General features: G+C 36.5%; 6 protein-coding genes and 1 long non-coding RNA gene across 10 annotated transcripts in view; 3 read left to right on the forward strand and 4 right to left on the reverse strand.

The window, feature by feature from the left end:
- The window catches only part of LOC143304758 (carcinine transporter-like), an 8,821-nt gene extending 3,648 nt beyond the window's left edge, over positions 1-5,173 (reverse strand). Inside the window, exons 1-7 of the mRNA XM_076627291.1 lie at positions 5,136-5,173; positions 4,008-4,218; positions 2,907-3,185; positions 2,279-2,289; positions 1,950-2,164; positions 1,019-1,194; positions 1-92 (exon numbers count right to left, since the gene is read on the reverse strand). The exon at positions 1-92 is cut by the window's left edge and continues 81 nt beyond it. Of these exons, the coding sequence (XP_076483406.1) occupies positions 1-92; positions 1,019-1,194; positions 1,950-2,164; positions 2,279-2,289; positions 2,907-3,185; positions 4,008-4,218; positions 5,136-5,173 (1,022 nt within the window). The remainder of the gene's footprint in view (positions 93-1,018; positions 1,195-1,949; positions 2,165-2,278; positions 2,290-2,906; positions 3,186-4,007; positions 4,219-5,135) is intronic.
- Positions 5,174-31,064: 25,891 nt separating this feature from the next.
- On the forward strand, positions 31,065-40,210 carry LOC143304753 (glutathione S-transferase-like). The gene is made up of 6 exons (XM_076627282.1): positions 31,065-31,230; positions 33,648-33,790; positions 34,818-37,256; positions 38,224-38,359; positions 38,671-38,838; positions 39,096-40,210. Exons 1-3 carry the CDS (start codon positions 31,065-31,067, stop codon positions 34,983-34,985), a joined length of 477 nt encoding a protein of 158 aa, XP_076483397.1. The 3' UTR covers positions 34,986-37,256; positions 38,224-38,359; positions 38,671-38,838; positions 39,096-40,210.
- Positions 40,211-54,770: 14,560 nt separating this feature from the next.
- LOC143304755 (omega-amidase NIT2-A-like) lies at positions 54,771-61,065 on the reverse strand. The gene is made up of 5 exons (XM_076627289.1): positions 60,909-61,065; positions 56,334-56,518; positions 55,764-55,932; positions 55,278-55,511; positions 54,771-55,126 (listed from the first exon to the last, which is right to left on the reverse strand). The coding sequence occupies exons 2-4, from the start codon at positions 56,415-56,417 to the stop codon at positions 55,378-55,380; spliced, it is 387 nt and encodes a 128-aa protein (XP_076483404.1). The 5' UTR covers positions 56,418-56,518; positions 60,909-61,065; the 3' UTR covers positions 54,771-55,126; positions 55,278-55,377.
- Positions 61,066-61,071: 6 nt separating this feature from the next.
- Positions 61,072-65,670, forward strand: LOC143304754 (uncharacterized). 4 transcript variants are annotated; one of them, XM_076627286.1, is made up of 7 exons: positions 61,072-61,643; positions 61,856-61,951; positions 62,028-62,306; positions 62,382-62,650; positions 62,734-62,830; positions 62,993-63,600; positions 63,745-65,670. In XM_076627286.1, exon 7 carries the CDS (start codon positions 65,117-65,119, stop codon positions 65,588-65,590), a length of 474 nt encoding a protein of 157 aa, XP_076483401.1. In that variant the 5' UTR covers positions 61,072-61,643; positions 61,856-61,951; positions 62,028-62,306; positions 62,382-62,650; positions 62,734-62,830; positions 62,993-63,600; positions 63,745-65,116; the 3' UTR covers positions 65,591-65,670. The 4 variants fall into 4 exon arrangements, with proteins under 4 accessions (XP_076483401.1, XP_076483400.1, XP_076483399.1 ...); XM_076627285.1 differs by having other exon boundaries at positions 62,993-63,097; positions 63,175-65,670; XM_076627284.1 differs by having other exon boundaries at positions 62,993-65,670.
- An 11,523-nt stretch (positions 65,671-77,193) lies between these two features.
- LOC143304756 (uncharacterized) lies at positions 77,194-107,278 on the reverse strand. The gene is made up of 2 exons (XR_013061403.1): positions 106,710-107,278; positions 77,194-78,248 (listed from the first exon to the last, which is right to left on the reverse strand). It is a non-coding gene; the product is annotated as an uncharacterized LOC143304756 (long non-coding RNA).
- Positions 78,817-82,349, forward strand: LOC117162343 (translation machinery-associated protein 16 homolog). The gene is made up of 4 exons (XM_076627290.1): positions 78,817-79,008; positions 81,760-81,851; positions 81,969-82,113; positions 82,198-82,349. Exons 1-4 carry the CDS (start codon positions 78,964-78,966, stop codon positions 82,213-82,215), a joined length of 300 nt encoding a protein of 99 aa, XP_076483405.1. The 5' UTR covers positions 78,817-78,963; the 3' UTR covers positions 82,216-82,349.
- A 17,194-nt stretch (positions 107,279-124,472) lies between the features above and the next one.
- LOC143304745 (uncharacterized) lies at positions 124,473-128,630 on the reverse strand. The gene is made up of 3 exons (XM_076627270.1): positions 128,546-128,630; positions 126,585-127,043; positions 124,473-126,367 (listed from the first exon to the last, which is right to left on the reverse strand). The coding sequence occupies exons 1-3, from the start codon at positions 128,566-128,568 to the stop codon at positions 126,277-126,279; spliced, it is 573 nt and encodes a 190-aa protein (XP_076483385.1). The 5' UTR covers positions 128,569-128,630; the 3' UTR covers positions 124,473-126,276.
- Between the last annotated feature and the right edge of the window lie 15,549 nt (positions 128,631-144,179).

A 144,179-nucleotide genomic window follows, 5' to 3' on the forward strand; every position in this document is an offset into this window, starting at 1 on the left:
TTCAACGTTTCTGACAAGCCAAGGGTCAGGAAGGCGTGTCCAAAAGACAGCAAACCGAGGGCAACCAGCGGTAAAGATGGATCAATGTCAGCCTAAATTAAACGAAAAATATTCTCCCTTTTATACGCTTCCCCTTATACGCCTTCCCCTTATACGCCTTCCCCTTATACGCCTTCCCCTTATACGCCTTCCCCTTATACGCCTTCCCCTTATACGCCTCCCGTTATACGTCTCTCGTTTTACGTCGCCCGTTATACGTCTCCCTTTAGACGCCTCCCTCTGTGCGTCTCCCGCTATACGTCTCCCTCTATACGTTTCCCTTTATACGTCTCCCTTTATACGTCTCCCTTTATACGTCTCCCTTTATACCTCTTTTAGAAGTAATAGCGATTAATTCCGCTTTCCGATAATTCCTTAATTTCCCTTCGATTTTCGGGAAATAAATGGATACTTCCATAAGTTCATTTTCGGTAATAACATTACACAAATAATAGTATACTTTGAGGTAAATTTATAATTCAGAACAGAATAACTTACACAATAATCGAGAGTGTCCTCGCAAATATTCCTCTTCGTATTTTTTGTATACTTAATATTTTTTTAAATATTAATAAAGAATATTGGTTAAAGACAGAATTTGAAGAAGTTGTCAATATACAAAGGATCATTGGTGTTACCTGTGTAACGAGATTTTGTAAACATTCGTTTCATTTAGAAACGAAGCTATAGTGTAGTATCGCAAACCTGTAAATAATTACAGACAATAGAAAAGTTACATTTCCTTCACAAAAAAACGAAACGGAGGAAAATATATCGAAAATCTATCTTGTTTCCGTGATTCGTAAGATCACAAGAAGAATCCATGGCCGACAAGGAACATAATTTTTCTACAAATTAAACCAACTTAAAAAAACGTATTTCAATAACAGATAATATTAGTCGTAAATTAAAAAAGAGGTTGAGTAATTTTCGGATCGTAGAAATACGATGTCGTTAACAGAAATTTCGATTCACTTACCAGATAAATAATGTAAGGTCCCAAAATGTGGGCGATATAACCGATGATATGGATCAAAGACACGCCCTGAGCTCTCACCACAGTCGGCAGCATTTCCGCTGCATATTGGAAACCAATATTCGCGGCGATATTCACCCCAAGACGCGCTATAATCGCCATGGCAACCGTTGTCGAACCTTGAATAAGTTGAGAAATATGTAAATGCCACGATCGCCGCATTCCACGCACGATACATACGCCCGATGCGCGCATGGTCCAATTAAAAATTAAATGTCATCCCTGTCGAGTATGTGACGTTGAGAAATAAATGTCAATCGTTAATGGAATAGGATTTAAAGGCGAAAAAGAAAAAGAAAAGAAGAGAAGAGGAATATTTGTATAAAAAGATTTTATAAGATTCGATTATTATTAATACTAAGTAAAATGACCGGATTGTATAATTGTAAATTCTCTATAATACGATTTTAAATAATACGGGTCTATATTATTATGTCGTTCAAGTCTGTTGTCTATAAACGATAAAAGAGAATTCGAAGGAAAGTTTTGTTGCAAGATGAGGAAATAAAAATAGTAAATTGTTTTATAACTACAACGTTCTATTCTAAATACGGATTAAAAAATGTCTATTTTCCACTCCTTAATGTCCTTGAAAACGCGGATATCCCCTAACGCTACCGCTTATCTCCTTACTATCTAACAAAAACATTATTCTTGCATCAAGCACGAGCTTTCATTTCTCAATCTCCCAAAGCTTTCGCCGGAGAAGCTTCAGAAAAGCGCTTTTTAAAACGACCGTCGATCGATAAAACCGGATTTTTTCTATAAAATTCACCCCCGCTTTCTCACTGCTATTCACACGTTCCTGCTATTTTATTGAATAATATCGATTGACAAGTCATTTATCAAGAAATAAAAAAAGAAAAAATGTTACCAGAGGGGGTAGCGATGGCAACGAAGGAGAAAATGCCACAGAGGAACATCGATGCGAAACCCATCCATCGTCTGCCCCATCTGTCGAGGAAAAGGGCGAGTAGAACAGCGGCCGGAAGTTCCGTGAGGGACGCTAAAGAGAACGACGTGAAAACGTCGGGGTCCAGAAGTTTCATGTTCCAAACGTGGCCGTCGAACACCCACACCATCAGCAACCTAGAAAAAAATCAGCCGAGTCATACATAATTCACGCTGGACTTCAAGATCGTTTATTAATCCTTCGCATACTCGTTCCCTCGCGTTTGACGTTTATCGATGCTAATTATATACTTAAGCAGGTTCTTAATGACCCACATAAAATGCCCCATATACTCTCTTAATGTTCATTCGAGTAGTTTGTATGTAGTTTATGGTAATTTGTGTCTATTTTAATACTGGTTTTATAAAGACAGGGAAGTAGCGTCGAGGCTGATTTGTAACTTGGTTGAATTAACGGTATAATATAATTGGAATATCGCGAGGCTGAGAGTTAAGAACATATTCTTAGTTAATTTTATTTTAGGAAATGCAGGAAGATTCAGAATTATCGTAGTATTAAAAACAAAGAAAATATAAGAAACGTAAAGGAAGTATAAAATTGAATACCTTTCCTATCTACAGGGTGGTTGGTAACTGGTGATACAAGCGGAAAGCGGGTGTTGTACGCGAAAAAAGAAGTCGAAAATATATGTCGGGTTATGGTTAGAATTTTGTAACAACTCTTCACGTGAATTAGCCATTGTTTCACAAAGTCGAGATTATATTTACACGTATGTACAGGACTATCACAAAGCTTAACAAATAATAAGTCTAATGAATAATAAGTTTAACGATTATAGTAATAGTTAATCGATACCGGTGCCTCATTATTAGGTCATAAATTATAGTTTTCCTATTCTCAACAGCTTTTTCTCTCTTATAATTTTCTCGATGACTCACCGATAATGAAAAGCACGTTGAAGCAGTTATCGAACGAGGTACCGACGACTAATCTCGCCAGACAGAAGCTCCAGAAGCTGTTGCAAAACGCAGTGCCGACAGACGCGATGGAACCAACCGCGTTACACGCAACCAACGCCGGAATTCTGCCACAATGGTCGGCTATGTAACCGAATATTAAGCCTCCAAGAATGCTGCCGACGAAGAAGGCCGATTGTGCTGCTGAGCCGAGGAATGCGTGGTCGCATACCCATTCCAGCTGAAACAGAAAAGGGAGATGCTTTATGATTGCGGCTAGTTATGAAAAAACACCGCGTGGTTGGAAAATCGATAGAAGGTGAAGAGAATAAGGAAGACGACGAAAGGACGAGTAATAAATTCCGTAGTTTTTTAATATCATCAGAATTGAGAATCTGAGTCGTAGGTTAGTTAATTGTAGTCTTTTGGTAATATTTTTAGTAATAAAATAGTAGAGGTAGTTTGCATAATTCTTGGATATGATTAGAGAATTTGTCATAGTGGAAGGAATATAAATTTGTTAAGTAGAAGATAGTATCTCCCGATTTAAGTAGGACTTTTTTAGTAATAAAATAGCAGAAATAGAAATTAGAAATAATAATAATAACAATAAATATTCGATAAAAATTTCTTGAGTCGTAAGAAGTTACCAAATGCGTATTTATACGTTCAATTCGAAATATCTGTCTATTGTACAGTTGTAACTTTCACTTTCCGATTTATGCGATATTATATAAACGGATTCATGTTCGTGATTTAATACGCCGAGACGTACAAATAATTAAGGATGACAAGGTTAATTTTATGTTCCGCTATAAACGAGCTCTGTTAAGATGCAAACAGCATAACAAGTAATTACACCTACGTCTAAGTTCGTGCAACCAACAAGGACTTCTTTTATAATGGCTGCATTATATGCTATCGTCAGCAGCTTTACGAAAGACCGTAAATATTTATAGAACGACGGTTCCAACAGTTTTAATTTAAATAAAAATTTGTTAATCGGTGTCGAAAGTTTGAAGTTACTTTATATAAAGAATATAATTTTCTCTTGTGGTTTTACCTCGACAGCTATAGATTTGTATGGTATCATCGTGTGATTAAAGGTCCATCCATATTGGCATGGTTTTATTGGCCAGGATGGGTCTGCCTCTCTGATACCACTCTCCAATATGTCGGTATAGTTCACATTGTACATGTTACATCGCGAAAACGAAGTCGCACCTTCCGCTAGCAATTCCTCACTCGACGCTGGAGGCATCGATAGTGCAATCCTACATAAAACAAGAATACGTTACATTAACGGTGATGAAATTTGCAAGAAGTATTTTTAAGAATACTAATTTTCGTTTGATTTTCTTATCTTTTTTTAAATAATCAAGGAAAAATGACAGCAAATGGTAGAGAGAGGGAGAGAAATTGGAAAAATAAGATGAAAATTCTACTCAAAAGTGCATAGTTTTTAATCCTAATCTTAAATTAGTCCAATTCCTTGAAACTTAATTCGAATCCTGTTTAAATAAAAAAAGTGACAAAAGTAATATACATAACAATATAAAAATCTATAATAATTTCTCTAATAAAGAATAACGACGATATCAGTAACAGTAATAACACATTATCTTTAATAGTGTTTACATTTTTGCATTTTAAAATTTTCTGTAAAAATAAAATTCGCATAAAAATCCGCGGCCTACTTATTATTTATAAATCTGCTGTTTCAAAAAAAAAAAAGAAAAAAATGGGAAAAGTGAAAGAATAAAGTAACAGGAAAAGCACAAAATACAAAAGAGGAAAAGAGACAATGACCGTAAAAATAGGAACAAAGGCAAGAGCTGGAAGGACGATCGTCCCGTATCTATTGCACTCCGAGGCATCCGAATTGTGTTGGGATTTAATTACCGATCGCTGCACGTATCGGTGAGTCTATTTCCAGACAAATAAACGGTACGCGGGGAGATTCGAGAAATTGTGCGAAACGAAAAAAAATTTCCTAGCCGATCAGTTCGCGGAACACGTAATGAGAACAGCCACAACGGCGGACATAGGAGCCGAACTGATTCGCCGGGCCACCGAGGTGGCCAAGGCTGCCGAGGCACCCCGCGGCCACAAGGGCACGCAGGGGAAAACCCTGAAGGAGGCGGCGAGAACCATCACCGCGGGCGTGACAGAGTTAGTGAGGAGAACGGACCCTGTCACCGACGCACTCGCTATAGCGCAAGGACGCATAGCAACACTGGAGGCGGCGGTAGAGGCACTCCGAAAAGAGCCGGCCTCGCGCCCCACCGCGGATGAGAGCAGCTACAGGGCGCGTCTCGCTGCAGTCGAGCACCAAGTAGAGGAGATGAGATCCTTGCTGCACCGACTGGAGGAACAACTGCAGGGAACAGAAAAAGGAGAAGGAAAGGAGGTCGCCCCTGCCGCGAACACGAGAGGGATGGAGCCTGGAGCCCCAAGCGCCTCAGCGCCCAAGGGAGGCCGAACGGCTGTCACCGAATGGCAGACCGTCGGAAGGAAAAGAAGAGGAAAGAAGAAGGAGGCAGGGAAGAAGCAGTCGGCGAAGCTGATCCCCGAGACAGGGGCGGAGAGCCAGAGGAAAACTCCGGAGAGTGGATTGGAGAACGCACGAAGAGGGGGAGGCAGGGGGCCCCTCCCGCGCGCACCGCGAACGTCAGCGGTAACAATCATCCTGACGGACAAATCGAGCCAATCCTACGCGGAGGTGCTGGCTGCGGCCAAGGACAGTGTCTCCCTGACCGAGCTCGGCATCAACACGATGAGGATGCGGAAGACCATCACCGGAGGTGTCATCTTAAAGGTCCCTGAGGACCAGGGAAGGGAGAAGGCCGCAGCGCTCGCAGCACAGCTGACGCGGGCTCTGGACCCGAACGAGGTCCGCGTGGCGACCCCCTTCCGAGCCGCGGAGGTAAGGGTGTCCCTGATAGACATAGCAGCCACCAAGGTGGAAATCCAGAACACCCTGGCGAGGGAGAGCGGCTGCAAGCCGGAGGACATCCGGCTGGGAGAAATCCGCCCCGCCCGGAACGGACTTGGCACCGTATGGATACGAGGCCCTGCCAGTGCAGTGAGGAAACTGGCCCAGGCTGGAAAGGTCGCCATAGGCTGGTCGACGGCGAAGGTCGAAGCCATCGAACGGAGACCGTTACAGTGCTACAGGTGCCTTGGGATAGGACACACGGGGAAGACCTGCACCGCCAAGGAGGACAAGGGGCAGCTGTGCTTCAGATGCGGCGAACCAGGGCACCAGGCGAGAGCATGCACTACTGCGAGCCCGAAATGCCTGCTCTGCGAGGCGCTTGGAGCACCCTCGGTGCACAGGATGGGGGGACCGGCCTGCACCCCCTCGAAGAAAGGAACGAAAGGAGCCGCCCGCGGATCCACGGCTGCAAGAGGCAGCGAGAAAGGCTCCTCGTCGCAAAGCGACCCTAAGCCCGCGAACAAGGAGGTAGGCGCGGAGGAAGCCACTAATGGGGTATTATTAGGTCGTCGAATAAATTCGTGTTGCAATGCGTTCATACCTTTTTATGTGTTTTACGAATACAGATCGATAAACGATCAAGGTGATCGATCTTATGATATACAGTGACTCACGGAAGTACTCGAACACTTTCATATCACGAAACGTTCTATAATTTCGTTAGCACTCTAACGAGATACGATTATCGAGATTATAATAGTAAAATTTGGAATCAATCTGAGATTGTATATTGAAGATATATATACATGAGACAATGTATATATATTTCGCAAATATATATGTTAAATGAAAAATTAATATGTATATAACACATGATGATGATTTTACTACGTACATCGTGGCTTATTATTCTTATTAATTTAGCGAATAATTGACTGCTCAAATACTCTGGTAATTTTTATATATAAAATAACAATAATATATGTTTCCAATAAATATATGAAATTTCTATATACACGTTTAGATCTGTTTCAAATTTTCTCAATGTAATTACGACGATCGTGTCTCACTTCAGTGTCAATGAAATCTCAAAGTGTCTCGTATAAAAATCACCAAAGGTTTGTTTAAGTGCCAGAGTACTTTCACGTGAGCGACTGTTGTTTTAGTAGCAAGTTCTCTTATGTCTATCTCTTCGTTACATTTAGTCGGATAATTTCTCATGTTTATCAACGTGTTATGATCTTTCTCTTATTAAGCGGAGAAATCTCTTCTTCGTTAAATTTTCTTAAACGGGTTCAAGGTGAGGTGAACCACATTGTTGAAATCAAGATGAAGAAGATGAAATCTAAAGTCGAGATGAAAGGAAGTAGATGTTTGTATTGTCTAGATATATTGCCATGCTACTTTTTGACACGATATAATCTTAGGTAAAGGCTAATTCAAGGCGATACAGAGTGTACTGGAAAAAGTGATTTGAATTTGCTAGAGAGGAAGAGAAAAGGAAAGATCCTTGAACATTTTTGCAAGGTTATCGCAAAATGGAGGATACTATCGAAGGCTTATTGCTGTCACTTGTACGTTCTAACTGGAGTGTCCTTTAAATAATTTGCTTCTTATTAGATCCTTTTTGCAAATAGGAAGATAATATTTTTGGGACGTGAGAATTGTTAAATAAAAATGTAATGTAATCAGATGTAAATTGTCATTGGAATAGAAGAGTTTGTTTAGAAGAAATGATCATGAAATACACAAAATGTATCGTGCGTAATGTGTAAATAATAATTAATTCTAAAGACAATTAATGAAAATTTTAAATAATAGAGCTCCATACCTCCGGTTCCTGCTTATTTTGACACTGTGCAGAATGTCACACGATTGTTGCCTTTTTTTTTTAAAGATTATTCAGTTAAGAAACAAGCACCAATAAAAAAGCAATTATAGTTAATTATTAAAAAATCCAAGTAGGTATTACATAAATAAAATTATCAAGGAAGATATTTATCGTAAAGATTGTGTGCTTATGAAAGAAGTAAACGAAATTATTGTAGCGCCATAGTAATTTGTATGAATCTTTGAATCTTGTTTAAATAAAATTTTCGATAAAAATTTGATTCTATCAGTGAACGATTACTACAGTTAATTGCTGGATAATTAAAACAAGTAAGTAAAATTATTGTTACAATAATCCCGACAAATTTGTGACATTTATATTTCCGAGATATAAAATGTGAAATTAATATAAAACTTATCACGTGATATTTAGACTTCTATTAATGATACGAGAATTTATGACTCCCCATTTTCTCCCTTTTTCTTTCTACAGTTGAAAGTCAATCTGCTGAAATAGGAAACGTCACATAATGCTGTATATCATTCAGAAAGTAAAAATCACATCGATTAATAACGTCACCATCAAGGTGTTAGCTAATCCGTGGCCAGGGTCAACGTAATAAGGCACACCTGAGATTGATGACAGCTGTTGATGTATCACTACTCTGTTATTATGTATTTCTGTAAGAATTCTATTGTGTATTCCATTGTGTCTCGATTAAACCATTCAACAATTTAGTCTATTAATAATTTCGACGTCTCTTTTTCTATCTTGATGAAAGATACATTGCCACATTTACGCGTCTTGAAGTGACGTTTCCGGTTTATGCTGAATTTTATATATAAATCTTTCCTCTGTATTTTCGAGCTGACATTTTTCGGCATCTACATTCCCATACAAAAGTTTTCGTAATAAAAAGGCTATTTATACTCGAGTAAAGTCTTATAAAATTTCAGCGTAGAGTTAACGTATTTCGTAACAAAACAATTAACATAACTGTTTTATTCTTGCGTAATAAAACAAAAAGTAACTACGATATAGAAATAAAACTGACCAATTCTATCGAGGTTAATTAATCGTTCCGTTTCTGCGAAATGAACCCTATCTACGTATTTTGATACGTAAAATTAAAAACTTTCCAAACATCGAAATCGATCAGTTCAGCTTGTCAGATTGACTCCTACATGCTTTATTTAAACAAAGAATGTCAATGTTTTCAAGACATGCGGATTACTTGGAAATGATTGTACATTTGTCATTTTCCCAGTGTCTGCTGGTATTTCTATTCTTTCTTCCAAGAGTAGAAGCTATCGTAACGATTTGTTATATTCGTTACATTAGCATGATCGATCGTGCGGAGCAAATGATCCACGTTTCGTGTACACACGCCCTCGTTACGCCGTGTTTTTCCCTAGTGATCGAGTGGATTTCATCATCGGTAAAATGCACTATATCAGACGTCGCTGACATTAATATTCAAGGTATTTAACGTTTAAAGACGCGGGCGTGTCGAGTAGTGCCTCTCGGTAACAGGCAATTCGATTGGCAAGCAACGAGGGAAAAAGCTGTTACACAATAAAATAATAGCCATTATGACTAATCGCGCGAGTGGAACTCGCGAGTATCGCGACCCTGACTAATTGTAAGCGAGTACGCGAATTGCGGTTGAATGGAACGTGCTGTCGCGTCCCGGAAACTCGAAAAAGTCAAAGGGAAACGCAATTTCGCGATAATGAATGTGGAATGTATTAATGTACATGGTGTCTCATTTTGATCGTTCCACGCAAACATATATCCTAAACTATACGTAATTCGAGAAGGAGCGTACAATAAAATTGTACGGTTTCAATTGGCCCATCTTACGACGTTCAATTGGATTTGTCTAAGTGGAAGCGTTTACGAGATTCTAAGATAACCGTTGTTTCTTCCAATTGAATTATACGTTTTATCTTTCATACACCATCCGATGCACTTTTTAGTTCTCTACGGAAAAGTATCAAGGTAGTTGTATCTGAAAATTCTTAGCTTAAAAGATATATCATTGTTCATTTCATTAAAATTGAGCGTGTGGAGGACAAGAAACATATAAACGTAAGTGCGCTGTGTTATCTTTCCTTGTCTTTCATGCGATAAGTTTTACAAGGTTGAAGCTGGAATACCTTTTGAACTAATCATTTTTCCATTGAAGTACTCTAATACTGGTTTGTAGGGAATTAAAAAATCCATCGAATAGCGTATGAAAAAAATGTATGTAGAAATCCATTTGAATAAACGAAGGTCACCTTGAGATCTCGAAGCTATGTATTTTTCGAAGAAACACTTCTTTCGAATAATATACGGTTTAAGAGATATTTGCCTGGCTCGATCAAGACGAGACACCTTGTATATACAGGCTGTTGCAAAAACATGATAGGTGCAAGGATTTTGTTAAAGGGAATAAGAAATAATTTCGAAATACACTTAGCATTGTAATTATTGATATATTTATTTAGTATAACATTGTATTTATTATATCATACTAGTTAATTAGGTCCAAGTGTATTAATTTCGGTATTTGGTAAAATTTTATATTAGGAAAATGAAATATAGAAACTCATTTAATTCTAAGAAATGGTTCTTTATTATTCATATTGCTCGATCATTTTTCAGCGTGGGAAAACCATGATTATTCAGAAGCAAATCTGAATTTACTTGAAGTAGTTCTTATATTAATAATTTAAACTGTATTTTTCCTTATTCCCATGAGTATGCCATTCCGTTCTCTGATATAATGTTGCCAGAATTTCGTACAGGCGTAGAATTATAAGATCGACCAGTACAGATTCCAAAATCAATGCTTTCAACGTAAAATCTAATTTTGTATTTCTATGTAGGCTGACTTAATTTACTAGTCTATAAACGATAATTCAGTTAACACATTAACAGTCGTCGATGTAATGTAATGTTTCGTAATTAAAGTACTTCCTACTAGGTAAGACAATTATCAATGGCTCTGAGGGATTTCCTGGATTTATTTGAATTAATTCTAGGAAACGATTAAGGTTTAATATTCGTAGGATATCGTTCTGCAAAATTATTAAACGCGAGTATATTACATTGCAACGCGCTGTAGTTAAAGATCTATAATGTTTAATGATTATGTTTAATGATCTATAATGTTTAATGTTAATGATTTTTGAAATCGATGTTCTTAATTTAAAATGTAATTTTGTCTCTTCTTATACTGACATTTAATAAGCTTAATTTACTCAACCCTAATGTAATTAAATTGCAACAACGAATATCTTCGTAATGTTATAATATTAATAATATATAAATATTGTAATATATATTTTATCACAGTTGTCAATGTCTACTACAAGATCTTCATGTTTGTGACACACGGCATACTATTTGCCGCGATACGAACCGCATCGTTTTTGATTTTCGATCGATTTGAAAAGTTGCTATGACATACAGTAACTTAGTTGTATATCAATCTAGTGATAATACGATTTTGATTTGCGCAGAGTACAAGCTATTTCAACAAGTTGGTAAAATTTATTACCATGTAATATGATTTAATACCGTAACGTAATTTAAAAGACTTTTGACATATTTTTTCTTTTTTTCTCTCATCTAAATAATGTCTTTGATACACGAAAGTGTAAATTTACATAAATATCCTTGATCAAATTTGATTCTCACGCGAATAGTATAACGATGTGTTGTCACGATAAGCATTTTTGTATTCGAGTAAAGTCTGATCGAAAAAGAGGACTGAAGAGGGTTATACGATGGAAGAGAGGCTTGCAGAGAAGCTGGGAAACAGTTTACAAGTCGGGCTAGGAAATGGAAGATTGAGTAGTTTAGTTGTATGTTGGAAAAGAGGTTATATGAGAGGGACTGGGAAATAGAATCGAAAAATTATGCGTTCAAGCTTATTGAAAAGAACTTTTTTTAAGAGTGTTCGTAATATATTCATCGTACATGTTTTAAGGAATTTATTTGATACATCTGAGATTTATGTAGCTTTTGCTTGTGTAATTCTGCTCATTTCTTATAGATGCCTTTTCTTTGTCGCAATATAATGTTATTCTTAACATGCAATGACATTTCCAATGGTGTTCCCTATCCTCGCATAATACGTATCGGTAATTCTGTCATAATACTTCATCTATGCACATATGCAGTCGACTACGTCAGCGATATGTGTAATACGTTTGTATCAGCTTTAAGATTAAACAATACTGCTATTGAGTTGGAAATTCATCCGATTGTTCGCATCGTACAGTGTGTAGTGTAATAGTGGATATTAAACAATAAATATTTGCTACGATATGTATAACTAATTGCTTCAGTTCGCAGTCAGAATTAGCTCAAACTCGCGCTATATCTAAAAAAATGTTCTTAAGTTACACAGACGGTTGTCTGTCATCTCGGAAGATGCAGTCATTGAAATCAGCGTTTGAATGTCATATTTTCTGGATGATATAATTTTCATCGGTAAAATTAGAACATATGAATTATCACAAGCCAGGAATTAAGCCAAGTTTACGCAACGTGTTTATGCACCAGTTATAGTTTACATAAGAAATTCCAAATTATTTACATAATACGTCATACTAATACGTCAAAAAAATCATTTACTAAAATCCATGTCTCATCGAAATATGAAAAATACGAAAAAGAAAGCAGGAAACTATGGAGAACGATAGAATTCGATCGAGGAATCGGTCTCGTTCGGATAAAGAGGCTCTAGAACGCACGCAGGCCTAGTGGCCCCGATACTGGAAGAGGCCTCCATTGTGCGAAACCCACGAAGATGGAGATAACGTAATGAAACTAACTGGCTTGCTCTGACCAATTAACCAACCCAACTACGGCATAATATTTAACGTACACTCGCCGCCTTCCCCTATTCACGTGGCCACGTTTACGCGATGGATATAGCGTTACATGAAAACGCGTTGCGAGGGAATCTCGCGTGATGATGAATTCGCTCACGCGGATCATCCCAGCGTGAGTTACAAGTACCTTCACGCGATTGACGGATCAAATATTCATGGCAATTCGATTGGAATTATATTTGTGGGCCATAAAAATATTCACCTTCGCGATTTTATCGATCTATTCAAGACAGATTGGAAATCGATGTGTCGGAGATGAAAGAACACCGGAGCCTTTGGAACTTTGGATAACCCCGCAACATTGTAACCTAGAGTCTACTAAAACAGTAATTAAACAATTGTAGTTATTTAATCCGATTGTTATTGTTCGAGATAGGTGATAGTGAGCTCTGGCTCGAGGCGACAGTCTGTCGCCCAACGTAGCCGCGGCCAACGGGATGGCAAAAGGACGTACTCACAAAGTCTAAGTCTGGTTAAAACGTGAAATAACCACTGATCGCGAAGATGTTACTCTTTAGTCGATGAGATCGCGAGCGAGAATGACTTTCCCGTCCCGATGATACCACGGAGGAAAACTATATTGGGGCGTGTCTAAGGACACGAGATCGGATTCGTCGAGAAAAGCCTCCGTTCAGAAAGTAGGGGAAATTGTCGTTGCCGCTAATTGGTCAATCTCTATACCGGTGGTTAGAAAAAGATGCTAGCTGTTTTCGAGGGGAAGTTGCTAGTGGGAGACGCCGCTCGTTGAAAAATTGGTCTCCCCTATTTTCCCGTAGTGGGGACAAAGCTTGTTTGTCTGTTTGATGGACTTTAGTTGACTAAATCTTAAGATTTATAACGAGCCCTCGAGCTAGCTGAACATGTACTGTGGAGACGCATCGACATCTGGCAATTATCTTACTCCAGGAATAGGGTCTGCGCGTGGCGAGCCACGGGACAAAAACCGTTGGAATATTTACTGTCACGTGTCGCCACGAATATTTCTTTTAAGCTATAGGATTTTAAGCTTTTGAGCTATAGGATTACTCCATACCTTTGTTAAACAAAGCGTTCATCCCTTGGCCGCGGCTACGTTGGGCGACAGACTGTCGCCTCGAGCCAGAGCTCACTATCACCAATCTCGAACAATTACAATCGGATTAAATAACTACAATTGTTTAATTACTGCTATTTTAATTACTCTAGGTTACAATGTTGCGGGGTTATCCAAAGTTCCAAAGGCTCCGGTGTTCTTTCATCTCCGACAGATGAAATATTTTTATTCTCTGATTTATAATTTTGGAAGTGTAAGGATTTCGTCGAGTGAACGAAGAATATTCGTAACGGAGTACCACGTCTTTAAATCAGGAATTTTTGATAAATAAGTAACGTAAGGTTTTCTGAAGCAGATTACTGCAAAAAAAAGAAATTCATCATAAATATTTATAATATTAGATAAATATTAAAAATGCCTTTTTATGCAAATGCGAGAGGTATATTACCATGAGACTGCGTTCGCATGATAACGATGATAATGGTCGCAGAAACTGTTTTTTGCCTAACGGTATTTTAACATAGACATCGTGTTTTTTGATGGTTACAAAAAAAAAAATTAAATTTTATAGATTATGTATAATCAATTAATTCAGTGATCAGAATTTTAAAGAAACTTTTTAATAGAATAAATGAGAACTCGAAAGGGCAAATACGTGGAATTGTAACGATGTGTTAAGGTGTAGGAAGATTTAAGATTAAGCTGTTACTGTTAATTTGTGTTTCCGCCTGTTTGCACGCGTCTGACCATAGACAGGCACGCTCTACTGCGGCTGCCAGGCATCCGCTGCACGTGAGCAATCGTATTTGAATATAACATCTGTTTGATTTGTTTTTACCAACTTTGTGTACCACTAATTACCAGTGGCGAAATTCAGAAATTATTCCTATTTCCTCGAAACAAAAAACATAGAATCTCGTCTTTTTAGATATATGATTTTACTTAGATATGTCTTACAGTTCGAACACCTAACCGATTTTCTGTACATTTAGTATTTATAATAATAGACTTTAGACTAGCTTCACGTACGAATATACAGGGTGGTTGGTAACTGGTGGTACAAGCGGAAAGGGGGTGATTCTACGCGAAAAAAGAAAATATAGAATAGAAATCTTTCGTTCGAGGCTTTGTTTTCGAGAAAATCAACTTTGAATCTTATCTCGTTATAACGGATCTCACTGTAGATCGTTGTCTCGATGGAAAAATTAAGAAAAAAATTTTTATTCTATATTTTCGACTTCTTTCACCCCCTTTCCGCTTGTACCATCAGTTACCATCCACATCCATTCCATATACATCCTGTCCATAAAATTATGAAATACCTACATTTTTCAATTATGTTCAAAATTCTACAGACCTCCCCCTTCCCCGAAATCTCATTTTGCGCTTTCGTCAATCATAAAAGTTTATTTGCGAAAACAAGCAGCCCAAGAAGAACAATTTGCGTCAGTCTAAAATTACCATCACGCATCAAGGAACGTACCTGACGTCAACAAACCTGAAGCCCCTCCCATATTTAACTCTACTAAGCCAACCACGGGAGTTCCGCGTTCAAAATACCAATCGTTCGTTTATTTGCATGAGAAAAGATTTGTCGGTGGCTGGGGAGGAAACGAGCCGAAGCGCGGATAGGTGAATGTCGGAAGAGAAGGGGAAAACCTTCCGAGTCCTGAAACAATTTTCGTTTCGAACAGCTCGTCCTGCTGGTGGGGAGGGTTGCATAAATATTCGAGGTTGCGCATCGTGCTCGACATAGCTGGAAACTGCTGGCAAGCGAACAAGTGGTGGAGAAGGAGCACCAGGACCTTAGTTTCGCCACAGCTCAGAACCAGTTGCGCTCTATACCAGTGTTCATCCAACCTGCTCGAAAGGGTGGAATTCCAACGTGAAGACATTGAGTTCGGTGACATCGGTGAGTTTAAATCCACTATATCTTCTATGAAATCATCGTGACGCTAAATGTAGTTACAAGAAATCATTCTAATTTATTTCTGTGTGTAATTTCTTTTCTTCATTTCGCGTGGTTTCTTACTTGGTCAAAAAGGTGAGGAACTTTTATGCGAAGATACTGTTGATAAATTTGCATCGTCCATCCTTTATTGAATTTATACGCAAGACCATCGACGTTGAGTTTCGCTCGATCATTGTCTATCGAATAATTATAAAATTTATTCTGATTTTTGTGCGTCTTCGGTCCTTTCCTTAGCTTTGTCCGATTCTTTTTTATTTGATCTGATTGATTGTAGCAATTTAAATACGAGGAGACTGCTGGTCAGTTCGAATCGATTATTTTCTGTGCAGTAATCGTAGCAAAATGAATATATTCTAATTTATACGTGTCCTTTGTCCCACTTTGTGCCCGCTCTTTTTCCCCTACTTTCTACTGTTTCGAGGCATGAATGAATCCTCTGAACTTGTTGCTCTGGCAGTGAATGAAAAGTGAAGTTTAGGATTGGAAAGTGAAATGAAAGTTTCAATTCCTCGCTTGTGTTTCACTTGTGGAAAGAATCTTCATCAGAAGTTTGACATTTTTGATAGACGCAAGTGTTTGTGCTTACATTTTGATTTTAGAAAGAATTTTGAATTGTATATGTCGATTACGTATATTGGTCATTTAAAAAAATCATAAACGCTGTTCAAACTTCTAAGGTACAATAAGAAAAATACAATGTTCATCATTTTATCTTTCCCATGCATTACTGTACTATTACTTAGTGCTGGAAGTTATAAATACCTCTTGTCGTAACTTATCAAAATGTTCTGCTCAATGATATAGTCCCATTCATCCTCTGTCATTCCCACCCACCATTTACATCTCATAACATAATAATAAAACAGTACTTGACATGATTAATAACATATTAAAAGCATCACCTAGAAGAGATGAATTATTTCATAATATAAACTTTCATGTTTATTAATCCCTTAATGTTTTTGTATTCTAATACTTTTGTATATCGCTTATGCTGTAGGTTGAATATGCAACTTAATATTTTTATAGATATAATTTAAATAATACTCGATAATAGCACTGGATAATATTATATCGAGTACTATTCCTCAAATATTTTACACGTTTTTCCATATTACATAATGGAACATAATTTTTGTCTAAATTACGATGCTTCTAATTAAATTTAAATATAAACGAAAGATTGCTTTCCTTCAAAGTTATTGAAATTCGTAAGAAAAGCGAAAGACAAAACAGAATCGATGTATCGATTAATTCCTTACAAATTTCTACTCGATAACTGGCCCTTAACATTTCACGAACTATACGCGTTTTAATATTCATGGTTACAAGAAAGTAAGAAGAAAGAAGCCGAAATAGGTCGACGCGTGTTAGCGGCATATTTTTTATTCATGTACCCACTTCAAAGTCGTCTATACGTACCTCACCGACCTAATACGAACAGCTCTCTTTTCGGTCTCCTCCCTTTTATTTCTCTCGCATTTTTCTTCTTCCATTTCCTCCTCCTCCCCCCCCTCACTCTCTCTCTCTCTCTCTCTCTCGTTCGTTCCTTTGGCCTGGATATTTTTCGCGTGGTTCGAGCAACGATGAATTTCCGTGCCGCGAAATTGATGACACGAGGGATAATGAAAATTTATCGAGTATAATAGCCGACGTTCTGATCAAAGACCAAGCCAATCCGTGCCTAAAAAAAAAATTTTTGGATACCGTCAATGAAGCTGTATTATATTTACATATAAACTATATTATATATGGGACGCGGGTGTTCTATATTAAACATAGCTAAATATAGGTAAATGCAATTAAATAGAGTTAAATATACCGTAATGAAATATATTTAGTTTATGAAACTTTTCCTAAATTAAATGGGAAAATTATTCGCATAGTTGGAAATTCGTATAGTATCTATAATAAAAATTTATAAAATAACAAGACAGCTCAGAGGACTTTTCAATATTTTTTATTTCGATATATATACTGCATTTCCATTAATCTTCGTTTCAGATATTTTTAAAAGGTACTTATTAATATCACTTCTAGTCATTTTTTAACATTATTCGATAAAGTTACATTAACAAAATCGTGTTTTTCAATTATACCATTTACTACTCTTTATCTTCATGATTATAATTGATTATACAAGTATCCCATATATCGTAATGAAGCAATTGTGTATAGTTGTAGCATTGTAAAGTTATGACTCTGAGACAACAAAATCGTAAAAATTCTTAAAAAAATTGGCTGACAGAATATCCTACCAAGTATTATTTTCAGCGAAGCAACAGGTTTTGTCAAACGTATAACCTTTATAAATTTCTGACGTAAAGTATTTCAAATCTATCTTCTCCAAAAAGAAGAACGTCGTAGGATAAAATTGTACATTTTAAAATGTACATTGTAAAATTATACATTTTCGATTTATTTCTTCACGTAGAAAATTTTACCTTATCCTTTATAGTACGATTAATGAGACACACTAAATATTTAAATGCTACGAAACTCGTAAGAACCAGTTGTACTATACTTTAACCAGTTACACATACTAAACGGTATCAAGTAACTTATCGATCAGTATCGCTTTCCTTTAATATGAAAGAACGAAATAAACGTAGAACAGAATTTTTACGAACAGAGAAAGTATTAGGTTGTCCGGAAAGTGTCTTTCTTTCGCAAGCGTGTCTTTTACAACGATGCACCTTCGTACAAACGTAAAACCAAGTCTGTGAAATTTATCTCAACAGAACAAATTGGATCGTACGTAATTCAACAAAATAATATACAACAAAAAAACGTTGTGCGTCTATTATTTCCTCATAAAACGAAAGAAACTTTTTGGACAAGCTAATAGTTTTCGAAAGATTTACGACTTGTCTATGGAAGACGAGGGATTGAAAGAACGCCGAAGAATGAGGTTCAATGGATGAACCAGCAGGAAGTTCTCGAAGCAGCCGCGAATGAAAGTGAATCGAAACTGTAAGACTGTTACGACTTTTCCTCTCCGATATTCGTGAATTGAATCACGGTCAACTCAGCTTGAAAGAGAAGTTCGATTAAAAATCTTCTATTGTTAAATTCCTTAGTCACTCAGGCAGATCCATGCGATTAACTCTTAATTAGTATTCTTGGTACAGCAATAGTTACTCAATTTTAGAGTTTCAATAATATACGTTGATTTGTACTTCGTACTTTACGTAATAAGTATCATTGATATTATTTACGGCGTAACACTAAATAATAATTTAAATTTCAATATTGAAATTCTGTAATCATATATTAAAATATTGAAATTGTATACTGAAAGTATTTCATTCTGTTAGTTTAATTTGCTCAGGAGCCACGCTGATCACCTTCATAAATTCAAGCACAGAGAAAAATAACAGAAAACAATTACGAACGCTTTTGAAAATTTACCTTGGAGCCTGTGACTTTTTACAATTCCTTGCGATAGATAATTGCAAATTTGGAAAAATAGATCGTTCGTTTTTTAGCATGCTGAATATTAATTATATACTTAAATAATTAAATCGAGGAATTTTATATTAATTTTATATTTTTCACAAGGCTGATCAGTTTCTCGTGTGAAAATCTCAATGAAAAGAATTCATATGCTATTGTTAAATTAATCCTCGTCTTAAATCCTCGTTACTGATCTAATTTATACAAAATAAGGTTACACACTTGCAACAATAAAGAAGCTATAGAGCGGCGAAGATATCCTCAAAGAAGGAGAGAAGAATCAATTATACGAGCCATTATTCGCCACTTACCTAATCTTAAATCTAACTGCAATTGTCCTTTGTTAATTTTATGATTTCCATTACGCGAATCGAGTTGAGTGTAAAAATTCTGTTTTACGACTAAACCATATTTACGACTAAACGAATCCTTACAAAACATATATATAAACATAAACATATATATAAACATTATAATGCAGAGATTGGAACACAATTCAATTTCGTGGACAGCATGTGTTCGTGATCAATCGACGCGTCAGATAATTTATTATTGAATAAACTGGCCGGTGGCGTCTGCGTTTCATGATTGGCAAGTCGATAACGATACAACCGATAGGTAACCGAAATAAATGTTCTACATCTGCGAAGTAAACGTTCTTCTACTAAGCTTTCGACGAGTGAATATTTCTCTTCTTTCTTTCCATCGATAAATCGCGTATCTCTTAGTAACATTCAACTAAATTTTACAAATTTCATCATAGGCAGAGTAATTCTATAGCCGAAAGATAGAAAAAAAGAAAAAAATGGAACAGCGAAAGAACCAAGTCAATTTCCCTCTTTCATCCAGTTTCAGAGCGAAATACGACATATATGATATTTTCATGCTTCAATTTACGATCAAAGGATATTCAGAGTCGCAACTTTTTATCGAATCGAAACTCCCAAGCTGCATGTTTCACGCAGAGGAAATGGGAGAAAGAGTTACATAAACACTGATAAGTGAGCCAGTGAGAAGTTAAATTGATCGATTCCATTTTTAAACAAGTTTTTTCGTTCTAAGATCCGATCGACTAAATCGCTACACTCACTGCTGATATTTATTTAAATTTATGTTTTTATAGAGCGCGACGAAGGAGAAGAACCTAGACAGAAATTTATTTTACTTACTGAACTATTAATAGCTGCTAGACTTTGCATATTTGTACACTTTCGCGCGTATTTTTACATCTTTCAATTTACCGTAAAACCTTATTCACATTGAACTCTTCAGAAACCAAACGATTAATCTCAATAGAGTTAACCTTCTTTACAAACAAGTTATTTCTATATTGCAACTATTTTGAAACATATACACGTATGAAATATAAACATATTTTTCATCCTAATTCCGGACACTCTTTTCACATGGATTTCGTCAAAATTATGCGGCCTTGCGATTAAAAGAAATTTTCTCGAGAAGTGTCGCGATTAGGCAACTTATTGGTATTAACAGATTATTAACAGAAAGACAAAATAAACTCCGTTACACAAATCGGATGATCAAGTTTTCGGAGGAGAAAGAGAAAGAGACAGAGAGGGGGAGAGAGAGAGAGAGAGAGAGAAACAAGATTTATTGAACGGAGGATGAGGGAACGGAAACACTTTGAGGAAACACTTTGAGCTCTATGCTTCGACCTGTCCAGCCGCCAATCGAATTAGCGTGCCATCCAGCATTGATTTTGCGTCCATATCGTGGAACCATGCCGTATTTATTGTTTACCAGGTTTCCTGTGTCCTATGAATTTCAGTTTTTCCGCAAGATGCCGCAAGATGCAGCTCGTTTTCCTTAGACTCCGATGTGAAATCGCGCGAAAAAGTAAGAATAAAGGCGTTTCCATTGGATCGCGATTGCACTTTATCGTATTAATTAACTCGACATTACAGCGTAGTCCTAGAAAATCGTATTAATCGAGGTAATCCGATGCAATTGATTCACGGCCAGCGTACTGCTGCGCATCACGCGAGTCGTTGTCTCAATTATTGAATTGCTCGTTGCGAAGTATTGTAGCGGAACCTCGGAAACGAAATTAACGATGTAATTGGGGACAGGATGCATTGTAACGATGGAAAATATTTTAGTTATAACAGCTAATTCGAAGGTTGAAGAATATCGATCGAACTGTTTGCTGGTGTTCGCCCAAGGATTCGAACATGTAGGGGTATAGTGGTTGAACAATTAGATCTGGTCATATCTGTTAATTTTTCTGTCGTTATTGCATAATTCATTGTATTCTTTGGTTTACTATATACACGTATCCCGTTTGATAAATTATATTTCTAATTTTCGTTAATGATATTAATACTTTGCATTCGAAGGTTTCATTTATTCATATTACCAGATACTCCAAGTAATTTCAGTAGAAAGAACGTGTTTTCGTATAATTGGTTAAATATATGCGTAGAATGAAGAGTCATAGCCGCATCACTCATCACCTACTCACTCACTCACTATCATCGCGCAGTGCGATACGATTTTGCTTGGTAGTGTAATATATCTTCGGCCAATACGTCGGTTTATTTTTCTGATTGTATCTTACCTGTTCGTTGCAAGAATACGTGAGATAATTATGATTTGACAGGTTAAGGACAAATTTTTAATTTATTGATTTATTAAATTTTTAATTTATTAATTATTTAATTTATTTGATATTATTAGCGGAGCCCTCGATTGCGAAGGGTTATAGTAGCATCGAATAAAATTGAAATTGTTAATAGATCATTTTCTGATATTATATTTCAATGGATCTTCGTGGAAATTGGAATAATGTCTGATTCTATTATTTATCTTAGAAAACTTGAAAAACTAATTAATTATTCGTATCGAATTAGTAATATTCGTTTGTTTGTAAAATGTACTTGTCAAGATAGTATTATATAAAAATGCTGAATCTCGACAGGTTAATTTCTCATGTGAGTTTTCTCGTGTGAACTACATTCGCTTCTCTATGTACGTACATATGTACTCTCAAAATTTCATTAAAATCGTTCTTACGTTATTTTAAAATCCATTCTAAAATCGATTCTGTGGTGACAACCAACGGTGTAACTTTATAATTCGACGAAATTTTCCAATGCATTTCAAACAAACAAATTTTTACAATCCCAATATAGAGAAGGTATAAAAATAAAATAGTTATTTTTCTTGCTCGGTTCTAGATGAGAACAATAAAAGTTGCGTGGACAGTGATTAAATTGCTTTAAGGAAAAACCTCCTATTTTTTGTTTTATATATTGACTTTTTGTTGCAATATTTTCCAAGAGCTTCGACTGGTATCGAGTCGTATAAAATCGTAGAAAAAGGCGCTAGTATTCTTTATAGTTGCATAGCTTCCATCATCGCCTGGGTAATAGGCCTCGCTTCGTCTTTGACGCGACAATCTCGTTACCAAGACTTCGATCCTCGAGTTGCTTAATGCGATATCGACATCAGAACGATGCCTCGACGAGCAATTCATCAAAAAAGTTTTTTAAATTTTATTCGTGTAATCTCGAAAGTGACTCGATATTGACCGAGAATAATACGATGTTTCATTTATTTGTCGAAGCTTGGGTGAAAATTTTCCGCCGACAGATTTTTGATTGCAACCAACGACATTTGAAATTACTGACACGAGAAATAGAAATTTATTGTCATAACTAGCAACGTTGTAAATTGTTCGTATTTGCTTTGATACGAAGATGAATTGGAAATTATTAAAATTTAACAATTTAATAGCATTTACAATTATTCGTATTATCTCATTTAATTATATCATAATTGACAATACAGAAGTGTCACTGTTTCTGTATATCTAAATATATTATGTAGTATCGTTTGTTTTTTTACAATAACTGTGCAATTCCATCGTATTGATGCCTTTTCTACTGTAATTCTACTCCTAACTAATTACATTGAATCAACGTCAGTCATTCGCATAATAACAATTCTATTCCCTGATATTCCCAACCCGAAAGCAAATATCCTCTTCCAAATTGTTGCGTATGTATAACCATCCGATTTCTATAGTGATATATTAGCCGTACTGTATTATGTGGATTCTTCGTTGTACGAACGTAAGTAGTCAAGTGAAATTTGTGATGTTCCTTGATCTATGTACGTTACGATCAGTTTGCAACAGGCAACGGCAGTTTTCCCGAGTCGTTGCACGTTCAGCAAGAAATTAATCAGCAGTGAAGAAAAATATAAAGTTCCCCTGTATTTCTAACTTTGTACTCTGTAATGTCACGGTTTCTAATCTTTCATCCATAGTTCATACTTTAAGAAAAATTAATCAATTACATTAATTACGTTGCTTAAAATCATCGAATTTATCTAGTCGGTTAAGCGTGTAAAATCGACGAACGGAAGATTATTCAATGAGAAAACTCGACATTACCAAAATGAACGTTTGCCCATGTTGAAGTAGCATTTAAAGGATGAACGCGATACTCAGCGTCGAGTCGAAAACGTTTCGAGTTCGAGTTTCTATTCGCCTCCATATGAACCCATTGAATAATCGATACGAGTTGCTCGTTACACGGTAATTCCTTGCTTGCAAATTTGAAAGCCAGCCCCATAGGCCCTGTTAATCGGTCAGACTAGCGCAGAGACGCGTTTCATTTGCTATAATTCGATCTTCGGACGGTTTAGTTATCGTCGCATTTTGACGCTGCTTACCAGCAGATTAATCTCTAGCAAACAATTGATAGGCGTCACAAACAGACCAGTTGCTTCGTAGTTAGCGAGTCTCTGGACGTTCAAAATATGAGGATCCAGCTGATCCACCATTACAATTAATCGGATTAATTCTCACTCCCTCTCGCCAAGGGATATGTGTAATTGATTTTCTGAATCAGGGATGGCTATTCCGATAATATACAGTAAATATAAAATATAGCGAAAATACATAGTAAATCGAATTTTTCCTTTTCATTTCTTAACTTTATCTGTTCTCAAGATACATAGCTTTTGCAGTTTTCCGTAATGGGACAGAAAGCGGAACGTCTTTAGGCTACCATCTTTTTCTTTTTACAATTTAAATTCGTTTCTTCAATGTCCGTTAGAACATTTTCCAACCAATATTTTCTAAAATTTCACACGTATCCTTCCTTCGCTATAAGACGCGAGATACACGTGTACTTCAGCATCGACGTGTCTTCAACTCATCGACGCCTCTTTCTCGGCGTTTCCCATAGTCCGTTTTCCATTCTGTCCGCGTTTCAACCCCCGACCACATTTTCTGTGCAACGTGTACACACATCCAAATATGGGTTGACTGCGACACGGGAAAACTCAGCGTTAGAAACGAACGAAGAAACGCCTAACCATCGTGAAAGCGATGTGAACGCGGAAATCGGACGAGGCGAAGTTAATTTCGACTATCAGCCAGCTTTGGGCAATGAATCTCGACGATTTCCGCGAGCATATTGGACTTATCTGCTCCAGCACGCCTTACAATCACGATAACACCTTCTGTTGCACGCACGTGTACACGCAACCCCCTCGTTACCCTCGAAACGAGCGGTCAGAGATCCGTGAACAAGATTGAAATTCGTTACGGTTACGGAAGCCGTTTACGAGCCTATGGATTACGAGGGTCGTTTCGAAGAATGCAGTGAGCGATCCCATGGAGCGTAATTCTTAGCCCATTAACGGGCAACGTTGCGTTAGCGAATTTCATCTGTCACCTTTTCCCCAATGAATTTGCGTTATCGAATTCTATTTGTTAACATTATCACCACGACAAGCAATTCCAAGGATGAGCTTCGCGTTTACCCCGTCTCTACTTTTTCTATCTGGATTCTACAATTTCATGAGTTTCAAAGGATGTGGATAAAACGGCATTATGAGAAACTGTTGGTTGATTCTTCATGGGTTAACGTAGTTTTGAAGAAATTCTTCCAGGAACCGGGAAGAATATTAAACATTGAAATCGGATACAGTACCAATTCTGAGAACTTTGAAAATGACACGGTACCACAATGTCGCTATAGAGACCAATATAATGTTACTCTAGAGGCTTTCACTGCTCGAATTGTCACAATTATTTTTTATACTTCCGATCCTTGATCATGCCAAAACGTTATTTTTAAAAAATAAAATATATAATAGAAGTGTGTATAGAACTGTTGAAAGGGTCCGTGTAACAGACTTTCGTCGATGATCTATACAACTAAAATTCTTAATATTAAATTCAATTCTTAGAATATTCAAATCTATCTATAGTTTGATCGAATCTTCGATTATAAATCGACGTAAAATTTTTGGATACTACAAGCGTAGCCATCGTTCAGTATCTCGTAAACGTCTGATGAAGAAGTACATGTTACAAGGCTTATACGTCAAATCTATAGAACACCTGAATATAACTGACTTCCCAATATTTCAATATTCCAGGTCCCACAGCTATATCGGATGTCGATTAATACGAAACATGAGAAGTCAATCAATCGATATGTTCAATGGCACGTAATCTTGATAAAAGCTGTACAAACTTGCAGTCCTTTCCTTGTTTATAACGGGAAATTGAATACTTTGTAATTAAATTGTAGAAACAGAAGCAATAAAATGTTGCGTGGCCTGTCGCAATAACGTAACGAATCGATATAATGGTTGCCACAGATTAATTAATTAATATCAATCCCGCGATCCTCCATCGCAGCTGTCTTTATTTCCGCGTAGTTTGTATCGAATTCGTCGCGTTTCATCGTGAGAAATCTTCAGCCGTTCCAAAAGTTTCGTAAAGATTAATCCTTCATAATTGAAGAGCGGAAGTAGATAAAGTTGCCAGTATCGAAACTAAAGTTTTCTGGGAAACGACTGTTTATGAGAAATTGTTTGTTTATGGGAATGTTATTTATTAGAAAAATATAACGATACTTATTTATTACGCATATTATAATACTTTATATAATTTTACGATATCTCTATTCTATCGTTTCAAAGATCTGTTAATTAACGATAAAAAAAATATCTTCTTTATATCTTAAGAGAAGATATGTAAGTCCATTATGTAGTTTGCTTAAGAAGGTCAGTAGAGATTTTCTTATCTGATGGGATAATTGAGGCAGATTTATCTACGCACATGTTCAAGCACGATGGAGGGAGTTTGCTGGCACATGGTGCACACAGTCTAATTTAGGGAACTAATCGTATAACATACATCATACACAACCTCTATCACGTATGAAACGTTAAAAACTGTACGAATTATTATGATTACACTTCCCTTCATATTTAGTGATATTAACCTTCATACAAACAACCTCTTCAAGCAAAAACAAAATTCTTTTTCGAAAATGGCACTTCCAATTCTTCTTATTCTCACTATTTAATTGCTAGCCGTATCAAGTAACAACGAAAAAAATAATAATATCTAAACGTTAAGCAGGTCCATATTTTGGGGGATACAATTAAAAAAGTAAATCGTCGGTGGAATATTGTTTCACCTATCAAGAATTTTGGAAGATATAATTAGAAAGGTACAACCTGGGTAGAAAATTGTACTCCTTATCGAGCATTTTTGAAAATATAATTGAGAAAGTGGAATCTGGATAGAAAATTGTTTTACCTACGAAGCATCATAAAAAGTAAGTTTAATAAAACTATACCTTGGATATTTCATATATTTCTTCATATTATACGCATTCGTTAAAATTTTACACTCCCAAACATCCTGCTATACTTGCACAAAAAAGCGCAGTCTAGTAATATCCCCCTCACTGCTCCTCGCATTTTCTTTCTAATCATCTCTCGTTCGCTTTTCCTGATATTATTCTCAGCGTAAGTTCAGAGTGGCGGTTTTTAAACTCAGGAACGCGCGGCTGTTCGTTAAATGAAATATCAAACGTAAGAATTGCCGCAGTCTTAACGCGAGATAATTCATTTCGTAGCACAGAGCGCACGTCGTTGAATATTAATTCATATCTCATATAAGTTGCGAATAAAAAAAGCAGATAAAAGAGGACAAAAATCCGATAATTACCGCGAATCTTTACGCAATTTCAAGAAATACAAAAGAAATTTGTTTGTAAGCATGCTACTAAGTATTATTAAAAGTACTGTACTTTCGATATTTTACATATTCTTGCATATTTTCTACATTTTTCTGTATTTTTGTATCCTTAAACTTTCCGTAAACGCGTAAACGTCTGCGCTCTGACAATGACAAGGAAGATTCTACTGATAAAAATAAAGCATCGAATTTCACCGAACTCTCAGAAATGTAATTCTCAGATCACATAAATTAAAAAGAAAGAACAAAAGAAAATACAAATATATATATATATATATATGTATGTATATATATAGTATGTATATAGTATGTATATATATGTATGTATATAGTATGTATATATATATATATATATACATACGTAGCCACAAATCAATTTGGATCACGACAGATAAAATAGGTAGCAATAATGTCTCCACGAACATTATCATAATTTATTGGAATTTACATAAAAGTCAAAGAATGCTACTGTTTCAATGACACGGCGTTTTGTACAGTTAGATAAATATGAATTGTGTGTTTGAACAAGTGTTCGGTCGTGTTTCACGCGACGAAAAAGGAAATCACAAGACAAGGTGTCGCCTCGTTGGAAGCAACAAATCGCAATACGAGGGTGGAAATTGGGTGACACCGGGAGGATTACGAGGGATGAGAAATCTGTCGAGAGCGTGAAAGGCTCGCGGTCACCGGGTTTCTCCAGTTCTGTCGCTTTTAACGCCGAGTTCTACCGCTTCGAGGATAGAAGCTGCGAAATATCGAGGCCATTGTCCAAAGATTTTCAAGAATATCCGATGCAACGTCTTGAAATTTACGAGAGCAAGTCTGATAAATTCTTATCTCTGGTACATTCGTGGCCAATTTTTTAATACCCTCGTAACTTGTAACGACAAATAAAAATATTGGTACAGGCCAATTTTTTTTGGATAAAATCTTGTGTGAATTTACAAAAAATACGATTCTTCGTTTAATTTTTTCCCCTTATTGTCTTTACATATTTGGAGTTTAAACGCGTCATAAGTACGTTTTTTTTTTAACATGATTACGTAGAATTCTTATTCTGAATAAATTATTTGTTTCCGCTTCATAACTGTTTCTAAATTACAGTGCATTTAATCTTGAAATGCACAGTAACATTTTATACTTTTTACGTTCTAAGGAATTTTCAGGATCGGTTAAAAATTAAATTACAGTAATGGTAATACTCAATATTAATGTCAGACGTGGATACTTCACTGTTTTGTATAATAATTTGTTATCTTGGCATCGATCAAGGTATTTAATATACAAAGCGTACAGATTAATAAGAATTTTAATTAATCCTTCTTCTATAGTATTCACCGTTCTTTTCGAGCTCGTACCATTTCAAATAGACTTTCGAATAGATTTCAAAGATTTGTCTGTTCAAATAAAACGCGATCTTTTTTATTTCCCTATCAGTCGTCCCGTTACTGTTCCGTAGTTTCCAACAGATTACAGATTCGTTTAAAAAACATTTGTAACGAAAAACAAACCCACTCGCAGAAATGTTATTCAATATCGCATTTATAACTTTCATAGACATCCTCCTCTCGTTGCTATCATTGTAAACAGATTGAAACTTCGTTTGCAAACACTCGCGATTAAAAAAAAAAAAGAAAAGAAGAATTAATCTTAAACAATTTTATCTTGTGTTCCATTTATAATTTTCATAATTGTCTTCCCGACGTTGTATCATTTTAAATGGCTTTTTTCTATCCATCTATGTTGCAGCGAGATCAACGGTCCTAATTACTAAATTGCACGATGTGTTCATACAAATTCACTTTTTATGAACGCGATGAAACGAAATGAAACCTAAGTAGAGATTTGTTTTCTCATCAAGTATAACGAGTTTTATACTTTGGATAGATTGCCTCGTTGTGAGAAGGTCTTAATCGTTTATAATTGCGATTAAGTAATTGCAATAAGTCATATTTTTAAGAAACGTTCTCACATGCTGTCACACACTCTAATTAGAAAAGGATCATGAAACATTCGGTTTATGATATTATTTGTTTGTAAATCTTCCTGCTTCCGGAAACTTTTTTAAATATGAAAATATTTATATACAAAATTAAATATTTTTTTCAATATCAACACTTCTTGCGTTTATGTTGTCCTAGTCAGAATTATATTATTTCGTGTATCCTGTTGCTTTTTATATGATAGTCCTCCCGTTGGCCGCGGCTTCGTTATCAAGCCTGAGGCCCTCGTCACTAGTGTAACTATCGACAATAAAGGTACCCCACGCGCGACCGGACGATGGAGAACTTCAACGCAGAACCGCTACCACCCGCGAGCCCTCCCCGGGAGGGCGCCTCGAGCTCGGACTCGGATATTCAGACTCGACATATATATTATTATATATATTATATATACTATTATATCTATATAATATATGTATTTATATCTATAAATATATGTATAAATATATCTATTTAAAAAAATAAAGTTGACCTTCATATATCGCCAATAATATCGCGTGCGTAAAAAGAAACTAATTACATTTAATTCTTTTTTTACATTTATTTATTTTTTATTATTATTTTTTTCACAACTAATTACATTTAATTATTACATTTACATACATTTAACTATTATTACATACATTTACATACATTTAATTATTATTTTTTTCATAATTATATCTCGTTTGAAATATTTTTCGACATAATTAATTGTTTCAAAAACACATATTCCAGCCTTCTAAATGATTTATTTTGCGTATTATACGAATTATTCCATCTATAAATAAATTGTTCTCTATACACACAAACACGCACACAGTCTGTTAATTACACGAGTTAATTGTAACATTTTTCTCGATAAGTTGACAGAGCAAGAAAAATGAGCGACGAACATACCTACAAACTAATCTACTTCAATGCCCGTGGTCGTGCCGAACATATACGGTATATATTTGCATATGCTGGCATCGAGTATACCGACGAGAGGATCCCCGAAGAACTCTGGCCTGAATACAAGGATTGTAAGCGTGAAGAATCGATTTTTACTTTCATCGTTCAACTCTCAGATATCTACCATTTACTCAAACTTTTCTGTATATAAATCTTTCGTTTCACGTGCAGGCTAAACTTACTTAAAGTAAAATTTCATACGGAATAAAGTCGAACTTTTCATTAAGTTTTGCTTCCGTAATATCGTGTTTATCGAATACCAACTTAATTCACTTACGATTCTCGAATTTTTGTGTTGCAATCTTTATTGTTTTCAATGAATCGAAGCATTTCGAATATTTTGAGAAAACCGTAAATAGGTGACTTAAAATAGGAATACAAAAATACTTCTACGTTTCTCGTTAATTTAAAAACTTTTTAGGACTTGTCGGAAAAAAAGGATAAAAAATTGAAATCAGTTCGGAAATGAACAAGAACACAGCTAAAAAGTCGAAAGAACAAAGCAGACATAAAATTCGATCTTCCGTTGCGACATTTCTATCGTAAATATTATAATAAAAGTTTTACGCAGCATAGTCTTCGATATAATCTTATATGTCGCTTGCAGATAGAGAAACCAAAAATCAACGTAAATCTGTAAATCAATCCTGTCGGTGTAAAACACAAAATTACGTTCGCAAGAGACATTCGATTTATATTCCTTGCATTTCAATTTTCATTACAAGAACCGTGTACATTTTCTAATATTTTTTCCGTGTCTGGTATTATCTTTTATCCTTGATTTTAAAAACTTTAGGTTCTTCCCAACAGTCAAAAACACGCGATACCATGTCCATCGTAATCGTAAGAAAAGAAAAAAAGGAGAAAGAAGACATTTCTGTGTTTCTTTACTAGGCCATGTTGATTAAAACCGAAATGATTTCGATTCATCTATTCACAAGAACGCAACGGCCTCGGAAGCTGTGTTGTGATTTCCTATCGATCGTTTCCCTCTACACAGTGTTCATATGAGCCATGTTTGTTCTTAGCAATGCCTTATAAAAAACTGCCTGTGCTGGAGATAGACGGGAAACCGGTAGCGCAGAGTAACGCTGTGGCGCGATACTTGGCGAGGAAGTACGATCTAATGGGAAAGGACGAATGGGATGCGATGATATGCGACGAGCTCGTCGATACTCTTGGAGATTTGAAGCAAGGTGAGTAACTGATGAGATGACTTTGCATTTGTCTCACCACAGAGACAGACGTTCAAGAATTCATTGTGAAAAGACGAGTACAAACAAGATACGTATGTAGTATCGTGGACGAAAGGCCTGGGAAATATCGGGCGAACTATGAACAGTGTCGCGAGAGCCGAGGCGCCGTCGGGCCCATCAATGTGTCATCGGTCTTTTCAAGTGCATAGTTTCGTGGAAAAGACCTACGTGACCCTGGCTACGAGCGTCTGCAGAACACGTGTGCGGTGGGCCTAGGAAAAGGACAACAGAATGCGACAACGGCCAGAAAGGGGCAGTCGAGAAACAGAGTGCGAGTCGAGGAGCAGAGTGTGCGAGTCGAGGAGCAGAGTGCGAGCGGAGGAGCCGAGTGCGAGTTGAGCGGAGACGGAGGTTGCGAGTGGCGTTGCCGATAGAGTGTGGATTGCGCTGTTTTCTGTACGTTTGGTGTGAATAGTTCAAGCTAAGCCACAACCGTCTTTTCTGTCTGATTAACATCTCTATTGTCCACTTTTTGTAAACATATTACATCACGATATTACACGTATGTCTTTCCGTTAAGCGAATGTTACAGTTTGTTTGCAAAAGTCAGTTTTTAGATTATAGAATCGTAGATAGAATTTAGAGGATAGAAACTTTTAGTAGTCACTTTTAGTTTAGTAAAGTCTTATCGACAATAAGCAGACTACGTTATGATACAACGATTCCAACTGAAGATTTCTATCGACATCACGAATTCGATGGCTTCCAAATTTTCTTCTCTGCAATCTCAGACGCTCAACTCGAAAGAATCTTTTAGATCCCCCGACAAACACTCGACTCAGGTTATCTATTATCGTAATCTTCCTACGGGATTTTTTTTAACTGCGTTGCGTTAACGAATAACGGGATAACATCACGTTTCTCTCAACGCCTTTCAACGTTCTACAACTTTTATTCTTTGCAAATCCCTGTCTCTATATGATAAACGCTGGTTATCCGCGGAAGGAGCGAGGACAACAAAGTGTTACTCAATGATCAAAGACAGAAAGATCCTGGTACGCGATAACGTTAGTAATTTCCAATTACGATATGTGTGATTACGTAACATCTGCTGTCTGCATAATGCGTTAACGATCCGCGCGTTGATCGCATAAATATAAATCGAAGGGAATGGAATCGCTCGAAACTCATGCAACTATCCGCAGGTGTTTAAAATCGTGTTTTTACACCGCCAACGTAACGTCACGCCAGTCGAATCGAAAAATTATTACTAGACAGAGAAGGTGAACAAAAAACGAGGTAAATAGGCTACCGATTGAATAATATCATAACGATCGTATCTCTGGTTTTTGCTCGTCTTTTATATTTGTTTCAAATGTATAAAATATAATCGTATCGATATCGTCCACGATTAAAGCCATCCATCCGCCATCGACGAGGAACGAACGATTATATTTTATCATTTATGCGAATCCTTCTCTTCTCTTCTTTCTCTATTTACGCCCCTCGCCTTGCTTCGTACCGCCGATGATTCACAATTCGATGCACCTGAACAGCTGGAACGTCGCAGATTTTTCCGTACGATAACAAACGCGTTTTTGATGGCCTGCTTTAAACCGTGACGATCGCCATGACGTGCATCAATTGTCGAATGATGTAGTGCGACGATACTCCTACGCAACTTTTTTTTACGCTGTTTTTTCCTCCATTTTTTCTTCCTGTGTGTTATCACATGATCACGAGATACCTGTATAGAAGATGCAAAGAGTCTGTGAAGAATTTACAGATATTTAAGATTATCATAATGATTAAGCAAAAGCTAAGACGCAAAATATTGCTCAAGATGTAATTATGTAATATTTACTCAATTTCTAGAAGACTGTTTATATCTTGTTGTTATTCTTGATATGGAGATAAATATAGTATACTTTATTAAGACCTAGATAAAAGACTTTTTTCTCGTTTCTCTTCTCTTACTTAATCACTAAGAGTTATACAACGTTTATTCGATAATTCTGCTTCTCCTGACCTTTCCACAAATGGTTGTTTATATCTCGACATTCTTGGTACTTTTAATCAAATTTTAATAACAGTACTTTACTCGTCAGAAGTAAATAAAAAAGCTCTAAGTAGAAGCAAGGATTTACTTACCTTTCCTTTCTCGAATCTCAGTTAGCAATGTTGTTCCTCTTGAAAGATTCTCCAAGTTTCCAAGACAATTTCCACGCTGGTAACATTGTATATATTTCAAGTATCGTGAACCACAGGAACTTGTTGAGGCAATATTGAAGAAAGCAAAGAGAATGAAGAAATTGTAGGTACTATGAGAGGCTACTCCTTCTTTCACAACTTATTTTCTCTTCGTTTGGGGGGAAAAACACAAATGAACGTAACGGTTGGTTTCATATACGTTTCAGAAATCTGCTACTATCGCATGGTGGAGAATCCTGAAAAGAAGGAAGCGAGGAAGAATCAACTTTTGAACGAAACAATACCATTTTACTTGACTAAATTCGACCAGATTATTGGCAAAAATAAAGGATATATCATTCCTTCTACCGTAAGATTTTTTATCCAAATTTAATGTTAAAATTTTTAGTCTTTGTGCAAACTGGGCCATGTTGTCCATAAAAAATTATTGAAACTTTGTTGCGACAAGACAGCTTTAATTGTTGAGAGCAGAGTGTATCTTTAAAATTCACTCCTGTTAGTTTATGTACAAATGAATTTGCCAAGATTTTCAGCTTTTAGATAATTATTCATGTATCTTCCTCATCAAGTTTGATAGAAATTATTACTATCGTAATCAAAGCAAAGATTAAGATATGTAAAATCATTTCTCTGGATATGACACTCTTGTTTAATGAGTGATAAATGATACCATTCGAAATATCATATTTATATAATATATAATGATACTTACAAGTGTAATCACTTAAGTACAGATATCTGAATTTTTCTCACTGTCACTGACATAGATACGTATTATCGTTCCTTAGATTACTTGACCAGTTTATTTCTTTCATCACTGTGTTATTATATAACAATAATAAATAGTCACATTAAATTAATTTAGTATGATTATGTTGTTTAATAATACGTGTTTCATTGCAAAATATTTAGCGATTGAAGGGCTCATAGGAAACATGAAAGTGAAAGAATACTAGAATCTAGAGTTTACGATTTCAATTTCTTTAACGAGATATTTATCATATTACACAATTCCTGTAAATGTATTTGTAATTATATCGCCGAAGAATTGTATTTAATTAAGCTATGAAGTTGTGGAATCGTGAGAAGGCTTATTTTTATAGAACTGTCTAATTTCCATTCGACATTGATTCAGGATACACATTACTCTTTTTTACATAATACTAGTCTTGTCATTTTTAATTAACAAATACCTCCAAAGGTTGAAGTTTCTAAAATTATCCATTAAATTCTGACAATAAAATAAAAATCCAAATTCTTCCTAAAAAGCTAGTGATCTTTAGTTAAGAGTTCGATTTTTCACATTTTTCAAGGTAAATTAAAAAAATTGTTTAATAGAGGAGGTACAAAATAAATGTATACAAACCTTTTTTCAGACGACATGGGCGGACTTCGTATTTACAGCGGCCCTTGAAAATTACGAGTATATGTTTGGGGCATCAGCTTTAGATAAATATCCAGCTCTTCGAGCATTGAAGAGAAGGATTCATAGTATACCGGCCATTTCTGATTGGCTGATTAGGCGCCCATTCACCAACAGTTAAAAAGCTAAAAACGTGTGGAAAAAAGATGACCAGTACACCAGTATATATATATATGTACGCTGGCATCGCTATGTTGGTAAATGTTCGATGTTATACGTGTCGTAAAATGTAACAGTTCTATTTAAAAAAAAAAATTTCGTTTCTATGAGTACGTTAAAAGTTTAACTATAAAAAGTCTCATCTGAGCTGTGCTCCTTTATGGAAGGTATTATTGTGTTTGAAAGAACACAATATATAATAAATGTATGTATGTTGTATAATAAATGTATGTTCTTTCGAAAAAAGTTCGAAAATTTTCTTTCTTTTATTCGTACTTAACTTTTTAATAAAATGCACGATTAATTCTTGTGTCTCGTTTAAACAGCTTTTGGTCTATCGTTATTTCGAATTATTTGAACATCGTGTGAATTTACTATTTAATTTTACAATATCATTTACTATATAATTTTACAATTATAATTTTACAATATCAATAATTTACAATAAGTGAGGGAAAAATCATTGAATGTTCTAGAATTATCTAGATGTCTATATACTATTTTAAACAATACTTAACTCGAGATACTCGTTTCGTCTCTTCATGATACTTACTGGCAATACCGAGTACAAATATGATGTTCTTTGAAAATAAAAAATGGATTTGAAAACGTTAATGCACGTAAATTAAATTTGGTTTGGACATATATGACACAATTTGTATGGACAATGAAGAGTACGAATCTACGAATTTCGAGGTAAAAGTATTGATATATGTATCGATATTTCTGGTCGTTACAATATCTCTAATCAATACAAAGTTCTAACTGAATGTTAGAATGTTAAACGTTAAAACGTTTAAAACGTTAAAATGTAATAATAAAGTATAAAGTATAATAAAGTATAAAGTATAATTTCGTCTGTGGTATAATCTTTCTATTCCATTTTGTTACGTCGCACCGCGAGCAATATGGCAACCAGATGTCACCGGATACTCGCAGCGTATCCTCCATAGTTTCAAGTACCTTCCATAAATCTCATAGATTTCCTAGAAAAGGTCCTTCAAACCAAACAAACGTCTGTTTCCGAAGAATTTCTAAAGACTATTGTCTACCCCGACTGGACAAGGGAAAGTTAGTTTTTCTCACGTATGCTGCAACTTTCCTCCCACTAACCACTTTCTCTCGAGGGTGGTTAAGACCCTTCGTTAACCAATTAACAACGAAGCCACTTCCTTCACTCTCCTAACTAAAATCGTCACCTACAAATCCGATGGTCCCGTGCGCTAGACACACCCATCCTTAGCTTTCCTCCGAGACAGCATCGTCTCCCAAGACAGTTCTGATTTCACATCCTTCGAACGGTCAATATCCTTCCACCGGGTAGGACACACCCACAGATCAGTCACTCATTCATCTCGTACATATTCTCAACGCGAGAATTGATTGTAATTTCAACAAATAAATAAAAAAAAAAAATCTCGTACATACGCACCAGCGTAACTGCCTTCGTTATAAGTTGTTGGAATAAACGGTGAAATATAACTTACTATACTGTGTCATATTCATTTAACCACCTCTTATCTTAACCGAAACAGGGGAACGACTACTTCGCGGCGTCGATTCACCGAATCGTAGCGAGAATTTACGCCTCTCGCTGCTGCGACTGCGTCTCTCCGCGAACGGTCGTAACACATTGATCGACAGAAGTACTAAACTCTAATAACATAAATTTATATATTTTCTATTTCCCAGCCACCAGTTTTATGGATTTTTCTATCTTCTGTACTACTTTTATCCCTTTTATTTTTTCTTACATGAGATTATTGTAAATTTAATATCATTTGTTCGCAATATTTGTTATTTATCTTTCCTTGAATTTGAAATTTCGCGCTTCAATGTTGTGTGTTGTTCGACGTTTTATCGAACGATGTTTATCGAACTAGTTTATGAATACATACATAATCATTAAAGAATCTATAAACCTTACTAGTTTGTTTTTACTAAGTTTTGTTACAGAAAACATGTTCTCATAAGTTTTCAACTTTAATTTATGGAAATTTATTAACCTTAAACTATAAAATCATTCAATGAGTCTTTCCGGATGTTTTTATGTAGTCATAATTTCACATATCAGCACAGCTCCACCAATAGGATAAGAGTTACATGGAAGCAACAGAGGGGAAGAAGAACATATAGAGATCTAAAGGTTATTTTTGTCTCATTCAAGTTTCTGTTAACCGGCTTGGAAATTTCCTGTGCTTGTTTCGACTTTGAAATCTTAAAAAAAAAAATTGTAAGTAAATAGTATATATATAGTATATATATCCTAAATCAAAGTTTCTCTTTATAAATAATAAACCGTTTAAAAACTATATTTTGTATGTTTTTTCCTTATTCATAATTAAATAATAAATATGAAATACTTCTACAGAAAGCCGACATCCTTCAATTAACCGAACAGCAGATGATTTAAAAATTAGTAGTTGAAAGAAATAAATGTTATTACATGTTCATAATTGATCGATAAATTTAAGTATACAATTAGAAAATGTTTCTTCTTTATTGATAACTAAATAATACAGATAAGATACAAGATACTTGTACGAAAAGTCGGCGCGTCGTTCAATTAACGGAACAGCAGAGGATTTGAAAATTAGTAGTTGAAAGAAATAAATGTTATCATATGTTTATAATTGATCGATAAATTTAAGTATGCAAGTAGAAAATGTTTCTTAAGTTTGGAAGAATATATAATCATGCTGAATGTTTTGTAGTTACGAAAGTTGTCTACAAACATACATTGTACATACGACTAGTAATGGTACTAAATTACTGTTAGAGGGTCTTGGGTGTATAGAACCATATGGTTAAATTAATACTAGAGATAACGAATCGTGCGAATGTAATTAATATTTTGAAATGCGTTGTTTGCATTAATTGATAGTTTTCTTATAAACTTTTTTATAAACAATTTCATTGCTATAGAAAAAAGATAAATGCCGGTAATATGTCTATCCTACTTAAATAGAAAGTGCAATATTTTGTTATAATATTTGGCGCAAGTTTATACATTATTACATCCAAAAATAATATTCTTTTTATATCTAAGCTATATTAAAATATAAAGATACAAATAGCTATGCGAGTAGTTAGTAGTTGATGCTTTTTACTTAAATTGTCTTATACTTCATAATTTGTAATAATATAATTCTTGTCATCAATGATTCTTTGTTTTTACTTTGTATATATTATACTTCCAGGAAGATGCCGCTCTATAAATTGACTTACTTCCCAGTTACGGCATTGGCAGAACCAATCCGTTCTTCTTCAGCTATGCTAGTATTCCATTTGAAGATGAACGTATCAAAAAGGACGTCTGGCCAGAAATAAAGCCCTGTAAGCTTAAAATTTAAAGAAATTCTGTTTCTTAAATCTCATCTTTCCTAATTTAACTAAAGTAGCTAAATAAAGTAGAACACAATTATGCAGAGTATAACAGAGATTATTGTTTACTCTCCATTGCTCTATAAGATATGTGGGAGAACAATAGGTATTGTTAAGGAGACAATGCCCTTTGTTTGCTGATAAATTATCAATAAATTAAATTATATCTTTCCAAAACAGATAACAGGAAGCTAGATATTTAAGAAGCATCATAATCTGTTTGTTCGATAGAATCTTTGATTCTATTAGTTGTATGTTTTTAGTGACTCCTTATGGCCAGCTTCCTATGCTCGTAGCTGATAGAAGGAAGGTTGCTCAGTCTACAGCTATTTGCCGTTACTTAGCCAAACAATATGACTTAGCTGGAAAGACTGACTGGGCAAATCTTCATATTGATGCCACTGTTGATACTATTCATGATATTCGTCATAGTGAGTATCCAGTGCTGTTTTGCATAAATCTTATGAGAATCTTGATAACAGATAGTACATATCTGTTCAGGTATTTATTAGTTGAAATCCGATTTAATATTTGATTTAATCGAACGATACACGTATGTCAACAATACAAGACAAAGGATTAAAAAGGATTGTAATTCTATCTTCAGTATCATTTAAATTTCGCACAACACTGTATTCAAATTAGTATAACATTAGCGAATAGTATTTAACTGAAAACAAATTTTCAGAAATTGCCGCCTTCCACTATGAGGAGGACGAGAAGGTCAAAGCTGCAAAACGCAAGGCTGCTGAAGAGACGCTGCTGTTCATTTTAGAACGTTTGGACCAGCAAGTGAAGGAAAATGACGGCTACTTCTACGATGGTACTCTCTCTTGGGCTGATTTAACATTCGTTGCTCTGCTCGATTATTTGAACTTTATGTACAAGTCTGATCTGATCGAGAATTACGAGAATCTGAAGCTGCTGGAGAAAAAGGTCCTCCTCCTGCCCAAGATCAAAAACTGGATTGAGAGACGCCCAGTTAGCGAATTTTAAACTTCACGATTGCTTATGGTTTTATAAGCGTTTAAAGATTGCGGTCTTAGTGTGTTGAGAGAATGAAGAACGAATCGTGTTGATGGAAGTTTGTATGGAATATACTGATTGCTTTTAACATTCATTAGTTCCAGTTATTACCGATATTTTTGTCATTTAGTTAGGGTTTTCCCTTTAGATTACGTTGTGATAGAGAACTATTATTTGTGTATCCCTGTTAGAATTTAATCTTGGAATTAGGATTAATATTCTGTGGAAGACACAATGTTTATGTTGAAATAATATAATGTGATATTTATTAAACAATTATTTCGAGAGTTATAAATGTGCGTTCTGGAATGTAGACAGTTGGCTAGTTATTCACAGACTGACTGCCTTAGTGACCTGTGGCGCTTGTAAAGATTTTGAACCCCCACTCTCTATAATGAGTGTGACCTGAGTAGATGCCTGTGTAACGTCACGTGCCACGGAACCTTCTAGCAGCTTCTCGATACAAAGCGCTACGCTGTCAAGGCGCGACACCGACGTGCCCAATGTTCCATCCATATCCTTATGTTTCTTCCGCCGAGTTCTCGGAAGAGCATGCACGCGCCAGCCGCCGCGGTACATCTAACGAACGTACGCTAGTGGGGATGGCGCTGGGCAACGAATGGAAGAATCTGTACGATCAAACACTCTATCCGCATGCGACTGATATCGTTGTATTCCAACAATTCCTACAGAAACATACGAACTATATAAACTGTTGACACGATGTTGTGCTTTTGTATTATAGAGATAATAATAAAACCATCAAACAATCATTAATTATGTTTTTTATTATATTCATTAAGAATTGAAGATTACCTCCTTGGTGATCTTGATAATATCGTATTTTACAAATGTTGAACAAAAAAAATGTATGATTATTTTATTCAATACGTTATGAGGGTTGCTTTAAAAAAAATACGAGTTACATATTTCTTTGAAAAAAGTATGATTTTTGTCGATACAATAATGTTCTTCTGTTATCGCTTTAAAGTTGAGTACTTCGTTGATTACACGAGAGAACTCGCCTACAGCAAATAAGATACGACCGTGTGTAAAGTAATTAATCTGTTTGCTCGTTGCTAGCTACACATAAGGCTTGCGTAAAAAAAGATATGCATTTCAGTTCAGGCGGAGAATTATGTAGAAAGTCATTTTGTCGATCAATAACTTAGTTAATAAAAGATCAAATTTTCATGTACATAAATGTAAGTAACGTTCAAGTATTAATCATTACATACAATTTTTGTATAATTCGATATCTTGGTCACTTACATCTTACAAATGATATATAGATAATATTTATGAGATACATTGGAGCTATCTTTTAGTTAACGCCATTTTTTCTTGTTTTCTCTGTACTTTTACTATTCTTCCAAAAATATCAAAGGATCGATGACTTCAAATTAAACTAGAATTGGTTCGGTATATTGTCAATCAATGGCTATTTGTATTCACATCTATATCAAAGGAAAACCGATTGCAAAATTAATTATCCTTGCAACTCCGCAATCTGAAACTATGTGTGATCGACCTTGAAGATGACAAATCTCAATGTTTGAAGTAGTACAAAAAGATGATAATTTAATTTCGCTTTATCAAACTGTATAAAATTTGTATACACATACAGAAAAAAAACGGAGTTCAAACATTAATCAACATGAATTATCGGTTATTATTGCTGAGTAATTATTAGGATTAGAGTTTTGGAGTATCGATCGTATCGAGTTTTAACTATCGGTTTCCGCAATTTATTGTTTTTCTAAATTATGTCTAAATGGTATCAGTTTTTGAATATTTTATAGTTTACACTCCAACATACTGACGTAAGCTATCGAAAATAATTGTAAATTATGCAATATCATTTTTTTTATATTTCATAATCTAAATTTCAATCTATTTTTTGTATTTAACATCCCTTTTTTATTGTTCGTTCGTTTCGTTTAATTTTTTTCCCTTATTGTCTTTACATATTTGGAGTTTAAACGCGTTATAAGTACGTTTTTTTTAACACGATTACGTAGAATTCTTATTCTGAATAAATTATTTGTTTCCGCTTCATAACTGTTTCTAAATTACAGTGCATTTAATCTTGAAATGCACAGTAACATTTTATACTTTTTACGTTCTAAGGAATTTTCAGGATCGGTTAAAAATTAAATTACAGTAATGGTAATACTCAATATTAATGTAGGACGTGGATACTTCACTGTTTCGTATAATAATTTGTTATCTTGGCATCGATCAAGGTATTTAATATACAAAGCGTACAGATTAATAAGAATTTTAATTAATCCTTCTTCTATAGTATTCACCGTTCTTTTCGAGCTCGTACCATTTCAAATAGACTTTCGAATAGATTTCAAAGATTTGTCTGTTCAAATAAAACGCGATCTTTTTTATTTCCCTATCAGTCGTCCCGTTACTGTTCCGTAGTTTCCAACAGATTACAGATTCGTTTAAAAAACATTTGTAACGAAAAACAAACCCACTCGCAGAAATGTTATTCAATATCGCATTTATAACTTTCATAGACATCCTCCTCTCGTTGCTATCATTGTAAACAGATTGAAACTTCGTTTGCAAACACTCGCGATTAAAAAAAAAAAAAAAGAAAAGAAGAATTAATCTTAAACAATTTTATCTTGTGTTCCATTTATAATTTTCATAATTGTCTTCCCGACGTTGTATCATTTTAAATGGCTTTTTTCTATCCATCTATGTTGCAGCGAGATCAACGGTCCTAATTACTAAATTGCACGATGTGTTCATACAAATTCACTTTTTATGAACGCGATGAAACGAAATGAAACCTAAGTAGAGATTTGTTTTCTCATCAAGTATAACGAGTTTTATACTTTGGATAGATTGCCTCGTTGCGAGAAGGTCTTAATCGTTTATAATTGCGATTAAGTAATTGCAATAAGTCATATTTTTAAGAAACGGTCTCACATGCTGTTACACACTCTAATTAGAAAAGGATCATGAAACATTCGGTTTATGATATTATTTGTTTGTAAATCTTCCTGCTTCCGGAAACTTTTTTAAATATGAAAATATTTATATACAAAATTAAATATTTTTTTCAATATCAACACTTCTTGCGTTTATGTTGTCCTAGTCAGAATTATATTATTTCGTGTATCCTGTTGCTTTTTATATGATAGTCCTCCCGTTGGCCGCGGCTTCGTTATCAAGCCTGAGGCCCTCGTCACTAGTGTAACTATCGACAATAAAGGTACCCCACGCGCGACCGGACGATGGAGAACTTCAACGCAGAACCGCTACCTCCCGCGAGCCCTCCCCGGGAGGGCGCCTCGAGCTCGGACTCGGATATTCAGACTCGACATATATATTATTATATATATTATATATACTATTATATCTATATAATATATGTATTTATATCTATAAATATATGTATAAATATATCTATTTAAAAAAATAAAGTTGACCTTCATATATCGCCAATAATATCGCGTGCGTAAAAAGAAACTAATTACATTTAATTCTTTTTTTACATTTATTTATTTTTTATTATTATTTTTTTCACAACTAATTACATTTAATTATTACATTTACATACATTTAACTATTATTACATACATTTACATACATTTAATTATTATTTTTTTCATAATTATATCTCGTTTGAAATATTTTTCGACATAATTAATTGTTTCAAAAACACATATTCCAGCCTTCTAAATGATTTATTTTGCGTATTATACGAATTATTCCATCTATAAATAAATTGTTCTCTATACACACAAACACGCACACAGTCTGTTAATTACACGAGTTAATTGTAACATTTTTCTCGATAAGTTGACAGAGCAAGAAAAATGAGCGACGAACATACCTACAAACTAATCTACTTCAATGCCCGTGGTCGTGCCGAACATATACGGTATATATTTGCATATACTGGCATCGAGTATACCGACGAGAGGATCCCCGAAGAACTCTGGCCTGAATACAAGGATTGTAAGCGTGAAGAATCGATTTTTACTTTCATCGTTCAACTCTCAGATATCTACCATTTACTCAAACTTTTCTGTATATAAAACTTTCGTTTCACGTGCAGGCTAAACTTACTTAAAGTAAAATTTCATACGGAATAAAGTCGAACTTTTCATTAAGTTTTGCTTCCGTAATATCGTGTTTATCGAATACCAACTTAATTCACTTACGATTCTCGAATTTTTGTGTTGCAATCTTTATTGTTTTCAATGAATCGAAGCATTTCGAATATTTTGAGAAAACCGTAAATAGGTGACTTAAAATAGGAATACAAAAATACTTCTACGTTTCTCGTTAATTTAAAAACTTTTTAGGACTTGTCGGAAAAAAAGGATAAAAAATTGAAATCAGTTCGGAAATGAACAAGAACACAGCTAAAAAGTCGAAAGAACAAAGCAGACATAAAATTCGATCTTCCGTTGCGACATTTCTATCGTAAATAGTATAATAAAAGTTTTACGCAGCATAGTCTTCGATATAATCTTATATGTCGCTTGCAGATAGAGAAACCAAAAATCAACGTAAATCTGTAAATCAATCCTGTCGGTGTAAAACACAAAATTACGTTCGCAAGAGACATTCGATTTATATTCCTTGCATTTCAATTTTCATTACAAGAACCGTGTACATTTTCTAATATTTTTTCCGTGTCTGGTATTATCTTTTATCCTTGATTTTAAAAACTTTAGGTTCTTCCCAACAGTCAAAAACACGCGATACCATGTCCATCGTAATCGTAAGAAAAGAAAAAAAGGAGAAAGAAGACATTTCTGTATTTCTTTACTAGGCCATGTTGATTAAAACCGAAATGATTTCGATTCATCTATTCACAAGAACGCAACGGCCTCGGAAGCTGTGTTGTGATTTCCTATCGATCGTTTCCCTCTACACAGTGTTCATATGAGCCATGTTTGTTCTTAGCAATGCCTTATAAAAAGCTGCCTGTGCTGGAGATAGACGGGAAACCGGTAGCGCAGAGTAACGCTGTGGCGCGATACTTGGCGAGGAAGTACGATCTAATGGGAAAGGACGAATGGGATGCGATGATATGCGACGAGCTCGTCGATACTCTTGGAGATTTGAAGCAAGGTGAGTAACTGATGAGATGACTTTGCATTTGTCTCACCACAGAGACAGACGTTCAAGAATTCATTGTGAAAAGACGAGTACAAACAAGATACGTATGTAGTATCGTGGACGAAAGGCCTGGGAAATATCGGGCGAACTATGAACAGTGTCGCGAGAGCCGAGGCGCCGTCGGGCCCATCAATGTGTCATCGGTCTTTTCAAGTGCATAGTTTCGTGGAAAAGACCTACGTGACCCTGGCCACGAGCGTCTGCAGAACACGTGTGCGGTGGGCCTAGGAAAAGGGCAATAGAATGCGACAACGGCCAGAAAGGGCGAGTCGAGAAACAGTGTGCGAGTCGAGAAACAGAGTGCGAGTCGAGAACGAGAGTGCGAGTCGAGAAGCCGTGTGCGAGTCGAGAAGCCGAGTGCGAGTCGAGCGGAGACGGAGGTTGCGAGTGGCGTTGCCGAGAGAGTGTGGATTGCGCTGTGTTCTGTACGTTTGGTATGAATAGTTCAAGTTAAGCCACAATCGTCTTTTCTGTCTGATTAACATCTCTATTGTCCACGTTTTGTAAACATATTACAACACGATATTACAGCAATGCCTTATAAAAAGCTGCCTGTGCTGGTGTCACGGTGGTCGTGAGAACGCAACGAAAGGATGGTTATGTCTCACATACCTTGGCCAGCAAAATGATGGCTAAGCAGTAATAGAAACCCTATGTGACCGGCATCCAGCGATAGCCCCTCCACAGGAGCCGGGTCCTTGATATAAAAAAGTACCACTCGAGTCGTTGTAAGAACATTCTTTTCTGTGCTGTTTGACCATTCTGTATCGTTACTCTGTCAGTGTTCAATAAATTTTCTAATAACAATCAAAATTTAAGTACGAATTTCTCACCTTGCGTGCGGAACGTGAAATTACCCCGAATCGACGTGACAAAATTGGCGATCCTGCCAGGATCCACTCATCGCATCAAGAGGAAACTTCAACGGGAACTCTACGGATTCTACAGCGAAGGACCACGGTCACCTCCTTGATCAAAAGAAGGATCTGCAAAGAATCTCGGTAAGCTGGCTTTCGTACATTATCGAAACCGTAAGCCTGAAATACGTTCTGAAGATAGTGACTCTTCTTCCGCCGAAAGTGTCATATTTCTCAGCATGAACCCAACTGACAAGAGTACCGCTAAACAAAACGAACTAATCGCTACCCTGATTGAACAATTTGAAAGCCTAACTCACGAGTTTAGAAGCTTTAGAAACAGCACCGATCAAAACATTAAAAACATAAAAGAATTTGCGGAAACTAGCGATAGAAATCGCTCTAAAGAAATACGCGACCTTGCAAAAACCATGGAAATAAAATACGACACCGAGACTGACCAGTCGCAAATAAACGCCCATTTAGAAACCGCTGCTGATAACGTAACGGATGACGAAACTGACGGACCGAACACGTCACAAAGACCACGAGCCGCATCTAGCCGCGCCGCGAATAAACCAATAAACAACTACAACGAAGATCGAGGGCTCGAGGCAGATAAGGCCATACGAACTGTCGAGACACTACGAGGTCGAGATGACGTAGGCGTTGAAGATTTCATCTTATCGGTCCGCAAAGCAAGAGCTAGGCAAGGCAAGTGACAGAGAGCTATTATTAGATCTCATACTGATCGAAAAGATTACCGACAACGCGAAACGAAACATACGATATCTAAAAATCAACTCGTTCGAAGACTTATATTCATGCTTAAGACAACGCGTATTAACACCAACAACTATTAGCAACTGTAGGGACAAATTAAAGAATTTAAAACAAGGGGCAACAGAAAGTGTACAATCTTTTAACTCCAGATTCCGACAACAGCTAAACGAATTAAATTATGCAGTCCAAAACGAAAACCGCACACCAACAAAACGACGCGTAGCTATAGATATTGAAGAACGCGAAGCACTTAAAACATATTTGCTCAACTTACGATACGAGATAGGACAGATGGTGGTATCTAGCGATCCAAAGAACCTGAACCTTGCCCAACAACTAGCAGCTGATAGAGAACAATGGTTACGAGAAGCAAATCGTGTTGCCAACCGCCCAAAGAATCAATCTCACAACATTACATTAGTATCCAAGCGAACTACTACCGATTCACAGCCACAAACTTCTGCTCAGCTACCTAGCAGACCATTAGACGACCGCATGAAACCGAAGTGTCCAAAGTGTTTACGAATTGGACACACAGCCGAAAAATGCTACTCTCGAAATTTTCCATTCGCCAGCCAAGGAAAGATTCCACCTCGAGTAAACCAAACAACGGAGAACCCAGAGGAAGCTTATCTCGAGTTAACTGCACCACCACCGGAAGATTACTATCAATCGTACTGTAATATCGTGATGTAATATGTTTACAAAACGTGGACAATAGAGATGTTAATCAGACAGAGAAGACGATTGTGGCTTAACTTGAACTATTCACACCAAACGTACAGAACACAGCGCAATCCACACTCTCTCGGCAACGCCACTCGCAACCTCCGTCTCCGCTCGACTCGCACTCGGCTTCTCGACTCGCACACGGCTTCTCGACTCGCACTCTCGTTCTCGACTCGCACTCTGTTTCTCGACTCGCACACTGTTTCTCGACTCGCCCTTTCTGGCCGTTGTCGCATTCTATTGCCCTTTTCCTAGGCCCACCGCACACGTGTTCTGCAGACGCTCGTGGCCAGGGTTACGTAGGTCTTTTCCACGAAACTATGCACTTGAAAAGACCGATGACACATTGATGGGCCCGACGGCGCCTCGGCTCTCGCGACACTGTTCATAGTTCGTCCGATATTTCCCAGGCCTTTCGTCCACGATATTACAGTACTGCAACGAAGAGACGGAGGAAGAGCCAGATTCCTCATCGATACCGGAGCAGGAATCAACCTTATAAAAGAAAAAGCCTCACTAAACGTCCAAACTTCTAACCCAAAAACCTTCCTAATGGGAAGTGACAAACATACCACTAACAAAATTTGCAATTTAACCATGCTCAAGAAAAATCATCAATTCTACGTAGTCCCTAACAACTTTCCCCTAATCGAAGATGGAATAATCGGACTCCCATTCCTTACAAAGTATCAATACAGCGTCACTAACAATAAACTAACCTTAGACGAAATTATATTACCATTCCAGGAAACCGATAGCAAAATAAAACCAGGCGAAACTCTAATCTCAGCCCAATACATCGAAGGAAAGCCCACAACAGTATGTTTCATCAACACTGGTAAGCAAATCTGTCACATTACAAACGAAATAGAGAAACCCGATAAACTAAGCCAAATTAATAAATTCGCACAAATAATACGTACCAAACATATTGATCCAGAACTTCGAGAACCCCTTGAGAAAATCCTCATCAATTACTTAGACGTTTTTAATATGGAAACAGACTCATTACCATGTACCAACTTGACAGAACATACAATCACAGTCAAGACAGACAAACCTATAAACATCAAATCTTATAGACCGCCTGAATGTCATAAAAAGGAAATCGAGACTCAAATCAACGACATGTTAGACAAACAAATCATAGAACCATCGGACAGTCCATATAACGCACCAATTTGGGTAGTTCCAAAAAAATTAGATGCATCAGGCAAACAAAAATGGAGAATCGTTATAGATTTTAGAAAATTAAACGAGCAAACAGACCAAGACGCGTATCCTTTACCAAATTCGGACGAAATACTCGAGCACTTAGGCAAAGCTAAATTTTTCTCGGCCCTAGACCTCTCGTCAGGATTTCACCAGATACCTATGGAGCAAAATTCCAAAAAATATACTGCATTCTCAACCCCACAAGGTCACTTCCACTATAATCGCATGCCCTTCGGCCTTAAAAACGCACCGGCGACGTTTCAACGTATGATGGATACCGCGCTACGGGGGTTAATAGGAAATAACTGTTTCGTATACCTGGATGACATTATAATATTCGGGAGCACCATCCAAGAACATAACCGAAATCTAGCCATTATACTAGACAGACTGCAAAATTTAGAATTAAAAATACAACCGGACAAATGCGAATTTTTGAAACCGAAATTAGAATACTTAGGACACGTAGTAACAAAGGAAGGAGTAAAACCTAATCCCAAAAAGATTCAAGCCGTGAAAGACTTTAAAACACCAAAGACCGCGACCCACATAAAATCATTCTTAGGACTCGTTGGATACTATAGAAAATTTATACGTAATTTTTCTAAAATCGCAAAACCATTGACAGATCTCACAAAAAAGGACACTCCATTCTATTGGACCGATAGACAACAACTTGCATTTGACACACTAAAACAAAAACTCTGCGAAGCCCCTGTACTACAATATCCAGACTTTGACAAAACATTCACATTAACAACAGACGCAAGTAACGAAGGGTTAGGAGCAATACTCTCAAAAGACGGACATCCATGCTGTTATATATCCCGAACTTTGAACCCTCCTGAAAAGAATTATTCCACAACCGAGAAAGAGTTATTAGCAATAGTATGGTCAATCAAAAGACTAAGACAATACCTACTTGGTAGAAAATTTAAAATTCAAAGCGATCATCAAGCCTTGAAATGGTTAAAGAATGTTAAAGACCCCTCATCGAGACTCATGCGATGGCGTTTGAGACTCGAGGAGTACGATTATGAAATCGAATACAAAAAAGGAAAAGAAAATACAGCTGCAGATGCTCTATCCCGATTGTATCCTATCACTAATGAAGAAATCCAACCCAATGTAGAAAACCCGGACTATTATGACGAGTATATAGACTGGAAAATCAATATCACCCCAGCTCCGATAACTCAAAAACCTAACCGACCACACTTTAAACAAATTACAAAGACCGAACTGGGAGACTTTAACGAACAGCATTGGTTGCGTCAATTAACCAAACACTTTATTAAACACCGAACCGGACGCTTACAAATAGGAATAAACGACAATAGCTTCAGCACGTTAGAAAAGGTAAATATTCAACTCATGCTAAGGTTTCTAACAACTAGATTCCCTCAAATTAAATTAATATTTGGACAAGATCCGCCAGTAGACTACGATAACGAACAAAAACAAACGATACTACGCGAAAATCATAACGAATTAGTAGGACACTTAGGTATACACCGCACCGTGAAACGAATACAAGAGCACCATCACTGGACAAACCTAGAACAAGACGTTACAGAATTCATACAAAACTGCGACACCTGCCAACGAGAAAAGCTAAATCGTATCAGGGCCAAGGAACAACCTATGATAACTGACACACCCCTTAATCCTAATGACAAAATCGCAATGGACATATTCGGACCTCTCACCAAAACCAAACGGGGCAATCAGTTTATCCTGTCTATCCAAGATCAATTAACCAAATATCTCATCCTCATACCCTTAAAAGACCAAACAGCCAACTCAATCATTAACGAACTTTTGGATCACTATGTGTACATATTTTCCGCACCAAAAAGTATTCTGACGGACATGGGACGAAATTTCGTATGTAAATTGATGGACACATTTGAAAGGGCTTTCAAAATCCGACACATAAAAACCACTTCTTTCCATCCACAATCTAACGGATCCCTTGAACGAACGCATGCCGTAGTAAAGGACCTTATTCGAACTTGTACGACCGACCGACAGAACGACTGGGATGAAAACTTAAAATTAATATGCATGGGATATAATACTTCAGTACACGAGACGACCGGACATACCCCATTCGAACTAACATTTGGACGACAAGCTAACATGCCATCCTCAATATCAACCACTCCTAGCCTAACCAGAGAACAATTGTTTAACCTCTGGAAAAATCGACACAACGCCTATATAGCTAAAGCAAGACGAGTTACCGAATCTAACAAAAAGCGATACCAGAGGGATCAAATGCGAAAAATTATTAAAACACAGACGATATTCCGAGTAAAAGATAAAGTATGGGTACATAACGATCACAAAACTAACAAGCTAGACCACGAATGGCTAGGACCTGCAGAAATCCTCTCATCCAATCCACCCACCTATCTTATCGAATATTCCAACGGTCACACGCAAAGAATCCACGGTAACAGGCTAAAACCCTACCTTTCAGGAAGAAGACCATAATATGGATCATCATAACACTCGAGTACATTAGAAGCGATCTAGAAGTAAAACCATTGAATTACGCCAACATATTCCTGGAACACATTGACAATTGCTATCTGTACAACGAACAAATAGATATCACCCTTATAGTAGGCCTTAACGATCCAATTGACCAAGTTAATATATTACAACGCGTAATAGATTTAATAGACCGTCAATGTAAACCACCTTGCGCTTACACACCAGAAATAAGCAGCCTAAAATTTAAGTACAGAAATCTTCAAAACCTGACTCGGCAACTCAAATTATTATTGCGTTATAAAAGCAAACGCGGATTGCTCAATGTCATAGGCTCAGTATCCAAAACTTTATTCGGAACTCTCGACGAAAACGATTTAGAACTCATTAACAAGAACATCGATACATTATTTGATTCCAACAATAAAATAAAAACAATTCTTAGTAACCAAACCGCACTCATCAAACGCGTGCTAGACAATACCAAAACAAATCAACTTGAAAACTTAGCCAACGATATACACAAGATTGAAAACCACAATGGAAAAAACGAAATATTAGTCTCCCTATTAATTCAAACCGAATCTACCATATCAGAACTCCATATAAACATCGACGAAATTTTTAACACTGTTATGTTAGGGAAACAAGGAATCATAAACCCACAAGTTATAGAACCTGAACAATTCTTAAAAACATTTGACCAAATAACGAGACAAAACTTTATGACTAACCATATCGAACCTTCAGTTCAAAACTTTCAACTAATTCTAGATCTAAGCAAACTAAAGGTATGGATAAGAGATAACAAACTTATATATACAATAACTGTGCCGCTTTTGGAAAACAATGAATGGAAAATAACTAAAATTTACCCGATACCTTCCAAACAAAACTCTGTATTCATTGCGCCTGTAATAGAAACTGATTTGATACTAACCGACTCAGAACAATACACCTTTGTCGATAGTCACTACTTAAACAAATATTGTAAACGAACGGCAATCATCCACATTTGTAAAAGAACTCAACCGAGTCACAATAGAATCAATTCACCTGAATGTAGATCAGAATTAATTACTAATCGACAGACGGTCAAAACTTGCCCGACTGCTGTCTTCAAGCTGGAAGAATTGACGTTCGTACCTTTGCAGACGGAAAACCGTTATATTATTATTCCTGCGAAAAATGTACAAATCGACGTGTTATGTAAGACACATAAAATCCTAGAAATTAGACAACCAAGCTTAATTAGCAGTAAAACCGGGTGCATAATCACATACGATCATAATATTATGAAAATAGGAGGATCACATAAAAATATCTCTTACGAAACCAAATTTAAGAATAGCATATACAGCTTCGAAGAAACAGATGTTCCAATATTAGAGAAAATATTAGAAACAGCTCCAAAAGTAACTCACAATTTTAACCAATATAAAGCCAACCTCGACACATTACAAACACAAATCAGTACCCTGGAATTTGAGCGACGCATAAATTCATTGAAGGAATATGGCATATCCACACTACAAATATTAGGAATCATAGCCCTAGGACTAGGAACAATATATGTAATGTACAAATGTAAACTTTTCGAATGTCTACGCCGATCATTTCCTAAAAATGTACGTATCAAAACACTCTGCCCTACCGCTCGCGTAAACAGGATCGATCAAACATCAACAGTACCATGGACGGTCACCTTCCAAAATATCACCGAAGACGAAGATGAGGGGATCATTCAACTTAGAAGCCCCACCAGAGCCTTACGCTTTAGCGGAGCAAAGCGAAGCTAAGGAGGGGGGAATGTCACGGTGGTCGTGAGAACGCAACGAAAGGATGGTTATGTCTCACATATCTTGGCCAGCAAAATGATGGCTAAGCAGTAATAGAAACCCTATGTGACCGGCATCCAGCGATAGCCCCTCCACAGGAGCCGGGTCCTTGATATAAAAAAGTACCTCTCGAGTCGTTGTAAGAACATTCTTTTCTGTGCTGTTTGACCATTCTGTATCGTTACTCTGTCAGTGTTCAATAAATTTTCTAATAACAATCAAAATTTAAGTACGAATTTCTCACCTTGCGTGCGGAACGTGAAATTACCCCGAATCGACGTGACATCCTCTATGTGCTTCTCGAGCTCTTGTGTCGTCCTGTCTTTGACGGAACATTCTACTTGAAGATCAGCGAGTTGATGCTCGGGATCGTAATTCAATTTTTGGTCGTTAGCAGTAATAAGCTCACGTAACTTCACTTTTGAACTTGATCTTGTTTGGTCTTGATTGTGTTTTCGTGGTGCTTGTGGTGTTCTAAAAGTAATCGTCACGTTGCTTGCATTTTTAGTGCACATTGGTACACTGCACTATGCACAGGCAATGCTTTTGTTGTCATGAAATCTCTCTAACTTTTCAGTAACAAAACCTTTTATTTTATTATTTAATTTTGGATCACGCGCCCCTGGTGAAGATACATTATGTGTTCTCTTTACCTTTATTATGTACACGTTTTCCTTTTGCTCTCAATTTTTCTTGTGCTGTTCTATATATTGTGTTCTTATGTTCTTCGCATATAAATCCTGTCAATTGATTTTATCTTTCAGTTGAGGTACATGTTTAATTCTTTACCTTTTTTTTCTTTTTTTTTTTTATGGATTTCTTGATAATCTTTTAGAAGTTGCTCGTTATATTTGGAAAGTTTTCTCACTTCGTCTTCAGCTGTTTCCTAACGGGATTTTTCTTCTTCAAGTTTTTCTGTAATCATTTTTTCTAAACTTCTCCATTTATTCTGTTCTTCTTCGAGTAATTCATTACGTTTCGGTATCTGGCTATCTTTTCCTTTAAAACATTTTATTTTATCAGAGAGTTCTCCTATTTTCAAACTTGCTTCATTTAAGGTAACTTTATGAATTTCCGATTGATGCTTTAACATTTGATGTAAGTCTTCTATTGCTGTTTCACGTTCTTTCAACTGTTCATTAAATTCGTTGTTTAGCATATCCACTCGAGAAATTTCGAGTTCTTGAGCATCGTTTCTTCTTTTAGAAATTTGGCTTATTTTCTCTCGCCTGCTGCTACATGTTGCTGTCATTTTATCAACTTCTTTCTTCTTTTTTTTTCTTTTTTTTTTTTTTGAACTTAAAATCTTGATTTGAGGTTTGTGTTTCACTATATGATTTATTATTATTAACTAGTTCAACATTATTCTCAGTAGATTTTTTTTCGCGTGATTTTTATACTTATTTAAATAGTTTAACATGAGCAAATGCATCGTACGTCAGATATACCATTTTTAATAAATTGTCGCCTTTACAACTCGAGTTACCTCTGAACGAGTCGCATGATTGATCAATAAGCCATGAGTAATTATGCAAATTCAGTATTTTTTTCATCTATCTATCTGAATATTATAACAAAGACTTTACATTGAATATTTTATTAAAATTGTAAGTTTTTCATAAACGCTTTCAATCTTAAATTGTTGCTGACAATCTTAAATAGTATGCCTCATATTTTTAAAATATAAAATTATATACTATGTTATTCTATAATGTATTATGTACAGTTATATATATATATATATATATATATATATATATATATAATAATTCTATATTGAAAAAAATATGAAATTAACATGATATATACATTACTACATAAGTTATATATAAAATATGTATATTATACCCTTGCCTACTGACTGATATGAATTTCTTTCGGTCTCGAATGCGTTAAAAGAGAGCGCAAAGAAGTCGAAATTACTTATTGTAATTAGTAAAACGACCTGAGAGGCAGACAGATACAAGAAAGAAGGAATATTATATTAGCGGCATTATCATGTTTTTGCTCTCTTTAATTCTTTCATCGAGACAGACAATCTACAGGTATTAATCGACCAATTTCTCCAAGCTGATAACTTCGAATTGATGTTTATATATAAGAAGTGTTATGTGTTAATCTGTCTAAATGTTTAAAAGGTGTTATAAATTAAATGTTGTTAAACGATACGTAATTGCCTTTTGATCGTAAATTTTACTATCAAGGGGTCTTTTATGTATGCGTAATCATTGTGAATTATAACAATTTATGTGATCGATATTAAAGGTGTTTAAAAGCATGTATTTTTTTCTATATTATTATTCTCCTATATTATTATCCTATATTATTATAGCATTCCTATATTATTATAATATCCAATTACATGTTGATACACAAGATATACAGATTATTATTTATAACGTTTTAGTTTTCTTAATTGAGTCATTCATTTAGTACAAATGATAAGAAATTAGTAATAATTCACAAAAAAAGGATATCGTAGTAGAAATATTATAAAAAAACATTTTCTGTTTTAGTGTAGAGTTACTCCTTCTTACAGACAGTGTCGTACAAATCTGTACGTCTCTGAGAAAATGTAGGTATCCGAGCCCTTACTTCCTCAACAACTTTTAGATCTGATAGAAAAAAGAAACATACGAAATAATAAGTAATGCTTACTAATAAATTCAACAAATACAAAGGAAGATGGCTAAATCGATAAATTAACGAGACTAAAAATTAATTACATCATGGATCTCTCGCTTTTAATTTTAAGCTGTAAATTACCGATATCGGTGACTGCCATATTCTCTTGAGTTTCCAAATCGTAAAGAATCTTTCCTCAGGGATTGGTCAACTGTGTATGTCCCCATGCGACGTAACTTGCTTAAGGAACACGAGCCGGTGATATGCAGGCAACGTATAATTGATTATCATTCGCTCTGAAACGCTGAAGTAATGACCAGTGCAGTGGTCCAGTGGTCATATTGAATGCCGCTGGATATATCAGCATTTGGCAACCTAACCCAGAGAAGCAGGAAATAACTTCGTAGTTGCACGGTTCACATTCCATCATTTCTGAATATGCGAGGACAGTCCTCTTATTGTGCTTTTAATTCTTTTATTTGTTTCATTTTCAGCAAATATACTGGTTTTTTAAATTAAGCTTCTTTTTATACAGAGTTACAGATTATATTAATTTTATATAGAATATATTTAAGAAAGATATTTAATTTTTTGCTAGTTAAGTATTGATCGATTAAGTTACTGTACCTTTGTTCCGATAAATGCGTGCCATTTCCTCGAATCTAATATCATAGCAAATGCCAATACCTATTTTGCAGCCCTTCACATCGAACGTCGTTAGGGAGTTACCAGGACTGAGTGAATCACTCTCTCGAAAAGTAATCTTATTAGGAATGTCGATGTCGAATAGATGTACCTAATAACATAAAAATGTGGTCGCTAATTATATTGCTGCAACTTTTGTAATTTAATATCAAAGTTACCAACTCCTAAACTTTAATTATTTTTTATTTAATAACTGACAGCGTTTTTATCACTTTCTTCTATTAAAAAATCTTATCATTTAATAATGTTTAAAAAGGAGAAAAAATAAGTATAATAATATTTTAAGTATGTGAAAAATTTATACAACAACAAACACATTACAACAAAAATGGGCGTTTCCCGTATCATAACGTATTTTATAAACCGTAAATTATAGAATTGGTTATAGTATACGTATGTACATATGTATATTCCTAAATTATTCCTAGATAGAGTCACTTTCTTCACCCCGATATTTTCAAATTCAAAGCCATAAAGGAATATATTACTTACCTTTCGGTGTCTTGCTATCAAAGTTCCATCGGGACCCCAAATAGTACAGGTATTGTACAATTTATCGCCCTCTATTTCAGGCATCGTACCACCAACTACATAGATGTTGTTTTCTTTAGCTGCGTTCGATGAAGCAACGCTCGTTTCACCATCAGGAATACTCTCGCCGTATTTAGGAAAGTACTCTGCATTGCAATATTTCAATTAATGAAAAATAACTGTCTTTTGTTCCAACCATAAATTAAATTGAAACGTTTGTCAGTTTTTTATTTTCTAAATTATCAAAATAACTAAGTTTTATATTTCGACTTAATTAAATATGCAATTTCTTAGCTAATAGTATATATAATAAATTGTTTCTACAGGTTCAAAATGAAAAATGAATATTTAGAAATATTTAATTACGACAATGCTATTTGTGTTAGCATCAGTGGCTTGTTACTCAACGACTTTGCTAGTACTTTTTGAAACATAAAGTTAGTTTTCAATTAACACTTATACTAGAGGCGGAATTATAAATGCAAAATAATTGATAATACTAATTTATAAGTACCCAATTATTAGTATCTTAAAAAATATATTTATACAAAAATCACGATAATCATGAAAATGGGGAAATCCTATATTCTCGAATCAATTCACAATTTATTTTGTATATTAATTAGATTCCGCGCTCATCAGTACGTACTCACTGGCGACATCGAGAAAATGTATCGGCAATTCCTCGTACGACCAGAGGATCGGAAATATCAAAGGATATTATGGCGCAGCGCGAGTGGAGAAACAGAAACATATGAGCTTAACACCGTAATACTCTTATCATAGAAATAGAAGCAGTCCTCAATTCCCGCCCGCTAACTCCTATCTCCACCGATCCAAATGATCTCCTAGCCCTCACTCCCGGACATTTCCTCATTGGCGATTCATTAATGTGCTTACGTGATCGAGATTTCAGAGACATTCCATCGAACCGACTCTCCAAATGGCAGCATATCCAACAGCTTAAACAACATTTTTGGAACCGCTGGCATAAGGAGTATTTGAACGAGCTAACCAACCGCAATAAATGGAGCAAGGGTGGACACAGCATCCAAAAGGGCACAATCGTCATCCTCAGAGAGGACAACGTTCCCTCCATGCATTGGCCTCTGGGCCGAGTTATCAAGGTTCATCCAGGCGCCGATAGTGTCATCCGGACAGCTACAGTTCAGACGGCAAAGAGCATTTTGGATCGGGGCGTCAAAAGGCTTGTCCCACTGCCAATTCAACCCGATCTCGAGAAACCCGAACAACTAGCCACCGAGACGAAATAAGATGGGAACTTCAACCACACCTCGCTAGTTTGATCGGTACCCTCTCAACGGGGGGAGAATGTTACGCCATGCGGCTTACCATAGGTCATATTCTTAACTATCGATAGCGCCACTATAATGTCGCAGACGGATCGTCGCGTCTGCCCGGCAAACAAACATTGTAGTGGCAAGCGCGTGGTTCATTAAGCAGGGCGACTTCCAGAAACGTCGACTCGTGGCCCGTATTTTACCTCGCAGTAAAAGAATGTGGCGTGATCCGAACGTAGTGGGGGTCGCCTTCCAGAAAAAACGAAAAAAATCGAAAGGCGTTCAGAACTTTTCGAGAAGTCGAACCGTCAACACATGTGGTATGTCGCGCTTTACTTATCAACCAAAACGCAGTTACATTTTTTTTGTTCCATTTATATCTTTCTAGTTAATAAGTTGTTGAAATAAACATTAATTTATTTGTGTTAATTCTGTGGAATTTCATTGAACTACCCTTATTATCATAATCGAAATAAGGGGATCGATCAGTTCGTGGCGTCGATTATTTAATCGTAACGGGAACTTACAACTCTCGTTGACGTGCTATCCCGCGATCGCGTCTCTCCGCGAACGGTCGAAACAAAATGATTCACTAAAAACTGTCCTGAATTCCTAAGAATTTATTTACCGCAAAACTGACAAAGTGTTTATTTAAAAAATGAGGTTGAAGGTAGTCCTTTTCTTTCATTTCATTCATTTTCATTTTCTTTCTTAAGTATGGCTAACACAATATCTAATCAATTAAAATTTTATATTTTCACGTGAAAAGTTTCTTTAGATAATTATTATCAACATGTTGACTAACTCTTACGGATTAATACGTGTCTGTAGGGCAATCCGGTGGACTTGATCGGCTTTTTACTTCGAAAGTTGAGTAATCGGTGTCGCTTTCTTACGCATCTTTGAACTGTATAAATGTTTTAAAATTGTTTGATCCAGAATGTACGTACCACACCGGACAATCAAGAAGGCACGTTTTATGTCTTTCTTTCCGATTAATAATAAGCCATTTACTGCAAAGAATGAACTTTAAAGGCATTAAACAGCACATCAATGTACATTTCAATTAGACTAAATAATAATGCTATGATTTTATCGGTAGTAACTTTACTTATTAACTTGAATTATTTCTTTCTTTTACTTCATGTTAGGAAGAGTATCTTTTTGCTTGAAATAAAAAATTGATATAGGAGTAATAATATAGATAGAGATCAAAAACTGTTAGGGCAGAAATTACACGTTTGAACTTTATAGTTCAGTATAGTTCAAATAGAAATTATATAGAATTATTTAATAATTTGTATTCCACTGGAATAAAAATTTAATTTCTGTCTTTATCAAATCTCTATTTCAGAGTATTTGTACGTATGTACTTATCGTCTGCTGTATGATCGAATATCGAATAGGTAATAATCGTTGTTACTCGTTATGTGAGAAAAAATTATGTATATTCACAACTATGACTATTGCATTTTAGGCGCTTGGCCATGGATCGCTGCATTAAGTTTTCGTAATCCCCGAAACCCAGACAAACCACTATGGAAGTACGGAGGTTCCCTGATAACGGCTAGGCATGTTTTGACCGCAGCACATTGTGCACATATGGATGGAATAGAAAACATACACAATCATAATATTGCCATTCTTAGATTGGTGGAGGAGGTGCCATTTTCGAGTAAGTCCTCAAATATATATATGCTATTGAGTATTACTGAAGTATCATATCCTGAAATTTCTTATTGTACACATATATTGTGTCATAAAGCGTGTACAATTCTTTCTCATACTTTTGGTCATTCGTTTCCTGCATTTTCATTTATTTTTTTATTTTTCAGGGTACGTATATCCCATTTGTACGAAAGAGCCCCTACGAAAGAGCAACTTCGTCGGCTATAACCCCCTTGTTGCTGGATGGGGAGCGTTAAGATATAGTAAGTGATATCAATTTTATAATAAAATTAAACAGTTCCAGTCTTAAATATCTTTCTTATTTTCTTCGTAGGACGACCACGACGTAATGTATTAATGGAAGTACAAATGCCAGTGATTAAGAACGCCGAATGCAAAATAGCTTATTCCAAATTTCCTAATGCACCTGATACCACTGATGGTATAATATGCGCCGAACATGCTCAGGGTGGAGAGGATTCTTGTACGGTAATTAAGTTACAGAGTTACTACAAACTATACGGTATCTGAAGACACGTCAATTCGAATTAACATCAAATCGACGTCTTAAACATTAGAAATAATAGATAAACACAATTTAATAGTCTTGCCCACTTCTCACACCTCATTATGGTATTTAATCTAATTTCCTTCTAATCTTAGTTTTGCTCAAAATACATATAACATGTACATTATAAATTGGAGTATTTCAATACACAAATCAATAGAAGATTATTACTGTATATAAGTATAATTTCAATACAATTCGATCGATATATTTCAGTATCTTTGATTAAAAATTTAACGATCCTTTCAGGCTGACCGCGGCGGACCACTGCTGATACAACATGAATGAACCTCGTATTTAATAGGTATTGTGTCTTATGCTAATAAGTGCGGCACAGCTGGGTATCCCAGCGTTTACACTAGGGTCACATCGTACCTTGACTTCATTCTCCAAGCGATGCAATAATATGATATTACTGTTCCATAAATATCATTGTGTAAAAAACGTAAAGTTGGATTTTCTTATTGTGGAGATAAGAAACAGCTCAAATTTACATTGTTTTGTACGTTACAAATTATAGGCTTAAAATGTACGAAATGTAACTTTGAAACGACACTAATTTTTTACGCACGATAAACCTCCACGACTTAGGTATGTAAAGATGATAAACGTACATTAATTCTATTAATTTGGTAATAATAAACCAACTTTCTGAGAAGTTCTATAAATTTCGTTTCTGCTGTATCAAGAGAATAATGGAATATTCCACTTAGATCGTATACTTCTTGTATGTACATACAAAACTTTCCGGCTAATCTAAAACACTTCATAAGATAGAGAGCTTCTGGAAATTCGGACACAGAGAGTGCATAAAATACAAGATAAGTCTCGTGTCTTTCAAAATTATTTTTTATTCGCTAAAAACGTCCTGTGTACTCATGCAATCACATGCAACCTCGAAACTTCACTTATTTTTTATCACTTTCCAATTCAATACACTGTTTCTGCATTTTTGACTATATGTAAGAGAAATTTCCATTCAGCCAAAGATGTACTTACAGATTATAGATTCCTATACGACTCTCGGTAAAAATTTATCCGCACTCCAGATAGTTAAAACTTCTGTCGACCGTATTGATCCATCTGCACTCTTCGTATGACGTCAATATCTGTTCAGTGCTGCTGCGTAGGTTTCATTGTGTTACGTCAATTCGTTTGTGACCGTTGCGCGAGTAATGGCGCTTTGCAATGGTGATTTGCAGGAAAACAGTGCAGGATGCTGTGATACCTTTCTTCTGGTCTGAGGTTATGTTTAATGCCTATATTTATCAAAGATTTAATGCACATTATGGAGAAAGTGTTTTGTCATGAAGTGTGTTTGAATGGGCACAAAAGTTCAAAGAAGATCGCACAAGTGTTATGAAAAAACAGCTGGACGCCCGTCCACATCCACGATGACAACATTGAACGTGCTATCTATGGAATAGACGAGTGACACTGGATAATGTGGCAAATCATTTGCAAATCAGCCACGGCTCTGCTTATGCAATAGTGCACGACAGATTTGGGTTTTAAAAAGTTTGTGCGAGATGGATGCCGAAAAAGCTGATGAAAAGGTGAAGACGACGATGCATTCGTGGTTTGCAGCTCAGCCCAAAACATTTTTTAACGAGAAAATACGAAGGTCCTTCAGCAAATGGACAAAGTGTATACAGAAATTGAGTGATTATGTCAAAAAATGATGTATGTCTTTTTTGACAATTGCTTAAAATAAATTCTACAACGACAGAGCGGGTAACTTTTTACTCACCCTCGTAAGACACTTAAATTTCCAATCTATTATGATGAATAAAAGAGCTTATACTATTAAATCTAATTGTATTTTGTTGCATGAGAGTACACGTGTATGTGATGTACATTACCTTTATATCCCCTTGAACGCTTCAATATTGCGCATATATACTATATTTTGTGCAGCTTCTATAAAATTTTGTATGTTTGTTTAGGCTGTTAATCGAGAGGCTGGAGTACAAAGAAGTGGCACAATGATGTGGGCTGATGACATTTATAATTATCAAGGAATCACCCCTACATTCGCTCAGGTATATATCGTTGACTATAATGTATTTAACATATATGAGTGTTAGAATATTAATAATTAATTTTTAATTCTATCAGAATTTTAATGAAACTGTCCCTTGGGAAGGAAGAACTGATACCTTGATATCAGGGTTTGTACATCCTATATATACGACAAATTTTAGAACATTATATAACGAAGAACCAGATCGTCGTGGCCATGTGATGTGAATAAAAGGACTTGAATTTGATGATATTTTTATAATGTTAGATAACATAACTAAGTATCTTCACAGTAAGATAGGATGACATGGTTTACATGATCTTAATGTTGTTCACTTGAGTGATGATATTATAAGGAAAAGTGTAATATCACAGGTAGGATGATTCATAATTTAGAACTACTAACTCATGTATGTATTAAAAATTAAAGAAATATATTAAATTTTATAGGATATTTATGTTTAGTAACCAGTAATTCAGAGATTGGTATTCATGGTTACTATAACGAGGCTGTAGAAACGCACCCTTTCTTCTTTGCAAATGGTCCTGTATTTATGTCTAAGCCGAAACTGGAACCTCTGAATAATTTAGATTTATTCTTGTTATTTTCTAAAATACTTATCTACAGTATACCGTAAGGAATGATACCGTATCGCACCTAATCAAGTGCCTTAAGAAACATCAACAGGATATCACAGTAATCCCTTATCGACTGATATGTAAGTAAAAGTTATGTGTCATTGTTATACACAGTTATGTGTTAGTGTTATACAGAGTTATTTATCATTTTCTATTAATTCAGTTGTAGCCACTACAATATCTATGACACCGGTAGTAATTATAAGATCAATAATGATGTTCTATAAGAGGAAATGATGATTAGGAACAAAAACTTACAGGTAAGTCAAAGTATATGTTATTTGCCATTTGAAAAGAAAGTTACTAACTTAGAATTTTTTGATAAATAATAATTGTGCAAAATATATTGGATTTCAAATTTGTCAAAAATTGAAATTTAAGAAGCATTGTAATAATATAACATTAATATTTTGATTTTTCAGGAGATATCATGCGGTGGATGGATAATATGTAAAAAATATTATGCAGTATATGAATTTTCATATTGCGTAGAGATAACAAAATGAATTTTAAAAAATGTCGACATGGTAATAAGAAATAGCATCATGACAAAGAATATATAAACACAGTTTCATTTTTTATAAATAAAAATTTGTTGTTCCAGATTTTGAAATATAGTGAAACGTTTAATTAGTATCTTAATATCTTTAAATAATTATTATTTTAGAATCAATTGTAATTGTATCATACGTACTTTTGAATTCGTGCAAGAACATATGTAATTTTGAAGTAGTTAATATTAGGAAATTGTTAGACGCGAACAGTATGCGAAAGTTAGTATGCAGTGTAATAATTATCAATCAAAACACAAGAATTAAATTCTTGAGGAAAAAATTTCCGGAATTTCTTATTTACATGATTATAAAGAAATCCATAATAAAAAGGAGCTGCTTTCTAATACTTCTCTTCCTTGTAATGCCTACGTTAATAATAACGAGGTTCGACTTTTTGTTTTTAGAGGGATACTGGAAAATTTGAAAGTACAGTACCATTGGGAAGAAAATCACGATATTGAAAACGATATTTGCAAGTAAATTTCCAAAAAATCTGTTTTCAAATTTTCGCTTTCTATTTCACATTAAAAGAAAGGGCTGCCTTCTTTCTCTGCAAGACAAAACAAACATTCTGAATCTCGTATCAATGAATGATGTCAATAAGTTATTTTTCTTTTCAGATTGAACAATATTCCAGATTTATTCATAATTTCATACTACGCGAAGAATAGACTTTCATGGGTATATAAAGGAAATATTAAGTATAGGAAAACTCTTTTTCGTTGTAGGTGACATATGCTTCACGGTTGAACACAAGTATTTTTGAACACATATAAGTGAAAAAGTACTCTTATGGAGAAAAAGAATTGATACCTTCGATTGACATTAGATAATGTATATAAACTTATGAACAATCACTATCGGTTTGTATTTTAGGTGCACACGCAGATTTGTTGGAGTTCTTATAAAATGTACATCCTGTACGAACGTTTTATTCTTCCAAATTTTACGATACTATGTCTCATATAATAACTATATGGATTAAACGTAATATAAATGATCCGAAAATAGACTCGAACGACATTAATTGTCTTTCTATTTATACCAATATCGAAAATACAAGTAAAGCTGAAGCAATAGTATGCAAGAATGGACTATTTATTATTTTAAACCAAATCATAGCATATTCAGAATGCACAGTATTATCATGAAATGACGAGTTTTATGTTAATTCCGACTGATTACAATACCTTTCTTTGAACGAAGAATTTCGACAACAATTTAACGAAATAAAGAATGCTTTAAAATTAGCGAACGAAGAAAATAGAAAACGCGCTAACGAAATGGAAATATTAAGTAGAAACCTCTCTCGTGTTAAACTACCACAAATAAACGTAAAATCAACTGAATTCGGTTCTATGATGTCTGACGATGACGATAATATATCAGTATTAAAACACGATACTAATCCACCTCCACCTATGCCACAAAAGCCACCAACATATGTCCAACCATCCAATCCAACAGCTGCAAACTCTGGAAATCTAAAAGCTGTTTAGTATCTCCGATACTAAACGGAGAAAACAATATAAGTGTAGAAGATTTTATTCGTGAAATAAAAGAAATGAGAATGATGTGTAGCGAACAAACGTTATTATTAAAAATGATCAAAATAGAGAAAATTGTAGGAAAAGCCGCAATGACAATCCGCAATATCCATATTAACGAATTCGAAACTCTGTACGAAGGATTAAGACGTAACGTAGCTACTCAAGCATCAGTAAGAGAACACCAAGATCAGTTAAGAGTGATAAAGCAAGGAATAACCGAAAGCGTGCAAAATTATAACATTAGATTTCGACGTGTTTTCAACAAACTTCAATACAGCATTACCAATGAACATAAAGACGAACTAACTCGATGAGCGATGAACGATCGACTATACATGGTTTCTGTGATTGACTATGTAAGAGGCCTTCGTTCAGAAATAGGACACGTGCTATTGGCTAATCCCCCCCCCCCCCAAACATCATCGATGCAGAAAAAAAGGCAATGGACGTGGAAAAATACTTTCGCGAAGACAACGCTCGCAGACGGATGACACGACAAACAACCACTCCACCATCTTATCGTAACCAGACGTCTCGTCCAGTAGGTAACCGCTTCACGATTACAAGTAACATGAATAACAAAACTCCACCCACACAAAACATTCAACCAAGAATGAATAATTTTACAAAGCTTGAAAATCGACCATTAAACGAAAGGCCACAAACGAAATGTTTCAAATGCAATCGATTGGGACACCTTGCCAATCAATGCCAAAATTTTCGAATACCGCCTCAAACAAAAGCCCCCCCAGGAATAAACCACATTCAAGAACAATCAGAATTAACAATGCTACCTCAGGAAGATTATCCACAATACGACTACAATTACCAGGACGACGAGGATTGCGATTTTTCGTTGACTCGGGAGCAGGAATCAACTTGCTTAAACGAGGATGCTACCCAGGAAGAACAATAATACCAGACACATAGAAATTCTCCATGGAACATTCCAAATACGAATCCAATTCCAAAATTAAACTAAATTTATTCAACAAAGAGATAGAATTTTCCTTAGTAGATGATAATTTCCCTATCATAGAAGACGGCATATTAGGCTTACCCGGTTTAAATCAATATCGATTCGAACTCTCCAATAAAACATTAAAATTAGATAATAATACTCTTCTGCTGCAGCAAGAACCAACTCTCGCATCGGGAGAAATCGTTCAAAAAATTGTATACTTCGACGGAAAGCCAACGCCAGTATGCTTTATCAATGGTGGTAAGTTTTCAGTCCAAATTTCTAACATTATTGAAAATATAAACACTGTAGATCAAATCGAAAAATTCAAATCTTTGATTCGACTATCGCACATAGAAAAACCTCTTAGAGAACCTATGTAGTATTTTCGTCTGTACCTACTTAAATTATATTTATCTTATTTTCCTTTAAGCATTCGTGAACGTAGTGGTAATGAACTTCAATGTGTTTAGAATTTTTTGTGAAATTTCCGTACTTTGCTATACTTATCACTCCAGAGTTATCGTCATAAATTTTTACAGGGTTATTGTCTAGATTTACATTGAAGACCTTCATAATTTCTCTAATAAACATTAATTCACTCACCGCTTCCGATAGAGCTACATACTCTGCATACGTCCAGGCTTTTGTCACACACCTTTGTTTTTTAGATTTCCAACCGATTACATTTCCACACAATTTAATTACATATCCAGAAGTAGATTTTCTATCTAAATGATCTCCTGCCCAATCAGCGTCCACATAACAATCTATCGTTTCACACTTTTCATTCCTTTTCTAATGTAACCTTAAATCTTTAATATTAAATATTTCAATATTTCGGTACAAATATTTCAATATTCGCAAAGCATATTTAAAATATGTCTCGCTACAACAATCTTGAAATCTACTTAAGATAATTCACACTATAACTTATATTGGGTCTGGTATTTGTACTAATATACAGCAATGCACCAATTAAGTTCTTGTATCCAATGTCATTTCTATTTATCTCAGCGTTTTCAATTTTTAAATTTGTTTCCGTTGGTGTACAGTACAATTTGCTGTTTTGTAATTTATATTTGTTCGCTAATGATTCAATGTATTTCGTTTGGCTTAGTTTCATTTCATTTTTTATATAATCATACTCTATATTTATTCCAAAATATTCTTTTACTTCACTTAAATCTTTCATTTTAAATTTATCAGGTAATAGCTTCTTTACATTTTGTATCTTTTTTTTGTTTTTACTACAGATTAACAAATCGTCTACATATATTAGCGAATAAACAACATTTTCCCCCTCTCCATGAGTATATAGGCACAACTCTATGTTATTCTTCTTAAAATCCAATGTCGTCACATACCTATCAAAACACTCATACCAGTCCCTCGGACTTTCTTTTAACCCATAATGCGCTTTCGATAATTTACAAACTCTATTCGTTCCGTCTGCATATCCCTTTGCTTGATTTACATATACCTCCGAACTTACTTCGCCATTTAAAAAGGCAGTTTTTACATCCATTTGCTCAATGATTAATCCGTTTTGACAACAATATGATAGAAGAGAAGAGAATATATGTCATCAACGACTACATTTCTTTGTTGAAATCCTCTTACCACTAATCTAGCCTTATACCTGTCATCTGATTTTCTCGTGTAAACCCATTTTACATCTAATACTTCTTTGCCTTTTACCCTCTCTACCAATTTCCAAGTTTTGTTTTTATAGAGACACTCTATTTCTTTATCCATAGCCTGTTTCCAATCTTCACTATTTTCACAACAAATCGCCTCCTCAAATGTACAAAGGATATCTACTCTACAATAATTTGCGTGAATCTCACTACTGTTTTCCTTTTCTGGATACCTTACTGGAGTTTTCTTATTACGTGTAGATCTCCTAGGAATCTTTAAGCTTTCAGAACTATTATCATTTTCATCTTCTCTACTTTCTAACTCTTCCTTATTCATGCTGTCCAATAAATAATTATCTTTACTATCATCGCTAACTGCATCGAATGAATTCTCCTCAAAACCGATACATTTTTTGTCTGTTTCTACGACCTCTACACGTCGCTACTGTTATTTTTACACCTAATAGGACTCTCTAACCTACTTCACTATATCCTAACAGAATTCCCATATCTGCCTTCTTATCCCATTTAGAAACTCTTTTTTGTTCTGGCCTTCTTACAAAAACTTTACTTCCATATAGATACAAATTTTCAACACTTGGTTTTCTCTCGAAGAATATTTCAAAAGGTGTCTTTCTCTCTGCAGTGTTTGCTAGTCTTCGATTTTTCAAGTACGCCGCTGTACATACTATTTCCGGTCAGTACTTTTTATGTACTTTCGCTTCCGTTAACAAGCAACGCGCCATGTCCATCACTGTTCTATTATACCTTTCCGCTGTCCCGTTTAATTCATGTACGTAGGTTGGACAATTATTTATTATGATACCTTTATCTCTAGCAAATTTATAAATTCGATTGTTTAAGTATTCTCTTCCATTATCGCATCTTAATATTTTTAACATCTTGCCCGTTAAGTTCTCAACTTCATTTACAAACTGTACGAGAGAATGAAAGACCTTATCTTTTGATTTTATACAATAGATCCTAGCTATTTTACTATAATCATCGATAAATAAAATAAAATATTTCTCTTCATTTAATCCGGTAGTCTTAAAGATACCGCACACGTCCGTATGAATAATTTCCATTATCTCCCTAGCCCGAGTTCGATTATTTTTGAAAGATAAATTATGAATTTTACTTTCTATATACACCTTACATTTCAACAATTCCTTTTCAAATTTATTCGGTATGCCTGTCACTAGCTGCTCTTTACTTGCCCAAAATATTTAAGTATCTAAAATTTACGTGTCCTAGCATCCTATGCCATCTTTCCTTTTTACTCATCACTACGTTCGCCACTGTTTACTAAGTGCTTCTTCCTTTCAATATACTTTTCATTTTATATGTACCATTCTCTTTGACCGCTAAAGCTGTAAGTTTATTGTTCTCATCTATTATTTTTGCAATATTTCCTTTTGAAATAACCATATTATTATTATCCGTTAACTTGCCGATACTAATCAAGTTTGCGGACATTTTTTCACATAAAAAACTTTATTCATATTTATTTTATTTCGTTTTTCAAATGCTTCAAAATAGCTTATAACATTTCATTCTTTTGTTGCCTTTATCGATCTATTATCGCCCAAATATATATTTACCGGTTCTTTAAGGTCGATAGATTTATCAAAATAATTTACATCGTTAATAATGTGATCGGTACAGCCGCTATCTAATAGGCATGTTATTTCGTTACCACTTATCTCGTTCATCTCGCTGCTGTGTGCTGCGTGCGCTGTTGCCATCCATGTGCCTGCTCCTGAGTTGCCATATTCGCTCGTGCCGGCTGCTGATTGACGATGGAAGTTTCCACGCTCCCTGTTCGTATTGCCTTTGTTTCCTCTTCCTCTGCTGCGACCACGTGTTGACCCACGCCGATAACTGTTACTGCTTCCCGCTTGGACGCCATTTTGACACTCTCATGCAAAATATCCCACTCTTCCACATTTGAAGCATCCTTCCTTTTTTGCAGCAAAGGCATTAGTTTTCATTTCTCCTCGATTAGACTTATCTTTCTTTTCCGCTATTTCTATTTTATTCTTCACACACGCTACCGTTTGTTTCTCTTCTTTCACTGCATCTATTATATCCGCTATGTAGCTATACTCTTCGGGTAACGTATTGTTTTCGCACGTTCGCGGGGAGACGCGATCTCGAAGAAGCGCGCCAACGGGAGTCGTAAATTCCCGTTACGATTTGCTAATCGACGCCGCGAATCGCTCGATCCCTTATTTCGTTTAGGATGATAAGGGTAGTTAAATGAAGGATAACGCTGTTGCTAACAGGTTATTATATATTTTCACAAACCAACAACTTCGGTGTAACACAAAATGAATATTTGTTATGAGATGACTACGAATGAGTGCGACCTGAGTCTCTAGACGGATTATCGCGTATACTGATGGATTTGTCGACTCAATGTATTCGAATTGCTGACCGCTTGACGAGATGCTTGATTGAGACTGACTGATCTTCGGGTGTAAACCCGGTCGAAGAATGTTGACTGTTCGAAGGATGTAAAATCAGTGATGTTCGGAGACGATGCTGTGGCGGAGGAAAGCTAAGGATGGGTGTGTCTAGCGCACGGGACCATCGGATTTGTTGGTGACGATTTTGACTAAGGGAGTGAGGGAAATAGTCTTCGTTGTTAATTGGTTAAACGAAGGGTCTTAACCGCCCTCGAGAGAAAGTGGTTCGTGGGAGGAAAGTTGCATCATACGTGAGAAAAACCAACTTTCCCTTGTCAAGCCGTAGTAGACAAAGGTCTTTAGAAATGCTTTGGAAACAGACGTTTGTTCAGTTTGAAGGACCTCGACTAGGAAATTCCTAAGATTTATGGAAGATACTTGAGACTATTGAGGGTACGCAGTGAGTATCCGAAAACATCTGGTTGCCATCTTGCCCGCGATGTGTGGCCTGGGCTAGGTAGAGTGTTACGCGACGTAACACGTATTTATCATGTAATTCAGCTTTTCCCTCTCACTCACTTTTGCGCCTGCACCTTTTAATTCATTTATTAATTTTTCAAGATCGCTAAAAAACGATGCTGAATCACTGTATTTATCAAGACTTATCTTCTCCAATCTCCTTCTGCACACGATCTAGTGCCGTCGATTCTTTCAAGTACACTTCGTCGAACTTTTTCATTATTTCATACGCTGTTTTTTCTTCCCTAATATATTCTAATTGTCTATTTGAGAAGGCACTGTAAATTATATTTATCGCCTTCAGATCCTTTTTATCCCAGTCTGGATTGTCTGTTTCAGTCTTCACTCTAGTTATAACAATATCACATTCTTTATATCTCAGAAACATTGTTATTCTTTTCTTCCACATACCGTAACCCTCACCATCAAATATCGATAGCATAATTTCCGATCTCTCCATTTTAATTGATTTCCTATTCTTTACTCAAGCGTTCCTACGTGCTTGAAGTATTTTTTCTTTTATTTTATATTCTTTGAACGTTTCTTCCCTTACTAAACTCGCAAGACTAAAAACCACGCACTAAATAGCTTGCAAAACTAGTAACCACGCTCTGCTACCATGTTAAGGTATAGAGAGGATTCGAAAATACAAATAGTTTACTTTATTTCGCACACAACAGCTATACATATATATATTACACTCTGAAGACTTCGATAACCTTCTTGCACGCACGCTTGTTGTCAACCACCTCCTCTAGATTCTCCTAACAGCCTCCAATCGTCTTTTGTCTCTACTGAGACCTGGACGCCCTCTGACGCTTACACACACATTCACGTGTACAGTGTAAATGTATCATCTACCTAACAAGATCATCAACGTAAAATCCTACCGTCCTCCCGAACATCATAAAACCGAAATAAATAAACAGATGACTGAAATGTTAAACAAAGAGATTATAGAACCCTCCGACTCTCCCTATAACTCTCCTGTCTGGGTCGTTCCAAAGAATATCGACGCATCAGGGAAACAAAAGTGGCGAGTAGTGATTGACTTTAGGAAGTTAAACGAACTAACAGACCAAGACGCGTATCCACTGCCTGACATTGACGATATACTATCACAGCTAGGAAATGAGAAATATTTCTCCTCTTTAGACTTATCCTCAGGGTTCCATCAAATACCCATGGACGAGAATTCAAAGAAATACACTACATTTAGCACACCACAAGAACACTTCCACTATAATAGAATGCCATTCGGGCTCAAGAACGCACCTGCTACCTTTCAAAGAATGATGGATACCACGTTAAGAGGTTTGATTAACAATCATTGTTTCGTTTATCTCGATGATATCATTATATTCGAGCAATCGATAGAAGAACATACTAAAAACTTAGTCATTATATTCCAAAGACTCGGGAAAGTAGGCCTAAGAATACAACCAGATAAATGTGAATTCTTAAAGCCCGAATTAGAATATCTAGGACATGTAGTGACAGCAGATGGAGTAAAACCTAACCCTAAAAAGATAGAAGCAGTAAAGAATTTCAAAATACCAAAAAATCCTACAGATGTAAAATCATTCCTTGGGCTAGCTGGATACTATAGAAAATTTATTAGAAACTTCTCTAAAATTGCCAAACGTCAATCTATTTTTAAAGAAGGACATTTAGTATTAATTCATAACGATCATAAAGAACACAAGATAGATACTGAATGGCCAGGGCCATACACCATTGAAAAAGTGAAAAACCCCTTATTATGAAATAATAGTAAATCACTCGATTAGGAAAATACATGGTAACCGTATTAAACCTTACTTTCCAGGACGATCTTCACCTTCTTCATAGTTAGCTAAGCTAAACGTTATACCCCTTAATGGTAGTTCTATATATCAAGAAAAATTAGCTTATGCATACTTATATAGCGAATCTGTAAACGTAATTATAGGTTTAGACATTAAGGATATATATGCAAAACTCAGCGAAATTAAAAGATTTAGACTAATGTTAACAGAAAAAGAAATTTAGACAATGTAATCATGCATATTAAATTTATGACACACACTTGTTACCGAAGAGGGTCATTGAATTTTGTTGGATCCATTTCTAGAAGTCTATTTGTAACTCTGGATAACGATAATTTAGAATTAATGAATAAAAATATAGATAAATTTTTTGATGAAAACAATAACTTAAAAACCAATATAACTTACAAAACAAATTTCAAAACTATAGCTTTACCCTTAACTGACAGTCTAGAAGAAATCCTAACAAAAATTGAAAACGCTCCAAAAATCATTAATAATGTATAATCGTATAGAATGCACCTCAATCAAATTTCCAACAAAGTAAACTCTCTTAATTATGAACATAGAATTAGAAGTCTTAAGAAATAGGAACTAAGTGTCTTATAAATTATTAGTTATATTGATCTAGCATTACTAGGAACATATGTATATTTAACAAAATAGGATTATTCGATATTATAAGCAAATGCCTACCTTCCAAATTATGTATTCGCGTATTATGTTGTAAAACCAAAGAAAAAAAAAGACACAGGTATAAGCAATATCTCTAGACCAATAGAGACACCTAGCGCACCTTTAAATACATATTCCACACCTGAAATACAACCATTACGAGAATTACCTGAGGACACCAATTCAGTCATCCTCGAAGCAAGGCATGTAAGATTCCAAAAGGGCATACAAAAGGAGGCACTACACCGAAAATAAGAGTCTGGAGGATCAGCCGCACTCTAACACTGGGGGAATGTAACGTCAACAAATATCTCCAACCGATTCAGGAAACCTGAACCGCCTTGCACACGACACCGACTCCCAAAATAAAGGATTATGAATTCGGCACGTAGGCATAAGATAAACGAACATCTAGAAGGGCTGGTTCTTGATCGAGGCTTCAGTCTTTCGGTAACAGTTTAATCGCACACTTGTAATCCTATTATAGAATAGAGGTATCTCGAACTCTGGTTCAAGAACCCAACATTTTTTTATTATTATTTTCCCATTACTTTTACGTGACAAGCAAAGCGTAACGATAAACAAACTCCGGGCAAAACAATGTTGCCGCTACGTGCAATCGTCAACCGAGGTTGAATTTAAAGTTTTCGATACTCCCCCGAGTATAAATAAAAGAACACGATCGTTAAGACAGTTAGTATCGAACATTCTTATAGCGAATTAATATCGAACGAACGTAAGCATTACCTTGTATACACATATCGAGCAACACTAAGCGAACGACGACTAATTCTGTACTGCAAATAATTTTAAATACATTTGACTACACTAAGTATCAACTCGTCTGGTCATTAATCAACAACGCGTTTAATCGTCCTCCACATACATGTTGTATAAGCTACTATGTGTATATTTATTTATGTTTCCCATAGTACAGACGTATTCCTTATTTTATTGTAGCTGTGTAATTTCAGTAGTCTTGCATAAAGGACATCTGTTTTGTTGCAATTGTATCAGCTATTAATTGTAATACTTGAAGCGTTTGTATCTAATCGTCATGCATCTGTGGTGGCACTCGACCATGGAACTTTCCAACGGCTTCGCGACACAAAGCGCTATACCTTCAAAGCGTAAGGCCGACACGCCTAATGTACCATTGATATCCCTACAGTTCTTTCGCCGAATATTCGGAAGAATGCATACGCGGCAACCGTTGCGGACATCTAATAAACGCGTGCGTAGTGGAGATATCGAGGGGCAACAAAGAAAAGAATCCATTTGGTTTCGAATCAAAGATTCGTTCTGCCCCGAGCTGCGGAGTGCGAAAGGTTAAGCGTCATAGCGAAGCAAACACAATTAGAGATACGTGATTATTGACTCTTGATAGTTAATCGTTAATCGTTAATTGTTGTTCATCGTTAATCGTTAATTGTTTTTGATCGTTCATCGTTAATCGTTAATTGTTGTTGACAGTTAATCGTTAGTCGTTAATTGTTGATCATAAATTGTTGACTGTTGATTGTTAATAATTTAATTAACTTTTTTGTTGAACATCAAGAGTATTTCTTGTGGGCACCTTCACCCACTATCCACCTCACATCGTTATTCTACATACGGAAGGCAAGATTGATATCAAGTTCGAAGGACAGACCGCAGAAGTCTGGTCTCTGCTATTACCACGAGACCTTTCGAGACCGCGCAAGGAAGTGCCGGGCCCCTTGCAACTGGACCCAGTGAAACGAGACCAGCCGTCCGTAAACGCGGCATGTGGCGATGGCTTTAGTATCCCGTCGCATTTTCGTGACGGACAGGGCACCAAGGATCTCTTTCCTTGTGAACACCGGTGTCAATATAAGCGTATACCCGTGCAACAAACTACGCGGATCCGCGAACAAAGATACGTACGAGCTGTTCGCGGCGAATCGAGTGGTCGAAGCAAACCGAAAACGCCTTTCGCGAGTCAAAACGCATCGTCTCTGACGCCACAATGTTAGTGTCACGACCGGCATACTTCAAATCCGATGGACTGACGATGGAGATAAAGATGTGGCGGCACTCGGCGACAATCGGCGGCAATATCGTTGAAGTGTCTAATGAACCATCAACATCCCAACGGTCCTTCCGCCGAAGGTTCTAGAAGAAACAGCACGTGGCAACGGTCGCGGACGCCTAGCAAATGCAAATGCATGGTGGGGATGTTGAGGGATGACAAAAGAAAGTAATCGGATTCGATCGAAAGTCAAATCATAAGAGCTTCAGCCTTGGAAAGTCACGCCTAGGGTTTGGAAGTGGATTGTAAAGTGAATTGTTGTTAGAAAAAAAATAAAGTTTCTTTTTTTTATTTACACCTCAAATTTCTTTTTTTATTTTGTTATTTTACGTGACATTAGCGCATCCGGTATCGGCAACAGCGCGTGAACGACAAATGGCAGCCGCTAGGATTTGTTACAAAATCTTTGTCTCCCGTGCGATTAATTCTGTATTTAGAATAATTTTAAATATATTTGACAATATCAAGTATCAACTCGTCACGTCATTATTTAAATCATCCACCACAAATCCAAAAACAGAATAAGGAAAACAGAGAAACGAACAAATAGAAAATTAAGTTGCTAACATGTTTTTCTATAATAATATTTTAACATCAATATTGTAATACGCAATGTGTTACGCCGCCTAAAACATCTGCACGCCAGCCCGCGCGACCGGACAACAACCGACCTGCGTAACGTCACTTCGACCCTCAATAAACCTAAGGACCCACCATAACTTTCACTTCCCTGTATTGTTTCGCCATGTGTCTTCAATCCGTTTGTCTTGAAGAATTTCTAAAGCTTAAAAATATTCTCGAAACACAGTCGGTTTTTAGAGAGGTCCTTGGGTTTATTAGTCGCACTTAAAACACGGAGAAAGCGGGTATGCACCCATTAGGAAAATCCGAATAGCCCTCTAATAAAACAAGCTAGGTTTTTCTCACGCACACAGTCATCTATCCACCACGATGGTAGGAGACTCCCTACTCATCCCTTCGAGCAGTAGTGCAGGTCATGACCAATCGACACCGCGGTTCGTTACCCTCACTTTTCCTAACGAAAGTGGGAACAACGAATCCGCGTTCTTTAGGCACAGGGGCACACCCACACCGAACTTTTCTTCCGTATTAGAAAAAGAGCGACAGACAGTCTAAAAACTAACGCCTAACGCGGCAGTCTACACATACTTCACGCAAATCTTTTGTCGGTTCTCGGTGTTGTCGAACACACATCTTCTCTCCTAAATATATTATAGTGCTAAGTCCATTAATACATTGATTTCCATTATAAGAGCCCTGCTCTAGCGTACATATCTATCGCATCTTCGTGCGACAAGTTGTTAACTATTTATTTCTCTACGTCAGTGTAATCTAAGTGTTGGAAATATATAATTTATAATTCTGTGAATCACAGTGTTATACAAACTCAATCACCCCTATTATCTCAACGGAGATCAGGGGATCGATCAATTCGTGGTGTCGATTGCTATAATCGTAACGGGGATTTACGACCCCCGTTGACGTCTCTCCTCGCGATTACGTCACCCCGCAATTGGTCGAAATTTACACAATGTGAAAATGAAAAAATTGGAAGCAACCGAACTACGGATGAAACTAAATCACTTCGCTGCTTGTAAAGATAACTTTTAGTGTTATAAACATAAGTCAAGTAGCAAAGAGCATAAATTGAATTTACCCAAACTCTTCTTGAAGTCTGACAAAATGATTCTTTATTTTGTCAAAAAAATCTTTACGTATTTTCCATTCCCATTCGTCGCTTTTTTCAGTGGCGTGTTTATCGCTACGTCGAAACTCCGTCGGGTAGCAGTTAATTTCATTTAAAGTAGAAAACTATTCAGAAACGTGTATACGTTACACAGCAACAAACCAGTCGCCCTGTTATTACCTCGTTCTCAACAGTTCAAATTTCAGGGACAACCGACTACTTAGTATCGACCCAGTACGTCATATTTACTCGCCAAAAGTATTGTAAACGAAAATTGTAACCAGACGTGCCGTTAGTAACTACCATTTTTCGCGAAACTTCTTTTTCATTTGGCGGAAATTTAAACAAACCCCGAAACACCGTGGCGTTTTGCAACTGTCTTTAATCCTTTAAGATAAAAAAGATTGACGCAAAATTTTGACGGGATGAAATTTCACGATATATTCAGGTGAAACGATGCGAAATTAGAGCGAAGCTTATAATGGGAATATAGTTTGCTTGTCTGTTGTCATAAAATGAGATATGCAGAATATATTAAAAAATAGAGTATATGTAATACGAAACTTTATATTATTCATGTTATTATGGACAATATATCACAATATGTTCATATATTTAAATCTCATCTGAAAAAGATTATTGTATGTAGAACACAGTTTAACTGTATTTTGAATTCTTGTTTATCAGATCACAATTGATAAGTTGATATTAGGATGATTATCCTCATTTGAAACAATTTTGTGACTGTTACTTGTCAATATACTTTATATCTTATGTACATTTTAAATATAGTACGCAAACTCGAAGTTGCAAGGAACATTAATAAAAATTCAATATTTCAATAACGCCTTTCATGATTATAATTAAATATTTTTTCAAAATGTCGCATCAGTGTTACATCTAGCACCCCCTCCCCCACACACAAAAGTTTACCAATTTATAATATATGTACTAGTAGATTGACAAGTTACGATTTACAAGTTATATAGAATTCTATTTTATGATTTTATAATTTTTCGTTAAATAGAATAATCAAATAACTTGCAATTAGTAAAATTTCATTTGTTTTATCGTCAAACTTGTGCAAGGGAACATATTAATGCTGGTAACTTTAGTGACTTGCAAAATTTCAATAGTGCAAGACAGGCCAGATATTCAATTGCAATTGGTTGCTATCCATATTTTCATCGGTCTTACAATAACCTTATATTATCAATTATGAATTAAAAAGTTAATGAAATCACAACTCACCCAAGGCCAATGGGTATGACTTCTTTTCGAAGATCGATTGAAATCTCGAGTTTGTTGTTTGAGACGTTCAGTTACCACAAGACAAAAACACCACTCCATTACAGCCGACGTAAACAAAACATGACAGATTCTTCGAATTCTCGGACAACAAACATAGGCTTACATACTTACTGTTTTAAAGTCACAGGCTGTCGTTGAACTTTCGCCAAGTAACTTGATACGTACATATACACGTCCCTCGAAATCAGTTTTCGACGAAAATACATACGTGACATGTTATGTTGCAACCGAACGTGAATTTCTCGCGGGAAATAGCCTGATATCGTTTATTTATGCGTCTCTCAAATACGAATTTTACTATACACTTCGTTTAAGGCACGCCATTTTGCAAAACGATTATCGAAAGATTACTGCTTACATCGAGATCGAGAATAGATTCGCAGGAAGCTGGATGCCGCGATTTCTTCCCGCGCTTTACTTTCTTCCGAAGTTGTGATTGGTTGATTTCCTGCTGCCATATTCGGTTTCGCCGAGAATCGTGAGCACGTACGCTGGAAGCAATGCGGGGTAATTATTTAATTTATTTCATAATATTATTTAACATATATCGTGAAAAATTCTGAATATTCGGATTCTTCTGTTATCGTTTCATCGTATGTTAGCATTATCAGCTCTCGATATCGAATTGACAAACAGAATTTTTCTCATACAAAGTAAGTCACATTAAGTATATGTATATGTATAGTCGAAGCAATGCAATTAAAAATTTTTCCATTTTAATTGGAATTATTTATCACAGACATTTTACCGAGCATTCATTTTATAAATCTTATATATATATATATATATATATATATCCAATTTATAATATATATATGAATACACACACACACACACACACACACACACACACACACACACACACACACACACACACACACACGCGCGCGCGCGCGCGCGAATATACACACACATATATATATATATATATACAAACAATAGAAATACTTTCGTGTGCTATTATACGTAGTTCGATAGTTTACATTTCACGGGCCCCGTGTTGCACCTGCGTCGGTTTCGTTCCTGTTTCCAACGTATAAGTGTAGCGTCAGTGATTCGCGTGACGCGACGCAACCTTCAACGTTTGTTTTTCTCCGTTTATGCGTTGTGTGTTCGTTTGAATGAAAACGTCGCGAGTGTTGTAACAAAAACCACGGAAAACAGAAGAAGAATACGGGAGCAAAAGGAATTCCAGGCTACAGCAGAATGCCCATTGCCCAACAGGGTTTCGTTCCATGGTATTTCAACGAGGTAAGCTACCTCTTTTAGTACGCTTCAAGGCGCCTCTTTCCAACCAATTAATTTGCGTCCAACACCATTTTAACTTCGTATACTCAGAGAAAATATCGTTCTTTTCTATTTTCTAACTCTGATCTATGTATAAATTTACTGCGACGGGTCATTTCTACGGATTAACGTATCTTATAAAAACGTTGCGTGAAATGTTAATAATATATAAGTCTTGAAACATTTGTACTAATTTCATAGAGGAACGTAGTTGGTACCTTCCGGGTGGCATATTGTATGCTTGTTACATGAACTTTCCAAATATCTTACAGTTAAATGGTTGGATTGTTTACTAGAATAAGCAACACAACATTGTTTTTGATTTATTGTGAATGAATTTATAGAATCATATTATTTTACACATATACACTATCGCGCAAAAGTATCCCAACATTTGATTACTTTTGATATTATGTTATTTAATTGCACAATCAAATTGATAGTATGTGCCGATATATAATGATTACGATCTGTATTATTATCTTATTCCTATGATGTGGTTTTAACATAGGTCGTAACAAAACGGTCAAAAAATTCTTTATTCTCAGACTCTGTAGCCTGTAAGAAACGAATTAATTAATTAAGAATCTCGTTGTAACCTACAGGTTCGGAAAAGGCTGATAGGCTTTGGTCTACGTGGTGGTTGGGAATTTTCATTCGTTTCGAGTTCGCTTAGCTGATAAATAGTGAATGTGCATTTCTTCCAAAATAAAGAAGAAAGCGAAGTCGATAGAAACGTGGGTCAAATTTGAAATCATTTCTCGATTATGTGGAGGTTGATTAAACGCGTTGCTGTATATAGTGATGAGACGAGTTGATATTTGGTGTAGTCAAATGTATTTAAAACTATCGGCAGTACTCTTCTAACGATCTCCCTCTAACGAATTTAAATTCGACTTCGGTTGACGGTTGCGCGTAGCGGCGATATTGTTCTGTCCGGAGTTTGTTTATTATCAAGTTTCGTACCTCGAGACGGTATCAATGCCCCGAGGCAAAACAACAACATGAGTTACTCTCGATTCGCATCGTCCTATGACTCATATGCCGCTACAATATGCAATCGAATAAAGTGATAAATAGCTTGCAGATGTTTACGCGTCTCTGAAAATGTTAAAAGATATAACATGTTTAACGCGAAATATTCGTGATAATATTCGCTGCAATTTGAAATATCTGCGTGCAGTCTCGTAGGTTTTGAATAAAAATTTATCTTTTATCGAAAAATACATACATGTTTTGGCCTATATATAGCTTTGTACTCTTGTAACCTAAAAGAGAAGTCGAAAAAAAGTGATGTTGACTCTTGCAGTAAAAAATTCATTTATGTCAATACTACTTTTAGAAATGCACCAAGAGAAGCAAGACAAATTATTGACGAAACACAGGATAGTCATTTCCGATCCAAAAGAAAAACGCAACTAAAATAATATGTAGATAGCTATTAAGGCAATAAATAATAAAGTCATTGAAATGATCCATCATTTCAAACTAATATCGCTTCTCTTTACTTCAGAACTGCTATAAACATTTTAAATATCATTTATGTCTTGGTTCCCTTGCGAAGTTCTCGAAGAATTCGTCAAATGATGTCATGAACAATATAAATAATCGTAAAAAATCTATATTTGTGTTTAAAAAATAGGCGAATAAAGAGAAATAGGATAATCGAGACCGGTGAAAAAGGATCAACCAACATCCCGCATCTGATACAAGCGGAAGAGAAATCAATTTCTATCATGTCGCATGGCGAACAAGAACGCAAATACGGAATCTTTTGTATAATACTACTCCAAACTCTGTTGAGTCGCAGTAATAATAATAATCGGGTGTTGACTTCTGCTCGTTTTTACTCGAAGTTTGCTCGTTACCTCTTTGAAATTTGGTGGATCGTTTTCTGTCGAAACCCGTTCCATCTGACGTTAAAATCAATAAAAACAATATTACGATAAAGACTTTTATCTCCATTGTTGTCAACTTCCGTCAAGTCTTCGTTTTCTGCTCGCTGGATATAATACGGATTCCCAAAACCTTTCTTCGTATGAAATTTTACTAATGTACATTTATCAAACATTGCACATTTTAAAATAGGTTATCATTATAAGATTAAAAAAAATAGCTAAAAATATCTTGAAACAAAAGAAACCAATTTTGAAGTTTGTTAGCCCGGAAATGTCATGGTAGGAAGGTATACTTCGATATTACTTTTACTATCGATAGGCGTCGCCGTCGTTGCTGTTATCATATACGAGACACAACAAATCACGAAATTGACAAATCACCGGTGATCTCCTCGAGTCGCAGTTCGAACGTTTCACAAATAAATTAAAGAATTAAACTTTAGATATAGTGGTAAAATTTATTGTATGAATCCAACAGAGTGACGGTTCAGAGTGTTATAACAAAGAGGTATAGAACGCTGATTTGGGAGACTTCTTGTACTGAGGTTTTAGTCCCTCTGAAGCGGTTATCGTCGGGTGTATATCAGAGGCGCCTATCCGTTGCTATCTGGTTATTTTTTCGATAGCTGTGGCATGTAGGATGTTTTGTCTACTCTATTAGTGCTTCTAAGCGTGTGATACTGTCGACGATTCGCCTGTGCATGATTATACATTGAGTAAACGGATAGCCTGAGTTGGAGTTTTGATGATTAGGATAATCGAAATAATTCATAGCCATGGTAATATTTTAACTAATTTATTTTGTTGTCTTTTATAGGCCACTGCAATGAGAAAAGAATTCCTGAAGCCAAAGAAAATGATACATCCAAATAGCAGAAAGTCTATCGCTATTACGAAAAAAGCCAAAAAGTAAATACAATTACTATTAAATTATGTGATTTTGTTATGTACATTTCATTTATTTTATATGATTATATAATACTTTTGTGTAATAAAGAAGGAAATGGACAATGTGTTTTGTTTCAGAATATCAAATAGACAGAAGGCAGAAATGTCCTGCTTGATAAAACAGAATTCAATAGGAGAGAAAATATCGTGGATCAGAAACAATATGATTCCAGGCGTGTGTCCCTATACTCCAGAGATAACTGCAAGTTTGTTAGAAACGGAGGTAAAACAAAAATGTATACACATGATGATACAGAGATTGTACATTAAAGATGTGATTAGTTATAGTTCTATATTTGATCCAAAGGTATGTAGCAAGAAATGATGAAGAAATGGAAGAAATTACTATTAAAAGGTCTATAGGTAGCAACAGGAGTAGACAGCATGCTAGGAGGGAACATATAATTAGAGTAGAAAGAACTAGGAGAATATCATACACGTGGAATAGCTGAAGAATTACAGCCAAATTTATTTTCAATATATCCTGATGTACAAACCCTCCTTTATTTTTCAGAAATTTCTGATATTTTAAATGCAACTCAGTGTGAAATGTTATTGAATTGGAATAATGAATTACAGTGTGCGAATAGAAGGAAGCAAACGTAAAAGTAAATCTTCCAAGAAATGCTTCGGTACTAAATGCATTTTGTTTAATATTTGACGATAATCACTCTTCCTTTAGCAAAAACAATGCCCCAACATCAACAAATATTAAAGAAGAGGAATATACGTTGTCAAACAACGAACCAACAAAATTGAAGCGACTACACCAAATCGAAATCAAAGCGAGCAGCTCCAGGACAAAGTTCGCTGAACTCACGCATACACCAATAACGCACAACAGGGGAAATTCCCTTTCTCCCAGAAGCATGGTGACGAAGATGTGCCTCCAAAACTTCTCCGGGAATTTCATTAGCAAAACGGACTTTTACACAACGATCGGTATCAACGACTTCAACCAGAGGGGGTTCCCACTCCAATCCGACGGTCTCTGCATCGAAGAAACTCTCATCGACAGTAACAAGATTGTCAAAGCTCTATTCCGACGGGAAATCCACGGCCTCGGCATCAATGTCGAATAGTTCCTCCGACCACTCTGGTACTTGTGGTTCATCACAGCGCCGCATGCGTTTGGTGGGTCTTCTCGAGTCGCCCATGGGTTCTTCGGAATCCCTCTTTCTCTTGCGCCGAAACAACACACTATAGTTTAAATAGAACGAAACAGGACGAATCAAGCGGACTAAAAACAAGACAAAATACGCCCCAGAGAAGTCTGCATAGGAACCTCTGATGGAAATGCCTCCGCAAACATTGTTCGAACGTCGATCACCCAAGCCTAGGGAAACAACAAAAAAAGGAAGAAGGATCAAAATCACGAAAACAACCATAATATGCAAATATCCATCTAAACCAAACTTACGCAAAATAACTCGAAGGAGGAGGTCCTTGTTGTGGGAGAGTAGCGGATTGCGCGTGTTGCCCGAGCAAACATCGAAATGATAATGATGCTGCAGCCGCCAGCCCTTGCACGCGCCGAAGAAACACAGGTAATTCCCACGGTACAACACGTGGAAGTTTCTCGCGAAAAAGACTAGATCAGCAGGGAATGCTTCAAGCCTCCTAGACGCTAGCTCAGCAGAAACACTGGACCGATGGAAACTAAGTCGAAATACGGAATTTACATTCCCTCGCGTACGATTCCAAGAAACCCAAACTGCAACATCCCGATTCCCACGGAAGCGTACCCCCAGTGGACCACCACCCCGTGGGGGATGGCATTATAAATAATGCGTAGCAACATAGAGCAGAGCGCATTTTATTATAATTTTACGTACCATATTGTGCTCATTATTATTGTGATCTTTGTTATTACGGCTCATTATTATTTTAATCATTCTTTGTACTCAGTACTATCGTGCTTTTATTACTTTCGTTCAGAAATTTCACATAGCATTTACTGTATTAATCAGATTAGTAAATTGTAAGGCCTGTATCTAGACAAATAAAGAAAAAATTGGAAATTAACTATATTCGAGTTCAAGTAAAAAACCCAGAAGTAAAAACACCGACGATCACCGGAGCAGGCGAAGTAATGGCACCCGACAGCACTTTTTCCTCAAGGTAAGTGTTACGCCGCCTAAAACATCTGTACGCCAGCCCGCGCGACCGGACAACAACCGGCCTGCGTAACGTCACTTCGACCCTCGATAAACCTAAGGACCCACCGTAACCTTCACTTCCCTGTATTGTTTCGCCATGTGTCTTCAATCCGTTTGTCTTGAAGAATTTCTAAAGCTTCAAAATATTCTCGAAACACAGTCGGTTTTTAGAGACGTCCTTGGGTTTATTAGGCGCACTTAAAACACGGAGAAAGCTGGTATGCGCCCATTAGGAAAATCCGAATAGCCCTCTAATAAAACAAGCTGGGTTTTCTTCACGAATACGGTTATCTATCCACCACGATGGTAGGAGACTTCCTACTCATCCCTTCGAGCAGTAGGGCAGACCATTACCAATCAACACCGCGGTTCGTTACCCTCACTTTTCCTAACGAAAGTGGGAACAACGAATCCGCGTTCTTTAGGCACAGGGGCACACCCACATCGAACTTTTCGTCCGTATTAGAAAAAGAGCGACAGTCAGTCTAAAACTAACGCCTAACGCAGCAGTCTACACATACTTCACGCAAATCTTTTGTCGGTTCTCGGTGTTGTCGAACATACATCTCCTCTCCTAAATATATTATAGTGCTACGTCCATTAATACATTAACTTCCATTATAAGAGCCCTGCTCTAGCGTACATATCTATCGCATCTTCGTGCGACAAGTTGTCATCTATTTATTTCTCTTCGACAGTGTAATCTAAGTGTTGGAAATATATAATTTATAATTCTGTGAATCACAGTGTTATACAAACTCAATCACCCGTATTATCTCAGCGGAAATCAGGGGATCGATCAATTCGTGGCGTCGATTGTTATAATCGTAACAGGAATTTACAACTCCCGTTGACGTGCTTCCTCGCGATCGCGTCTCCCCGCGAATGGTCGAAACAAGTACAAAAAATAGACGACACAAGATTGATAAAAAGTTATATGGTCTGACGGAACAAAAATCTTTGAAAATATTTGACTCTGGCGGGAAGTCCTGGCATTGGACTTGGTCCGAAAATAATGATCGAACAAATGGTATAAGACAAATTATGAAGTTTGAGGGTGGTTCAATTATGTGTTGGGGCTACTTCACTCGCAAGAGTGTGGGCCCCTTAGTTCGAATCGGGGAGCATTATTTAAACATTTCATGAAATAATTCACCTTCTGTTGTTAATTCTATTGGATCTGATGAACGAAGTAATATTTGAACAAGACGAGGACCCCAAGCAGACTGCATAGGTAGTAAAAACTTGGTTAGAAAATCAAAAATTTTCTGGAATAAAGTGGCCGCTACAAAGTATGACAATCTATGTTTACAGGTTCGTGAGTTGTGGAAGAGAACACGATTGGAATGTTACAATATCGAACCAGAAATTATTAAAAATTTAATAGACAACACGCGACGTAGACTCGAAGACAATATGAAAAAATAACGGAAAATGGACAAAATGTTAATTTTGAAACCTTAGTACGACTAGCATAATTAATGTACAAAATTCTGAACATTGTTCCACGTCCCTATCTTTGTAAAGTATTATGTATGTGGTTAATATTAATGAAAATAAGCTGTTACGGCTTGTTCATCAGATTTATCTTATAATTACTATTACCTAATCCTTACCGATGAATTAAAAAATTAGTCGTATTATCACCTCGTATATGTGGAGAGGATTAGTATAACGGATGTTTGATCGAGAGATTTATTAAAACTTATTGCGTGTTGTTGAAACCGTCGAATATACTTAAAATGATAAATAAGTTAACAGGCTATATTCGCTAAGTCGCTTGTACAGTTTATAAATCACGAAATAAGATTGTTAATTGATATTTGATAGAACCTCACTAGATACGCGTCGATAACTCGGTAGATAACTCGTCGATACTGTGTCGATACTGTGTCGATACTGTGTCGATACTGTGTCGATATTGTGTCGATACTGTGTCGATACTGTGTCGATACTGTGTCGATACTGTGTCGATACTGTGTCGATACTGTGTCGATACTGTGTCGATACTGTGTCGATACTGTGTCGATACTGTGTCGATACTGTGTCGATACTGTGTCGATACTGTGTCGATACTGTGTCGATACTGTGTCGATACTGTGTCGATACTGTGTCGATACTGTGTCGATACTGTGTCGATACTGTGTCGATACTGTGTCGATACTGTGTCGATACTGTGTCGATACTGTGTCGATACTGTCTCGCACGCGATCGCGTCTGTTTATTTATACTGGTCGGAGGAAAGTCGGAAAATTCAAACTCGTCTTGATTCGACGGTTGCATGTAGCGGCGACATTGTTTTGCCCGGAGTTTATTTGTCGTTATGTTTCATGCGTCGAGGCCGTATCAATGCCCCGAGGCAAAACAACAACATGAGTCGCTCTCGATTCGCGTCGTCCTTTGACTCATGTGCCGCAACATATATGTCGGAGAAGAGTCAGGAACAGGGTTGTGGGCGTTTGATAGACCTCCCTTGGAGTTGGCCATCGTTGTGTGATAACGAAGATACGGCCTGATGCTACGGGTATGGACACCACCGATTCGACAATCAACAGCGGTGGTTGGGCACTTGCGATGTTAGTGACGTTGGTCTTAGGTTCGATGACGAATCCACGGTCAATGGGATGAAAGATACACTTGCTCTAACTCAAACTCACTGATCGTCAGGCGCTGCTCCCTTCGTCGGTGGAATCTCAAGAAAGAATGAATTTTCGTCCCAATGATGCCACAGAGGAAAACTATGATGGGGTGTGTCTAAGGACACGAGATCCGACATCGGATCGATCATCGGATCCGTCGGGTATAGCCCTCGTTCCGAAAGTAAGGGAAATTCACGTCGCTGTCAATTGGTCAGTTTGGGACAAAGACTGTCTGTCCGTTTGGAAAATCTTAATTGCCGGAAAAACCCAGGTTTTATAGCGGGTCCTCGGGCTAACTGGACTTGTGCTGTGTAGGTGCCTCAACATCAGGTATTCATTGTCCGAAGGAACCGTTGGAATGTTTTACTGTCAAGTACCTCTATTGGTATTTCTTTTAACGAGGGTCATACTATAATTCCACACCTTTGTTAGGCGAAGCGCCCGTCCCGTTGACCGCGGCTACGTTCGGCGACTGATGGTCGCCTTGAGCCCAAGTTTATTATCACAAATCGCAAACAAGTACAATTGGGCAGGATGACGGCAAATTGTTTAATTACGACTGTAAACTTTAATTACAATTTTACGGATTTTTCAGAAGTTCCAGAGAGAAGGCTCCGGTGTCCTTTCATCTCCGACATATATATGTCGGGTTATTATTAAGATTTGAATCACGTAATGTTTCTTCATTTGAATTAGCCATTGTTTTACAAAACAGAGAATATATTTACACGAATAAACAAGGTTTTACAAATATTATGAATAATGAATTTTGTAAATGATACGATTGATTAACAAATGATAAATTAAATTATTAATTAGATTAAAGAATAATAAGTTTTATCGAACAATAAAAGAAACGAATAATATATCTTACGATTTACTAATTTAACGAATAATAAAAATTAACGATTGATAAATTTACAAATATTGAATTTAATTTACGCTATAAACAATGATCCGGGGTTCAAACGAATCCACGGTCAACGGGAAAACTTTAAACAATTTTATAACACAAAAAAAATACGTTTGCTGAATCACTCGGAAAAAATTACTCGATGTATCACTTTCCAAGGCGATCACACGAATGAATCTCTGATTAAAATCTTTTTCGTAATACGACTGCATTTGTTTATTATATTCTCGCTGGAAACATCGAGAAGGTTCCAATCGTTGTTGCTAGGCAATATCTGTCAAAAGTTTGTTATATACTCCTTGGAAACATCGAGAAAGATCCAAACGCCGTTGCTAGGCAGTTTCTGTCTGGAGATTGATTCCTCATACAACGTGTGTCCCATTATATCGACATCTCTAAAGTACAATTCTATGTGATTTCTAGGGAGAACAATACAACCGATCCACACCTTCGTCAGGCAAAACGTTTATCCCGTGACCGTGGCTACGTTCAGCGACCAGTTGTCACCTCGAACCCACTTTCGCTTTTCACAAATGTCAAACAATTACAGATGACAATTACTTAATTACAGTTATGATAAAATCTAGGCTAAAGCATTAAAAGGCTTCCTCAAAATTGCATAGGGAAGGCTCCGGTTTTCATTTCATTTCCGACATATAAAACTAGTGGAGTGTGTTTTGTGTTAATATAAATGAAAAATGAATGTTGATATAAACATATAAGTCATTATTGTTTTTTATAGTCTATTATATATAATTTAGTTCGAATTATATTATTACGGTAATGGTTGTTTAGAAAAATAAACACGTGTACGCTTGCAAAGTATAATATTACTCTAATTTTGTCTTCATTTACCTAAGACTGAACGGTAACTGGCACTTTTGGACACAGAATAGAAGAAGCGCGATCGCGCCACTCGGCACTCAAACGTTTATACCTCACTTCCGTATTATTGTGAACTTGGCTGGCTATCTCGTGCAAAAGTGATTCAAAGGGAGCTCGAAATCAAAGAAGAGATATCAACCTTTCTCGAAGAAAATCGTCATTAAGATGCACATTTCCGGACAAACGATAATTTTATTGTTAAACTTGCCTACCTGGTTGAAATTTTTGGAAATTGAGTGGTTGGAATAAATCAATGCAGGATTCACAAATGCATCCACTTGTTCAAAAAGATAGGGTGGTAAGAGCTTTGATTAAAAAGTTGAAGTTATGGAAATCAAGTTTATCGAATGCGATGGACAATTTGCACACTATACGACAATATTTTAAAAGAAGAGTCCAGTTTTGTTCATAAGAAAACGGAAGTCATATTGAAAACTTACTGTAATTTATTGTATTTTCTGCGAACATTCGCGGTCAGGGCAATCGTGGTGTCTGTGTAATTTTGCTATGTACATTCGGGGTCGGGACAATCGCGGTGTGCGAACTATGTATGAATATCAGCAATACGTGTTTTTATTTATGAAATATAGAAGCGAAAGATTGAAAGCAACATTAATCGTCTCTATTCGGAAATTTCATAGGTCGATTTTCGATATGCCACTACGGATTTCCGCGAGTAAGTTGCTTTAACGTTCGATCTATGATTTCTCTTGCAAAACGTTGCAGAGCCATTTACGTCTCTGAATATCATAGTCCTCTACAACTTGTACGAGATAAGCTGCCGGCCATATGTCGTTTACTTTGAGGATCACTGTGCGTCCCACGGCTCGACCGTTGAGCTAGTTGATAGACAAATCTTAAATTATAATCTTCAAACATAGAAGAAATTGTTCAATACCTTAGAAATGAAAATCTCGAGAGCTAGTGATAATACTGCGCGTCACGCAGTTTTTTTCACACAGTCGTGCTCAGCATTTGAGTCATCAAAATTAATTACACATGCTCGTATACGCCTTTACCCTGTCGCTTTCGGTATTTCGAGTGAAAATTTGTGCAGCCTAAAAGTTAAAATAATTTCTGTTCTTCTTAATTTTTTAAAGTTTATTTTTGCAACTGTACATGTGTGACAATAAACAAAAGTTTCGATCACGTCTAGTTTCGTCTTTGTATCGTGCCCTTTTCATGTTGTACTCTCTCCTTTCTAACTCTCGCTTAATGCGCCAACGATATGTTTTAAATATCGGTGTTCCTTCGAGACGGGTCTCCAGTCTGAGCGTACAATAAAGTCGAGTCTTCTAGATCTCTGCGACACGGCAATCGAGTACGCGTCATCATGACCGACATTATCGCACAATAAGGCGTCGTCTTGTTACATCGCATTTCGCGCATGTGCGAGAATTTCAAAAATCCGGTTTCCGCCAAGACCATTCTAGGTACGGTGCGTGCCAAGCTGGAAGCTCTAGGATCGAGATCCTCTGAGCAATAGCATATGATCCTTCCTAGTCATCTCCGTCCAAGAAAGTAACGAAGTATAATTATTTCGTGAAAGACCATTTTTCGATAGCCGATGAAGTCTAACCGAAGCTTCGAGAAGACCGATGCGCACATCTGTTAGAAGCCGGTCATCGCAAATGACTCTGGCACATGTATCCGTATCGTTCCTTATCAATACACAATCTTCAGTATTCGGGGATCGTTCACTTAGCGAGAGTGACGTAGATACGGGGAGTACTTGCTCCAGAGTAACTAGACCCACTGAAAACACGTCAGACAAAAAAGCGAAAAAAGGGGAGAAAAGGATAGGCCTTCGAACGGATTATACGTTGGAGGAGGTACTGATTATCCCGATAACTAGAAAGGGCAATGTAAAGGAGGTGGACCCGTTCAAGCCGGGTCGGAGACTGACACAGAGTCTAGTTGGAAAAATTAAAATGGGACACGAGAACGAAATGGACGTTGACTCACCGGCTGAGCTAACGAACCAGACTTACCTTGCCTTTCTTTATACGCAGAAAGAAATACGAAATACTTAACGACAAAGGTATCAACGAAAAGTTACCCTGTTAGAAAACTGGAGGACGACAGTGGGAAATCGGAAGAGTATGCGGAGGAAATATCCTCCTTCTCGGAAGGAGATAATAAGGCAAATAAGCCCAATGGATAATTAAGGGCTTGGTTAAAATTTTGGACGCTGTTATGTTAAATACAGTAAAGATTATGAAGAAAATAGAAATCTCAGGCAACATATTCGCTATTATCGGTGATTCCCAATATTTCTATAAGGAAAAAAATGACAATGTTTTAGATATGTTATTTTCTTTCAGCGACAAGATGTGGCTCCATCTACATAGGCATATCAACTCGTAGAATAGCCGAACATATAACACTATCAATCTTGGAGAAATTTGGGAGATACCAATGCATACGACTAAGATTGGTGTATGGTGCGCTATATTGCGGAAACGAACAACTGAAGGCGTACGAAAGATGTTGCTAATGTTGCAGACTCGGAAAGTAGTAATAAGATAAGCACGTCTGACAACCATCCTGCATACCACAGCCATCGGAGCAGTAACAAGATAATAACAAGATAGCCACGTCTAATAGGCATCCAATGATAAGCCCTCCAGAGGGACCCAACCTTACTATATAAACCTTCCCAAATCGGCACATACAGCGTGGGCAACGACGATGGAAGAATTTTTTAGCGACAGAAACATTTCAAATGGTACTCGGGCCTATACGATTGATATACCGATTTGACATCTCCGAATTTCTTTCTCTGTGGGATGCTAGAGACTGATGTGTACAAATCGAAACCGCTGAGGAGAATATCGAAAGGCGAGTGTCACAAATAAGTGAAGAGATATTATTAAGCGTCTTTAAAAACATGTTACGAAGAAATAATAAATGTACTGAATATCAAGGCGGGCATATTTAACAATATTTGTAATTATTTTTATGCATATTAATTGTAAGTTATCGATCCTTATCAGGAGCACGAAATTACACAATTAACAATTATCGAGATCGTCAAACTTTAAAACGACGAAATTTTCGGCTCTCTCGTTAAGTACCGAAAGAACTGAGTTACAGTTAAAGGTACGCGAAATTACATTAGAGAAATTAATGCAACGTTCAAACGACAATTGATAGTCCTGACGAAATAAACGTCGCTCAGAGAGTCGAAAATTTGTCTCTTCAAATTTTAGGCGGATACGAGTTATCCCCACTACTTCGCGGAACTGATCACTGCAAGTAGTTTCCGGTGTTTTCTTTGTCTACTCCAGCGATAACGCAATTACTCATAAATTGCCAAAATAAGAAAAACGAAGTTTTCATATTTTTCATTTCATTGTTATAAAACGATTTAATTGGATTTTTGAAAATCTTACGATCAAAATGATATTGGACGATAGCTAAACTCTGGAAATGCGCAACGTTCGGTCAACTGCACAGAAGACCATGCCATGTCCGACACAATTCTTTGAAGTTACAATGAATGTCGATACTAAATCCGTCGTTTAGAGATACCTTGGCTTCTTATGACACTAAGTTAAACAACTTCCGTTATTTGCTGACTAGTCCAAATGGATCCAGACACTGGTTAAATTATATTTCTTTTGACTTTATTTGTCTAGATATAAAATCTGTAAGGTATCTCGTTGTATCTCAATTGCTTCTCTTCTTTCTTATTCCTACATTCACCGCATTCACAAAACAACGATCCAAAGACAAGTAACAGCGGTCAGTTTGTGAAAAGTGCTCGTTAACAAATCTTAAATTACAACGAAACGAAATTGTTCAACACCTTAAAATTGAAAATTACCGAACTAAGTAGGAAAAAGGCCACAATGTTTGTAGAAAAACTGAATAATTGTATTATAATTCACCAATATCTGTGGCAGGCTAGGGCGATTTTCAATTTAACAAAATTACATCGTAATTATATTTCAGGTATGCATGAACCAAAATACTAATCATAAAAAGAAATTTGCTATATGTAGCGAAAAACCGTGTTACGTCGCGCGAGATAAACCGTACGCCATCATCTCGTTGTCAAACTTCGGCGCCTCTACACGAGATGTCTGAGGGAGGGAGTCTACCCACGAGCGTGGCGGACGGCAAGGCTAGTCTCACTCCGTAAAGAGGGCCGAACGGCGACATTGCTGTCGGCATATCGGCCGATTTTTCAATTTTGGACGATTTGTACGAGAAAGAAATGATCAGACCAAGCAATTCACCATACGCAATCCCTTGTTGTATTAGTGCGGAAAAAGAATAAAAAATGCATCTCTGCGTCATCTACGGGGAATTAAATAAGATCACCGTGAAAGACAATTTTCCGGTGCCTTTTACGACAAAAGAGAAGAATTAGAATTCCTAAAGTACCTACTATACAAAATAAAAGCGCAAATGAAACAAGAATTCGCAAACGCTATAAACCATTACCGGACAAATAAAATAAGAAACATCTCCAAAAACGACTCAGCCAACATGTTCCCACAAATAAATCAAATCTTCAGACCAAAAGGACAAAGCTCCATCCCACCTCTCAAATTGCCCCCAGAAGAAACCTCCCTCATCCAAGAAGCAGGTATAACAATACACAACACCACCAAAGACATCGAGGGTAACTTCATAATAACTAAAACAACAGAAAAACTAGACATCATCGGCACCCACTTTTCCAAAATACACACACAAAACGAACACATGGGCCGAGATCAACTAAACAGAATTATCATCGCCGAAACAAACTTAAAAATGAAATGAAACAAGACAAAACGCTAAACAAAACAGTCTGTACATTCTCAAACGAAAACACCGCAGACAACCCCAAACAACCAGATCCAGAAATAAACTACTTCACAAATTACAATCAACCAAACACAATCTTCTCCAAACTAAACAACAAAAAATCCTCCGGCTTCGACGGCATCCCAAACGTTTTACTCAAGCGCCTACCGAACAAAATAAAATGGTACTACACAGTACTCTTCAACAATGCTCTAAACAACACATATTTCCCCAGAAAATGGAAAAAAGCCAAATTGATAGCTATTACAAAAAAAAACAAAGACGGCTCATCGCCCGCAAACCTACGACCCATAAGTCTCCTCCCCAACATAAGCAAAGTACTTGAAATAATCATAAACAACCCCCTAACTTCCTTCTGCACAAAAAATGACATAATCGCAGAAAATCAATTTGGCTTCAGGCACAACCACTCCACAATCCGCGCAATAAACAAACTTACGTCGGACATCTGCTGGGCCCTAAACGCAAAACAACGAGTAGCCGCCTGCTTAATAGACCTCGAAAAAGCTTTTGACACAGTCTGGATCCCAGATCTCATATACAAATTGATCAAGATAAACCTTCCTAACCATCTAATTAAAATAGTCTGGGACATGATCACAAGCAGAACATTCGTAATGACCGAAGGTTCAAACACATCAAGCAAAGAATTCTCCATAACAAATGGTCTGCAACAAGGTACAGTAAATTCCCCGCTACTTTTCAGTATTTACAATAGTGACTTACTAAACCTCTTTAATTTCAATACATCCACTCACAAACGCTCCATAGCCTTCGCAGATGACCTAATCATCTACGTAACAGGCCGCAAAACTAAGACAATAAAAACTGAACTGCAAGAACTTTTCGAAAAAATAAACGACTATTACCACGCGTGGAAACTAAAAATCAACACAAGCAAATGCGAAACCATACTATTCAGACCCAAGTTAAGTGAAATCGACCCAACAGAAAGAGAACACTGCCAAAAATTCCAAGTAAGAGAAAAAGCAAACAAAGGGGCACTCATACCACACAAAAACTGCTCATCCTTACGGCGTACTCTCAATAGCCTTAAGCACCCGTCATAAATCCGAGTAATTTGCTTGCTAAGGTCCTTCCGACTCAACAAATGTATTTTTCTCAATCACTTTTAGACTGTTATCTACCACGGCTTGCCAACGGAGAGTTGGCTTTTTCCACGTACGATGCTTCCTAATAACAACTTTCTATCGAGGGCAGCTAAGACCCTTCTTAGTCCGCCAACCGTCGTTTAACCAATTAACAACGAAGCCTATTTCCCTCACTCTCTTAGCCAAAATCGTCATCAACAAATCGGATGGTACCGTGCGCTAGACACACCCATCACTAGCTTTCCTCCGACACAGCATCGTCACTCAACTTCACTTCTTCTACACCGTTGGAAAAGTCACCTCGTTCTCTTACGACATCGGGAGAGTCAAGTCAACTAGTCAGTTTAACGCTAACGCCTAACGTGGCAGTCTAAGCATAACGCTAGAGTAGCATAATTCACGTAAACTATTTTAGTCGGTTCTCGGTATTGTCGAACATACATCTCCTCTACTAAATATATTATAGTGCTACGTCCACTAATACACTAAATCCAATTATAAGAGCCCTGCTCTAACGTACACATCTATCTTATCTTCGTGCGATAAGTGATTATCTATTTATCTATGCTCAACAGTGTAATCTAAGTGTTGGAAATATATAATTTACAATTCTGTGAATCACAGTGTTATACAAACTAAATCATCCCTATTATCTCAACGGAAATCAGGGGATCGGTCAATTCGTGGCGTCGATTGCTATAATCGTAACGGGAATTTACGACTCTCGTTGACGTCTCTCCTCGCGATTACGTCTCCCCGCGATTGGTCGAAACTACATAAAGAATGGTTTTCATCACCTAAGGGTTTCAAAATCATCTATTAAATATACATCTTTTGTACAGTTCGCACACCTGAAATTGCCTTTAGAGCTTACTAATGCCCCGCGTGTTTTTCAATGATATATTAATTTTGTATTTACCAATCTCGGTAAAAAGAATAAAGTCGTATTATATTTAGATGATATTTTAGTCGCTACAGAAACGCTTAAAGAACATATTTTGATTTTTTGAATGTTTGAAGAAATTTTTCATTTAGCTGTATAAAACGATTTACAATTCCATTTAGACAGATTTTCTTTTTTTATACCGCGAAGTTACATATCTTGGCTAACTAATTTTAATGAATCTAGTATTCGTTCCAGTCGAGACGGCATTGAATCTGTCCGAGACTATCCACTGCCACGAACGGCGAAAGACGTACTGCATTTTGTGAACCCCGCAAGCTATTTTAGGTATTTTATTCCAAATTTTTCTATTTTAACGAAATCCCTATATGAATTATTAAGAAACGATGCGAATTTCCAGTTTGGCGCGAAAGAAAATACGGCCTCTACGTGTTTAAAAAGGTAAATTAGCTGATGAACCGGTTTTGATTATCTATTCCCCGATTTTAAAACAGAGTTGCATTGTGATGCCATCGCAAGTGATTTCGGCGCGGTATTAATTAAAAAACAAACGGACGGTTTCTTTCGACTTATATTTTATTTTAGTAAACGAACCACTATCGTAGAGTCAAAATATTGCAGCTTCGAGCTGGAACGTTTAGCCGTTATTCATGCCATCAATAGGTTCCATATTTATATTTATGGGATTCATTTTAAGATCGTTACCCATTACGATAGTTCGCGTCTCACGTTAAGCAAACAAACAGTCGACCCACGCATTGCGCAATGGGTGATCTTACAAAATTGAATGTGAAAATGTCACATGTTGACGCATTAAGCCATTGCTGCAGTGACCTTATCTTAGATCCAAACTCAAACAAATTGTTAAATCAGGAAATCCAACAGACAACTTTCGTTAAATACATCTGGAGTTACATCTGGGTCATAAGTTGAACTGGAAGAAACACATACAAGAAAAAACTAAACACTTACATCTAATCAGAAATTCCATGTAGCTCGTAGCAAGAAAATCTAAATCGGACATATGCAGCCTGGTCTTATGAACTACAAAAATGGGGCATGGTTGCCAAATCAAATATGAAGAAAACAGAAACCTTCCAATCAACTATACTAACATCGATACTAAGTGCACACAAAATTCTCTAAAGCATATGACGACAAAATGGACAATTACATAAACTCGCTTGCCAAAAATAGTAATCCTTACTTGGGCTTTCGGTTCGGTTCGGGCCGAGGGTAACACACGGACGGAGATCTCTGTGGAAAAAGTGAAGTGTGAAGGGAAAAAGGAACAGGAAGCATAAAGAGGCATGAAGAAGGGAAAATAAAGAGTGAGCATACAAGGAGAAGGCAAAAGAAAAGCGAAAAAGGAGACAAGAACGAGAGAAAGCTACAAATAAGAAAAATTAGAAAAGAAGAGGTTAGGAGGCTAGAAACGCGGCAAAACAAAGTAAGGTAGGGAAACGGCAGATGGCGACAAACAGGGGAAGACCAAGGAGTACTGGTAAAGCAGTCTTCAAAAATACACTGGACAAATACAGCTCGACAGAAAAAGAGACACCAGCCAGAGAGAAAGTAATGGAGGCAGTGGTGGAAGAAATAGAGAAAATGGAAAGAGGATTCGAGGCAATGATCGAGGAAATAAAATATATATATATTGGAAAAGCAAGTGGAGGAGCTGAAGAGAGAAATGAAAGAGGAAAGGGAAAGAAGGGAAAGAAGGGAAAGAGAGACAGACAGAGAGAAAGGAGAGTGGGAATGGGAAAAGAAAGAATTATTGGGTAGAATCAGAAGAATTGGAGAGGATCAGGACAGGACAGAGAGAGAGAGGAAAGAAGAAGAAACATAGTAATCAAGGGAGTGGACTGGAACGAAGGAAGCAATGAAGAGACAGTAAAGGAGTTCATAAACGAAAAAATGAGGATAGGGGCAGAAGTAGAAAAAGCACATATGATAAAGGTGGGGTGGGGGGGGGGCAAGAACACAATAATAGTGGCAACGATGAAATCAATGGAGGAAAAAATAAGGATAATGAAGGAGAAAAGCAAATGGGAAAAGGGTGTATACATGGACGATGATCTGACAAAAAAAGAAACGGATGGGAAGCAACACATAAGAAGGATAGCCAGAGAAAGAATGGAACAAGGCAAATATGTAAGGACAGGATACAAGAAACTAACAATAGAAAACAAATGGTACAGGTGGAACCAAAACGAAGAGAGGCTGGAGGAAGAAAGAAAGAGAGGGGAAGGAAAATGAAAAAAGAGGAACAGGAGGGGGGACTACTATGGGGATGAAAACGTGCTTCTGAAATGTAGCAGGGCTAATAAGTAAGGACAAAAGAGAAAAGTTAAAATATAGACTACCCAAAGAATTCGACTGGAAATGCAGGGCAGCAATGACAGTAAGGAAAAAAGGAAGAGCAAAGGGAAGAATAACAACGGGTATAAATAAAAACCTAAGAGAAATAGGATATAAAGGAATTAGTGATAATATAGTTGGAAGAAAAATAATATACAATTACAAGACGTATAGGATAATGATGGATTATAATCAAGATACATAAGGGACATGGAAAAAAATAGAGGAAAGAGTAGACGGAAGAGAAGAGGAAGTGGTGATGATCATCGGCGGAGACTGGAACGCAAGAACGGGAGAAGAGGGAGGGTCGATAAACGAGGACGTAGGGAAAGAAAAAAACAGACGATCAAAAGACAAGACAATAAACATGGAAGGAAGAACACTGCTAAAGATAATCAATGGCAGCGATAAAGAAGGAGAGGAGCGGACCTATATTGGCGAGAGAGGAAACTCAGTAATAGACTATGTGATTGGCAATCAGGAGGCGACAGAAGAAATAATTTACATGAAAATAGGAAAAAGAACAGAGTCAGGCCACATGCCGTTAGAAATAGAAATAGGGGGGGGGCGGAATTACAAAGAAAATGAGGAACAGGAAGAAGAAGAGAAGGAGAAGAGGGAATGGACAAACAAAAGTGTGGAAAAATACTTGGACGAATGTAAAGACTGGACCTGCAACGGAAGAACAGTAGCGGAAATGTGGACAGAAATCAACAAGAAGATAAACGAAGCAATGCAAAAGAAGAAAGTAAAGATAAGGAATAGAAAGAGAGGAAAAGAGAGTAAAAGAGAGATGAGAAGGAAGGTGACAAAGTTTATGAAAGGAAAATACAGTAGAGAAGCTCTTATGGAGGAAAAAAGACATTCAAATAGAGGTGCAAACAAAGACAGGAAAGATACGAAGAAGAAGAAATGGTGAAAATCAAGAAGATCAAAACAGAACAAGAAGCGTGGAAATACATAAATAAATACAGAAGAAGAAGAGAGAATATAGATGAAGATTATATGAAATAAGCGAGGAAGAGTGGAAAAATCATTTTATGGAAATTTTAGAAGGAACAGAGCACGAAGAGGGCAGGAAAAAAAAAGAGGAGCATCGAGCAGAAGAGAAAATAATGGAGGAGAGAGAAGATAATATATAGAGAAGGAAGAGGTGATATAGAAACTAAGAAACTTGAAGGAGAAGAAAGCAATGGGGGAAGGCGGGTTAGAAAATGAAGTATGGAAGTATGCACCGAAGGAAGTGGGTGAAGCGTTATGGGCTCTGTTAAGGAAAATATGGAATGGGGTGGGGATAGCAGAAGATTGGAAAAAAGGAGCAAATATGTCCGATATATAAAAAGAGGGACAAGAGAGCAGGGAAGGGTTACAGAAAAGTAACATGAATGGATACAGCATACAAGATCTGTGCAGGGATACTGCACGAACGACTGAAGGCAGAGATTGAAAACAAACTGAAAGAGAGCCAATTCGGATTCAGAAAAGAAAGACGCGGTATTTGTGATAAACCATATCATAGACAAACAGTTGAGTAGAGAAAAAGAAAAACTACATGCCTGCTTTGCGGACTTAAAAGCGGCGTTCGACAGGCTAAACAGAAAGAAATTGGAGGAGAAAATGAGAAAAATGGGGATTAACGAAAACTTGACCAGAAGGATTAAAGAGATATACGCAGAAACAAAGAATGTGGTAAGAATCAAGAATAACAACACAAAAGAATTTTGGACAGTGAGGGGAGTCAGACAAGGATGCCCGTTGAGCCCTACGTTATTTAACATCTACGTGGCGGGGCTGGAAGAAGAATTAAGGAAAGGACAAGTCGGGGGGGGCATAGTGGCAGGAGAAAGAAAGGTATGGTCATTGACATATGCAGACGATATTGTGCTGATGGCTGATAGAGAGGAGAAGCTAAAGGAAATGCTAAAGAGATTCGAAATATTTTTAAAGGAAACCGAATTGGAACTGAGCACGAAAAAAGCCAAGAGTGTAGTTTTCGAAAAAAAACGAAAGAACAAGAGGAGACAAAGAAAATGGAAATGGGGAGAACGAGAATTAGAAGAAGTGGACGAGATAAGATACCTAGGGTACATACTACTGAAAAAACGGTAGTGATGAGAAACACATAGAAGACAGGAAAAAGAGAGCAAGAATAGCAATGAAGAAAACATGGAGCGTGGAAGAAAAAATTTCCAAACAGGACAACAAGAGGAGAATGAAGATGTTTGGAACGCTGGTAGAGAACGTGGCGCTGTTTGGAGCATAGGTATGAGGCTGGAACATGGAAGAAAGGCTGGATAGAATACAAAGAAGATATGTGAAATGGAGCTTAGGTTTAGATATGACAACACCGAATTATATATCGATGGAAGAATGTAAGCTAACAGAAATCAAAAAAAAAGTATTAGGAAGAGCAGCAAGGTATGAAGGGAAAGCCATAGAGTCAAAAAAGGAACTAGTAAAGAAGTGCATAAAGGAAAGAGAGAGAAACTGGGGAAATGGCCAATAACGGAAAAGAGCAAGAAAGAGAAAGAAGGGACTAGAAAGGATGAGAAATGGAGGGACACAGATGGAAGTAAGAGAAGAGCAAGAAAAGATGACACTAGACCAAATTATAGAAGAAAGGAGAAAGAGAGAAGCAGAAGAGAGGGGGGAAAGGATAAGGGAATCAAAATATGACAAACATTATAGAAAAATCGCCAAAGAAGAGTTAGCAAAATACTTAGAAGGGAGGATGAAGTGGAAGGACAGAAAAATATTAGCAAGATTCAGATGTGGAAACGAGACTAAATCAAGGGAATACTGGAAAGAAGAGGGAGAAAAAAGATGCAACCTATGTAAAAAGAAAGAAGAAGACCTCAGACACGTAATAGAAGAATGAGAAATAACAGGAGAACCAAGGGACACAGAAAATAATAATAATAATAATAATAATAATAATAATAATAATAATAATAATAATAATAATAATAATAATAATAATAATAATAATAATAATAATAATAATAATAATAATAATAATAATAATAATAATAATAATAATAATAATAATAATAATAATAATAATAATAATAATAATAATAATAATAATAATAATAATAATAATAATAATAATAATAATAATAATAATAATAATAATAATAATAATAATAATAATAATAATAATAATAATAATAATAATAATAATAATAATAATAATAATAATAATAATAATAATAATAATAATAATAATAATAATAATAATAATAATAATAATAATAATAATAATAATAATAATAATAATAATAATAATAATAATAATAATAATAATAATAATAATAATAATAATAATAATAATAATAATAATAATAATAATAATAATAATAATAATAATAATAATAATAATAATAATAATAATAATAATAATAATAATAATAATAATAATAATAATAATAATAATAATAATAATAATAATAATAATAATAATAATAATAATAATAATAATAATAATAATAATAATAATAATAATAATAATAATAATAATAATAATAATAATAATAATAATAATAATAATAATAATAATAATAATAATAATAATAATAATAATAATAATAATAATAATAATAATAATAATAATAATAATAATAATAATAATAATAATAATAATAATAATAATAATAATAATAATAATAATAATAATAATAATAATAATAATAATAATAATAATAATAATAATAATAATAATAATAATAATAATAATAATAATAATAATAATAATAATAATAATAATAATAATAATAATAATAATAATAATAATAATAATAATAATAATAATAATAATAATAATAATAATAATAATAATAATAATAATAATAATAATAATAATAATAATAATAATAATAATAATAATAATAATAATAATAATAATAATAATAATAATAATAATAATAATAATAATAATAATAATAATAATAATAATAATAATAATAATAATAATAATAATAATAATAATAATAATAATAATAATAATAATAATAATAATAATAATAATAATAATAATAATAATAATAATAATAATAATAATAATAATAATAATAATAATAATAATAATAATAATAATAATAATAATAATAATAATAATAATAATAATAATAATAATAATAATAATAATAATAATAATAATAATAATAATAATAATAATAATAATAATAATAATAATAATAATAATAATAATAATAATAATAATAATAATAATAATAATAATAATAATAATAATAATAATAATAATAATAATAATAATAATAATAATAATAATAATAATAATAATAATAATAATAATAATAATAATAATAATAATAATAATAATAATAATAATAATAATAATAATAATAATAATAATAATAATAATAATAATAATAATAATAATAATAATAATAATAATAATAATAATAATAATAATAATAATAATAATAATAATAATAATAATAATAATAATAATAATAATAATAATAATAATAATAATAATAATAATAATAATAATAATAATAATAATAATAATAATAATAATAATAATAATAATAATAATAATAATAATAATAATAATAATAATAATAATAATAATAATAATAATAATAATAATAATAATAATAATAATAATAATAATAATAATAATAATAATAATAATAATAATAATAATAATAATAATGATAATAATGATAATAGTTATCCTTACTCATCCTGAATTATTAACAAATCACACACCCATACATTCTAATTAAAACGTTAAAAACCTTCCTTATTTTATTTTGTTTTTTTTTTATTATGGGTAATAGCACAGAAATCCCCATGCTATAGTAATTAGCAAATGATACAAAAATGTAAGTATTTGTAGAAACAAATAAGAACGTTTAATAAAGGAAAAATGAAAAAGAAAATGATAGATACTTCTACCTCTCAGAGGGATCAAGCAAAAGGACCAAACGCATCGAGATCTACAGTAGGACACGGTAAACCGGCCTATCCTGTTCAATATCCATGTTTAGTGTCCTATTATAAATGTATGGCATGAACAAGAACGGCAATCAAAATAATAAATCAGCAATAGCATTCGTAAATGATATGTTAATAAACAATAAAACAAGAAACAATAAACCGTGACAAATAAAAATCCAGCTGCAAGACCTAGTCAAGAAAGTAGAAAATTACGCTTTCCAACACGGAAGCTAAGAATCTACACCCATAAATGTGAAACAATCTCGTTCAGTCCATATATTTCAAAAACTTCAAAAGCAAAGTACGACGTGAGAATAAATTCGAAAATATTCTTCCATACAACAGAAAATATCAACGGAAAATTTTCCGATGCAAACAAAGTTAGATGCTTCGGAGTCCATCTAAACTTCGGGTTAAATCACAACGACAACATAAAGACACAGTTATAGAAAGCAGATAAATTCTTCTTATACCTCATAAGACTACCTTACTCGAAAGATTCGCACAGATCAATAAAACTTCCCTGCTACAAAACACTAATTAGACCAACCATTCTAATGTATGGTCGTTAAATCTGTTTCAATGTAAGTGTCAACGCCACGGAAAAATTAAGAATCATTGAAAGAAAATACATCACAGCATGTTTAGGAATATATAGATTGCCAGAATTGAAATTTAGCAAATATAGCAAATCACAAGCTATACGAAGAGCCCAAATTAATCCATATCGATTCTTCATTCTTAAATTAGTCAGACCACTGGTCAAAGATACACAAAATAATCACAAACTTCATCGTCGCCCACAATCTATAGTCAAACCCGTTATACCATAAACACGTTCAAAAAACAGGTTATTTCCCCCCGGAATCCTTCACCTGTTTAGATAGCGTGAAATTAATCCAAAACAATAATAACTTAGCATTATTCTATCACTACAGCAGAAACGTAATAATAAAAAATACTGTACGATAGCGACATAGACCATAAGGATAGCAATATAAGACTTATGTATAAATTGTCAACCGTAGATTTAAGTAAGACACTCAAAGACAATAAAGATAAAAATAAATAAGACAATAAAGATAAATAACCACCGTAGAAAATTAAATTATAGCAATAAGAAAACCGTATGTTTAGTTAGTAAATGAACCAAAGATTGTAAGCAAAGATCACAAAAGAACAATGCAAATGTCACGTAAACTTGAGGGTTAGACGATAAAATAAAATAGCTGAGTCGTAACACAACTATTAATTTTGTTTTCATTAATCTTTATTATGAATTCAGCAATCACAATGAAATACACACTGAATTAACACACACAAATCACAATTCACTCCAACCACCTTATGTAAAACCTAGTTACACTGATACGTTAAGTACGCGACTGTTATAAGGATAGAGACCGGTAAAGATATGTTGACTATTCTAAGGATACGGAATAAGTGAAGTTTTACTGACGATACTGTGTCTGGGGAAAGCTAGGGATGGGTGTGTCTAAGGACACGGGACTATCGGACTTGTTGATGATAATTTTGGTTAAGGAAGTGAGGGTAGTAGACATCTTTCTCCGATTGGATAATAAGACGGTTGGTGGACCAGGAAGGGTTTTAGCCGCCCTCGTGAGAAAGTTGCTAACGCAACATAGCAGACGCGAGGAAAACCTACTTTCCCTGTTAACCCATAGTAAACAATAAACGTAAAAGGAAATCTAAGACAAGAGATACTCGCTTGGCCTGAAGGACCTTAACTATGAAAATTCCAAGACCCCTGGTGGGTACTTACACGCGCCAAGGATGTGCAGACATCTGGGCGCCATCCTGCCCGCGGTGTGTGGCCTGGTCTCTGATGTGAATTGACAAACACAGTTATACAAACACAGTTAAATTAAGAAAATGTTCCCTGCAATTGTGTAATCATATATACGTAATTATATATCTCATACGTTTATTCTCTTTCTTCCCCCTCCTAAAATGTCAGCGATCCATAATACAATATCGGGCCTGCCTATACTAGTTTGTAAGTTCATAGTCTAAGGAATGGTTACATTGTAAGTCAATAAATGGTAGTATGAAGTGCAACGTTTATGCGAGCACCTATACTAGGCGTACATTACGCAAACATTAAAAACTTCCCACAAGCTGAGACCCTCAACTCATAAATCAAATTCTTTTTATTTTTGATTCATTGTAGTAAATGAAATCATTTACCAACATATTTGTCACACTTTTCTCATTCAGATAAGACCAAGCACGATATAATTTGGAGCATATTTGCTTACCGAGTAAATGATAATTAAATACATATCAATAAGTAAATCTAACATCACAAATATATTAGTAAAAGTTTAATTTTGGAAAAGTTAGAAATAAAAAAGTTTTACTTTTGATTCAGCACATAGATACATTGTCTCCGCGCTATCTGCCACTGGACCATATTACACCACCACAAAATATCCCGAAGTTCTTGTTGGACTCAACGGGTATAACATCGCATATACTTTGCATATTTACTGCATAGGCCTCCGCAGTTTATTTAATTTTTTATAATCATTGTAACAAAAGTTAGTGTTATAATTTCATTTTATTGCAGCATAAGTCCAGTTTTTGTGTGTGCAATAAAATATTGTTATACTACTATCACCAGGAACGATGTGTAAAAGTACACTTACAAGAAAAGATAAAAATTTATTTCACAGTTATACTTAAATGTGGCATAAAGAGTAATATGTGAAAGAAAATTTCAGAAACATTGATTTCCAGAATTATTTCATTACTTTCCACATACAGTTGTCAATATCCACAGTTGGCTGAATCCCACATGTAGAGTGTAATAAAAGAAGAACAAGACAATACGATAAAATGTTGTAAGAAACAAGAAATTCTAACAGTGAAATAAATAAAAAAACAGAAAAAGATAAAACAGATAATAGGAAACTACAACGGAACAAAGAAAGCTCAAGAAAGTAGACAGTTACAACTAAAATGGCAGAGGAAAGAAACACAAGAGGAAAATTAGAAAAACACATCATAAACAGCAAAATGGCAACAAAAGACAAAGAATAGATAACAACAAGTATAAACAAAGGAAATATAGTTGTGAACACAGGGAATAAAGGCATGAAATTTGAAATCCTGAAAAAGATAGATATGTTTAGGGAAATGAGAAATTTTTTTTTTTTTTTTATTTATTTGTTGAAATTACAATCAATTCTCGCGTTGAGAAGAAATGAGAAATATGAAAGACAAATTAAAGGAGATCAGAAAGGCAAATAATATATTTAGTTACACCTAATACAAGATGTTAAGCTAGAGAAAAATAACAGGAGATAAGGAAATAAAATGGATAGAAAAAAGAAGAAAACTTGAAACTACAAGATAAGATAGATGAACTCGAAGGGATGACGATAAATTAAAAGTGATAAATGAAGCGGAATATATTCAAGAGATAAAAACAAAACACCATTAAAAGCTGTAACAGTTATACCTTCAGACCAGAAGAATAAGATGAGAGTATAAGTAAATGAAAAGATATGGAACATTCAAGGACATTAGATATAGCATTGAAAAGAAAGGACAAGATCATACATGATCTATCACAAACGCTATCATACTTTGAGAAAAATATATTTTTTATCTTTCTTAAAATCCTTTTTAAGAAGGAAAAATGATTTGAAACAAGAACAAAAGAAACTTTCAATCATTTTTCTTGCCTTAAATCGCAGTGTAAAAATAAAGATGAAAATTTGGGGAAATTAGGATTACATCAACATGGATTTTAGCAACAGGTTTGGAACCATGCAGGATCTTAATCCTACTACAGAATTTATCATCAATACTTTTGCGACATAAATTCCTGAAGATGGATTTCTAATATCTTCATTGGAATTTTGTAAATTTCTACCAGAATAAAATATCCAAAATTAAAGCTAGTGGTTTGTTGAATGACTTGACATATCTCATAGCTGTGTATCCTTATATTCTAGAATGAAGCTGATAAAAAATAAACAGTGTTCAATGTTATAGCGGATTGTAAAGACAATACAATGAACGAGCATACCTTGTTGTCGCGAATTGAAACGTTGCTCGTCACCGTGTGTGTCTGATTTGACGTGCAAGACATTTCCTTGCGGAAGTTGACCCTCTAGTTGTTGGCGCGAGGTTCGCCGCTAACGGTTGCTGCGATGCTGATGATGATGATGTGATCATGTGGCACTGTATGATTTACTGCTGTATCTCTGTTCACTTGATCGTCCAATGCTCGTGATCCGGCTCGAAGGACCAAATGTTACGACCGTTCGCGTAGAGACGCGATCGCGAGGGAAACGTGTGAGCGGGAGACGTAAATTTTTGCTACGATTATGATAATCGACGCCGCGAATTAGTCGTTCCCCTGTTTCGTTTAGAATAACAGAGATAGTTCAAATGATTTTAACTTTGAATTAACACGGTTAATATAAACGTGCATATTTAACGATATTTAAAGTTATAATGAATACGTCACAAATGATTTAACGATGATACAATTAGTTTGTTACAGTAATTTGACCCGATTTTATGATATTTCTCGATGTATTCGTTAGACTAAGCGACTTTGATTTTATTCGTCTGAACCTTTCGATGCATCCCGTTTGAATTCTCATTTGCCACTGACTGCCCTTCCATTTTGTCCTTTGTCTTCTCTGAGATACGACCCCCACTACGCTCGGATCACGCCACCGTTCGCGCCTATGATCACGTATACCAGCTTCTTTCTTTATGCGGATAAAATAACGCACCGAAGGCGAATAGATGTTTCTGGAACTCGCTGCTTGACGACAACTATGCGTTTATCGCTACTTTGTGTATATCTCGACGGTCGTGTAAGACGATCTGTTTGCGACGGTTAGGTACACGGCCTATAGTAAGCCTTGGGGCGTAATAAACGGAGAGAATAGAATAATCTACAGGATTATCAACGGTGAAGTATATAAATATACTAACGACTCAGAAAACATAATTGAAGCGAGTTGCTTAGATATGAAATTATTGTTAATAACTAAAAGAATAATAGTACAAGTTAGATTAGCAGAGAGACAAACGTGATTGTGCAGTGAGTCTAGGAAACAGGATAAAATATAAAACAAATAAAAATGGAATATGCAATACGTCCTATCCAAGAAGATTGGATACCAACTAATGCATAATAAAAGAATGTCCGCAATATTTGGAATTAAGAACAAAATTCTTAAAATAAACAACCACCATCTTTATGAACAGAGAAAATTGATTATTGAGACTAAAGAATTTTATTAAGAAACAACATGACGCTCAGAGCATAATAACTGAAGTTATAATAACCTGAGCACAACTCAAAAACTTAGCTATGACCCTTTTGTAATAACTAACAAACAAACATTTCAAACTTAATTAATTATAAACAAGCTACAGATAATTTGAAGTTGGATATGAACAAGCTTAATAACAAAATTAAATAAATAGAATTTTTCTTATTTAAATGCGACAGTTCGTATTACAAAACAAATTTTGTTCAGGAATAAGGTTTTCTGAAAATTTCCAGCGAAAATTTTTGCAAAAATTTCCTAAAGGAATTATAACCTATGAGATAAATGAAATAAAAATACAAAAACCAACTGATATTAAAAGAAGAATGATTATTTTACAAGATAATATGAAACTGTGTAAGGGATTACATATGTAACATATTGTCCCGATGTACACATATCTGCGAAGCGACTTACTACCCTGTATATTCCAGAAACTTCTTAGTTTGCCCCAGCCTTAGCAATTTGAGACTATTTTATTAAAATTAAGAATTTTCCACATTAGATCGAACGCACTTCTAATAGGTACCAAACAGTATATATATATATATATATAGCAAAATTTCACATATCTCTAAATTATTCACAGAAAATTAATACGGCACATAAATTAGACTTCGGATTGTAAATATTAAGAATAAATAACCGATACAGTCTCACGAAAATAGAAGGATAAAGATAGAGATAAGGGATCAAAAACAACAGTTATTTTTCAAATTTGTATGAAAAGCCCTTAAGAAAATAAGTTCCTCCTTAAATTGAAAACAGTTATATGTATAGAAATCAAACTTGCGATAAAAGTAAAAAAGATAGAAAATAAGAAAATTGTATTTGTTTTTATGACTCACTTTTACATGTAGTATAATTTCCACCGCTATTTTAGCATAGAACGCTATTTTCAAACGCGAATTGTTCCAACTCGATAGTCCCTTGCTTTACTGTAAACGGAAAATTCTTTCGTGTTCTCAACCAAATTTATCAAATTCCAGCAATGACACATGCTATGTGATTGTCAGTAGAACATGGAGAAATGTTTCCAGTAAAGTTTCGAGCGACTTATCGGCGATTTTCAGGAGACACGACGCGACGATATCGCGTGTACAGTGCTTCTATCGGTGTTGATGCGCTTTAATACATAGTGCAAGAGAACACTAATAAGATTTCCCAGTGGGCCTGTAAATCCTTATAGATCACTCAAAAATATATCATATTGTTTGTTTCAACTACTAGCAATTTAAAACGTCGTCTACATATATTTAGAAAGTTAGCAAAGACATATATTTGTTCCTGAGCATGATTTCTATCAGTTGAGCGTTGTAGCAAAATGTCCGATACAATTTAATGTTGAATTTGTCTTTTTTTTAGGCTAGCTTGATTGGATTACAGGTAGATTTAAACGATCCGTGTGTTGCATCTCCAAGGCATCTTCGACTCATCGATACGCAGTGATACCCGGCAAACTTCTAGTGGACAAGCGACGTTGCTTGCAGGCAGTTTATATACATGTTTTGGCATGTGTTGTCGGCAGGCAATGTCTACAGACGCCTGTAGTCTGCCCGTACGCGCCTTAAGTTTCACTGACAGACATTGTCCGCCGATTACTACGACATCTGTCTGTGGACAATAGGCCGTCAGTGTGGAGTTATCTTTACCCGAATAATTTAAGAAATATAAAATAAACTTCAACGAAAAGCTGCTAGCTTCGATATCTTACTAATACAATGTTATCGAAATTGAATAAACCTCGTTACTGTATTTAAAAGGAAATTGCATTTATATTTCAAGTTTATAGAGACAACAACAACAACCAAACAAAGAATCGCAACGAAGAAATAAACGGATACAACAAACAGAACACTGGATCGAAGATAGAACAATAAACAAGATAGAACCAAGAAAACAACAGTAACGAAGAACCGGGGCGCAGAAAAAAGCACGAAGCGTGCGAGCTGGAGAGGAAACCTGTGACCGTCGGTGCAAGCGGTAAGCCTACAAAATGGTTGCCGAGCAGGAATAATCGGCTGGAGAGCCAACCTGCTGGGACCGAGCTATATGGTGGCAGGTATCGCGTGGCGCCAGCTAAGCGAGCTGCCGCCCGAAAGGGTAGGTTTAACTTGTCCAATGATCCGCAAGGAGAGGGCAAGTCGCGCGCCGACCATCTATGCGCGCCATTCCCAAGTCGAACGCGAACATCTAAATGCGAAGCCAGTATGCGTTTTTACTGCAGGTATGGCGCGGTCGACCAAAAGGTCGGGCCCTCAAACGCACACATTACTTGTACAATTCGAGTGCTGCAGATACGGAAAAGTAATTTATAATTTATCGTAATTTATCGTAATGCGAATTTTGGCGCGTCGTCATAAATAGATTTTTATTTAAAACGAAATTGTTAAATATCCTTTTGTATCAATTCACATAACGTTAATAAATCAATATTAGACATATTACTCATAAATTGTACATATCTTTGTGCATATACGCATAGTTTTCGTGCATATCTCAATATTTGTATATTTTATGTGTATAACTTTCATATGCTTTTCGCAAATTTTACATTCATAAACATCTGCAATCTACACGTTACGTTTTTCGTTGTATTTACAAGTACGGACATTAGATATTCTATTACATTCTTTTATTATAATCTTTTGATATATTTATAGTTGTTTAATTATTAGGTCATCCCATAAGTTCGTGCCGTTTTTCGAGAGGTTATATATCTTAAGATCGTTTACATACCTTTCAGTTTCATGAAAAAATGTAATCCCCCTCTCGTTGTACAACTTCTTCCCATTTTTCTGGTAGGTTCCGTCTCGATAAAAGTTCTCTTGTTTTTCTTTAAAATAATTTTCTATGCTATTTTTGAGAGTGTCAATATTTTCAAATTTTTTAGCTACTAAAAAGTGTTGTAATGCTCTGAACAGGTGGTAATCAGATAAGGCAATGTCTGGGGAATATGGGGGATGTGGTAAAATTTTTCAATTAAATTCAGACAATTTTTTTGTAACGCTTTTCGCGACATGCGGTTTAGCATTGTCGTGATGGAAGATAACGCTGTTCCTATTCACTAAACCTGGCCGTTTTTCAGCTAGTGCTTCCCTTAATTTTTCTAACTGAGCGCAATATTTGTCTGAATTAATGGTATCACCACTAGATAAAAGTTCAAAATAGAGTATTCCTTTATAATCCCACCATACACACAAAAGAACTTTACGTGGATGTAACCCTGGTTTTGCACAGCGTTCAGGTGGCTGATTTCGTTGGGATCAGCTACGTTTCCGTTCAGGGTTTTCGCAAAGTATCCACTTTTCATCACCAGTTACCAGGGGCGTTTAAGGAATGGTTCACGTTTATTACGTGCAATTAATGACATGCACGCTGTCGTTCGTTCAAGACGGTTCCGTTCCGTAAGTCCATGGGGCACCCAAACGTTCAACTTTGACACCATCCCCATTTTTTTAAACACCTATGAATCGTTGTCTTAGGTATTTTCAGGACATTTGACATCTCTTGAACTGTCAAGCTTGGTGATTTTTCAACAAGATCCCGAATTTTATCTCCGTCTGTCTGAGGAGGACGCCCGGAGCGTACCTCCTCTTCTAAACAGAAATTCCCAGCTCTAAAACGTTGGAACCACTTCCTACAGGTGCGAGATTAAGCGTCTACCACGGCTTAACTAAGGAAAGTTGGTTTTTCTCACGCACGCTGCAACTTTCCTCCCACTAACCACTTTTTCTCGAGGGCGGTTAAGACCCTTCGTTTAATCAATTAACAACGAAGCCAATTCCCTCATTCTCCTAACTAAAATCGTCACCAGCAAATCCGATGGTCCCGTGCGCTAGACACACCCATCCTTAGCTTTCCTCCGACACAGCATCGTCACTCAACTTCACTTCTTCTACATCGTTGGAAAAGTCAACTACTAAGTCTATCGCTAATGCCCATCGGGGCAGTCTAAGCTTAACGCGAAAGTCGGTCTCGGTATTGTCGAGCCTACATTTCCTCTCCTAAATATCTTATAGTGCTACGTCCACTAATACATTAAATCCAATTATAAGAGCCCTGCTCTAACGTACATATATATCTTATCTTTGTGCGATAAGTGATTATCTATCTATCTATGCTCATCAGTGTAATCTAAGTGTTGGAAATATATAATTTATAATTCTGTGAATCACAGTGTTATACAAATTCAATCACCCCTATTATCTCAACGGAAATCAGGGGATCGATCAATTCGTGGTGTCGATTGTTATAATCGTAACGGGAATTTACGACTCCCGTTGACGTCTCTCCTAGCGACTACGTCTCCCCGCGATTGGTCGAAGAAACACGGAGCCTCATCCACAACCGGGACCATCAAACTACTCTACTTCGAGCTCAACGCTAGAACAAATAAAAAAGAAAAACGAAACATTACGAGGCAAAATAGGAAAACACAGTCCCACCATACCACCAAAACAATCAACACTGCAGGGGCGACAGACCCCATCGTACAACCCAGGAGGCCCAGCGCCACCAGCATCGCCAAGGGGGGACCGAGCACCGAACGGACGCCCCACCAGATACACCGCAGAGGGGCGTACGAACGCCCCATCCACTACAAGGGATAACAAACCGCCGCCTATCAACATAACGCTACAAGACCCAAAGGACACGGTAACGCTCATAGAGAAAGTAGCGGGCATCAATCAGTTCCATATTAAAAGAATACACTCAGGTAAACATGCACTCTACCTCCGAAACCTACCCGATTTCCACAAAGCAAAACAAATACTCCTCTCAGCTAACACAACCTTTTACACGTACACACCCAAAACAGAGAAACACCATACATACTTGTTAAAAGGTTTAGACAATAGTTACACCGAAACAGAAATACTCACAGACCTACAAGCCTTGCAAATAGACGACGTAAAATTCACAAAAGTCACACGATTCACGACAAAAAGATCAAGGGAGAACAATATATTGCTCCCAATTTACATAATACAAGTATCCCCCGACAGTGATATAAGTAACTTGTTAAAAGTTAACCAGTCGAGTTCAAACTTTCCGACTGTCCCCCGACTAGTATAAATAAACAAACGAAATGACGATCGAGAGAGTTCAGCGATCGCAGCATAAGCATACAGACGCATCATACGTGTATACGGAGTTTGTTGACACGCGCGTATTTATTTCGTAAGACTTATTATACCTGGACTTGTGCTTTGTGTCGAATTAATAACTGTAATAAATTGCTTGGTGGGCTCTCAATGCAAAGCAACGAGTAGCCGCCTGCCTTGAAAAAGCATTCGATATAGTAAGAATTTTAGGCCTTATATACAAAATATGTACTTCTTTGGGCAATAAACGTTATAATTAAAATTAAAAAAGCACTCGTTTTCGTCTAATCACGAAAGTTAAGCACGCAACGCTAGGCACGGATGGTACTTAGATGGTTGACCGCTTGGGAACTCCGTGTTGTATTGGTTTTTTTATTTTTCCAATTTTTTTTTTGTTTGCTTTTCTTAATAATCTATCTTTAATAATCTATAATATAAGCATCGAAAAAAAGAAATGTTTTAGTACTACGTGACTATTACCATACATTATATCATTCTCACTTTTACATACATCTATTTTTTTAATATTCTTTTTTCCTGAATTTTTTTTTTTTAAGATGTTTATTAAACCCAAGATACAATTTTAAATACATGTTGGTATTCACAATAAACGGTGAATTTATGTAATGATATCTTAGGCAAAGGTGCCGATATGCAACGGTACGACGTAGCCATGCTATAATATGTGTCGGCGCTTTACATTTTTCGTGTTTAATATAATTTTTTGGTTTAAGCTGCTGGAGGAGCGGAGCTTCTATGTGATTTTGTTTTTATTTGTTTTTACTGTCCTGAAAACTGGGTCGCAAGACAGGACGCTTCGGTAGTATATTTTTGGGCGCTGTGAAATTTTGGGGAGGGGTGGGATGAGGGGGAGGGGATAACTCCCCCCATCTAAACATTATAAACGTTATCGAAGCCTTTAAAAAAGGTATTCTCCAAGCGTTAAAAGAACAACAAATGCAATTAAATGAAATAAAAAATACACTATCAACGCACGAAGAAAGGTTCGACGCCATCTTCAGCACTTTCAATAGTACAGATGACGAATAACCAAAATCCACTAAACCAACAATTACAGCAAAAAGCACGTAAATTTAACCTAAAGCATCTGAAAATAATTACAATAAATGCTAACTCTTTAATTTCAAACCAAAAAAGATACAGTATGCTAACCCTAATAAATAAAGAAGCCCCCGATATGGTACTCATCTCAGAAACAAAACTAAACAAAAGACACAATGTACACTTCAAAAACTACTCCATGATAAGACACGACAGACCGAACGCCAGCCAAGGAGGAGGAACAGCGATCCTCATAAAAAACCCCTATAAAATACAAAACAATTCTAATTGACAAAATAACAAGTTTCAAAACCTTAGAAACAACGATAATAAAAATAAAAATAAGCAATAAGGAAAATTTATTCATCACTGCAGCCTACGCAACCTACGGAAACCAGAAAGAATTTAACTACGAATTCAATAATCTTTTCGAACTCTTACAGCTCAACAAACCGGAAAACTACTATATAATAGCAGGGGACCTTAACGCAAAACATACAAGCTGGAAAAACGAAATAAACAATACGAGAGGCAACTTCACTAAAAACTGGCTAGACAATAAAAGCATCCATTACAAAACAAACTTATACAGCTCCGAGCTACCCTCTTACCCAAAAGGAGGCTCATACCTGGACATATGCCTAGCAGATGCGCGACTAAAATTCCAAAACCTACGTCCAAACAACACCCTAAAAACCTTAGCCTATGACAGTGACCATAACGCCCTAGTATTTCAAATTAACAAAAACACATCTGACTTCCTAACTCTCGAAACCCAGACCGAGACACCCAGGTACAACTACAAAAAGACAGACTGGAAAAAGTTCCAAAACACACTCGAACAAAACTGCGACCTAAAGATCGACAACAACGTCAACCTAACAAATAGACAAATCGACTCATTCATAGACGAAATAGAAAAACATACACAAATCGCTCTCCAAAAATCCGTGCCAATCATAAAACAAAAAAATTCATGCGAGCCCTATATCAACAATAAAATAAAAGATCTACACCGAGATAAAAGCTACATACTCTCCAAAATAAACAATATAAAATTTAACTATTCTTACGACAAAAGAGAAGAATTAGAATTCCTAAAGTACCTACTATACAGAATAAAAGCGCAATTGAAACAAGAATTCGCAAATTCTATAAACCATTACTGGACAAACAAAATAAAAAACATCTCCAAAAACGACTCAGCAAACATGTTCCCACAAATAAATCAAATCTTTAGAGCAAAAGAACAAAACCCCATCCCACCTCTCAAATTGCCCCCAGAAAATGCCTCCCTCATCCAAGAAGCAGGTATAACGATATACAACACCATCAAAGACACCGAGGGTAACTTCATAATATCTAAAACAATAGAAAAACTAGACATTATCGGCACCCACTTTTCCAAAATACACACGCAAAACGAACACATGGGCCGAGAACAACTAAACAGAATTATCATCGTCGAAACAAACAAACTCAAAAATGAATTGGAACAAGACAACACGCTGAACAAAACAGTCTGCACATTCCCAAACGAAAACACCGCAGACAACCCCAAACAACCAGATCCAGAAATAAGCTACTTCACAAATTACATTCAACTAAACACAATCTTCTCCAAACTAAACAACAAAAAATCCTCCGGCTTCGACGGCATCCCAAACATTTTACTCAAGCGCCTACCGAACAAAATAAAATGGTACTACACTCTTCAACAATGCTCTAAACAACACATATTTCTTCAAAAAATGGAAAAAAGCCAAATTGATAGCTATAACAAAAAAAAGATAAAGACGGCTCATCGCCCACAAACCTACGACCCATAAGTCTCCTCCTCAACATAAGCAAAGTATTTGAAATAATCATAAACAACCCCCTAACCTCCTTCTGCACAAAAAATGACATAATCCCAGAAAATCAATTTGGCTTCCGGCACAAACACTCCACAATTCACGCAATAAACAAACTTACGTCGGACATCTGCTGGGCTCTAAACGCAAAACAACGAGTAGCCGCCTGCTTAATAGACCTCGAAAAAGCTTTCGACACAGTCTGGATCCCAGGTCTCATATACAAATTGATCAAAAAAAATTTTCCTAAACACCTGATTAAAATAGTCTGGGACATGATCACAAGCAGAACATTCGTAATGACTGAAGGTTCACACTCATCAAGCAAAGAATTCTCCATAAAAAAACGGTCTACAACAAGGTACAGTAAATTCCCCGTTACTTTTCAGTATTTACAACAGTGACTTACTAAATCTCTTTGATCTCAATACATCCACCCATAAACGCTCCATAGCCTTCGCAGACGACCTAATCATCTACGTAACAGGCCGCAAAACCAAAACAATAAAAACGGAACTCCAAGAACTTTTTGAGAAAATAAACGACTATTACCACGCATGGAAACTAAAAATCAACATAAGCAAATGCGAAACCATACTGTTTAGACCCAAGTCAAGTGAAATCGGCCCAACAGAAAGAGAATACTGCAAAAATTTTCAACTAAGAGAAAAAACAGACAAAGGGGCTCTCATACCACACAAACATTGCGTAAAATACCTAGGAGTAAACATAGACTATAAATTAAACTACAAGCAGCACACCGAAATGCAACTTACTAAGGCCAATAAAGCATTCTGGAAAATAAGAAAACTATTCCACTCCAAACATCTCGACAGCAAAGTAAAAATTCTATGCTATCAAGCACTAATCAGATCGATCATAACCTACGGCTACCCAATCTGGTACAACATATCAGCCTCCCAAATGGAAAAAATTCGCATCTTCGAAAGAAAATTCATCAGGGCTTGCTTGAGTACTTACAGATCCGAATATAGCGGATTCAAAAGATATGTAAAAAACAAAATAATATACGACCTAGTCAACATTCACCGCATAGACTGTCACATCCTAAAGCTAATAAGAAACCACTTCGCGCAAGCGGCAAAGATAAAAGAAAATAGTTTAATCTTCAGTTGCTTATTTCCAAATGACGCATATTAAAAAAGCACTCTGACAACAGGCTACATCCCGCCAGAAGCTTTCCTATACCTTGAAGAAAAAAACTACCTCCAGGACCAAAATAATATTCCAATAATTTATCACATAAAAAGAAAAATAGGGATCAAAACTATACTTTACGAAGAAAACATAAACAGACAGACCGCAGACGCTAGATGGAGATACAACATGGCCCTCCCTCTGAAAGACACTGAAGACAAACATAGAAAAAATACAAAAAAATATTGGTGGATACTGAATCCATAATAAAATAAGAGAGAAAATCCATTAAACCTATAAAACTCAATTCTGCCCCCGTACAACACAGGTGCAAACATTGTAATTATTGTAATTCTCTTTCTTTTAAAAGAAACCTATTTAACATCCCCCTCCCCCTCCCCCTCATCCCACCCCTCCCCAAAATTTCACAGCGCCCAAAAATATACTACCGAAGCGTCCTGTCTTGCGACCCAGTTTTCAGGACAGTAAAAACAAATAAAAACAAAATCACATAGAAGCTCCGCTCCTCCAGCAGCTTAAACCAAAAAATTATATTAAACACGAAAAATGTAAAGCGCCGACACATATTATAGCATGGCTACGTCGTACCGTTGCATATCGGCACCTTTGCCTAAGATATCATTACATAAATTCACCGTTTATTGTGAATACCAACATGTATTTAAAATTGTATCTTGGGTTTAATAAACATCTTAAAAAAAAAAAATTCAGGAAAAAAGAATATTAAAAAAATAGATGTATGTAAAAGTGAGAATGATATAATGTATGGTAATAGTCACGTAGTACTAAAACATTTCTTTTTTTCGATGCTTATATTATAGATTATTAAAGATAGATTATTAAGAAAAGCAAACAAAAAAAAAATTGGAAAAATAAAAAAACCAATACAACACGGAGTTCCCAAGCGGTCAACCATCTAAGTACCATCCGTGCCTAGCGTTGCGTGCTTAACTTTCGTGATTAGACGAAAACGAGTGCTTTTTTAATTTTAATTATAACGTTTATTGCCCAAAGAAGTACATATTTTGTATATAAGGCCTAAAATTCTTACTATATCGAATGCTTTTTCAAGGCAGGCGGCTACTCGTTGCTTTGCATTGAGAGCCCACCAAGCAATTTATTACAGTTATTAATTCGACACAAAGCACAAGTCCAGGTATAATAAGTCTTACGAAATAAATACGCGCGTGTCAACAAACTCCGTATACACGTATGATGCGTCTGTATGCTTATGCTGCGATCGCTGAACTCTCTCGATCGTCATTTCGTTTGTTTATTTATACTAGTCGGGGGACAGTCGGAAAGTTTGAACTCGACTGGTTAACTTTTAACAAGTTACTTATATCACTGTCGGGGGATACTTGTATTATGTAAATTGGGAGCAATATATTGTTCTCCCTTGATCTTTTTGTCGTGAATCGTGTGACTTTTGTGAATTTTACGTCGTCTATTTGCAAGGCTTGTAGGTCTGTGAGTATTTCTGTTTCGGTGTAACTATTGTCTAAACCTTTTAACAAGTATGTATGGTGTTTCTCTGTTTTGGGTGTGTACGTGTAAAAGGTTGTGTTAGCTGAGAGGAGTATTTGTTTTGCTTTGTGGAAATCGGGTAGGTTTCGGAGGTAGAGTGCATGTTTACCTGAGTGTATTCTTTTAATATGGAACTGATTGATGCCCGCTACTTTCTCTATGAGCGTTACCGTGTCCTTTGGGTCTTGTAGCGTTATGTTGATAGGCGGCGGTTTGTTATCCCTTGTAGTGGATGGGGCGTTCGTACGCCCCTCTGCGGTGTATCTGGTGGGGCGTCCGTTCGGTGCTCGGTCCCCCCTTGGCGATGCTGGTGGCGCTGGGCCTCCTGGGTTGTACGATGGGGTCTGTCGCCCCTGCAGTGTTGATTGTTTTGGTGGTATGGTGGGACTGTGTTTTCCTATTTTGCCTCGTAATGTTTCGTTTTTCTTTTTTATTTGTTCTAGCGTTGAGCTCGAAGTAGAGTAGTTTGATGGTCCCGGTTGTGGATGAGGCTCCGTGTTTCTTCGACCAATCGCGGGGAGACGTAGTCGCTAGGAGAGACGTCAACGGGAGTCGTAAATTCCCGTTACGATTATAACAATCGACACCACGAATTGATCGATCCCCTGATTTCCGTTGAGATAATAGGGGTAATTCAGTTTGTATAACACTGTGATTCACAGAATTATAAATTATATATTTCCAACACTTAGATTACACTGATGAGCATAGATAGATAGATAATCACTTATCGCACAAAGATAAGATATATATGTACGTTAGAGCAGGGCTCTTATAATTGGATTTAATGTATTAGTGGACGTAGCACTATAAGATATTTAGGAGAGGAAATGTAGGCTCGACAATACCGAGACCGACTTTCGCGTTAAGCTTAGACTGCCCCGATGGGCATTAGCGATAGACTTAGTAGTTGACTTTTCCAACGATGTAGAAGAAGTGAAGTTGAGTGACGATGCTGTGTCGGAGGAAAGCTAAGGATGGGTGTGTCTAGCGCACGGGACCATCGGATTTGCTGGTGACGATTTTAGTTAGGAGAATGAGGGAATTGGCTTCGTTGTTAATTGGTTAAACGAAGGGTCTTAACCGCCCTCGAGAGAAAGTGGTTAGTGGGAGGAAAGTTGCAGCGTGCGTGAGATGCAGAGATAACGGGCCTTTCTTTTGGAATTTTGGGAAGATTCCCAATACTTGGGGTTAAACTGTTTGTTTAAGCTGATCATTATAGTATTATAGTATTATAACAGTGAACTTGAGGTTTAGGTGACACTACTGGTCACCGAACGTAGCCACAGTCACGGGATGAACGTAGTAGTACTTATGTTGAGGGACACTCGTTGTATTAACAAACAAGTCCCGAGGCGGGAGCAATGACGGCTTTACGCGAGTCTGCCTAGTAACGGCGCCTGGAATTTTGTTGATAACCCTGATCAATACGCAATTGACAAGTGTGAACGCGTCACTCTTTTATTCTTATGATCACCTTGGAGAGTTTATTCACAACGTCAGACAGTCAGTCTGAAAGATACCGTACGTCATAACAAACGTCATTTCGAGTTTAACATATATCCAATTGTACAAAGAGTTATCCCGTTGACCGTGGATTCGTTTGAACCTAAGGACATTGTTTATTTAAGAATGACTTATTACGTTATACAGTTAAACTTGCTGGAATGTTTATTTTAATTTATTTGTATGTTTGTATCTATGTTTAATATATATGTCGGAGATGAAAGAACACCGGTGCCTTTGGAATTTTGGATAATCCCGCAACATTGTAACCTAGAGTCTACTATAGCTGTAATTGAACAATTGTAGTTATTCAATCCGATTGTAATTGTTCGAGAGTTGTGATAATGAGCTTGGGCTCGAGGCGACAGTCAGTCGCCGAACGTAGCCGCGGTCACGGGATGAACGCCTTGTCTAACAAAGGCATAGAATAATTCTATATCTCTCCTTAAAAAGGAAATAGTTGTAACACTCGACAGTAAACATTCCAACGGTCTCTGTCCCGTAGCTCGCCACACGCAGACCCTATTATCCAGGTAAGATGATTACCAGATGTCGATGCATCTCCACAGTACATGTTCAGCAAGCTTGAGAACCCGTTATAAATTTTAAGATTTAGTTTACTAAAGTCCTTCAAACAGACAAACAGTTTTTGTCCCAACTACGTGAAGATAGGGGAAATGTATTTTTTTCACGAACAACGCTTCCCACTAGCAACCTTCCCTCAAGGGCGGCTAGCATCCTTTTCTCGATATCAACATGGAAATTGACCAATTGACAGCAACGCCGATTTCCCTTACTTTCTGAACGAAGGCTTTTCTCGACGAATCCGATGATCTCGTGTCCTTAGACACACCCCAATATAGTTTTCCTTTGTGGCATCATCGGGGCGGGAAATTCATTCTCGCTCGCGATCTCATCGATGAAAAGAGTAACCCTTTACGACCAGTGAATATTACGCGTCCGACTTAGATTTTGTGAGCACGTTCATCTATCATCCCGTTGACCGCGGATTCGTTATCGCCTGAGATCATTGTCACTAGTCGCAAGCGCTTAATCGCCGTGTGTGATTGTCAAACCTGTGTTATCCATACTTGTGTTAATAAACCGTACTGTTACTATACCGCAACGATGGCTAATTTCAATGAAGAATCATCTGACGCTCCCAACCCCATCCTCGACGCTACCCCGACATATATAAAAAAAAAAAAAAAATAAAACACTACATTACTGCGACCGCTTAAGTTATGATTGGCGAACAAGAACTCTAATATCGCGTGCAAATTTAATTGATAAAATTTTATTATTTTCGCGTGTGATTATTCGATCGAAATGAATAAAAAATATCGTGATTTTAAAATACTGAAAGAAATTATTGCGTAGCAAACACTGACTCTACAACCGCATTGCGCGCGGTCACAAATATTCCCTGAAAATGAAGCTGTTTAATGGTGGGGGGGGGGGGGGGGGTGAAAAAGAAACGAAACGTCGTTTCGACAATTTTCTTCTTTTTCCTATCGAACATTTATTTAGAAAATACTGCTATTTTTTACACTTATTTGTTATTAAGAAATTGGAATAAGTATGAAAGATATTATTTAGTTAAAAATTCTGAGATGTTTCTCGATAGCGAACAAATGCTTACGAATACCGTGAATGCAATGCAATCGTTTGCAAGAATTATACTGTTCGCAATTGGAATATATGAATTTTCGTTATTAGAATACGAAATATACATTCCACTAATACACTGTAGTCGCGTGTTATAAATATTGGAAAATATTTGCAAGAATTTAAAAGTTCGCTACTTAAATATACTTAAAGAATACTGCAGAAACGCGCGCGAAACCTTATTTCGAGGTATTTGAATCTAACTGTTACTAAGTTGCAAGTTTATGATGTTATAACTCAATTTGAAACAATAAGATAATACGTTAAAAATTCATGTGAAATAAGAGAATAATTTCATAGATCGGGGCCTTTCAAAAGAATCAATGGACTCACGTGACGCACTCTTGTGCACAAAATAAATGCAAGATTCAGTGGAAAAGAAGAATAGATTTTTATATTTCGTTTCAAGTCAGACAAGTATCATTGTACAGAATGGGCTCAGAATGGATTCGACATAGTCAAGACATATCCCACGGTGTCCAACGGTGTCCAACGGCGTCCAACGGCGTCCAACGGCGTCCAACGGCGTCCAACGGCGTCCAACGGCGTCCAACGGCGTCCAACGGCGTCCAACGGCGTCCAACGGCGTCCAACGGCGTCCAACGGCGTCCAACGGCGTCCAACGGCGTCCAACGGCGTCCAACGGCGTCCAACGGCGTCCAACGGCGTCCAACGGCGTCCAACGGCGTCCAACGGCGTCCAACGGCGTCCAACGGCGTCCAACGGCGTCCAACGGCGTCCAACGGCGTCCAACGGCGTCCAACGGCGTCCAACGGCGTCCAACGGCGTCCAACGGCGTCCAACGGCGTCCAACGGCGTCCAACGGCGTCCAACGGCGTCCAACGGCGTCCAACGGCGTCCAACGGCGTCCAACGGCGTCCAACGGCGTCCAACGGCGTCCAACGGCGTCCAACGGCGTCCAACGGCGTCCAACGGCGTCCAACGGCGTCCAACGGCGTCCAACGGCGTCCAACGGCGTCCAACGGCGTCCAACGGCGTCCAACGGCGTCCAACGGCGTCCAACGGCGTCCAACGGCGTCCAACGGCGTCCAACGGCGTCCAACGGCGTCCAACGGCGTCCAACGGCGTCCAACGGCGTCCAACGGCGTCCAACGGCGTCCAACGGCGTCCAACGGCGTCCAACGGCGTCCAACGGCGTCCAACGGCGTCCAACGGCGTCCAACGGCGTCCAACGGCGTCCAACGGCGTCCAACGGCGTCCAACGGCGTCCAACGGCGTCCAACGGCGTCCAACGGCGTCCAACGGCGTCCAACGGCGTCCAACGGCGTCCAACGGCGTCCAACGGCGTCCAACGGCGTCCAACGGCGTCCAACGGCGTCCAACGGCGTCCAACGGTGTCCAACGGTGTCCAACGGCGTCCAAAGGTGTCCAACGGCGTCCAACGGTGTCCGACGGTGCAGTCCAGTCTAGATCATCGAAAATTCTCTTAGAGGCTTTTGATGATCCAAACTGGACTGTTGCATAGTTCTTGGCTTGGTATCGTTTTCCAAAGATTAATCAACTGATTAATTTTTTGAAAACGATGCCAATTACCAGGTCTCATCACGAGTAGGTGACTACGCACGAGACCCACCCAGGAGTTATTCAACATGATGCATCGGTCTCGACATTCAACCTGTTGGCAAGAATGTCGAGACCAGACTATATTCAAGTAGTTTTTAACTTGATATCGTTTTTCAAATAATAATATTAATATTAAAAATAGTACTTGGTGTATTATTATTTGGAAAACGATACCAATTACTGGGACCCACCACGAGGAGGTAACTACGCTCGGGTCCCACTTATATAAAGAGTGTTTAAGCATTGGAAGCAGAGATGTAAAATTATTTTATAATAAAGAAGTGGCGTGTACTGAAATTTATTAATTAGAATGGCTGTAGTACGTGGATCCGCATAATCATACTTGAATATTGAACATCGAAGAAACGAAACCATGCGAGGTACCAATTGTAGCGCGTATGGATGAATGATAAGATGTCGTTTCCTTCGGTTAAATTACACTTGCTTCCTTGATTCCATTAATATGTTGTTGTGTCCTTGGTTTTGAGCAGACATGGAAAATTACACCTCAAAATTACACTCTGTGTTACCACAGGTTTTATACGAAATAGTGAAATGAGAAATTAAATATTCTACTTAAAATTAAAAAAGAATGCTATATAGAAATAAAATAGCACTTCAAAAACTTGATAGATTCCATTAATAAAATAAAACAAAATAAATCATTAATTCACTCTGTATTTTCGACCAATCGCTGGGAGACGCAATCGCGAGGAGAGAAGTCACCGGGAGTCGTAAATTCCCGTTAAGATTATAGTAATCGACACCACGAGTTGATCGGTCCCCTGATTTCCGTTAAGATAATAGGGATGCTTCAGTTAGTATAACACTGTGATTCACAGAATTATAAGGTTTTATTTCCAACACTTAAATTACACTGTTGAGTAGATAAATTCCTAGATGGCAATTTGTCGCACGAAGATAAGATATGCACAATAGAGCAAGGCTCTTGGAGTTGAACTTAGTATGTTAGTGGACGTAGCACTAGAGGATACTTATTAGAGGAAGTGAATGTTTGTGCTTAGACTTAGACGTTAGATTTAGACTTGTATTTAGTTGACATTTCTAGCGGTGTAGAAGAAGTTAAGTAGAGTGACGATGCTGTGTCGGAGGAAAGCTAGCGATCGGTGTGATTAGCGCACGGGACCATCGGATTTGTTCATGACATTTTTGGTCTGGCAGTGAGGGCAGTATACATTGCTTCTGATTGGATAAACGAGGGTTGGTGGATTAGGAAGGTCTTAGCCGCCCTCGAAAGAAAGTTGCTAGTAGGAAGCGTCGTACGTGAGAAAAACTAACTTTCCCTTGTCAAGCCGTAGTAGACCATAGTCTTTAGAAATGATTCGGATAAAAGATATTTGTTGGGTGTGAAGGACCTTAGCTAGCAAATTACTGGGATTTATGATGAGTCCTTAAGACTATTGAGGGTACGCAGCAAGGATGAGCGGATATCTAGTTCCCGTCTGGCCCGCGGTGTATGACCTGGTCTAGCTAGAGGGTCACCCGACCTAACGCACTCACTACGAATTGCTGGTATAGATTTAAATCAATGAATGTAGAGTTACATCCGTTTAACGGTACAACTGTTATAAATTAAGAGCATAATTACTTTGAATTAATGGGAGTATGTGGTTATAAATTATTGGTATAACTGTTAAGAATTAATGGAGTAATTGTTTTATATTAATGGCTCAAATGTTATAAATTAGTGGCTTAAATATGTCGGAGATGAAAGAACACCGGAGCCTTTGGAATTTTGGATAATCCCGCAACATTGTAACCTAGAGTCTACTATAGCTGTAATTGAACAATTGTAGTTATTCAATCCGATTGTAATTGTTCGAGAGTTGTGATAATGAGCTTGGGCTCGAGACGACAGTCAGTCGCCGAACGTAGCCGCGGTCACGGGATGAACGCTTTGTCTAACAAAGGCATGGAATAATTCTATAGCTCTCCTTAAAAAGGAAATAGTTGTAACACTCGACAGTAAACATTCCAACGGTCTCTGTCCCGTAGCTCGCCACACGCAGACCCTATTCTTCGAGTAAGATGATTGCCAGATGTCGATGCGTCTCCGCAGTACATGTTCAGCTAGCTCGAGGGCCCGTTATAAATCTTAAGATTTAGTCAACTAAAGTCCTTCAAACAGACAGACAGTCTTTGTCCCAACTACGGGAAGATAGGGGAGACATATTTTTCAACGAACGACGTCTCCCACTAGCAACTTTCCCTCGAGGGCGGCTAGCATCCTTTTCTAACCACCGATATGGAGATTGACCAATTAGCAGCAACGTCAATTTCCCTTACTTCCTAAACGAAGGCTTTCCTCGACGAATCCGATGATCTTGTGTCCTTAGACACACCCCAGTATAGTTTTCCTCTGTGGAATCATCGGGACGGGACGGGCATTCTTGGACGCGCTCCCGTCGACTAAAGAGTAACGTCTTTACGCTCAGCAATTATCGTTTACGAGTCAGACTTAGATTCAGCGAGAACGCCTATCTGTCATCCCGTTGACCGCGGATTCGTCATTGAACCTGAGATCACTGTCACTAGTGTCGCGGACATCTCACCGCCGTGATAGATTGTCAAACCTGTGTTATTCATACCTGTGTCAATAAATCGTATCTTCGCTACACCGCAACGATGGCTACCTTCAATGAAGACTCCTCAAACACCGACAACCCTATCCCCACTGCTTCTCCGACATATATATACATGTATATCTGGTGTTTCAATTATTTCCCCTTTTGTAGTTATTCTTATTTCCCGGTTTATTTGTTTGGTTCGTAACTCGTTCAATTCGTTAGCTGGTTTCATTTATTATTTTTTTTTATACTGATTGGATTTATTAGTTGCCCTCGCCTTGTTAATCCTTCCTTTAGTTTCGTAGCGCCGTGTGTTCGTCTGTGCATTCAAATCTTTATTCGCGCGTTTTGCATGGGATAGTTTTCTTGTTCTCGTTACGGCGCGTGCGGAGCGCGGGACGTGACAATATGTACGCGTATATACAAGACTATCACAAAGCTTAACAAATAATTAAGTCTAATGAATAATAAATTTGATGAACAATGAAGTTAATAAATAATAAATTATACGAATAATTAAGTATGGGTCTACATACTGTGTTCCCTGGCAGCTGCCGTCGTCTGTTAGCTTGCCGGCTAGGACAAGCGATCTTGTTTCTGTTGCATTATCCTTTAGGCCAACTATAAGGTTTTGTGGTCCGAGTGAAAACGTGCCGTCTTGGTGCATCCTTGCGCATTGTTGGGCGGTTGTTTCATGGAGGTATTCGGCGAATCCGTTATGCACTGCCGACGTGTGAGAGTGCATGCCACAGTAATATACAATTCGAGTTATTTGCACCTTGCATTGCCTTACATTGGTAAATTCAAATTCTGAGAGTTGAAGTAATTGTATATAAATATCTTGGGTTTCAGTCAATGTAGGCTGTATGCTGCAGTCCCCGATGGAGTTTAGAGAGATAGTGGTAACATTGAGGTGGTTGCCATTGCAGTCATATCCTACCAGGCCGTGTGTTATTTTGATGAGGGTGAGTACGATGACTAGGCAGTTCATCTTCCTATCAACAATTTATTAAATCGTTTCTTACTCTCGGGTTTATTAGAAATAAGAATAACTTTTTATTATTATTATTATTAATATATAAAAAAAAGTTTATATGTTTTTTTTGTTGTTTTTTTTTTATTATTATTATTTTTTTTTTTTTTATTACAATTATAGCTTGTCTTTGAACATATATATATATATATATGTATATATATATATATATATATATATATATATATATATATATGTGCGTGCAATGGTAAATATGACGACTTATTTTACGAGTCACTTAGATTATCAATAGATATCGCCTACTTTACAACATGCGTGTATGTATATATTGTTAAACATTAGGTGAAAGTTATATGCATAGTTATAAATGTCATTTGTTTACAGGTGGATAGCAAAAGTATTTGGTTTCGTGAGTGGCGTACAGGTGCTTTACAGTTCTACGGTACGGATTGCTATTCCTTGGACTAAAAAAAAAAATTCTTTCGATGTCTGTCAGATTTTTGTAAACGAACATGCATGGAAGGATTTTCTGCAGCGATTCAAAATGCTCTCTGGATTCTTCGTGAAACGTCTGGACAACATCTACATGTTCTTCCATCCGTCGTTCAGAGAATGGTTGATGAATTCGCCATCAGTTCTATACACACATACAAAAATAGTTAATATATATATATTATATATTTTTTTTTCTTTTTCTTTTTATATATATATGTTTCATTCGGACCTGTTCCTTGTATGAATACTGTATCTCTGTATATAATATAATATATATAATATGTTATGATTATGTTAGTTGTTATTTATTATATGTATTTTCCTTAACTCTCTCCCCTTTTTTTTGTTGTTGTTTTTTTTTTTCTTAGTACCTAACATTACTATTATGATGGTGTATTACATTCTATTGGCTATTATTTGTATGCGAGCGCGACGAATTTTTCAACATGGCCGCTCGCGTGTATCTTTGGTATGGCGTTGGTTTAATGTCAACAGTAGCGTGTCGTTGAAATAGTTAATTAATTGATAATCACTATAATTTTACTTAGTAATGTTTTTGTAATATTGTTTTGTGTTTCATGATATTGTGTGTGTCAATACCGTGTGCTACCTTAATGTGATAGCATGGATTGTATTGTTATCGAATTTCGATAGTCATTGTTTTGATTATACGTGACTTGCATTTATATAAGTCTTGTTTAATTTAGTTAATGTTTTTTGTGTATTGTGTTACCAGATATTTTGTGTAGCGTAACTTTATTCTTTTGCACCGAGTTCAGTCATGTTGTTAATATTTAGTTAGTCTATCTTGATTAATTTCTAACCTATTCCTGTGTTTATTAACCTTTCTTATTTTCCCTATTAATTTATTATTGCATGTACTTGCTATTTGCTATTATTTTGTGTATGATATGAATTGGTTTCTTTATTAGTGATTAAAATCTACTTGTTAGATTAACATTGTCTGTAATTCTTCAGATTCTACTCTTTCGTTGCTGCATCACTTACCTGGATCGTTCCCGCAACATCATCCGATTCTTTGATATGCCTTGGATATTTACTACGGCTGCCTTCTACTACGGCTGCCTTCAATCGTCTTATATCTGTGGTCATAAAGGTGGTGTTTAATTTATTTAATTTAATATATATATATAATGCATTGTATGTGCGACCACTATTGTGCATTACAAATTAACATCACAATACTACGTAGATTAATACATATCCCTTTACTCCGGTTACATTTATTACTAACTCTCAATTAATCTATCTTGATTATTTTCTAACCGCTTTCTATACTTTATCAACTATTTTATTTCTTCTTGTTAGTCTGCGAAATTCATGCATGTACGCTTCCTTGTATGGTGATTAATTGTTCATGAGGTAAGCTGCACTTTCACCGTTTTAGTTATTCGTTGAACTAGCTCGTTTCACATTCAAACAGTAATTGGGGCACTTGTAATAAACTTCTTTTCTTTTCAGATTTCCGCCATCTGTGTTGTTCGATGAACAGTGCAATGCTTCCACAGTATTGTTATAACATTTAGTACTGTTGTATTTTGCATTAAGGCAATTGAAGTTAATTGGTTCATTTATTTTTCAGCTGGCTGTTGTACATGGTGTTTCGCAAACAGAGATCCATAACCTATTTTGCACGTAAACCTTCTCGTATGATGATTACTTGTTCACAAGGTAACTTTTACTTTCACTCTTTTAATTTTATTGAATCAACACGTTGTATATTCAAACAATAATTGGAGTACACATGATAATTTTCCTTTTTTTTTTCTTTTTTAGGTTTTCGCTATCTGTATTATTCGACGAACAGTGACACACTTCCTTTTGATTTATCCACAATATAGTTATAACACTTAGTAACCTCGTATTTTGCACTGAGACAATTGAGACTAATTTATTCACTTATTTTAGGTAGCTGTCGTACATTATGTTCCACGAACAACGATCCATAACCTATACTTGCACGTACACTTTCTTGTATGTTGATCACTTGTTCACAAGGTAACTTTCACTTTCACTAGTTAATTGTTCATTGAGTTAACACGTTTTATATTTAAGCAATAATTGAAACACATATAATAATTTTCCCTTTTTCCTTTTAGGTGTTCGATATCTGTATTATTCGACGAACAGCACTACAACATACACTACTGCACTACGTTGCCCACTGAAATCACTTTATTCATTGTTTATTTCGATTATGCGCTAGTTTTAGCTTGTTTAAGTGCACTGTTCGCGGAATCCCTTTTACTTCAATCTTGACGTTTTGGTTCTGCAGGATTTCTAGCACTTTATATGGTCCAGTATATTGATCGGAGAATTTTCCTTTACTGGGTTCTTTTAGTAAATATATCGAATCTCCTACTTTAAAATCCTGGGGGTTGATTCGTCGGTCGTAATATTCTTTTGATCTTAGTTTGGATTTTATTAAATTTTCTCTTGCCATTTTTAACGAGGTAATTTTCCCGTTTCCTTCATTTCTAAGGCTCCTTTATCTATCGGTTTGCCGTGTATATCTATAAATACTACTTTATGGTCACTTACTCTTGCAATTGAGTCTCGGGTTTCCGAAATTTTTAGTTCCGCAATTATCGTAGGTCTCGTGTCCTTTTCTTGTTGTTGAATTAGTTCTGGAACTACAGTGGAGGTTTCTTTTTCGCTTGTCGTGTCCGTGTCTTCCTTTTCTCGATTGGTTATTTCTCTGTCTGTACTTACATTGATTTCTGTTAGTGCTTGGTCTAAATATTTTATGGGGGTTTCTTCTATTGTAAAATGTTTTCGGGTAAAACCCTTTCCTTGGTTTTTGGAATCACTGGGTTGAGGCAAGACGCGTGGTTTGGCTTCGAATACGGGAGAGTCTTCCTTTGACGTGTCTATTTCGAATCTTTTTGGGACAGGATAGCGAATCGGTGAGACTTCCTCTCTCTTTCTGATTGGTAAACAAACTTCTGGAGGGTTCCTAGATAATGCGTCTGCGTTTGCGTTCGCTCTGCCTTCTTTGTATAGAATATCAAATTCAAAGTCCGATAATTTTAATTTCCATTTCCAAATTCTAGAAGTAGGATCTTTGATAGAATGCATCCACACTAAAGGTTTATGATCGGTTACGATAGTAAACTTTCTTCCGTAAAGATACGGTCGGAAGTGCATTGCGCTGTAAACAATTGCCAGACACTCCTTTTCTATGGTAGTGTCACGTCGATTCGGGGTAATTTCACGTTCCGCACGCAAGGTGAGAAATTCGTACTTAAATTTTGATTGTTATTAGAAAATTTATTGAACACTGACAGAGTAACAATACAGAATGGTCAAACAGCACAGAAAAGAATGTTCTTACAACGACTCGAGAGGTACTTTTTTATATCAAGGACCCGGCTCCTGTGGAGGGGCTATCGCTGGATGCCGGTCACATAGGGTTTCTATTACTGCTTAGCCATCATTTTGCTGACCAAGGTATGTGAGGCATAACCATCCTTTCGTTGCGTTCTCACGACCACCGTGACAGTAGAGTAGTTTTGTTCGGCAGAATTTAATAGTCTTGAGGCATACGCAATCGGCAAATCCTTTCCGATTGGCCCTTGACTCAGTACACCGCTTATTGCATATCCTGATGCGTCTGTGGTAAGGTTAAAAGGTTTAGAAAAGTCTGGATATTGTAGAATGGGTTTCGTCATTAACGCTGTTTTTAAATTATTGAATGCATCTTCTTGATTTTCCGTCCATTTGAAGGGAGTATCTTTCTTTAATAGTTGTGTCAATGGTTTCGCGACCTTGGAGAAATCGGGTATAAATCTTCTGTAATATCCTGCTAGTCCCAGAAATTGTTTGATATTTTTCGCCTTCTTTGGTCGTGGAAATTTTGATACGGCTTCGACCTTTTTTGGATCGGGTTTCACGCCATCCTCACTAATTATATGTCCCAAATAATTCACCTCATGCCGTAAAAATTCACACTTATCGGGTTGTAATCGTAATTTGGCTGTCCTCGGTCTTTCCATTAATTTATTAAATTTAATTTCGTGTTCCTGGAGAGATCTGGAATAAATCACTATGTCATCCAGATAGACGAATAGTTCTATTCCTTGCAGACCCGATAATACCGAGTTCATTAAACGTTGAAATGTTGCTGGGGCATTTTTTAATCCAAAGGGCATTCTTTTGAATTGAAAATGTCCGTATGGTGTCGAAAATGCCGTTTTGTGGGCGTCCTCTTGCGACATACGGATCTGGTGAAAGCCTGATGCTAAGTCAAACGTGGAAAAATATTTTGCACTTCCTAATTGATCCAATATTTCTGTGATGTTGGGTAATGGGAAGGCATCGCCAATCGTTTTATCGTTCAATTTTCTATAATCGATAACTAATCTCCAGCGTTTATTTCCTTGCGAATCGGGTTTTTTGGGCACAATCCATAACGGGGAGTTATATGGAGATATTGATGGTTCCACTACGTCCGTATCTAGCAATTCTTGAATCTGTCGATTTATCTCTTCTCGATGTATTGGCGGATATCGATACTGTTTGGTATTAATTGGTATATTATCTGTGGTAATTATTCTATGTTGCAGAACTTCAGTTGCCTCCAATGTATCTCCTGGAATATGAAATCTATCTTGATTGTTACGAATCAATTTTTTTACATTTTCCTTTTCTTCTTCGTTCAAGTGTTCGAGTCGTAATAACTCATTTATTTTTTCGTATCTACTTTCCTTCGATTTTAAAACTGTATTACACGCTGTCCTAGGAAGCGGGGAGGGATTTTCAAATTCCTTAATTACCATCGTCGGTGTTGTAAATTCGTAATCTCTTGAAGTAGTATTTATTACTCTTATATAGCCTTTTCCTTTATGATTCCTCACAACTGCATTTCCGAAATAGATTCCCTTGCTCGGCTCGATTCTTGGAATAAATCCCTCTTTTATCTCTGGATTAGCGATATTAATTGAACACGTTATTGAACTTCGCTTCGGTATAATTATTTTCTCCTTAGTGTCGAAGGGAATATAAATATTTCCCCATTTGATATGTTTTTCTTCATAATCTAAACGAGCTTTACAACCTGCAAAAAATTCGGATCCTAAGATTCCGTCTTGATCGATTAGTAATGAATCATCGACTACGTGAAAAATAACCGGATGGCCCGCGACCTGTATTACCGTCTGCCCTAGGGAGACCAGGCTCGTTGCCGTAATTCCTCGCACTTCAATTGATTCTTTCTCGTCGATGATGGCTGAATCGGGTAAAGCAGGTTTCTTGATAATATTGATTTCCGATCCAGAGTCTAACAATAAACTCGTCTTGGTTTTTAGATTTGGGGAAACTATTCGTGCAGTTGGGGTCGTTGGAGAATCGTTAAATTTTACTGAAATAATTCGGAGAGGTCGCCTTCCGAATCTGAATTCAACTCTTGATGATTTTCCTTCGCCGGTTGCTTGTGCTTCGCTCTTTCCCTTTTGTCTTGAGATTCTGGATTCCCTGTCTGTGGCCTTGTTTGGTTGTGGGATGACTCCCCCACAGTATTTAGTGGCTGTTCGTTCGATCTTATAGTCGGCATTGCGTTCGCTCCGTCTCTCGTTATGGGTGGTGGAGTTGATCTCGCGTGGGTGGCTGCCCTCGTCCTGTTTGTTGCCGTCGGCGCCGGTCGCCTGATTGCCGCTTGTACTCTCGGGCGATTCGGCGTATCGTTCCCTCGTGGCTCGCCCCATTCTCCCGAAGGACGTGTTTGGTTTCCCGACGGTCTCGAAGCGTAGGGTACGATTAATCCGGCGTCTACTCGGGCTTTAAATTTGTAACAGTCCTTCACTAAATGTCCGGGTTTTTTTACAATAGTTACACATGATATTTTGTCTATTAGTATTCGGAAAATTCTGCGATGGAGGTACTGATCTTCGATCTTGGCGGTTGTTTCTGATATTGTTATTAGTGTTCGAGGGACGTGCGTTATCGCGTTTGTAATAGTTCGAGGGTGTCGGTCGATGGGGTCGCGTTCTGTCGGTTATTTGTCTCAATTCGTGTGTTGCTTTAACGGCTTGACGATACGCATCTTCTAAAGTATGGTACCCTGTTATTTTTACTCGTACATATACCTCGTTCGGAAGTCCTTTAACGAAAGCTTCTCTCGTTTCCCAATCTATAGTATCTTGTACGTCGGGGGATATGATGCCGTAGTCGCCTCTTTCTCCGTCCATTATTGCTAATCTAAGATTTCTAACGCGATCCATATAATCTAATATATCTTCCCCGGGTCGTTGAAATATCGTTCCTAATTCTCCCTTATATTCATTAAGAGATTTCTTTGGGCCGAATAGATCCTTTAATTTGTTTCCGAAATCATTTAAACTCATTAATTCCGTGTCTTCGATGGCGAGGAACGCGTGTCCACGAAGCTTATTTACTAACAATTTTACCAATTGAGGTTCTTGATATCTGGGAATCATATTTCGCGCGCGCTCACAAGCTCTTAAAAAATGGAATACCGATGGTCGATATCCGTCAAACACTGGCACCGATTCGATCGCGTCTTTTAGCTTAATTGGCTGGGTATGTCCACCTGTCTGGACCGTTTCCTGTTGCGCTGTCGGCGGCGATTTGGGTGTTTGAGGTTCCTGTTTCGTTTTAAGTTCGAATAATCCGCTTTGTAATTCGGCGAGTTTTGCACTCATATCGCGAAAGTTCGCATCCCATGCTTTAAGCTTTTCCGACAATGTCAAAACCATTTCTTCGTCAAACGATTCCACTACAGTCGCCATTGTTTTTTAAATATATATTTTATTAACAAGTGTGACAACTTTAATCTACTATGGAGCGTGTCAAATCGTTTAAACCAACTTTAATCCTCCGTGAAGCGGATCCCACCGCTGCCACCAAAAATTTACTACTCTAAATGTTACGTATTAATTTGTTTGTTTAAATCGATCAAATCTTAAGTTTAAATTTTACTGAAAAATTTTTTTTTTTTATAGTTTGAGTTTGTATGTAATCTGAAGGGAAATAAGTTGAAATGATATTATTGTGTATTTAATTCCGATTTAGGTAATTAATTAATACGATAGTTGCTGCCACCAGAAATAGTCTAAAGACTATTTCAAAATATTTTATTTTTATTATTTTCTTTTGCGTTTAAAGGGTAGCGTTAACTGACGCTTAATGCAACTGGTAAACGAATTTCACTTTTCGGCTAACTTGCTATGCGCAGGGATACTAGCGCGGGAGAGGATTAAAGCTGGGTACAATGAATATTTTTCCTCGTTGAACGGATTTTTATTTTGACGTAGAATTGCTTAGGTTATTATATATATATATTTTATTAGCTGGATATTTATATTTTAGCGTTGCTGGATTAGATAGGAATATGAGATTGTTCGTTGTTTTATATAAATTTATTTTTACGTTCGACTTCTTCTTCTCTTTTAATTCCGCCGTAGTAGTTTGTCGTTAGGACCGAAACTCAATTCATTTACCACGATGAAGTCTGTCGCCACGATCTTCTTGCCTTTTGAGTTTAATTAACGAGGATGATTCTAACGATCCTCTCTGCGTGGAACTCGTGTGATTTCGCAAGCCTTGCCCAAAGACGGGTAATATTTTACCAACAATGGGAGGAGGAATGCGAAGATCAGAGGATGTTTCAGTAGTTGAAAACACCGTTCGCACAAGCCGACACAACGGACAACACCTTTGTTTAAAATTTAAGCAATGTTTCTATCTTTAAAACCGTTCGCGAAAATGAATGAAATCGATGATAGGAGGTTTTTAATTCAATTCTCGAGGACAACGAGATTACCAGAGAAGAAGAAAGTTTTTAAAATTAATTCTCTTACCTTGAGGAAAAGGTGCTATCGGGTGCCATTACTCCAGGTGTTTCGGTGATCGACGAGGTTTGTTGGGTTTATTATTTAATCTCGAATATAGGGTTTTTACCAGCCTTTACTTTATTAAGCTATTTCGATACAAATTGAGTAACTCGCTAACTGAATTAATACCGTAATGAGGACTTAAAATTTTCTTTTATTTAATCGCGACTCCTTTTTCTTTACCGAAAAACTAAAGACCCCGAAACGCAAAAATACTTATACAAATTCTAAACGCAGTAATGGACGCAAAGAATGATGAGCCGTAATAACAAACGATCGCAAGATTTATGAACAAACTAATGAACGCTGCGCTATGTTGCTATGCTTATTTATAATGCCATCCCCCACGGGGTGGTGGTCCGCTGGGGGTACGCTTCCGTGGGAATCGGGATGTTGCAGTTTTGGGCTTCTCGGAATCGTACGTGACAAAATGTAAGTTCCATATTTCAACTTAGTTTTCTATCAGTCCTGTGAGGGGAACCCCCTCTGGTTGAAATCGTTGATACTGATCGTTGCGTGAAAGTTCGTTTTGCGAATGAAATTCCCGAAGAGGTTTTGGAGGCGCATCTTCGTCACCATGCTTCTGGGAGAAAGGGAATTTCCCCTGTTGTGCGCTATTGGTGTATGCGTGAGTTCAGCGAACTTTATCCCGGAGCTCCTTGTTTCTATTTTGATTTAGTGTAGCTGCTTCAATTTCGTTGGTTCGCTGTTTGATGTTCCTTATTGTTATTAATTTTTGATATATTTTGTTTTGTGTTGTATATATATATTTTAAATCTGATAGTGTTAGGTTATTTACGTTTGTTATTATTTATTATATATATTATTTTTTTATTTTTATATTGCCCCCCTTTTATATATATATATATATATTTTTTATACATTTGTAGTTGCGCACAAAATTTATTAAAGAAAAGTGTTAACAATGTGTTTTCATGATTTGTTTCTCGGGCCTGACTTCCATTAATCCCTAATATTCCTGTCGCCATGACGCGTATAAATCCAACATGGCTGCTCATAAATGTCATCAGTAAAGTTTTAGTGGCGGGTCTTTAGTTTTGTTTGATATCGAAGTAAATTTTCGTCTGTCGCTCGTTTTTCCTTATTCTACCGCAATCAGAACATTTATTTATTAACATTATTTTAAAGTGACAGTAGTATATCTCGTGTGAATATACGTATATATATATGTTTATGTTGTGTGTTACTTCAGTATAGCTAATGTTTTGTAATTCTTTGATCGCGTTATTTATTGTTTCGAGTAGTTTATTTTATAGAGCATTCGATAATACAAAACATATGCACTCACACGTACATATATATATATGTATATACGTATTTATATGCCTATTTCTCTTGCCCGTATAGTGTTCATACGAAATGAAATGTTAATTATTTGTTTTATATTAATTTCTTTTAATAAGATAGAACACGCACACGTATATATGTATATATTTCTGGCAAAGTGATTTTCATTCAGATTCTTTAGTGATATAGTGTTGTGTATTTGAGGTTATGTGTCAATCATTTGATTTCATATATACATATATATCTTGTATTGTGACAACATAGTATTGAAGGTTTTGTTTCTAGATTATTGTGCGTTTAATGTGTGTTTACATAATTGTGTTTGATGATAGAATTTCTGTATGCAATTCCTCGAATCGTTGCGGTGTTAATTGCCTTGTTAATCCTTCCTTTAGTTTCGTAGCGCCGTGTGTTCGTTTGTGCATTCAAATCTTTATTCGCGCGTTTTGCATGGGATAGTTTTCTTGTTCTCGTTACGGCGCGTGCGGAGCGCGGGACGTGACAATATGTACGCGTATATACAAGACTATCACAAAGCTTAACAAATAATTAAGTCTAATGAATAATAAATTTGATGAACAATGAAGTTAATAAATAATAAATTATACGAATAATTAAGTTTAACAGATAATAAGTCTAATGAATAATAAGCTTAACGAATAGTAAGATTAATGAATAATATGATTTACGAATAATGTATTTAATGTACACTATTAACAATGTGTTTGTTGGGTTCAAACGAATCCACGGCCAACGAGATAACTCTTTACTAAGCGTAAAAATAATCTTAGGCACAAAATACGATTGACGAAAATGCTCGAGGTGTCACTCTCCAAGGCAATCGCACGAATGCCGGCCTCGTCTGAAATTTTATACGCACTCGTTAGAAGCATCGAGAAAGTTCCGAACGCCGTTGCTAGGCAGTTTCTGCTTGGAGTTTGGTTATTGATACAATGTATGTCCCATTGTATCGGCACCTCCGACGTAACCTCACACGTGGCTAGGCCCGCTCTCGAGGCCGCATGCCGCCACAATCTCACTTCTCAGAAAACCCATACAACTACTCCAGACCTCCGTTAGGCAAAACGCTTATCTCGTTAGCGTGGCTACGTTCGGCGACCAATTGTCACCTCGAACCCAATCTCGCTATCACAAATTTTAAACAATTACAGCTATAATAAAATCTAGACTAAAGTACTAGAGGATATTCCCAAAATTTCCAAGGAAAGGCTTCGGCTTTCCTTTCATCTCCGACATATATATTATTTCTGGCATATATATTTCGGGTTCACATTATGATTAGGGTTAGGTGCGTGTAACGAATCTTCATTTGTATTAGCCATTGTTGTTATGTAACAGAGAAGATATTTACTAGTACAAATATGATTATTACAGAATTTGACAAGTAGCCGTAGTAATTAGATACTCGAGATGCTAATGACAATAATCCTACGTTCAATAACGAATCCGCGGTCAGCGGAATAACAAAATGCGCTTCCTTCCAAAGTCCAAGTTGTACTCAACTTGCTTGTCTACGGTACAAGTATTACTAAACTAACTGTTGCGTCGCATGGAGCAGCGGAACCCCAGCCAACGCTACCTGGCGGCCAGCGGCCCACCTACCTGCTTCCAGACCCCCAATAAACTCAATGACCGGCCATAAAACGTCACCTTCTAGCTAAATTGTTTCCAGATGTGTGTCGAGCAATCTAGTTGTCTAGAAGCATTTCGGTTTATGTCCGGATTAGCAAAATCCTTGAGTTTGTTATGCTATTAAAAAAGGCTCGGAAAAGGCAGGTAGTCACCGAACGAGAAAACCCAACACATAAACATAGGATAGAAACGACTGGTTTTCCCCAGCAATAAAATCACCCCGGACACTGGTGAGAAATTCCTCATGTCCTGCTTCTTTAGCGGGGTCACGACCAATCGGCATCAAGCTTTCCTTCGGGGAAAACTAAGAGGGAGTCAGTCAGCAGTCGGTCAGTGAGTCAGTCAGGCAGCCAGTCAGTCAGTCAGCAGTCGGTCAGTGAGTCAGTCAGGCAGCCAGTCAGTCAGTCAGCAACCTCGGGAAGTCTCAGTTCGCAGCAACGATTCGCGCTTACGCTCTCGCCCTCTCATCCCCTGATCTTACGTTCTAACCGAGTCCAACCGTATCCCGGTTGCTGTTAATTCACCACTCAGTGTATACACAGTGTCTTAATAAAACACAACTGAAAACCCGTTACAGCAGTGTGCACTTCAATTAACCACCTCTATTAGCCTAAACGCAATAGGGGATCGATCATCTCGCGGCGTCGATTGAACAATCGTAACAGGAATTTACGACTCCTGTTGATGCGCTTCTACACGATCGTGTCTCCCCGCGAGTGAAAGAACACTAACTTTTTGTTAAAACGTAGAATATTCACCAAGTGTAAAGACACTATGTAACTCGCTACTGAGACATCACGAGAGAGAATGACTTTCCGTCAGGGTGATGCTGCAGAGGAAAACTGTGATGGGGTGTGTCTAAGGACACGAGGTCATCGGATTCGTCGAGAAAAGCCCTTGTTCGGAAAGTGAGGGAAATTGACGTTGCTGTCAATTGGTCAATTTCCATGTTGGTATCGAGAAAAGGATGCTAGCCGCCCTCGAGGGAAGGTTGCTAGTGGGAAGCGTCGTTCGTGAAAAAAATACATTTCCCCTATCTTCACGTAGTTGGGACAAAAACTGTTTGTCTGTTTGACGGACTTTAGTAAACTAAATCTTAAAATTTATAACGGGTTCTCAAGCTTGCTGAACATGTACTGTGGAGATGCATCGACATCTGGTAATCATTTTAGCCGGAGAATAGGGTCTGCGTGTGGCGAGCCACGGGACAGAAACCGTTGGAATGTTTACTGTCGAGTGCCGCTACAATTATTTCTTTTAAGGAGAGCTATAGAATTTCTCTATACCTCTGTTAGAGAAAGCGTTCATCCCTTGACCGCGGCTACATTCGGCGACTGATTGTCGCCTCGAGCCCAAATTCATTATCACAAATCTCGAACAAATACAATCGGATTGAATAACGACAATTGCTTAATTGCGGCTATAGTAGAATCTAGATTAATGTGTTAAGGGGTTTTCCCAAATTCCAAAGGGAAGGCTTCGGTGTCCTTTTATCTCCGACATATACATATAAATGTGATATAAATTATATCGTGTTTGGCCTCATTTTAATCAGAAAAATCTCACAAAAAAGTCAGTAAAAATTTAATTAAAAAAAATTAAACATAAGGTTTAACCATTGACTGATGGATAATTAGTATTCTTTCATGGACGATTGAATTCGGATCATTTTACACTACTCAACCGTCGAACTTAGTGGCGTGTTAAAGGGAACGCTAGGGCCCTGTAGGTTGATTTCCCCCCAGTAACGGGAATGACGACCGATTAATTGCGATCAATCATACAGAAAATATAACGAATTGATTATAAAAATAGTATGCTAATAAATAATTGATATTGTTTTACGAAAAGAATAACTGTTAGCATTTTATGCAAGCGTTGGATGAAAAAGGCCGACATTGTTTGACCGATATGTATCTTATTAAGCCGACTCTCACACCTTTTCCTGTTTCGCTTGCGCTGTCTTCTCTAAGTAATTCACTACTGTACAAAACTCTACTGTAATTCATCGCCAAGGAGACACGATTTTCGAACAACTATGAAGACAATACGTGTATGTGACTTTACGTATAAATGTTCGTGAAGATGAACGATGTGCATACGTCCACCTAAATGTATGAAATTTTACTCAGGTGGCTACACCTTTTAGGCCAAACGGTGTTCCATTGAATTCATAGTGAAAACGGGTTGTAGAAAAAACAGCTGGACGTCTCTGTTTCGAAGAAAAGTTGTGCCATTGTAGATTTTGGACTCGTGCTTGAAAGATTATCTCATCAGGTTATTTATATCACATAACTTGTGCTGTTTGGTTGGTTGGTTGGTTGGTTGGTAGACAAGTAATATGAACTTTATGCGCATAATTAATTTATGGTGTTACTGGTTTATTTAATCAACTATGTTATATCCGTTGTTTTCTATGATATCCGTTGCGTTATCATAGAAAGAGACTGGATTTGATTAGGAAAAGAAAACCAAGCTGTTTATGTTTCTTCCATCCAAAATCTTTTACAACGACCAGAACGTACAGCAATTAGTATGGTTTCACCTTCTTTGTCTTTTTAACGTGAAAGTAAATATTCACTTAAACCACGAATGACATAATGGATTAGACGTATGTAATGAATATTCGGTATCGAGTTTGCTATATGTTAACAAATTTATTACATCGTCATCCGTGGAATAAAAATTGGAATAAATATAAATAGCCGTTTTGTGCAAACGGCGGCCATAGAGTGTGGAAAGTAAAAACTACTGCAGGAATCAGTGTAATAGATGCATAGATAATTGGTGCGTTAAATCTATTGTGCAGTTCATGAATTATAGCGCACAGTACTAGTGTATAATGTACATGAAATTACACTTACGTGCTAGACAACAATTTATAAGTAGTACGTGATTCAGCAATAGTCTATTGACTTTCAAACAAGCGTACTTGAATGTATAACGAATAACCACGACATTGACATACGCTGTAATACTAAAAGTATATTTTTAACACGATGTACATGACCATAAATTATTAAGAAAAGTAGGAAGAATTGGAAAAAATTAAAAAAAGCCAACACCACACGGAGTTCCCAAGCGGTCACCCATCTAAGTACTATCCGTGCCCTACGTTGCTTAACTTTCGTGATCGGACGAGAACGAGTGCTTTTTTTTTTTTTTTTTAACTGTTTATTAAAACCCAATATACAATTATAAATACATTTAGTGTTCACAATAAACGGTGAATTTATATAATGGTATCTTAGGCAAAGGTACCGATACGCAACGGTACTACGTAGCCATGCTGTAATATGTGTCGACGCTTTACATTTTTCGTGTTGAATATATCTTTTGGTTTAAGCCGCTGGAGGAGCGGAGCTTCTATGTGATTTTGTTTTTACTTGTTTTTATTGTCCTGGAAACTGGGTCGCAAAAACAGGACGCTTCGGTAGTATGTTTTTGGGTGATGTGGAATTTGGGGGGGGGATGAGAGGGCGGGGGAGGGGGATGTTAAATAAATAAGTTTCTTTTAAAAGAAGGAGGATTGCGAAGATTACAATGTTTGCACCTGTGTTGTGCGGGGGCAGAATTGATTTTTATCGGTTTAATAGATTTTCTTTCTTATTTTATTATGGGTTCAGTATCCACCAATATTTTTTTGAATTTTTTCTATGTTTGTCTTTGGTGTCTTTCAGGGGGAGGGCCATGTTGTATCTCCATCTAGTGTCTGCGGTCTGACCGTCTAGGTTTTCCTCGTAAAGTATAGTTTGGGTCCCTATTTTTCTCTTTATATGATAAATTATCGGGATGTTATTTTGGTCTTGTAGGTAGTTTTTTCCGTCAAGGTATGGGAAAGCTTCCGGCGGGATGTAGCCTGTTGTCAGAGTGTTTTTGTAATATGTGTCATTTGGAAATAAGCAGCTGAAGATTAAACTATTTTCTTTTATCTTTGCCGCTTGCGCGAAGTGGTTTCGTATTAGCTTTAGGATGTGACAGTCTATGCGGTGAACGTTGGCTAGGTCGTATATTATTTTGTTTTTTACGTATTTTTTGAATCCGCTGTGTTCGGATCTGTAAGTGCTCAAGCAAGCCCTGATGCATTTTCTTTCGAATATGCGAATTTTTTCCATTTGGGAGGCTGATATGTTGTACCAGATTGGGCAGCCGTAGGTTATGATCGGTCTGATTAGTGCTTGGTAGCATAGAATTTTTACTTTGCTGTCGAGATGTTTGGAGTGGAATAGTTTTTTCATTTTCCAGAATGCTTTATTGGCCTTGGTAAGTTGAATTTCGGTGTGCTGCTTGTAGTTTAATTTGTAATCTATGTTTACCCCTAAGTATTTTACGCAATTTTTGTGTGGTATGAGGGCCCCTTTGTCTGTTTTTTCTCTTATCTGAAATTTTTTGCAGTGTTCTCTTTCTATTGGGCCGATTTCACTTGACTTGGGTCTAAACAGTATGGTTTCGCATTTACTTATGTTGATTTTTAGTTTCCATGCGTGGTAATAGTCGTTTATTTTCTCAAAGAGTTCTTGGAGTTCCGTTTTTATAGTTTTGGTTTTGCGGCCTGTTACGTATATGATTAGGTCGTCTGCGAAGGCTATGGAGCGTTTATGGGTGGATGTATTGAGCTCAAAGAGGTTTAGTAAGTCGCTGTTGTAAATACTGAAAAGTAACGGGGAATTCACTGTACCTTGTTGTAGACCGTTTTTTATGGAGAATTCTTTGCTTGATGAGTGTGAACCTTCAGTCATTACGAATGTTCTGTTTGTGATCATGTCCCAGGCTATTTTAATCAGGTGTTTAGGGAACTTTTTTTTGATCAGTTTGTAAATGAGACCTGGGATCCAGACTGTGTCGAAGGCTTTTTCGAGGTCTATTAAGCAGGCGGCAACTCGTTCTTTTGCGTTTAGAGCCCAGCAGATGTCCGACGTGAGTTTGTTTATTGCGTGAATTGTGGAGTGTTTGTGTCGGAAGCCGAATTGATTCTCTGGGATTATGTTATTTTTTGTGCAGAAGGAGGTTAGGGGGTTGTTTATGATTATTTCGAATACTTTGCTTATGTTGGGGAGGAGACTTATGGGTCGTAGGTTTGCGGGCGATGAGCCGTCTTTATCCTTTTTTGTTATAGCTATCAGTTTGGCTTTTTTCCATTTTCTGGGGAAGTATGTGTTGTTTAGAGCATTGTTGAAGAGTACTGTGTAGTACCATTTTATTTTGTTCGGTAGGCGCTTGAGTAAGATGTTTGGGATGCCGTCGAAGCCGGAGGATTTTTTGTTGTTTAGTTTGGAGAAGATTGTGTTTAGTTGATTGTAATTTGTGAAGTAGTTTATTTCTGGATCTGGTTGTTTGGGGTTGTCTGCGGTGTTTTCGTTTGAGAATGTGCAGACTGTTTTGTTTAGCGTTTTATCTAGTTCCATTTCATTTTTGAGTTTGTTTGTTTCGGCCATGATAATTCTGTTTAGTTGTTCTCGGCCCATGTGTTCGTTTTGCGTATGTATTTTGGAAAAGTGGGTGCCGATAATGTCTAGTTTTTCTGTTGTTTTAGTTATTATGAAGTTACCCTCGGTGTCTTTGATGGTGTTGTGTATCGTTATACCTGCTTCTTGGATGAGGGAGGCATTTTCTGGGGGCAATTTGAGAGGTGGGATGGGGTTTTGTTCTTTTGCTCTAAAGATTTGATTTATTTGTGGGAACATGTTTGCTGAGTCGTTTTTGGAGATGTTTTTTATTTTGTTTGTCCAGTAATGGTTTATAGAAATTGCGAATTCTTGTTTCAGTTGCGCTTTTATTCTGTGTAGTAGGAACTTTAGGAATTCTAATTC

Source organism: Bombus vancouverensis, unplaced genomic scaffold (assembly GCF_051014615.1).
Source record: "Bombus vancouverensis nearcticus unplaced genomic scaffold, iyBomVanc1_principal scaffold0053, whole genome shotgun sequence".
Taxonomy (NCBI): Eukaryota; Metazoa; Arthropoda; class Insecta; order Hymenoptera; family Apidae; genus Bombus; species Bombus vancouverensis.

Coding starts and splice junctions, on each gene's coding strand:
- LOC143304753 (XM_076627282.1), top strand. CDS start 31,065: ATGCCTTATAAAAAACTGCCTGTGCTGGAGATAGACGGGAAACCGGTA. Junction 31,231..33,647: donor TCTTGGAGATTTGAAGCAAG/GTGAGTAACTGA, acceptor TATACGTTTCAG/AAATCTGCTACTATCGCATG. Junction 33,791..34,817: donor GATATATCATTCCTTCTACC/GTAAGATTTTTT, acceptor ACCTTTTTTCAG/ACGACATGGGCGGACTTCGT.
- LOC143304755 (XM_076627289.1), bottom strand. CDS start 56,417: ATGCCTGAAATAGAGGGCGATAAATTGTACAATACCTGTACTATTTGG. Junction 55,933..56,333: donor TGATAGCAAGACACCGAAAG/GTAAGTAATATA, acceptor TTATGTTATTAG/GTACATCTATTCGACATCGA. Junction 55,512..55,763: donor ACGCATTTATCGGAACAAAG/GTACAGTAACTT, acceptor TCTCTGGGTTAG/GTTGCCAAATGCTGATATAT.
- LOC143304754 (XM_076627284.1), top strand. CDS start 65,117: ATGGACGTGGAAAAATACTTTCGCGAAGACAACGCTCGCAGACGGATG.
- LOC117162343 (XM_076627290.1), top strand. CDS start 78,964: ATGCCCATTGCCCAACAGGGTTTCGTTCCATGGTATTTCAACGAG. Junction 79,009..81,759: donor TTCCATGGTATTTCAACGAG/GTAAGCTACCTC, acceptor TGTCTTTTATAG/GCCACTGCAATGAGAAAAGA. Junction 81,852..81,968: donor ATTACGAAAAAAGCCAAAAA/GTAAATACAATT, acceptor GTTTTGTTTCAG/AATATCAAATAGACAGAAGG.
- LOC143304745 (XM_076627270.1), bottom strand. CDS start 128,568: ATGATGTTGCGGGAACGATCCAG. Junction 127,044..128,545: donor ATGTTGCGGGAACGATCCAG/GTAAGTGATGCA, acceptor AATTGTTGATAG/GAAGATGAACTGCCTAGTCA. Junction 126,368..126,584: donor GGCAGCTGCCAGGGAACACA/GTATGTAGACCC, acceptor TTGAATGCACAG/ACGAACACACGGCGCTACGA.